At 39.0% G+C, this 144,179-nt stretch overlaps 1 protein-coding gene across 1 annotated transcript; it reads right to left on the reverse strand.

Moving 5' to 3' along the window:
• Positions 1–935: 935 nt before the first annotated feature.
• FILIP1L (filamin A interacting protein 1 like) lies at positions 936–85,940 on the reverse strand (the record flags this gene model as incomplete). The annotated part of the gene is made up of 6 exons (XM_080614165.1): positions 936–1,026; positions 2,329–2,513; positions 13,667–16,418; positions 74,912–75,090; positions 82,355–82,528; positions 85,674–85,940. 6 exons carry the CDS (start codon positions 85,938–85,940, stop codon positions 936–938), a joined length of 3,648 nt encoding a protein of 1,215 aa, XP_080470291.1.
• Positions 85,941–144,179: the final 58,239 nt, after the last annotated feature.

The raw sequence follows: 144,179 nt of genomic DNA on the forward strand, positions 1-144,179 counted from the left end.
AAGACAGGAGCAAAAGGAAAACTCTTCTATGATAGCAGTGCAAATAGGTGAGAAGTATAATATGGTACTATGGTGGATGATTTGACAGACTCATGTAGTCCTTTGCGGGCCCTAAAGCAACGGATGCTATTGTGGGAATTAATTTCTTTTGCCAGAGGTTTTCTTTTCTTTCTGTAGACTGGCAATAAAGGGTGCCAGATAGCATCAATTTGTATGTGATTTGCAACTATTGGGTATCAGACTGTTCACTGTAGCATGTTCAGTGAGAGTTTGTTGCTTGATTGAAGCTAAGATCTGTTGGCAGATGTGTGTATGGTTTGTATCTTTTTTTCTCTTTTTTGGCTCATCCATGAGTTACTGTCCCTTCTGATGAAACTTGTTCTTCTACTGAAGATCTCTGATAAGCATGCCAAGTCAACAGCTGCTGTTAGAAATTTGTGTTTCTTCACATTTACATACCCTCATTCTGCAAGCTGCAGAACATACAGTAGTGTGCTTCAATGAATTTTATTTGGATCTGAGCATACATGAAATGATTGGAGGTTTATAGTTACCTGCAGATTTAGTGAATAAAACGCAAAAGACTTTTCTTTTTAATACAGAAGAGTCATTCTTTTGATTTCTGCATTTTGACATAAGTGTGTCTTGTGCCAAAGGACACAAGCTGAAATACTGTTTCAGTAGACTGTTCTTTTTAAACTTTTCCTTATTTCAGTACTCCTAGAGACTTCCTTGTGGAGTTGTTGAGTTACGTAAATAGTTACGTAGCATTGCTAACATGTTCTACTGTCTCAGTAAAATTAAACTTTTAGCTGTGAAATAAAAGGGAAAAATTGGATAACTGAATGTATCAAAATCTCTCCTTGCTTCAGCAAAAGGGTCGCAGTTCTGGCTATGGCACTGTGATCACCACAAACTTTTGCTTTATTTAGGAATTAGGATTTGACAGTTCTTAAAGAAAGACCTATGTGAAAGGAGTTTTCCCACAAATTATCAGTTGAGCCATTTAGACTGTTGGAATGCACTCTGTTAGGAAAAGAAGAATGAGGGAGACATTAATACCAGGGAAATAACTTGATTTTTATATTCCAAACCAGTAACTTATGTTAGTTGGTATTACAGGTTTCCTGAGGGGGGTTCCTTGCAGTAATTGTATCTTGTTAGCTTTAACTTTCTAAAGTGGAACAGCAAGAAATTTTCTTGTCAGAGCAGCAATTGCTATTTTTCAGAAAATTGGAAACAGTGAACCTGGAGTCTCTTGTAATGTTCCGATTGCTTTTTTGCGATGGCCGAAAGGAAACTGAGTAAATTTTAAGTCTTTTAAAAAAGTTATGCTTTAAGAGAAGCAAAAGGCAAATTTTGTCCTGGATGAACTAGAACTACTGAACTACTTGTACAAAGAGTTAGTTTGGTTAAAAAAAAACCTTCATGAAGATTTCTGCATATGGTTGTTATGTATTTTGCTTAAATGTGAGCAGTTGAAAGGAAGGGCGAAATTGTGGAGGAATGCAGGGACAAAACTGCACTTCTGTGTAAGTCACAATTTACTGTTAAGCTTGATACAAATTTTGATAATTTCCAAAGTACTGTTTAAGTGAACTCAAGCATAAATACAATAGTCCAAATAAAATGGTGAACTTTACACAACTAGTACAAGCAATATCCATGTCAATTCTTTTATCTATTTTTCAAAGTTAATATCTGCACAAATAATCATATTAGGTTAATCATATTAATTAACTCATTAGGTTAATCATATTAGTTAACTCTTTGAGGACAGAATTGTTCATTTCAAGTCATGCTTTGAAAGTGATGCTTGGCACAACAAGGAACTCTGCATTTCTTAAAGTTCTATGCATTATAAAAGAGCAGATTTTCCAATACCTCTCTTCATTCTGTCTTTACTACTGAACATAAGATACCCATACTAAAACAGTTCTTGACTGGACCAACTTTGAAAACAAAATGGCACCTCCTTCAACCTTTCTTGATTGACCATATGTTTTTACACGTCTGTTGAGACAACATTAGCATTCTTGTTTGTGGAACATGTCAAAACTGGATTTATAGTAGAAACTTATTTGTGTCTCATGGGCTTCTCTACTATGAGGACCACGTTCTGGAATTACACCAAAACCCCAGGAGCAGAGCTTGGCTCCTGCAGAACATTTGGCTCCTAAGAATTTGTATGTCTCTTGTCCTGTGATTGGCGACCATTGATGTGCTGATCACGTGAACGGTTTCAGACTTTTCCCCGATGGAAACTACTGCTGAGATTCAGATTGCTTAAATCCATTTTAATGTCATAGATCATAGAAAGTTATTTACCTTCTCCCTCCGCTTTGAAGGCAGGTTTTAGACACAGTTCTTACAATGCGTAGCTTTCCAGAGCTGCTGTCTTGGAGTGGTTTGCTGAGATGTCCAACAGGAATTCTGACAGGTACTTTGGTTGTGCTTGTAGGCTTTGGTTTGGGGATCCGAGTTGGAGCTGAATGGTGGAACGCATCAGTAATCTTGAAATAAACCAAGAAAATAAGTAATGCATTAGTGAGGAGAGACAAATTGTGTATTTAGCTCATCAGTGTCTTTTCCACTTTGTAAAACTAAACACATTGCTCTTAGAACTGTTTGTCTGAACTTCCTTTCCTTGGTAATGAGAATATAGCTTTGTATTTAATTTATCTATTTGACTGGTGAATATCGAAGTTTCTGAATGGATTGAAATCCACAGTATGTAAAAGAGGGGTTTTCATAAATATTTACTGCTATCTGCTACCGAAGATGAGATACATAAATCCTTCCTGGGTCTGAATGTGTATAACTAGTTTTATGTTTTGATTTTCAGCATCAGGGCTTTGAAATTGAGTAAGGAAAAATGAGATGCTGTTTTCTTTGCCATGTGTTCCTTGAAGATTTTACCTTTAGGTGGCAGCAAAGTTTTTCTTTTGAGCTGCATCCCAGTATTTTAACTAAAACTGAACTGAAATTTTTCATTGATTGCTAAATAAAAAAAACAACATACATTTTCATGTATTATTAAATGTATCACTCATTTGTCAGTATGCAAGGAACTAGAAAGTGTTTTGCTTTAATTACCAAAGGCACCATGTTAAGAAGGAGTTAATGTTGGAGGGGATAATTGTGTGCCTGCTATACGGCTTTCCTTGAGTACTGAGTTGGAACAGTTTGCCTTCTGACTATGTGATATGGCCTGGTAGATGAGGCACAGTGTTGAGAATAAAATTTTAGGTGGGCTATTCCTAGCAGTGCTACAGTCTGATGTAAATTTAAGAGATAATACAAAAATGCCTCAGTTTTCTAACTATAAAAAGAATTAGATTTGAATTAGAATTAGATTAGAATCCATCATTTGCTAAGCATATTGAGATGAACATTTGCATATTCATGTAGCATATTGAATAGCATATTGAGATAAAAATATTTGAAGTCTTGCATGCTAAAATCTGATTGTATGTCTAAGAAAGAGTTGTGGATTCTTTTGGTTTGTAGCTTCTATTTGTTTTGTTGTTTTTGAGAAGTGTTCCAGTTCAAAAATTCCATAGGGTACAAAGAGGGGAGGATTCTGTCATAGTTGATTGAATAGCAATGTTAGTACCTCAAGAAGGTATTTGTAGGCCCAGATTTTTACAGGTGTTGTGCATCTAACTGGTATTCAGGCTCTAAAGTCTTACTAAGTCACTGGGAAGTTAGGTGTGAAAATACTCCTGTGCTCTGGCCTGTAATTTGCTTCAGCTTCTACTTCATTAAAACCACTATTTACAATATGGCCTTCTGAGCCTTCAGATTTCACATCAGGCAAAATTTTCTTTTTGTGATTGAAAAATGCCATTCTGTTTTGCAGTTCTGAATGGCAGCATTGAATACATTTGAATTATTATCCCTTAGTGCTGAGAGTTGTGTTACAGCTGATGACTTTGCCAAGATTTGGTCTGGTTACACTGTTTATATTGCTCTCTTTTGTGTTACATTTGCTTATAGCTGCAGTAACTGAACTGGTGCAGCTGCTGGCATAGGCTTAAGTTTTAGGATAACAGTTGTATTATAGGGCTCTTTTCCTATCCAGATAAACAATGTTATGTTTCTGTGCCAGGACAACTAAACTTGCACTTCAGTGACTGCACCAATAGAATTGTATAGCTGTAACTTTGGTTGTCAGGGAGGGATTTAACAAACTGTCCATCTAGTTCTCTTCCTTCCCATTCAACATTTAAAAATTGGTTTATTTTTCATCATTCCTGATAAAAATTCTAGAGAGGAAAGGCTGAATAACTTTAACTAAAACACTTGCTGACCCTTTATTATTTTTTTTTATTTAATTACATGTGTGGCTAGACCAAGGACTAAACTTTGTTTTTGAACTTGAAAAACTATGAATCTCAGGTATGAGTTGTAAAAAGAACATTTTGGATCAGTTGATTACATCAGTGCTTAAACTGCTGTAAGATATACCAGTAAAGAGGGAATGGTATTATGTGGGAATTGTTTGGAAAGCACTTGGAAGTAACTGCATAGAAATTTCTGCATTGAGTTAGTTGTATGTGTACTGAAAATTTCTGTGCTATTCTTTTAGTTCCTCCCCTGCTACTTAATCTAGAGGCATGTAAGCAAATACATTGGCTATAGCATGCATGTGTATTGCGATGTCCATTTTGGTTTTTTGGGTATACCTGAATGACTGAAAAAAGCCCTATATATATATTTTGGCAGTCTTTTTCAATATAATTTTAAACTTTTATCTATGTCTGGGAAATCTGTGTGCACACCAAGGATATCTTCAAATATATACATCTTTTCTGTTTTTTCCTTCAAGGTAATGGTTTTCAGTCTCCCATTCTTTTTTTGACGCTCACTTGTATTCTGAATTTGCTGGCTCTGTGTTCATTGTTACTATTTAGTTATGGTTCCTTGAGTTCCCATCTGTAGGCCACTTTTTATATCTGTTGTCTTTCCAAGTGAAGAAGAGGAAATAAAACATGTTTATCCTTCAAAAACCAAGCTGAGCTGCCTTTCATGTTCTGGACAGCCCTTGTGTGTTCCCACCAGTGTTCTCTAGTAGCACTAGAAACAAAATGTTGCCAAGGAGCTACCTAAATAGTCATGCAGTTTTCCTTTACTTAATATATCTAAACACAGTTAAGTAAATATTGGCAAGTAATTACTGCTGCAGCAAAGACAACCAACCCCAAAGACATTAAACTAGTCACATTTTTGGAATGAGAAGATTGTGGTATGGCTATCTGGAAATACAATAGCATTGATTAGTTTAAGGTGTTGGACTTGGAAAAATATCAATGTTTTTGTCCGTAGTGCTTCTGTTTGTGGAAACAAGCCTTGAAAATGAGCTTTAATTGCAAGTAATGACCTAAGAATCAAGAAAGGTGCAGTTTCATAAGGATCATTTGACTTCCTCAGTTTTAACTTAACTTCTGAAGTATATGTCAATCACCTGTAATAAGAATTGGCAGGAGAAGGAATGAGAGCTTGTTCCCAGTAGCTGTGTTATTTTATAGTGAATGACAGCAGGTACTTCAAGGACATGGACAAACACTCCACAGGTGATGGATGTGGAATTTTCACACATGACTGTGAAAATGGCCCTTCTTACTTTGAGTAAATCAACTGTGAAACCATGCTCTGAAATATCATGACATATATATTCCATACACACTTCAGTTATTTTCCCCATGGGCACAGAGGTGGCTTATCTGTTAATGATACGGGCTGCCAGGTATTTTACCACAATACAATGCTTGCTTTCTGGGTAGTGGCTAAGGCAAATGCTTGTGTGGGTGGTGTTCAGGGGAAGAAAAATATGTCCATTTATGTGCTATTGAAGTAGACCTGCCTTTGGTTCTAATTTCTTTTTTAAGAAAATCTCTTTAAAGCTGATGTGTGTTTTGCTTCCTGTTTGTACTGTATTCGTTTAAATAGGGAGGAGTACTTCTGCTGTAAGTTTTCTTATTTTACTTGCTACAGTCAATGTAGAAATTGATCTAGGAGAGAGAACTTTAGATAAGGTTCTTTTTCACTGTTTAAATTTTTACCTTAAGGCATATGAGTAACAGGGAGTAGAATTTTCAGCTTCAGTGAAAATGGCCAGGGGATGGTGCTGAAGACCGTTCACACAAAAGTCAAGTATCTGTATGTACAAGCCTGCCTCTTGCACATTTCAGTTTGTACCTGAATGCTTGTCTGCAGTCAGAATGTAAGCCAGGTCTGCAAGTAAGAATGAGTTAAGATTAAGCAATAAACCTGAATGTTCCCTTTGATCTCCAAACCAAACAGCTTTGGCTGAAATTTCAGGTTAGGCCTCCTCAACTGCGCAGGGCATTCAGATATTTCCTTTTCTTTCACTAGGTCTTGGCATCAGTCTTCTAAGGAATCCAGAGGGAAAATTCTCAGTTGCTCTGCATTTCCTTTCATGCAGACTGCTTGTGAGCTTGACTATATGAAGATGTGTAAGCAGGAGTGGTATAAATAATCTTTGTAGTTATTAACATTGGTAAGATCTTAGGCAGCGTATTGTCTGGCGTGGGTCATTGCATTGTCACACCAGTACAAACAGCTCTGTAAAGGGAAAATGCTTTGTAATCTGTACAGTTGTAGTACTTGAGCTGTGAAGTGGGAAAGCAATTGGGTTTTTTTAAGCTGGAGAAAACAGAACTGAGAAAAGACATGATAATTGTTTTCTAATATGTGAAAGTCTGTTGCAGAGAAAATAGTTTTCTGTGTCCAGTGGCAGGATAGGAAAGCGAGCACTGGATTACAATTTCAGCAAAGTAAATTTAGTTTAGAAATTAGCAAGATTGTTAATAGCAAGGATATTTCAATGCTGTTGTAGATTCCTGGAGTAACTGTCAAATTGTCATTGCAGAAGTTTTTTTGGAACAGGATGAACTGGGCATTTGTTTGGAAAGGTTTAAGTAAAGTTGTAGTAAGGGAATAGCCTAGAAAATGGCCTGAGGGCCCTTCTAAGCTACATTTTCTGTGATTTGTACTCTTCTGCTGATACTTGGCCTATTACAGGACTGTTGATTTCAATAACATGACCTATTCGATAGAAAAATATAAGATTAGAAATAATTTCCATGTATGTAACATGATTTGCACTCAGGTACCCAAATGTGTCACCATGATCTTATTTCCTGAACACAAAGTTTAAATTTACTTCCTGGTAGTGGAGGAAAGCAGCATGGTTGGACAGAGTTGGATGCAGAAGTTGTATTCCTATTTACTAAAATTCTCTTATGTGCCTCCCTTTTCTTGGGACATATCTTCACTGGGAAATGTGATAATCTTTTAAACAGAAGATAGTTTAGAAATTGATTTTTAATAGGTAAGAGACAAGATGCAGAAAGAGGCAAGGTTATGCTGTGTGTCAGATCTGCTAGGACAAAGACAAGTGATGTGATCAAAGTGGGTGATCAATACGACCATGCAGTTGGCTGATTTCCTTGCTGCTAGGAGCAAGGAAGGACCTCGGGCATCCTGTTGAGCAGCTAGTCCCCAAGAAAAGTAGTACGGTCTTTTTAAATGCTAAACACACTGCAATATTAATTCTGTCCAGCAGAGGGTAGTGCTGGCACTTAAATGTTTTCTTCTGTTACTGAACTGTTAGTGTTTTTATATAATACATTATTTTACAAATCTGCATGAGATCATTAATTCACTTGGTTTAAAGCTGTGCTGCCATTTGTTGAGTGAGATTCTTGGCAGCAGGTATTATTCTGTACAGATTGTGGGCAGATAGGATATATGTGTTTGGGTATGCAGTTTTTAACAGTGTTTGGAACTGCACTCATACTTACTGAAGATATTTTTGTGTTAAAAGGTGCGTGTATCAATATTGTATTTTCAAAACGTTTGAATATATTTTTCTCATATTAGTAAATATATATATGTTGAAGAAGCTTACAGGGGTAACCAGGTTGGGCCGAAATCTGTTCTGCATGGAAAAGGAAAAAAAATCCTCTGCTTTTACCATCATGGCTTTTCTTCTGTCTGGGAACAGGCTGTTTTCCTCTATGAAGGTCACATAAAAGGTGTATTAATGAGAGTCTTCATACACACATATATATATATGTATATATAAATTATATTTTAAAAAGCCCTCTATCTTTTGTCCAGCCCAGATTGGTGTATCTAAAAGGATAATGGCTTTGAGTTTGAAGCAGGTTCTTGTCACAATTTAAGCTGCCTTACTGTGATTCTGCACAAGTCAATTAACTTCTGTCCTAAGAGAGTGAGTTCTTCTTACTACCCTGGAAGGACATTAATGGGACAGATGAATGCTTGTTGTATATTTGGAGTGCTTTGTGATATATTTGCATGCTAGGTTGTAAATCTTCGGGCAGTAGTGATAACATCTAAGGTGATGAGACCAGGGCTTTGCCAGTGATTCCAGTATAAAGTGCTCATCCTTTTTGCTTGCCCTGTTAGTTATATAGCTCTTTTGTAGAGCTTTACTGTGAATTAGATCCTGGTTTTGTGGTTTTGCATTTTGTTTTTTTCCTTTTTCATAACGATTTGTGGAGTGTGGTTGTGTTTGGTGTTTTGCTGTGGGGGTTTGTTTGGTTGGGTTTTAGTTCAGGTTTGTTTCTTGACCTGGTTCACGGTGCTGTCTTCCTGAGCAGCGATGACAGCATAACTGAAATGGCAGCATATGAGATGTGGTAGGGGTAAGAAAGGGGAGGGACCTCCTTTTGTCCATTCCTATATGAAGACCCTGTGATGTCAGGCCACTGCTTGACTAGTAGAGAGTCATTGATTAGAACAGGTCTTTCCTCTTGTCTTCAAAATCTGTATCCCAAGAGCACCTTGATCGATGGATAGAGGACAGTCATGTTTAGTTGGTAGCTCTGATATTTGAGGCTTTCTGGGTGCCCACAGTATGGTGGGTCACTGCATGACATGGTAGCAGAGAGAATTCAGCGACATCTTGGGGCCACTGACTGGAGGTTCATGAGAATGCTTCATGCTTCTTAAATTTTCAAGGTTGGTCTTTTCTTTTTTCTAAGCAATTTCCCACTTACAGTTACTTGGTGTTAATTTTAAAATGTCTTTATACACCTACTTGTGCTGTACTTGAACCATAAGATCTTTTTCTCTAGTGTTTCTTGGTAATGTTTTGGTAGTCTTTGCTTAAGCCTTGAGATTAGGCAGTTGTCAGTTTTTGTTTTGCCTGTCTCAAGATCTGTTTCCTAGGGACAAAGTCATCCTGCAGATGGTTACTCCTTTTCCATCACCTAACCCTGCAGCATCCATTCAATTTTAATCAAAAAGTAGTGCTGTACAACTCCGTTTCTGATTATTTTTGTGTGAGGAATACAACTCCTTAAGCCTTACATGAGATGTTTACATACGGACCTTTTTTCTTACTACAGCTTTACATTTTGTCCCCAGACACCCTATTATCTGCTGTGCTTTGGGTCACGAAGATTAGCTGGCTGCTTCTGTAGTTTTGTCAGTTCCATTTCTTAATTAGCTACCTGAGGGAGGTTTTTAAGTAACTTGGAATACTACCTCTAAGTTGATAAATGGGCTCTTTGCTCTCAGAATATAACTATTGCTTATTCTTTTTTTTTTTTTTTTTCCTTCTTTTCCTACCCTCTCCTCATCCATCCTCCCTATAAGGACAAAAATTACAAATATTTCTTCTGAAATATTTAATTACAGTAAAAGAATGACTTAAAAATGCTGATCACTGAACTGTTTGAGCTGCCCTTGCTCACTCACTGAAATAAAACTGAAAAGGTGAAGGGAAGTTGATAACTGCTGCCATTTTTTATCAGTTACTTCTCATTTTCTAAAGGGCAGATTTTAGACTTCAGAGGACATGGTTGCCAAGAGTTTTGGAAAAGAGAATGGTTGATATTATGATCTGCTGAAAGCTGCTTTTACGCTCTCTTTCACAGTTTAATCCCTCTGATATATGCTGTTTGCTTTGTGACCATATTTCCCTTTAACATTTAATTGGTTCATTACATATTGTCAGATTTCTGGCTTTTGGGCAAATGCTGAAAACAAGTTTCTCAGCCTCCAAATTAACAGCAATACTTACCATTTATGGAATGCTTGAAATTCCTAAAAACCTAAAAAAAAAAATTTGGTTGAATTCTTATATGATTACGCTTGATGTTTTTGTTGTTGTTGTTGTGATTTTTTTTTTGTTGGGTTTTTTTTTTTTTGAGTGTTTAAATCAATTTGCAGACAATTAATTTAATTTTCTCTTGTTCTGCTCTTTGCTCTTTGTCTGCCAAGGAAGTAGGTGAATATTTCCAGTCAGCAAAATTGAAATAATCTGAAATATGGAGTAATGGTATGAACACTTGAGGTTAATTTGTAAATTGGTAATTTGAGTCCTTAAGATACGCTTCCTATTTGTTATTTTATTATAAGATTACAGCTAACTTTTCTGTTCTAGCACTTAGGTTTGTGCTCTCAACTAATAGATCCAGGTGTTTTTCTCTGCTTTGTGCTTTGAAATAAATCTTGGAATTGGAATAGGGTGGACCTGTTCTATTCTGCAAACCTTATTTTCAGGCAAAGTAACTATTTGATTTTTAATCTGTTGAAATGAATGACAAAAATTGCACTGTGAAGTCAGTTAAGATCTACACACAAATTGTTTCATCAGCAGAGCAATGTAACCATCCCTTAAGGTTTTTTAGGAAATAGGAAGTTAATTTACAAGCAGCGGTGATGCTTCTTACTTAGGAGTTAATGGTAATGAGTGGCTGCTTCCTTTGTCTCTTGATAATTTAACCGTTACTGGTAGACCATCATGTGTGTAAGAACTGAGACAGCAACAGAAGCACTGTCCTGTTTAATTATTAAACTTCTTAGTGGTGTGAACTCTCACCTAGGTTTTGTATTCAAAACTTAGCTTTAAGCTCTGAATGTCCTTATTCAGATAGCTTGGTAATTGTCCAAAGAACTAAGTGTCCTCATTTGTGCTTTTCTTTTATAAGACATTGTAATAGATGGCCAAGCGGTTAATGATCAACGCATTTCTGTGTATTTTGGACCACAGGTATGAAGTGGAGTGTTTTTTCGGTTTTTTTTTTTTTTTCTTTTTTTTTCTGCAGAATTTTTAAGTCCAACTGAAGAAAGTATTAGTGCTCCTGGAGGACAACTCTTAATCCCTTAGTTTTTGGAGGATCTGGTGTCTGTTAGTACACTGGCAGTTGCATACTGCAGACACAGTTATTCAGTACCATGCTTTTAATGTGTCCCTGCAGAGACCTTGGGTATGGATCAACAGGATATGCACTATACGACATTCTAGGAGTGCAGAGAACATGTTTTGAATGGACTACTTTTTTATTTTGAATGAGTTCTGCTGTTAAGAATGTGTAAGTTGAATGTAGTTAAGTAATTTGTTCGTATAATTAACACACTTTAAAAATGATTATAATCTTAACTTGCTTGAGTGCTGTCAGCTGTCTTGATCAATGAATTTTGCTGAAGTTGGTGGGAGCCAGACTTTGCATTGCAGGATAGCACTATGTACTTCTTCTCACCCAGAGCTTAGTCAGATCTCACTTTTGCAGTTATTTCACAGTATCACACAGTATCACAGTATGTTAGAGATTGGAAGGGACCTCAAAAGATCATCTAGTCCAATCCCCCTGCCGGAGCAGGAATACCTAGATAAGGTTACACAGGAATGTGTCCAGGCGGGTTTTGAATGTCTCTAGAGAAGGAGACTCCACAACCCCCCTGGGCAGCCTGTTCATTGGAGATAAAGCAGGCCAAAACAGATAGGAAAGACATCTTATGAGGCCTGGTAGCTTCAGGAGATTCTGTATTCAGGTTATGCATGATGTTAAGCTAGGCTTGTGCAGATCCACATTTTGTGTTTTTTAAAATTGCTACTGCTTAACTGTAATACATTTGTTATGTCCATTTCTGCCTCAAATTTCTACAAATTTCCGCCCTGCATTGTTTATTTGACTGAAGTGTGTATGGGTAGTAGGCTTTGCTTTTCAGTAGAAACCATTCCTTCTAAAATCAGTTATTACATACAGTTGTAATAATTTAGATTCCTGTCCATCAAAAGGACTTACAGAGTCCCCTTGTTATGTGAATGCGTGTGCCAAAGTCCTTTGTTGAATCAGTTGCTAAGTTATACTGCAGAATTATTTTTTTTTTTTTCTCTAGATAATGTAAGCAGCATAATGATAAAGGTTTAGTGAGTAGGGACTTTCTGCTTACTTGCAAACTTCCTTGTTGGTAAGGAGGTTGAACTGTTATAAAAGGTATCTCCCCTCCCCTCCTCCCAACATAAGTTACATAGGCATTTAACTTTTCAGAATAAGGAGCAACCTTTCCAATTTACATTTGCGGTTTACAGCTTTTGAGAAAGACATTTAAAGTGCATTCCAGGTCTTGTGGGCTGATTCACATTTGGCGTGAAGTTGTTCCACTATTAGCAGTATTTTCTGTGAGGCCAGAATTTACTGCTTGGCACATGTGTAAAGGGTGGAATTGCTTACATTTCTGTCCTTTTCTTAGGCTCTAATACTCCATCATTAAAATATCTTAATCTGTTTTGTCCATTCTGAATAGTACTGCTATTCACCCTAGTCCTAGATGCCTGTATGTTTGGAGAGTTGGTTTAGTACTACTTCTTAGCACTTCTGTCGAACTTTCTCTGCCTGTTATTTGAAAAACATGAAGATATGCCATAGTTTGCTAATCTTGTTTCTTCTTCAGGATACCTCTGTGGTTGTATTGTATGTTAAACTGATGGCTGGGAGCTTGGATAAAATTTGAGGATTATGTATGAATACATTCTTCTGAGTTATGATTTAGCAACGTAAGTGTTGCTGTTTATTGCTTTACTGCATACCTAGGTGATAGCAGTTTTTCTGTTGTATTAGAAAAAACTCCGCCTTGTTTGGGAAGATTAATTTTGTGATATAAGCTTCTGAACTCGGTTCACTTACAAGAAAGTTTTGCAAGAAAGTTTAAAAAGAGTTTGAACAGTGCAAAAAAAGATGGGGAGAAGAAGTGGTGGTTGTGCTCTGGAACATATTGTATATGCATCATAAATTTGTAATAAGATACAATACTTAATATTTTGAGTGTGTGATGTACTGATAATTATCTGAAATGAGAAGGCTAGAAGGAGTTGGGAAATAACAGGGAAGATAATGAATTGAGTCTTATCTGAAGTTAGCAGGCAAAATTATGGCTTAATTAAAATTCTACCATACATGCAAAAAAAAAAAAAAAAATACAAACCACACGTAACAAACAAAAATATTCTGCAAGCAATGATAAAAATAACCAATTATTTACTGTTTTTGTAATGTTAAAATACTTTACCAAGGTAAGTTGCAGTTAAAAGTAATGTGAGTAATTTTGAAAATGGAAATACATGAAGATGCATTTATACAAGTGCAAGACTAAATATTTTACATAACTGTATTTCAATGAGAAGATATACAGTAAGTGCACGCTTAGTAACACTAAGCAGGCAGAACTTAACGTTAGTTCCATATGCTGTTGTATAGTTCATGCATGGATCTCTCCCAAAGTAAAGAGGCTGTTCCAAATAATTCTTGCTGGGATGAAAAACAAGATGGGTTGCTGGTAAGGGTGTCAGCATGGATGGGGGTCAGTTATAGACATTACTTACTGTAATTTGTGATTGCCGTGGGAGAGGAGTGGCTGTTGGTGTGATAGTAATACTGCTGGTGATTTTATTGGTGGACTTATTGGGTAGGCCATTAGCTAGTGCTGGAGTTCTGTTTTCTTGCACTGGATTACAAGGGCTGATAGGCTTGGAATTGGTGAGAGCTTGGACGTAGGGACTTCCTAAATGGATGTGGATTTTGTTATCCTCAGTAGTTATTACACTTGATCCTGTACTGTTAGATCTCTGAAACTGCCATGACGACTGCCTGTCTGGGGATACTCTAAAAATCGTGTGCTTGGCTCCCATTTCCAAAGGCTCTGAGGAGAGTATTTGTTCCTGAGAACTTGAACTTGGTAAAGCCAAAGGAGACATTGTTCTTTCAGGAGTTAAAGAACCACATGATTCAGGAGTTTGAGATCTTGCAAAAGTAGCCATAGTAATAGGAGAAATTACTTGCTCTGGGCTAATGTAATCTTCTGCTGCTTTTGATTTTACAGGTGTTAAGGAGGCATTTTGAATAATGGTTATTCTTTGCTTTGGAGTGCCACAGTTGGGTATAACTGCTGTGCTTGTGTAGGAGTGAGGACTTTCAGTAGTAGGACTAGTTATTTCAAGTGTTGCTGTGTTCTGTCCATGATCTGGAGTTACCTTTATATGAAGAGGTTGGCCTGGTGTATGGCTTAGCACTAGGTCTCCAGACTGCGCACAGTTTCCATTTTGTTTTGTATGAATCTTTCCATTTTGAGGATGACTGTCTTTGGACTTCATCCAAGGTATCCATAATTTTTTGTTCATGGCATTTGCAATGGATGAGTTGCTTTTGAAAGACACTGTTTGTTCTTCCTCACTGTTGTCTTTATCCTCCTTATTGTTGTCTTCATGCAGCTGCCCATTTATGACTGTTCTCTCTAAAGGCATGAGGGTTTTGTAATCAGGTGGCTCATTGTGTGCTGGATCTGTCTGGACTTCTTTAGAAAAAAGTTGCAAGTCTGAAATTCTCCTTCCATTGAGACCAGGCCTGAAGTTGTTGCTGAAGTGTCTGTACCTCTCCAATTCTTTTGTGAGGCTTTCAATTTCTCTTGCTAACTCTCTGTTCTTGTTTTCTTGCTGGAGGAGTTTCTTCTGTATGACTGAATGATCACCTTGGAGGTGACAGATTAGGTCTTCTGTTGCCATGTATTCATGAATTTTTTCTTTCAGTGCATCTACTTCTCTGGAAAGATGACTTGATTTAGCTTCCTCCTCTTTGAGCTTCTTAAAAAGGTGCTGCTCTTGATTGGACTCTGCCTTTTCTGTTAATTTATATCTAGCCATTTCCATTTTCACAGCCTCCAGCTCTTCTGATAGGAGCTTGGCTCTGTCTTGTTCGTTGACGTATCTTCTTTCAAGAGATTCAAATTCATCTTCAGTTTTCATAAGATCATCTTCTATGGCCTTCATTTCTTGCAGCTTCTGCTTAAGCCTCTCAACTTCTTGAGAAAGCTCTTTGATTTTGTTGTTTTCCTGCTGCAAGGAGGTGCTGGATTTGGTGCTCTCCTTACGTTTATTTTTAAGTTCTTTTTCAACACCTTCCAATGACTGAAGTCTTTTTCTTAGAATATTCACCTTGGAAACAAGATCGCTTCCTTTTTCCTCTTCAGCTTTCAGTTTGTTTTTCAGTTCATCTCTTTCTTTTATAACACAGGACACTTTCTCCTCTGCATCAGATTTTGATTTCAGTGCTTTTTTACTTTCCTCGATTAGTTTTTCTGTAACTGACATTACTTTATTTTGTTCCACCTGAAGCTGAGAAGTTGCAGCTTGCAGCTTTTCTTCTGTTTGCTTTATTTTTTCACCCATAGTTTTTCTTTCATCCACAAGCATCACTGTTAGACTCTTCAGCTTTGTTAAATCTTCTTTAAGTGTAAACTCAGTTTTTTCTAACTTACTTTCAATTGCTTCAAGCTCACCAACTCTAGCTTTTAAGCCATCCAGCTCTTGGGACAGCTGCTTCGTTAGCATCTTTTCTCTCTCTAGGTTGCATTTCAGGGAGTAACATTCCTGTTTATTCTTGTTGAAAGCATCTTCTAATTTCTCCAGCTCCATAATTCTTTTGTTAAGTTTGTCAACTTCCCCCTTAAGGTTCTTGCTCTGTGATGCTTCTTTTTCTAACTTTCTATTAAGTTCTCTGCATTGATCTTCCATTTTTATGAGCTCTTCATCTTTTCCTTCCATCTCCAGCAGTCGTTTCCGTAGTTCTTCTACTTCAGTCATAAGTGTGGAGTTCCCATACTCCCCCTTATTTATCTTATCCCTTAGGTCTTGCAGTTCTTCTTCTGCTTTTCGTAAAGATTTATTGGTCTCTTCCAGGTCATCAATTTGCCGGCTGAGAGCAGTTAGTTTTAACCGCAGCTGACGATTCTGACTGTCTTCATTGGTTAGTTTGGCCATCATTTCTTCTTGGTCTTGGGAAATCTTACTGCTTTGGGCTTGAAGTTCAGCCTTCAGCCTACTGGCTCTTTGTTCTTCTTCTTGGACTTTTGCTTCAGCAAATGACAGCTTCTCATGTGCTGCTTCTGCAGAAGTGGTTAATTCTTGAATTTTTTGACTTTGTTGATTCAACTGCTCAGTGAGTCTTTGCTGTTCATCCACCACCATTAAAGTAAAGGATTTCAGTTTAGTCAGTTCTTCTTTCAGTTTAGCTATTTTCTTGTTGTCTTCCTTCTGTCTTTTTGCCTGATATGCTGTTTCTTTTTCAAGAAGCTTTTTCAATCTGTGGGAGGAAATAATATCGTATTTTGTAGCCATTTTAACGGGCATTTAAAAACACACTTGAAATATTATGACATCTCTTCCAGATGTGCATGAACATCCACTTGAACTTGTAACTACAAGCGGACCTCTCATTGTAGCATCATGGGAAAGTGTTCGCAGGCCTTACTTTCTATTCAGAAGTTCTGTTGTAATGGACACTTCAATATGATCACTTAGACTTAACAACTTCAATAATTATGCATCTTTGTTTACGTTTTAAGCTTTTGACAGCTATCAATGTAACAAAATTTATTGGTATTCTGCACTGGAACAATACGGATCTTGGCTGTTGGGTGAGGCTAGGTATGTGCATGCAGGTGTTTTATTTAAGAAATGTGATTATCATAGTGGTTGAGAAATTAAATCAGTACAGCCCTCAAGGGCAGGTATAATTTACAGCATCATAAACCTCCTAATAACTTCAAATTGCTTATAAACCATCCTGTTGTTTTATGATTAAACCTTATGGATGTTAAAGTATGTGAAGGAAATGTAGCCACACCAAGCAGTTAGTCAGGCTGCCTGGTATCAATTTCTAAGCAGCACATCAGAGCAAAACTGCAGGTAAGTCAGTTCTCAGTAGAAATGCAAGTCTTGTGGCCTTGTATCACACACACATACACACACACACACACAAATGCACTCAGCAAATAAACAGGTATTCAGGTTGTGCCTTTTGAACTTGAGAAAACCCACATGTCTTGCTGTCTGTTAGGCTTGAATTCAGTCTTGTATCCAAAACTTGCAGATGCACATGGGTGCAGCCCTGCTTGTACATGATGCTTGAAGGTTTTCGTAATGGTTTTTCAAAATTAGTTATACAACTTTATATTAGTACTCAGTCTTACCCAAGATGCAACATACTTAAGGTATATGCAACATACTTAGGTATTAACAAATTAATACCTCAAATTATTAGGTTTTTTTATAGCCTTTTCTTTCTCAGGGAGGTGCTTGTGGAGTTGGTCTGAATTATGATTAGGTTTGGCAAGTACATTTGCCTCCTTTCAATTAGATTATGCCCACCTAAATGTATATTCTGGTATTAAAGACACGTCTGAAAAGCCTAGATTGAAGTAATGAAGTATTAGAATTTTTATGTTTCACTGTTGTACATATGTATCCTGTTGTATGTAGATCACATGAGGGAACTCTTGCATCTCAGGACTCTACTTGCACAAAATAACTGCTTCAGTGCTCATTAGCTGAGGACCCCCTGCCTATATTTTTTTTTTTTATTATTTTTTTGAGGGTTTTTTTTCCTCCTGAAATACGATGACTCTCTATCAGTTGCTGCTTGAACATACAATTCCTGTTCCACATTTGTCTCTGGTCACTGTTGTGATGCCTTTGTCCAACTGGTGCATCTTTGCAGCTTCCCACTGATAAGTTCCTATTACAGCCATCCTTTTACTTCAGGGAGAGCTTAGATAGCGGCCTCCTTTGCACAGCTCTTCATTAGCTGTTGACTGACTGGAGGCACGTATTTCTGGGCATTTAAGAGGCTGCCTCAGCAGCATACCCGTTGGCAGCATTGTACTTGTCTTGCATGGAGAGAGGAAGTCCCTGCCATTATACATTATACAACTGCCCATCAGACTTGTCTGATTTAATGATGGTGTTGTATATAAGTCTACGACTACAAAATTTCTTACATTATCTTTACCTTTCCCACTTTTTATAAAATGCTTTATATGAAAAATTGATAGAATGGGAAGTAGTAGTAAACAGAGTTGATATCAAAGACTTAAAGCAGCCCCACATTCTTTACAACAGTCAGTTAACATAATGGAGAAAACAGATGTGAAATAATAGAAGTGGAGAAGGAGAAGTTTGCGAAATGAGCTTGAAGAAATGCTGCTGGTTGACAGAACAATAATTGGGGAGAAGACTGCACTGTCTTCAAAGGCTGCTTTTTACTGTGTTTTTGGCACATAAATTTTTGTCTGCTTTTCAGGGCTACTTTCAGTTTGAGTTCTTTTTAGTATAAAAATCTCTCTTCCCTCCCCACCCTTGTCTCTAAATACTTGAGTAGTGAAGTTCAGTTGATGATTTACTGTTGCCATAGATATAAAACTATAACAGAAACATAACTAACAATTTCATTTGGAATGAACTCAGATTTTTTGTGTGCATGAAGCCAAGACGTATTAATACTGTTAAAATAGACTTGGGCTTATTAGCATTTGATTTGGTTTAGCTTGCTTCACTATAATTTAATTTTGTAACACAAACTTAACTGAGTATTTTAATACCTAAATTAATCAGTATTTTACCTAACACTTCCATGTTAATTAGATGATGTCTCTCTGGCCAAATGAAACTGTAATGCTCCAGTGACTGGTGTCCCTTAAGTTGCTTTAGAAAGAAAACTCTTAGACCAAATAGTAAACAACAATTGTAAACTTCATCATTGAGTTGCTGTATATTGTTTTTTATGATGCAAATAAGATAATTGTGCATAAATAATGAAGTTGACAAATGTTTGAGTGAATAATCCCAACAGCCCTTCCAGTGAGCATCAGTGTATGTACAATATTTTTTTCTATCTTCTCTTCTATAATTTCATTTCTCAAGTTATCTCTAATGCTTAAGACTTGCTTCAGCAAAGCACTTGAGGTTCCAGCCCAACCTGTGTGATTGATTGAGGTAGTTTAACCCAATTTCTGATCAAGTCTGTGTTGTAAGGGTTATTCAAATGTAAGTGCCTAAATTCCTGTTATCTGTCCTGTTTCATTGTATAAACTGAGAAGGATTTTCAAGAGATTCTGTTTGTTTGGTCATGCGAAAAGATTTTAGGGTGCTTGAAAATGTTTCCTTCAATCAAAAGAAAAAATACAGTTTTAGGATTGAAACAGAAGTGCAAGCACATATTTCTAGAGATCTGTCTCTTTAAAAAAAAAAACATATATAATATCACTCCACTGAAGTCAAGTTATGGAGCATAGTGAAGAAGCTGTGAGTTAAAGGATTTTAATGTGCTTCTAAAATGAAAAAAGTGATGTATTAATTATTTTTTTACTTTTTTTTTTAGTATATTGTGTAGTGAAATTTTTGCACTTGTTTTGATAACTGTATGCTTATTCATGTATTCCTATACAGAAAATGCCCTCAAGAGTGCTGAATAGATATTGATTTCTTGAACAGAGTTGAGATTGATATTGTAAGAAGTCAACTGGAGTCCATTAATATTTGCAGAAGAATTTTTCTTTGGCTGTTGAATTTCTGTTTCATGGTTCAGTAGGTCATGCAAGTGTGTCTGTACATATGCACTTAGGAATGGAAAAGGACCCTAAAATGTTTGGGGATTTCTGTGGTGTGGGCCTTTGTTCTTTTTTAATTCATCGACTGGTTTTGGTCAGCTGTTTTAGGGGAACCTGAGTTGTGCAAGTCAGGGCTTGATTTCGTATATCATTTGAATTAAGGCAAATCACATGTTTAATTGAAAAAGTGCTGTTAACTGTAGCATTTTGTGACATTTTACATACTTCTGTGACAGATAAAAATACTTTTTGTTAACTTCCAAATGCTCTCCTTCTGAAATGATAGTAATCCAAAATGCTCTCTTTCTGAAGAAGAATATCCAGAGTATTTGAGAGACCAATTTTGCCAAAAATATGCAAAGGTCAAAAATGTTGGCTTAAAAAAAAAATGGAACAGGCACTCCAATATCTAATAAAATATTTTTATTGTTTTTGTTTTCAGTTGAATTTCATGATCATGTAATTTCATATTAGACAAAGATAGGTATATCATTTAGTCAAAGCTTTCACAGGTAATTCCAAGTAGTTGACTTCAAAGGAATTCAAGAACTCTTTCTGAATCCAGGCCAGCAAAACCAGGCATTGGGAATTGTTTTCATAAAATCACAGAATAGTTAGGGTTGGAAAGGACCTTAAGATCATCTAGTTCCAAACCCCTTGCTATGGGCAGGGACACCTAACACTAAACCATGCCACCCAAGTCTCTGTTCAACCTGGCCTTGAACACCACCGGGGTGGAGGATTCACAACTTCCCTGGGCAACCTATTCCAGTGCCTCACCACCCTAACAGTAAAGAATTTCCTCCTTATATCCAATCTAAACTTCCCCTGTTTAATTTTGAACCTGTTACCCCTTGTCCTGTCATTACAGTCCCTAATGAAGAGTCCCTCCCCAGCATGCTTATAGGCCCCCTTCAGATACTGGAAGGCTGCTATGAGGTCTCCATGCAGCCTTCTCTTCTCCAGGCTGAGCAGACACAACTTTCTCAGCCTCTCTTCATATGGGAGGTGCTCCAGTCCCCTGATCATCCTCGTGGCCCTCCTCTGGACTTGTTCCAACAGTTCCATGTCCTTTTTATGTTGAGGACACCAGAACTGCACACAATACTTCCAAGTGAGGTCTCAAACCTAACATTCATGTTTTTATGAATATGAATGTTAGGTAGTTACGCATAATACAAAAGTAGTGTCCTACTACTTTTTCTTCAGAATTTCTGTTACAAATTACTGCTTTTTTAGTGGCTTACTGCCATGATGGTTTGCAATACCAGTTGTCTGCCTTTTTATTTCTTTAACGACACTGTATTGGTCAGCCCTTCTCTGCTCATCGTCATCACTTTCCTTAGTATGGGTATGATAGCTTCTTGGTGTTAATCTCGTGCATTCAACTGTACTTTCTTGCTTTACAGTAGTTTTGTTTTTTCCTTTGTTCTTTTGGGTTTTGTCTTGTTTCCCTGCCCCCCTCCCCCCCCCCAAGTGTATATAGCTTTGGCTACACTGCATTATACTTAGCAACATAATGACAGTGTGTTCTGTATAAGATATGGGGACTCCCAAAACAGTTCATTGTCTTGGTGTCATGCGATCATTTTGTCTTTAACTGGAGTTTTCTGTTGTTTTGGGGGGACCTGTATTACATCAATGCTGTTTATGTTTTTAGAGCAATCTAAGGGGATGGCTTTTCCTTCTGAGTATCAGGGAAACCCAAGAAAGCATGAGACCCTTATTTTATAATGCTTTGAGTTTGTTCTAGAATGAATCCTTATTCTTAGAATAATAAGGATAAACCCAATACTTTATTTTTTTTTTCTTTAAGCAATCTTGTATTGATGGCTTTAGAGAAGGCTGTTGATGCAAGTGAAATAGGTGTTGGTTTGTAAAGCTGTACTTTAAACATTCCTTTCACTGAAGTATTGAGGAGATTTTAATATGCAACTTATCAATATCTTTATTTTTATCAGATTATTCTGCAGAAATGATGGAGATTGTGAATGTGGTGTTGGTTTGTTTGTTGGTTATTTCTTTTTTTTAATCATAAAGATACGTATTTTTATCTAGCTTGTGCTCTTCACCCTTTTCCAGGTAAAAGATGTAGCTTACTAGAGGTTCTACAGGTTGTAACGTGAGAGAGACTTGCTTCTAAAAGTTTTGAACATGTACTTGAATTTCCCCCTGTGCAATGCAAATAAAAACACTTCACCTGAAAGCTTTTAAATGTAGATGAAGTCATGCTTCTTCCTCGGAGGCATTCTTCCCAGTTAGCAATAAGCCATGGCCTGGCCTTTAATAAGAGAAGAAACATGCTTCATCATTTCTGATGAATCCTGTAAACAGTTGTAATTTTTGACAGCAATGCAGTTAAATATTTGGTTTTGGAAGACAGCCAGTCTGTCTGTACCTTCCACAGTTTATTGCAATAAAATTTGGGTTTGTTAAAATGGGTTTCTTGGGGTCGCTGTGCATTTTATTCTTTTTCATTTTTCCGTTGCCTACAATTCTACTTGTAGATGTGTAGTTTTTATGAAGACATATGTTATAGCTACTTTTATGGGTCTCTCTTATCTTTATTAATGCTTTTTTTTTTTTCCCCTTGTCACAAAGAAAGTCCAAAGCCTTTGAAATTACAGCAGCAACAGCATACCATAGCTGTTGTGTAATCTGTTGTCTTTATCTGAATCAGTCAGCACTTCCCAACAGAATGCAAACACTTTAAAATGCATTTTCCAGTGTATTTTTGCATATATATATATTTTAATTCATTAGTTTATACTAGGATGTGGACCTCCACAAAGGGTGTCTCAACTGCAAGAGACTGTGTGTCAGGGAATTTCCTGATAAGGAAATTTGTTCTATAAAATGAGAACTTACATGGAGGGGGATGTGAGTTCTGCTTATTACTCTGCAGGCTACCAAAGAATAATTATTGTTTTGTCTGATGCTTAAAATGCTGACTTGCTTTACAAGTCTTAATAGAAGTCATAGATGATGAGTGGTGTTGCCAGTTCTGGGTTAACGGGCAAAATTTCAAATGGATAACCAGGTGTTTTTAGCTGTGATGCTTAGTAAACATATTCAGATAATACAGTCTTTTAAAAATTAATTAATCTGGAGCAGTAATGTTGTTTGTGACCATGATTTCACAACTACTAACCTGCTGTAAATTCTTCCTGGCAATATAGGGATGGATATTGGCAGTCATAAATGTTTTAAAATCCTGTGTAGATTTGGTGACAGTAAATGGCATGAGAAATTTTTAACAAATTTATTTTGGTTGATATAATATCTAAGACTGGATTAATATTCACCTAGAGTTGCTCTAATTTTAGTTCAGTACTAGAATTCAGTATTCTTTTACCATGAAACCTCAGTTTAAGAATATAAAATTCAGACTTGAATTATATTATATTGATCAGGTTGGACAAGGCCTGGGCTGACATGGTCTAGTGTGAGGCCCTGGCCATGGGAGGGGGTTGGAACTAGATGATTTTAAGGTCCTTTCCAACCCCAACCTTTCTATGATTCTATATTCTTTCCGTGTCCTGATGTTCTTGGAAATTACTTATCAGTCTTGTGTAAAAAATATGAATGCTTTCTGTGGCAGTAACTGAATGTGCAAGGTGATAGTTATTCTATCCATTCGTTACTAGTCTTGTAATGGTAGCCGCCCTTAGTGTCTGAGATTATAATAGGAAGGTGCAGGGTTTTTAGGGGAGAATGAAGAAGTTGCTATCGTATTAAATTGTTGGCAGGTTTTTACTTTGTTTTAGTTTTTTTTTCTTGACTGTGTATCCTGAAAAACAATTATAAATGAATGCTGACCTGAGAAGACTGCAATTATTAATGAGCATTGCTTGAAATTAGCCATAAAAACTCTAGGTTCCAGAGTTCAGCTGCTAGAAACATGACAATGAACTATGAGCTGGACTCCAATGTGTAACTGGCTTTGAGATGCACTCTTCTTTCTTCTTCCCTCTTCCTAGATTTAACAGCTGTTTCAGGTATTCTTTGAAGTCAGTATCTATTACTGTTGATTTCAATGGAGTAAAACTGTACATGTAGCGTGACTGTTAATCCTCTTCTGTTTGAATCTAAACTCATTGATAATTTAACCGGCCCATGGGAATATGACTTGGGTTTTATTACTAGTTTGGTTTTTTTTCGTATTACCATAATTCGTATTCATCCCCCCTGTTTCCTCTGTCTCTCTCACCCTCTCTCCACATTGCCTGTGAAGTTGGAAATAAAACAAGTAATTTCAGATGCAACACTAGAATTTGGAACTCTTCAAATTTACGTCAGCCAGGAAATTATAGTTTAGCAGATGGAAAGCTTTCAGAAGGAAATGGAAAGATGAACCACAAGAGATGTGGTATAGGGGTCAAAGCAACAAGAGTGAGGCAAAACTTCTCAGTTACAAATCCAGGTCCCACTTTTGTCTTTTCTTCATCTTTAACAAGTAGAATTTTGTGCGTGAACTTCAGATTTATTAAAATGGAAAAGCAGTGTTGACTTACTGTAACAGATTCTTTTTAGAATGAGTATTAAGCTAAAGAGGATTTAATACAGTAACTACACGCAATAACCCAAGACAACTACTGCTTTTTATAATTTGTTATTTTTAAATGGTAGTGTCATTGAAGTGATTGCATTTGACAGGTTGATACTTGATACTGCATGATAACAAGTTAAATTGATGGGAGAGATCCTGTGTCTTTATGAATCTGAGTTTTGTTTTAAATGTATAGTTCAAGCTTTTGTGTTAGAACATTATTGCTTGACCAGTTACTGAGGTGTTTTAAAATCACCAGTGTTATAAAACACTTAATACTACCGAGATAAACAGGACAATGATTTTCCACTAATCCCCTCCCCCACGCAGTGGGCAGGTGATGTGTTTGTATTGTCTGTTTGGAGTGTCAGTGTCAGTAACTGCTACCATTGTAGTCTGTTGCTAGGTTGTAGCAACTGAAAAATTGTAGTAGGATTTAATTCAGCTCTTGAAAACACTCTTTTAGATGGTTTCCCCTCCATTCCCCATAGGAAGATTAGGCACCAACAAGGGATTGCAGCTTGCCCAAGCTCTGGAAATTCAGGCTGCCAGTACCAGTCAGTACTCCAGTCGTGTGTGTGTAGTTTGTGGGAGGCAAATACTACTTAGTTATTACTGCCATGCTGTTTACTGTCAGTGGAAGTGTAATACTTGGAGAGCTCAGTTTTTGTCTTGGCTATTTAATCTGCGTCCTTCAAGTGAGTAAGGAGTTTGCAGAAGTTCTGATTTCCAGAATGAGTTAGTGACTTCAACTCCGTGTATGTTTGTAACCCACAAGTCATTTTTTACACTTTTCAGTTTAAAGGTACTTGCTACAGATTAAGAAAACAATCTTAAGTTTTCTGTGAGCAATTTCAATAGATAAATACTGTCTATATTTTGATTGTGGGGTGTGGTGGTTTTTTGTTTGTTTTTTTTTTGTTTGTTTGTTTTTTTTTTTTTTTTTTTCTATATATAACATCATAGTGTGTAGGTTCAAGGTGGGCCTCTTTTATGGATACTTATTTTGGGGGTCATGTGGGAAAATAGGTGCTTTTCTGGTGTGTGATTCACCTGGAGCAGTGCTAGTGCTGCTGTCTTGACTAGAGCTGGCATAATTGTGCAAGGATCCGATTCATACAACCTTTTTTAAACTTCATTAATTAATATTTTTGGTATGACAGAAAATGCACTAAGCCAACAATAACACCTCATGTTACACAGAGGAGACTGTTTAGTTGTAAACGTCATTTTCCCATAACATTTACAGGAACTGGATGTTCTCTAAAACCATCTTAACACACATTTTATATACAAATAAATGTCTGCAGCCACATTTTTATCAATGGGCAGAATAGGCACTGTGCCCATCTCTTACACTAACTATGGCCTTATTTGTATATTATTAGTCATCAGCAGTGGTAGAATTTAGAACTTTCCATACTGCCATACATACTTCCTCTGTTGAACTGAAGGCATCCTCATTGCTGCCACTCCTGGATAAGCTGCTCACTTATACAGTGGCCACTTGTTTTTTAGACAGATGAAGGTTGGCTGCAGACTTAATATGTTCTTAATATGCTCAATGCACGTGACAAGAATCTATGTGTGGAAACTGATTAGAACCACATAGATTAAACATTGAAAATTGAATAAAGTATTTTAGTACTGAACGGGACTGTCTGGGAAGGCTGTGAGTTTGCCATCATTTGGAGGAATGGGGCTAGTTAAAAACAATTAGACAAACATTCCTCAGGAATGATGCAGGTGGTGTCAGTACTGTGCAGGAGGATAAATTCCATGACTTCTTTAGGGTCCTGTTCATACCCATAAAATCGTAACTATATACATAGATCTTAAGCAAAAGTGAGCTCCTTTCCTGGTGTTCTTACTTCCTGAAGTAGCTTCGTGTATAATAAACTCTGAGTGTTTGAAGACTGGGCCTAGGTGGCACCCCATTCCTTTTTTGGGCAGAAAACATGAACCTTAATTGTTACTGCACATTTAGCTTAAAATACTTAAATTTTCCTTGTTGCAGGGTTTCTTGAAGTAATGTAGTTGAGGATTTCCAAATAGGCAAAAGGCTTCAATCGGGTTTGCCTTTACAATTGCAACTTCTTCTAGTAGCCAAGACTGGGAGCGTAAGAGCAGTGATAACACATATGTCAAACAGAGATTTCCCTTTGAAGCTGAATATGCATCTTCTTCCTGGAGACCTGACAATGTGAGGGTGTCTGTTATCTCTGAGGTGGAGTTGTCCTGCACTTCATCTTGGAGGACACAGGTGAAAAAGGTTGTAGTAATGCATTGCAGAATGGTTAATTAACTAGGTAAGGATGGCTTTGAAGCTACAAGTGATGCAGAATGCTGCTAACTTCCTGTTTTGCAGTATGTGACCTTCAGAAATTGTATAAAACCTATTTCTGATAGATTACAAATTGCTTCTGGGTACAGTTCTGGGTACTGAAGCTTTGTAGTTCCAGGGACTTTGCTAGTTGAGAGATAATTCACCTTCTTGTTATAAGTCCTAATAAAATCCTGTTAAATGTCCTTCTTGTATGTCTCCTATATCTGAATGTGTTGGGATTTGAGTTATGGGATGTTTGGAAGTTGGATTTTCTGTTGTCTTGATAGGACCTCAGGCCACACTGGCCTGGGAGGTCTTGGTGAATCTCGTAAAGGTGCAAAGTAAATGCATGTTTGTTTAAAGCACATTAATTGTTAGCATCAGCGTTCTTCCTCGGGATTTAAGTTTACATGGTCAACATAAGTTCTACAAACTGATCTTTAGAGAGGACCAACACATTGTTTTAGACTACACGATAGGAAGATCCAGTGGAGAGCTAAGGATGATAGTCTGAGAAATTTTTTAATGGTTATAGTTCTAACCAATGTCTACTTCATAATTTAATTTACATATTTAGATAGCATTTTAAGTACCCACTTCACCTGTGATGAATTATCTGTGATGAATTATCTAAAGAACATCTTTTACTCAGATGTGTCAATTATGATGTGTTAAAGTAAGATTTTTCTGTTCTTCTGCAGCCTTGGTAGTTTACTGCATTAAAGATCAAATGCCCTGCTTAAGCATAAAAGAAAATTGGGTCCTTTAGTCATATGTCCACTCAACGTGCCAGTAGGAGTTGGTATCTAGAATGAGCTACTTGCGTGTGAGTTCAGCAGCTGTTGCTTGGTTTGGAAAATAAATGTCTCAGGAAAATCCCCTGAATTGTTACCATTCAAAAAAATGGATTTAACTAGTTCTAGCTATTCTGTGACCAATGGTTTCTTAAAAGCTTTTAAAAATTGGTCTGAACAGTCTTTCTAAAGCCAAGAGAGATACTTATTTTCCCATCTTTAGTTGTTTTCCAGTTTACTTGCTCTGCCTTTTAAAAACTGTCATAGAGAAAAAGGTTTTTTTAGGAAAGGGGAGCATCATATTCATGTATGCTTCCCTTGCCCCTTCATATGAAGACTTCTAGACTCCAAGTGTTCCCTGTTCTTCAAACAACTGTTAATTCAGTCAAAAGTTTTCTGCCTCGTTACAGTACCCCAAATTGATTTATAACTCAGTATTGTTATGTGACTGAAGGATATTTGACTACCTGCCTTATTTGATCTCTTTTCTTGCCTCTTGGCTGATGGTCTGTGACGTTTAGGTTATATTTTTCTATTTTCAGATGTCACTGAAAATGAAGGAGCTGTAGCATGCCTTCATGTACAGTATGTTTCTGATGTAATACATTTTAGCTTTTATCATTAATTTATAATGTGATTTCAAATGCTGAAAATAAAAAGACACAATTATCTCTAGACAGAGCTTGCCAGTTTGTTTGGTTAACTGCATTAGCCTAGATATATGAGAAGGTAATTTGTGGGTTATAAAAGGTTACCTTGGCAAATTCTGATTCCCCCCACGCAGTTAATCCTGATTGAAGTAGGAGAATTTTCCTATGTTCAAAGATGGCATCTAGAGCTTTAGGCAGAGGATGGGAACAAAGCGAGGGCAAGCAGACACTCTCCAAAGCGGCTGCTCCTTTGTATACCATTGTTACTTTTTCTTCCCTCCTCCTTTATAGAGTGTTAGCAAAATATGTAAGCTTAAAGGTTCTTGTCAGCTGTTGTCTGCTGCTTTCCCAAAAGGGAATCAATGTATGCACCTCCAAGCACAAGCCTCCAGGGGTTGGTGTCATCCTTTCATTCCTCTTACAGGCAGTCTCTTTTGTCTAGCTTGAATTGACTTATATTGAAGCTGTGCTTGCTGACTTTGCTTCAGAGGCTTTTTATCTCCCTGCTCTGCTTACGTGTATGCAAGCAAATGCACATACCCATATATGTGTATTAGCTATGTTTTTAGAAACACATGTTTTGGGAGAAGTCTTAAGCCTGCCAAGGTTCGTGGTGGCCTTTTTGTTGAAGCCAATTCAGTATTTAATTTAGGAATGACATGGTCTGCTAGTGAAAAGACTTTTCTCTTTACATGAATGAGTATATGGCACTATTTTGCAAGTGAAGAGATTGTTTCAGCTTTGAGCATTAACAGATGTAATGTTTTTCCCCCACCTACCTACATCCAGCTTACTATGTTCAGCACTGGATTTCAGATGTTTTGGTCATGGATTGGCTGCCCCAAAGGTGGAGGAGTTACAGCTTGAGGTTCAATTTAAAAAAGCAATTAGACTGGTATAGTTAATTCACTTGCCTTTTTTCTATGTAGGGATCTGAAACAGAATGGCTCTGCTGAGGCTGTGTGTGACTGGTGGGAATGTTTTGAAGTTGAAAACAAAACCAAATTTGGCATTTATTAGGTGGCTTCTGAAACATCTCTGTAGCCAAGTAGAATACAGTCCTGCTTGGGGTAAGCCAAGTAATGGTGATAAATTTTTCTAATTTTCATAATTTGACTTAGTGACTGAAAGTTATGCACATTTTACCAGAATATTGATTAAATCCATAAAAATCTGATGGAATTCAGTGAGCTTATACTTTCTCTAATATGGTTTTGTCCATGTGCTAAAATCCAATATGTAATTAAAATGCGAGTTTTATAAGTGCGTTACTTTCCATTTTTAAACAGCCAACCTTGTGTGTATTTTTCATGGTAGTTGCAACGTGCTGCTTCATTTCAGTTTTAAACACCTTTTCTCTTTCTATTACTCTCTTATTGCAGTAGTTGCAATGCGAACACTAGGTAAGCTTTGTGTCTCCAATAAAAAAAAGCAAAGTTTTAAATCCACTCTCTGTAATGAATTTGAAAGAAATTGCTTTGAATATTAGATTTAAGGCATATCTTTTAAGAACTTTAACCCATCATTTCTTTAAAGTGTGATTGCTGTATTCCTTCCCAACCTTTTGAAAACCTATATAGGGCAATGAAATCTGGTTGATGAGTTGTTTTATTTACCTGAAATGTATGCAAGGTGAGTGTTTTTCTTGTCAGAAGTATTTTGTTTTTTCCATCCACGTTTTCAGTTATGTTCACTGGAGCTTTGTGTACCCTATCTGTACAACTGTGAAGGTTTATTGAAGCTTGAGCATGAGCAGTTAGGTGGTTTTGGGCTCTGGTTGCTCAGCTTCTATGAGCATGCAGTGTGAAGCAAAATGGTTCAAGTTCTGCTTATTTACCTCAGTAGCCACTCTGGTGGTCGTCCGTAGGTCCCCCTGCCCAGCTCAAGGCTGAAGTCAAGCAGTTAGGTTACGTCATTGTGATATGCATGATGAGCTGTAGCAGAAAGGGTGACTTCTGCATCAGGCAGAAAGTACGTGTGTTTATCAACTTGAATGACCAAGGTTATAGGACTTTGTGTTGAAATGTTGTCTAGCAAGGTTGGCTTGAACTTTCACCCCCAAGCTTTCAATTTTGTTATTAAAGGAGGGTTATACAATGATGTTGCTGGGTGTTTACTCAGCTAGCATTCATGTATTGCATGAGCATCCACCTCTTTACTGTCACCTCAGTTCTGTTGTTCTGGTGTGAAGGCAGTGCATTGGGAGGGGCTGTTTCTGTACTGTTTTTAACTGCAAGCTACAGACTGCCACAGAAAACCTTCAAATATGTTTTCCCTGAATTTGTGAACAGTGGAGGAAAGTGAGCTGCGAATGCCTGAGTGTGCTCCATTGGTCCATCAGCCTGAATGCTGTTACTGACCTTCCAGAAACAACACATGGACATTCAATCAAAGTGATTTCTCTCTCACTGATAGAAAACACAGGAAACCTCAAAATCAGCATAACATACTGAGAGGTGTTAAGACTTAACATGTTCATTACTTCACTTAAATCAAAAGACTGGGCACTATATTTAGAATTTTTCAGCAATGCCTCTTACGTCTTGGAGCTGAGTATAATAGAGTTTAGTGAATGGCTGAACTAACCAAGCTTTCACCCACTTCAAAAAAGTTCAACACGAACCTCAAGAATGCCATGGCAGAACCATTCAATCCAAGAAATGCAAACCTAAGCAATTGAAAATTATTTATTTTTATTGCTGAGGCATACTTTCTAAGTTCAACTTGATGGCAGACTAAAGTATTAAGGGGAACTATTAATGAGTCAGAACTAAAATTTATAGGACACTTTTTAAAGGTAGGTCTTCCTATGCTGTAAACTCTTTAGGATTCTCTGACTTAGATATTTGAATTGCTTCTTTAATGAACTGTATTAAGGTAGTACCACACCCAGGATTTATGAGAAGCTGTTTGCAGGAGAGGTCTAGAGGAGCAATGGCTGCTCGCTTGCCCATGCCGAACTATACCTGGTAAAGAATTTTTCCTGAGGAAATGTACCAGTCTTTGAAGAACTGCCACAGAGGGGAAACTGGGATTTAAAACAGGCTGATTTTTTTTATCCTATGACAATGGCAAGCATGGTAATTCATCACAGTATTAGGTAAATAATACTTGATTTTACTAGTATTGACAAGGAAGATAAGTGTGAGTTATATCCCTTGTTCTTCTGAATCAAATCTCTAAAAATTCTGCTGTCAGCAGTACATGACGTTTGTCAGTGGAGGGAAGGGAAATGGCGGGGAAGGAACAGAGAGTCAGTGCAGTTTGATAGGAAGTTGACTTTCATTTCTGGAGGATATACTTGCTCTTAAAAATGCTTTCTCTTTACATTGGATATTGTTAAAAATTACTAAAAAAAAGAAATTTAAGTGAAGAAATACAGTTGTTGAAGACTGAATTATGTGATAATTCTTTTCCTTTGCTGCCTCCTTTTACTGTTAAGTGATTCAAGGTAATGTTTTAATTGCTTGAAATTAGATACTCTCAATATGTATTAAGAAATCTGATAACAGAGTGTAATACTAGGGTGGGGTGATGGTATACAACAACAGTGAGACATTATAGTTCAGTTTCATTATTGTGGACTTCTTTTACCAGTTAGTATAAATGAGAGCAAAATTGGTTCTGTAGGTATTAAGTGAAGAATATTTTCCCTTTTGATCTAAGAAGGACGAACTGTGGCAAATAGAGTTCTTATGGCTTTTGACAGATGTTATGTTTCGTATTAGGCTAGCAGCATTCACAGCACAGATGGTCCTGTGGAAATTGCTAAAGCAGTAGTTAATGTTACCCTCCTTCTCTGTTGGATTTAGAGGAGCCAAAATAGTTTCTTATCTATGTGTAGGCTTTTTTCTTTTTCTAGTTACTGCCTTTATCAAGTGTTGATGTTTATTGCATGTGTTGCATTTGTATGTTTTTTTTTTTTATTTTATTGTAGTCCTTTGGCTTCAGCTAATCCTTTCTACTCAGACACATTCTTTAAAGTATGTTACTTAACTTTAGTTCATAACCTATGTTTTCATTATGTAGCTAACTTACACTTTATAACTTGACTATTTATTAAGCATTAAATCCACTGGATATAGGATATGTAGAAACCAAAGTAATAATTTATCAGTGAAGAAATCTAAGTATGCTAGGACATAGATTGCAAGTCTTCAGATATGACAGAAGAGTGAGAAAAGACATAGTAAGGGACTTAGGATACTGATCTGAGGTTTTGGTTTTCTACAGTAAACTTAAATTAGTGCTGGTTGCTGGAATTCTTTTTGTTCTCTATGTAATATTCTGTGCCCTCTTCCCTGATTTTGTAGCTAGGCAGACTCAAGACATCAACAGGGGTGTAAACTTTGCTTGCAACAGCAATTATTATCTTGGAAACATGGATGTGACCTTTACCTAAATGCCAAGGTTAATAATACAGAAATACCTGAATTATCTTTAAAAGTAAATGTGTCTCTATATATTTACATTTTTAGAAGTATGTGGAAAATAACTACATAATATTTTCTTGTTTAAAAAAAAAAGTAATGAAAATGTTCACACTTATTTTGACCGACTCTCTAAATCCATATATGCTTGCTAGTACAGCAGTGCATGTGATTGTATCAGCTTTGATTTTTCCTAAATATATACCTGAACAAGGATTTTGCGGGATTTAAAACATCAAATGAAGGAAAACAAAATAAAAACTCTTTCTGGTGTCCTAACATTTAATGCTGATTTAATTTTGCATTAAGGAAAAAGAAAACCTATGACAAAACCATGGTTTACTTTTAAGAAGAATTTGAATTTAAAGGTCTTAAGGAGTCTCTCTTTTCTAACATTTTTGGTTGCACGTAAGACTGGAGAGGAGTGCTTAGTAATTTGAATTTGTAAGTAGGACAGTACAATTGACTTAATTGCAGTTGTTCCTATAAATGGGGATTTGACAGGGTTTGGTCCTTAATCAGCAGAGAGGATTTTGTGTACGACACGATGTAATTTTGTGTACTACACAGATGTGAATTATAAGCACACTAAGGTCTAATCTTTCAAGTTGGTTAGTGCCTCATCAAAGCTGTTTTCTCTTCTCTGTATTACAGTAACTGCGATACTGTTCAACACCTTGTAGAATAAGCCTCAAGGAGACCAGTGGGTTTTCTGATTTTGAAAGCCTCATCGTTTGTTTGATGACAAGGATTTAAAGTTTTGGTTTTTTTTTTCTCAAAATCTGACAGTTCTGTCCTCTTGTGATTTGACACTTGCACACAAGACACAGAAGAGGGAAGCAGTGTGTAGGAACTGAAGTTTGTTAGTAATCAAACTAGTTAAGATTGTTTCTTTCAAATATAACATAATCTTATTGCAGAGTAATGTTTGTGCAATTTATACATCCTCTGTAGTCAGAGTTGTTCAAAAGTATAGTAAATACTTAGAGACATCTGTGCGTACATGTCTACTAATATATAGCATATGCATATAAATGCAGCATAAAAAGAGGCAGTAGCTCTACCTAATATATTACAATACTGTTGGACTCTTTCCACAGCTTTAAATGCAGTCATGATTTTATCCAGCCATTTGGAAAGTGTGTGTAATTCATAACTACGTCCTCCTTTAACACTAATTCCTCATCCTTTGGCTCTGTAGGAATTGTTTAAAATACAGCTTTACCGATTGAAATAGTCATCCTACTTCCGAGTAACCAGATATCTTCTAGATCTCTTGGTGCTGTTTTGGGGGTATTTCATTCTTTCTCAGTCCTCACCCCTTTTTTTGGAAGTGACTTTTTAAAAGAGGAAGTATCTCGATAGGAAAAAGCAAGAAGCGTCAGTGCTTGCCAGAAGAAGTTTGCTTCCCACCCTCTCCCTTACCTTGCACTCCTGGACTATAGAAATCCTGGGTCAGCTATTGCTCCATGGTGTGAGCGAGGCGTTGAGCTGTAGCATCAGAGCTGTGAGCATTCCAGCAGTCCCACTAAACAATGAGAGATAGGCTCTTTGCATGCCCCAAGCCTATGGAGCATTACGTCATTGCCTAGCCATATAAGGCGCTCCGTGTTGTGCAGACTTGTCGGGTCTGACTGGTGTACTTTAGTGATAGCCAGAACTTAAAAAGCTCATTAATGTGTTCTGGCTCCAGCTGACGCTCAGGGCTGTGTGAAATATTTCATTTGTCTGCTAGTTCATGGCCAAGAAGAATGTGCGGAAGGTTTGGGTTAGGGCAGTTCCTTTCTATTATTGATAGTAAAGTTGTTAGAAGTTGTTGGCTGATTAGTTATCATGTTTTCCACTTAGTCTCACAGCCTAGAATTTGAGAAGGGAAAAATTAAATTCCAGGTCATCTCCTGTAATTAGCTCTTCTAAGGGAGCTTTTTTTCTGCCTTTTTTTATTTTATATGACAAAAGCTGTGAATTTAGCTGTGCTTCTCTGAGGGTGATATGAACTTTGAGCCTTCTTTTTTTTTCTTTCTGTAAAGAGTTGGGGTCCTCAGAGGGTAGTATTTAATTTCTTGGTGATGTAACTACAAAACAATTCTCTTAAGTGATGATGGGAAGGCCAGATGAAATCTGATTATTTTTTTTTTCTCTTCAATGTTTTTCCAACAAAACCCTTTCCTTTTCATATGTTTGTGCTTAAGCTAACACAATTAAGCAGTCCCACCAACTATTTTTAGTAAGAAGGTCTTAAAGAAATGAGTCTTTTGTTTTAATATTTAGGAAAGAGGCAGGAAGCCAAAATAGAATTTAGATTGAAGAGCTGAAAATGTATCTCTTGTGTTCCCTGTCCTTCAGTGTACACCCTGAATAAACATTGAGAACATAAAAAAGAAATACTTGAAATAGGCACAGAACTTGTTGAAATCCCACTAAAGGTTAAATTAATGAGACCATTGAAAGGCATTCTACACTATTTTGTGCAGCTCTGTTAAAGTAAGTGCATCCACACTTACTTGCAGCATTTGAATTTGTCTTTAGGTAAACTTTGGTATGGCTTAAGCTGCTGTCCTATTGCCTCCTTTTTGTGTGTTTTAGTATACTTGAATATAATTCTAACATAGGCCAGTTTATTTGGGGGATGTTGTCTGTAGATATGAAGATAAATTACTATTAAAATGTTTGCTTTTCATCGAAAAGACAGACATCTCTTAGCTTCCTTGCACATATTTACCTTGAATGTAGCCTGGAAAAAAACCCTCATTTTTTAGTTGGAAACTTTCAGCCAGCTCTTTGCACTGTGGTTGGGTAAAGACTTACTCAGAAGTGTGCTACTTGTGTGTACACATGATCCCACTTGTAAATTTCTGAGAAAGTTTGGATTTGGATGCTTGATTACAAAACTGCCAGATCTCTTTAATAGTGTGCAGTACCTGTATCCTGACCCTTCTAACATGGTTTCAGAAAAAAATTATATGAATATACCAATGGATAGACCAGGATAATATTTTATTTCCTATGTTTTGGGGAACCAACATTTTGTATAGTTTTTCTCAAAAGCATTGTGCAAGCATTATTTGAATTAAAAGCTCATCCAGGTGATCTTGGTAGAGGCAACATTAAGTTGACTTCATCTTCAGCTACAAAATCACCCTTTCTGCTGGGACTCTGTTTTAGAAGAAAGGACAACTGGAGGTGCAAAGATACTATCTTAGAGTAGGCTGTGGAGGATGCTGTATCCAGTTAAGATTTGAAGGTGGGGGGAGTCAGGTAAGTAGATCTGTGAAAAGTATCTGGGAATTAAATGTGCATGCGTTTCTTTTTACGTATGCGTGCAAGCATACAAATGCTTACAGTGAAAACTGCTGTTCCTGTATTTTAGTTGGTTCTCTTTGCAATTGTGGGGTATTTTATTGCATCTTCGCCTTCACCTGTGCAGAACCTATCTCTCTAGTCTGTCTTGATATGAAAATCTGCAGTTTTGTCCACCCACATGAAACAGTTGTTGTAGACCATAAACAGCTTTGAAGAGGAGGACTTCTCAAGAGCTGGTAATCAAAAATCCATCCTTACAGCCCAGTTCTGCTCAGGAACGCAGCTGAGATAGTGCTAGCAATAAGTTTATTGGCAGTCTGGGGGCAGGCTAGAGCTGGGAATAGGGAATGCAAATCCTTCCAGTTTATAAGTCTATGTTTATATCTGGGGCTGGCCAAAGCATGAACTTCTAGTTTCTTTAATTAATTCTCCTCTGCGATACAAAAGCACACATCTGTGACCTTCTGCAAAACAGCTTTATCAGAGAGCATCAGCTAAGTGTGTAATGGCCTGACTTCCTTCTCTTATATTATCACAACTTAATAAAGGACATTACAGTACTATTCCAAGCTCTGTTAAAGAACTATGTAATTCAAATTCCGAGTTTTGGATTGCTATAACATGAAAAGCATATTTATATCTGAGGCAACACATAGTGTTGCTGAGAAGCCTTCTTTTACTGCTTTCTTTAAGTGCCTTCCAGTATCTGTAGGTGGAATCCTGGCACTGGTAACGTGCGCTAAAGAAAAAAGCCTTTAGGCGAGAACATATGCCTGTCGTATTCTCCATTGCTCCCTAAAATCAGCTCAGTTTCCTTAGTTACTAGACATAGTTGTTCAGCATTGGTGTATTTGCAAGTATTGTGACAACTGAAGAAACTTTGGATCATTTGGTGCATCCTTGACAATGCAGGGCTGCTTCTTGCAGCCTGCTTGTGGTGGCTTTCATCTAGTCTCTGCTTATCATTACATATTGTTATTTGTGCCCACATTCTGTCAGGATTTTACTTTGAAAAAACGAGAAGCTAGGAAGATGGAAGATTGTAGCAGGCAGGGAAAAGAGAGGACAAATAAGCTAAAAGACTTTGAGGCTGTTGTTTAGACTTTATCTTAAACTATCTGAATTCCTCCCTTTACTTCCATTGTTAAACTGCTTCTCTTTTTTTTTCCCATGGCAATTTATAGCAGCAAGTGTCCTTAAACCCATAACCCATCTATTGCAGCATTTGACCCCTTCCTTTAGCCATTTTGTATCTAAGATAAATAAAGGAAATTAGAACTTGGGCCTCAGTTCAACAAAGCACTTAAATCATAGTCTTGTGTATTTTTGTTGAAAAAGGAAAGGACTTCAGCATAAGCCTGATTTTAATGATATATTAAAATGCTTGGCTGAATCAGGCTCTTGGTCAAATCTCAGGCTTTTCAGATTCTCTGTGGGGTCTGAATTGTTAGATTACTTTTATATCCTGAAAATAGACATCTATAGAAGTACAAATACTGTTAAAGCTTTTATTAGCAGTTTACATTACTTAAAACCATTTGCTTTTTTGGAGGTGGTCTACTAAAGCTTTGCAAGTAGTACTGGGGAACTGAAATGTGCAAGATTGACAAGTTGAGTTTTGATGACATGCCTAAATAGGATCTGATGTTTAATGTTTTAATAACTCATGTGACTTCAAGGATTTTTTTTTTTTTTCCATTCTATGCTCAGCCTTGCCTCTGAAATCTGTGGGAGTTTTGACATTAACTCAGTGGAAGAAGGCTCACTCTTAGATTATTTTCTGGGATTGATAGCATCCTGAAAAAAGTACCTGTCTGATTTGACTTCTTATTTCTAGCGTTGTGATTGACGGTCTCTTAGATTTCATTAGTAAAGAGTATTTTAGTGTTTTATATCCTTATGCATAGATTAATTTCTGAATATTAGGAAGAGAAATATAGAGGTTATTATGGCTAAGTGACACTCTGAAATGCACTGACAACTGATAAATTGCATGTGGAAGGCAAGGGAGAGAAGCGGGGGAAAATTCTAAAGATAACATTCTTTAGATTCATGTGTCTTTTACTATGGACCATGGATGGAAAGAGATTCATATCTTCATTACTGTGTGTTTTTAATTTTTTTGGCAGCCGGAAGAAATATTTTCCCAAACTCTGCTATTGTTTGTAGATTCCATTATTTTCTCTTTTTTTGGCAGATACAAATAAAACTCCTAGCCAAATATTAGGAATAATTAGATCCCTTTTTGTTGGGCACCGCCTTAAGTTGATGACTGCACCTTTTAACTACTAATGACTTCTCTCCTAAGGAGAACTGGCAAGTGCTCCGTATCTCCTCATGAGATGGCTTCCTGTTGTATATTTGACCAAGATAATTTTTTAAGAAAAAGATTATTTTTTTTTGTACACCACAACTGTGCACAATATTGTATTTTATGAAGCATTTCGGGCTTGGAGGTTTTTTTTTGTTTGTGGTGTACAGCACTGAGAATTTTTTATTATTCCTTGCCTCCCCAGTATGTCAGTCTAGTTGGGCTATTTCTGGAAGCATGACAGCCATTTCAGTATTAATGCAATAGCACAAGTGAGTTGTAATCATATGAAGACTCTTGTGGTGAGGTACTTCAGAAGACACTAAGTTCCATGTGTGTGAACATGCTTGGAAGTAGAACACATTTTAAATGTTGGTCTTTAGTCATTAACACTCAGAAAAAAATATGCAACACTATGTAATTAGTTGCCTACTTTTCTTCATTCATCTTCTTTGAAATTCAGTCACAGCAGGATTCTTCTTGTAGAACTTCAGGGAAATGATGTTGACAGAAACATTTTGAGCTTCAAGTCTCACCCCACATGAATTCCTGTCTCAGATCTTTTGTATGTGTTAACCTAAGCTGTGAATTCAGTCGTTTTGTTCAAAGTGATCAGACCTCTTTCTGAGCAGTTCTTGTTTGAATAATCAGCACACAGGGTTGAGTGAAGTTGACTCAACTTTTTGCATAGACGTGTATTGAACTGGTGTCATTGGAGGATGTTTCTTTCAAAGCTTTGATGCAGATGGAGGTGAAGAAGTAGATCAAATTACTGCAAGTTCCTTTGGTTCCTCCATATCATTGACCATCTTCTTCCTTCACATCTGTTGTTTCTTCACTTGTTGCTGGGTGATGCTCTTCTACCAGTGCCTTGGAGTGTGAAGCTAAGCACACAGTTAGAAGGGATTTAGCATTCAGCGTGTTTCTTAGAGATTAAAAGTTTTGCAGGAGTTACTTGAGGCTGTGGTCTTCTTTGAAAGCACAAGCTTGTGAGGCACACACTTATGTGAAGTTGGACTTGAATGCAGCTTAGAAACTGTAAGAAGATTAGCTGGAGACATTGATATTATACATAGAGGAGTATGAAGCTGTCATACTTCTTTTCCTTTTTAGTGATTAAGTAGAGAGAATCCGGGATAAAAAAAGCATTGCAAGTCTTATGTTTCATTGTTGTAATTCTCTTGAGTAGGCTTCTCTTGCCTCCTACAGATTAACCCAGTGAAAATATAGCTGTTAAAGAGCTATCTGAAAGGCAGTAAGGTTGTAGAAGAATGACTGTGGATGCTAAGAAAGGCAGACTTTGCAAGACGAGGAAGTATTTTTGTTGTGCTTCCTGCAATAGCTGAGTAAAACACAAACATACTCTAGGGCCCATTTGCACTTTGGGTTTCTGGATGCTGGCAATTCCGTTATGAAACCTGCATATTAGAAGACATTTTTTCTGCCTTGATAAATCATGTCCCCCTCTCTCTCCCCCTTCCTCCTGCCCTCCCCTCCCCCTGCCTTAGGATTCCTGGTAAAAATACATTTTGAAAGGTTTTCCTTATTCTCTGTAATTTCAGTGGCGATACGCTAGTCCCTGTTTAAAGCACAGTACTTGAAATTATTGGTGATTTTGATACTTGTTCAAGGAATCTGAATTGAAATAATGCAGAGGCAAATGTATCCTATACAGGCTGTTTTAGATTGTGGGTTCCTAGGGATGTAATGTAACTTGTAGAACATTAATCCCTTTGGGATTCAGAATTGCTGAGCTATCTGATAGATTCATAGTTTGGAAATTTGACTGAGTTGTGTGGTTCAATTCTCTAGTCTGGAAAAGTATTTACAGAATTTCATGATCTCCTAGTGTGTAGTCACATGTAGTTCTTTGTGTTAGTCTTGCCCACAGCAGGTACAGAATTCAAGAATTCTCTTGGTCTTGGGGAAATGTATTTAACAGACTCAGACACTCCATAGCTCCAGAGTCTGCAACAAAAAAAAATAAATCACAAAACCCTTGAGTGAGGAAGGGGAACAAATACAAAAGGGTATTAATTTGGCTTTTTTTTGTGGCAGCCTGCATGAGACATGTTGGCATTAAGAACCGGTGCCTTAAACTCAGCACCACTAAAGCTGTGTCATTATCTGGGAACACTTTTATTGATCTCATATCTCTGAACATTATGTCAACAGGATGGACTATTACTGAGAAAGCCTTTCAGGAGATGAATGCTTGAATAACTTGCAGATTGCTTCATGCTTGAAAATTTTACTCAAGCACAAAGTAGTGATTTAAGGAAATTCTCTTCCAGCACCTTTTCTTTAAAAGACAAATTCCTTTTTTTATACCTAAAAATCTTATGCTGTTTAAACAGTCTTCCCTGCAGCCTTCCTCAGTGCTCTATGGTCTGTTTAATTTTGTGGGATTTTTTTTTTTTTAGTTGTTGGATACTGTATTTTTGATCTGTTTTGTTCAGTTACCTATTTTTAGTTGTAAGGATAAAGTTTCTGTTCCTTTCAATGTTGCTTCCCTGTGGTAACTTAGTTTAGAGAATTCTGGCAGAGCATTGTTTCTGGCTTCTGTTTGCTGTTTGCTAGTGAACTCAGAAGCTCATACAAAGATTAATATTACTTAGATAAATTAGATAAAAGATAGTTACAGTCCATACAAAAGTGTGTATGTTAAGTGTGTGATCATGAACTGTGTAGAATTGATTAAATGTAAGCATGTATTAGATTCTTTCTTGTAGTGATGCAATTTCTTATAAGAAATCTTGAGATGAAGTGTCTTCTTTCGCTCTGAATTCTCATGGTGGATTTGTTAATTGTTAATAATTTAACTTGTAAGCAGGCTGTGTTATTACTCAGGAAAAAATTAAACAAGCTGATTTCTTAAATGGGCATGTAATTTCAGGTTGTTCTCTTGTGTATCTTTGTAATTTAGCAGTTTTTTCCTGTTAAGGATAGTACAACAAAACGTCATAGACCATTGTACTCTTAGATTATGCTATAGAACAAAGATGTAAGTATGGTAAATTTGTTAATCTTTGGGTTGCTCCTCATGTGTCTTCCCTCTCCCCTCCACAGTAAATGCATAACTGTATGTATAAGTTAATATTTGTGCATAACTCTGTCCAGTAGCAATGGCAGAGGGAGAAAAGCAATTCTAGTTCTGTAATAGGATACTTATGATAGTACTTGCAAGCTTTTATGGAAGGTGACACTTATTATTTACTTTAACTTTTAAAGTGATACATAAAGAAGTGTATGGATTCCATGTATGATAGAGAGAGGCCTAGAACTAGAAGTTGCAAAAGAGTAAGTATTTTCTGAATCCCTAATGTATGTTGTGTTGGTTAAGTTAAGACACAGATGTGCATGACCTCTTAGAATTTGATTCAGGTTGGCTTTTAGTACTCTAAGGTGTCTGTGTTTTGGGACACGTGATTTTTTAGTTTTTGGGGGTTTTTTTGTGCTTTGCATTTTTGTTTTACCTTATTTTTTTGATTTTTATTTGCTCGTATTTCAGAATCCCCACAGTAGATGAGCAAAGGCTATTCTCACATAAAACAAAACAGTCCTCTTTCATGTTGCTGCTGAGTAGAGGAGTATACATGGATCCAACTCTACTAAAATAGGAGCTACTTTGCTAGAAGCCTAAGGTGTGTCCAGAGTGACATAAGGTTATGCAGGGCTTGACAAGAATAAACGCTTTATTTGGGAGTTACAAAATGCCTTTGACCTTGGGGCTTGGGAATGTCAGTGGAGCCTTGGAGCCTTAACTTATCAGCTATCCATGGATATCTGTATCAGTTTAAGTCATGCCCAAAAAGATGTTGCTATGTATAGTTTGCTCAGTGGCCAGTGTGATGGGTGGTTAGCGTTCTTGGAGTAGTTCTGATGGGGAATAGATATCCCTGGAGCAGAAACACTCATGGCTCAGAAGCTTGTGTAAGCCCTTATCAGTGGCTTTGCTCAGGAGAGCAGGGCCTGAGTGGGATTGAATTCTGAAATTCCTCCAGACCTTTTGGGAACTGCTCTGTATAATTTGCATATGTGAATGCACACAGAGGAGTTATGGATACTTCTGAAGCTCTTATGGGCAATGGTTCCAAAGGGTTTTGATTTCTTCCAGCCAATTATTCTTTAGAAGTGACTGTGGGCTGTTTGTGGTACCTTAGCTTTAAATGCCAGTATGTGTTCTGTATGTATTGATGTCAGAGAATTTGTGTTGTTTACCAAACTTTGACTTATTAATTTTGCTTCAGTATTGCAGAAAATGCTGTCTTGGAAGCATCTTCTCTATTTTAGGTATTTTTCAAAGCAGGAAAGTGACCGATTTTTGGCATTGAATTCCTACAGGCTTCAGGAAATAACATTAGTATCTTAAGTAATACAAAAGGAAGATGGGAAATCATGTTTGTGGATCCTTTTGCAAGTATAATAACTTGTTTCTTTTCATAACTGGAACAGGGAGACCAAATCATCCTGTGCAGTTATATTTTGGTTTATTTGTTCGTTTTATAAATTTTATTTCTTTAACTACTTCACTAGATATTAACAAGCCTTTTCTGTTCTTTTGCTATTCTGTGCTCATCTCTGATTTTTAAGTGCATCATGGAGCCAAAAGCACTGAAAGAGGCTAACATTTGTCAGGTGATGTTCCCATTTGCTGTTGTCATGTTAAAGGAAGAAAATCCATGAGAGAATTATTGGAAGGTGGAGGGAGGACTGTGTGAAGATACCAATGTCTGATGAAGTGGCTGGGAAGGAATGATTAAAAGGCATTTTTAGCATTTGTACTGGAATGCAAGGAGGCTTATGATTGCAGTTTTGTTCCCTGGGGAGGTAAATAGGAAAGGGAGATGGTCTGGAATCAGGAAGTAGACCACACAGAGTCTTAAATGCATGCTTTTTACTTTGCATTAATCTGACTTTAGAAATGAAAATGTCAGTGTCTTGCATTTCTGCATGGACTTATCTTAGGAATCTTTTATTTCAAATAGGGCCAGTTTATTGCTGTTAGTTGCATGGCATTGAGGATAGTGAAAACGGTCACCTGTTTCACGATAGAGAAGAATGTTCACTTTGCTTTCCAGAAGAGCTTTGGGCTTGATTTGTCTGTCTTAATGCTTCTGACCCTGACATTGTTTTGCCTTTCTCACTATTCATAGTAACCTCATCAGCAGTTTAACTGAGTTGATAATAGAATTTTATTATGTTGTGTGATTCTTCCAGTGAGTATTTGAATATTTTACTTTCAGTAACCTTTTTTTCTTTTAAAAAACACTTCTTCATTGATCTCCTAGATAAGAAAACTGCTTTATATAAAGCTGCGTAAGGGGACAGTCTTTTAAAAAACTGTATATGTGTGTGTGCATGGTCTTATACACTGATGAACAGTGAACCTGCTGAGTATGTGTTTACTTGCAACATTTGAATGTCAATCTCACGTTAAACACCTTCATAACTCTTAAGCTATAGGTGCATTGATACAAGTTGGATTTCACATATAACTTTTAAGAATTGCACAAATCTTGCATGTGTTCTTTTGACAGCTACCTTTTGGGCATATGCATTGACTAAAGTTATCCAGAAAACATTTTTCATGTTCTTACTCATAAATACAAGTTGTGAGAGGATTTTTTTTTTTTTTTTTTTTTTTGAGAATGTGTTAACTTTAAACGCGGGTGAATTCTGTTCTGGGTTTTTCTGTGTGGCTAGTTCTGAAGAAAATTGTGATTCTGTTTTTGGTGTCAGAAAGTTTGTAAGAGCTGCAGAGCAAACAAGAAAGGGAGACACAGCTCTCCAGCAACAGAATGGTTCAGACTGAAATGTACTTAGGATTTTGAATTGTGTGGTTCATAGTGCACATGCTCAGATGTTTTGTTACTTACAAAGTAGCATTACATCATCTTTTTTGCAAAGTCACTATGCTATAGTTGTCTTTACATCCAAAAGAGGTCTCAAGTGGGATATCAAATATCCACATTACATAATCAGAGCAAAGTCTTTATTGGTTGGTTGTATCCTTAGGGTGGGATACTAAATGGCAGTTGCATATGGAAGATGTAATTGTGCAAAATTAACCATTTCCTAACCATTCTATCAACAACTATGAAGTGAAATAATAGACTGGGGATGGGATTTGCTTGGGAAGGGTGTAGCTGAAGAAAGTAAGATTTTAAATTCGTTTGCCTTCTTTCTGTAAATGTACTTGATTGAATTGGAACAAACAAAAAGAACCAGAAGAGTTTTACAGCTATGTTTATAGACTGATTTGCAGAAATTTCATGTGGTGTAATTCTTGTTGTTAATGAATTCAAAGGGGGCAGACCAATTTCCACTTTGCCTATAGTTTTAATTTATTGGAAAATGATCCTCTTAAAAATACTGAAAAGAAACTTTTTTTTTTGTTATGGAATATTAACTATGCATTTCTAAGCTAATTTAACTACTTTTTAAAGTTATTCATTTGTTAAGGACCATATGTGCAAAATCATTCTTACGTGTCTGGCAACTTTAATCAGCCCAGTTCAGAACTGATCTGGTTTTTAGTAAGACCTTTTTTTGGTGGAAGGTGTGATGCAGAGTTTATAGTTCTCAAGCTATATGAAAGTGATACCGAAGTTTGGTCTTTTATTGATTGTCGTGGTATTTTGTGTGATCTCAGTCTAGTTTTAATGAACCTGGACTTCGTAAACCTAATCTTAAATAAAATAAGTAGGCAAGTTCCTACTCTGTGGGAAATGAGACCACATTAAAAAAACCAAAACAAAAAACAAAACCAAAACCCCAGACAAGCAAACAAAAAATACCTGAACCAAAACCCCCCCAAAAAAAGTCTGGGCTTTATATTATGGTGATCTGCAGGTGATTTTCTGTGTTGTCTCATCATAGTTTTTATGCGTGGCTTTAGGTAAAATTGCACCAAGCTTTCAAATTTAAACGGCTGGTCAGTCTTTGGGTATGTGTACCTTTTAGACCAGAAGGTGTATTTCAGTGAAAAGACTGACTGAACCAAAGGCCATGGATTTTGCTCCTCAATTCCTTCTTTCCCTGCTTCTAGACTAAGGTATGAGTCATCAATATTGAGTTTGGTTTTGAGATATATTTGCTGAAGAGTGGGAACCTTTTGGTGACTTTTTTGTTCATGTACCTCTCCCAATGTATATTCAGCAATAATAAATTTGATTTGGTCATTTCACAGAATCCCCCAGTTCTTCTCCAGATCAATTCCAGGTGGTCAGTGCTCCCTTAAAATCTTGAAATAAGATACTGATTTTGAAAGTGTTGGCCTCAATTTAGTCACCTTGATACTTCAAGGACAACTGGGATATAAGTGAGTGTAATACTGAAGATCCTCAAGTGGGAAGGCAGGCATGTACTGCAAAGACTTATTTAAAACTTCATTGTATTTTCATCCATTTGCAGCAGACAGTGTAGTTCTTAGACTGGTTTTTTTTGTGTGTGTGTGTTTTTTTTTGTTTTGTTTTGTGGTTTTTTTTGTTTGTTTTGTTTTTTGTTTTGTTTTGTTGTTGTTGTTGTTCATCCACAGGACAGCCATGGATGGGTACTCAGTATGCTTAATTCATATAGTTAATATTAAAATCCTTGAAATAAACAAAAGCAGCTTCCAACTGTTACCCACTGGACAGACAATAGGTGATGGTCAGCATCATACCAGCTTGCTTTACCTTTACTTATCAGTAGTTCTGCTTTTTAGTTTGTGGTTTGTGTTCATATGTGACATTTTCTCCCTAATGGTTATTCATGTAGGCATCTTTCTGTTTCAGTCTCTCTGTGATCTTTTTTTTTTATTTTTCACACACACACACCTCCATGTTGGTAGTAAAAACATCAGCCTATGAGATTTCTGTCTTTTGGCAGCAGAGCTTGCACATGACTTTCCTGCCTTTTGGCCTCTCCGGCTTAAGCCTGAATATTCCTTTTTCTGCAAAGAACCCAAGAACTTTTTCGTCCCCTCACTAACAGTGGGTCATTTGAAACTTGTTGGGTCTCAGTTGTTGCTGCTTTACCCTGCTGACTGTTCCTTTTCCTTATATGTTTTTTTTAAAGAAAGTTACAATTTAAAAACAACATTAAGTGTGTTGTGGAGCCCTTTTTGTTCATGTTAGTGATGGAAGTTGGGAGGATTTCTTCATTTTTCACTGCTGAATCAGCAGAAATATGAGGGTCTAAGCTATGCTCTAGTATATTTCTGTTTGTCAAGAAATATGCTAATTGCTTTTTAACTTCCAGAATAGATGAGGTTGATATCAGTTAGGGCAGAAATCTGTGGCACTAAAGAGGAATAAGAACAGCATAGCATCATTTCACTTCAGGGCCACTGTGCTAGAATTAGGGAAAAGTGTTACTCTGCATGAATTGCAGTTGGTTTCATAGGATACATTGGAAGTAACAAACATGATACCCCAGGATAACAGTTAGGTTTAAAAACTAGGGAAAAATAACCAAGCATGTCCAGGAAGAGTCACTAGATAACAAAACGTGGTGTAAAAGTAAGACACATTGTATAGTTTCCATTCTAAGCATAAACCCATGCCTTTAAGCAACTTACAATGACTATACAAAATGAAAAATATACCAGGTTTCAGGCTGTGCCTCTTTATTGGTTTCATTATGCTCTTTGAGAGTTTAAATGGAGACAAAAGCTAATTCTTTGGCCTCCAGTTGTGTAATTTTCTGGCATTAAATATATGGTTCCACTTTTTTTTTTTTTTTTTTCCCTTGGAAAACCTGTGTCTGTATCTCCTCACATTAAAAAGAAACAAATAAAAACCCTTACAAAAACGTGCCTCCCAAAGCCCAAACTGAAAATAAAAACCGTGTCCGGTATTACCACATGGCAATTTTGATGCTGATAATTAGTGCAAGAGCATGCAAAAAGAAAATAGTGAAGATATTAGTTTTATTTAAACTCATTTTAGTTTAGTAATACTTTTTATTTCATGAAAGGTTTTTTTTTGGAAACTTCTCTTGATACTATCCAGCACACCTACTTTTGCACTGTGTTTGTTGTCAGTGACTCCTTGAAACACTGACTTATTTTTAACATGATTTAAAATAAATATTTCTTGATACACTAACTTCCAGTTACCCATGTTTAACTTTAGCAAGGTTGAAAGGTAGCTGCTGGTATCAGTTTCAGTGGATAGTTTTTTTCTACTGAGTTATTAGAGTGCTCAAGATACTGGTTCCTCATGGGCTGTTACTCAGCTGGATTTTCAAGGTGCTGGAAGAACCACTCTCAGGAGCATGGATGCCCTGGCATTGTGGGAATTTAAGTCATCAAACTGCTTTTTGATTGTTTGTGCATCCTGTTTTTTCCCTCCATTTATCTTTTACTGATTTATTCCTTCCCCCACCCTGCTCCATCCTTTGAAGAATTATATGCATTACTTCGTCTTTCATGGTCTTCTCTTGAAGAGAAAAAGAAGACGACAGGTAGTACTATAGATGCTTTTTGGGATCTGCTGCTCTGGAGCTGTGACGTGTGCACCTAGGCTGACCCTGGGAAGCAAGAGTTGCAGGGAGAGAGGCTTCAAACCACTGGTAAACTGAGCAGTGAGTTTACAAGAGAAGAATGTTGGATCACCAGTGTTGATGCTTGGGTAAGCAATTCACAAAAGAATCCTCCATCTGGAAACTGAAAGGAGAAAAAGTTTATTTAAGGTGGCCTTTTAAAAAAATAAAAAAATTGCTGCTCTGGTAGATGGCTGCAGCTATATATTTTGCAGCATGAGTCATGGTTGGCTTTATAGTTCTACATCCCCTTGCATAGGAGGAATAAACTTTGGAGAAGAGGAAGTTAAGAGAAAACAGAAGTGTGAATAACTGCTAATGGTGTGCTCTCTGGCTCCATTCAGTCTGCCATTTCATCATATATGAAGGGGGTGATTCAGAGATTCCTTTCTTGGCACGTAAGTGGCAACATATGTTTGAAACAGTGAGTGGAAACTATAGGAAAAAGATGACAGGCATATGGCAATAGGAAGGCAAGGGAAAATTTGTTGCCCTAATGTTAGCCACATAATTGGTACACTTAACTTCTGAGGGACTGATTTATTTAAAGACAAAAATGCGTGCTCCATTTATTCAGGTCTTCTATACGTAGCCCATATCTTGTAGCTCCTTTATAATGTCTGCCCAAAGAGCTCTCGCGGGGCGTGGAAGGTGATGTGAGAGGTTCAGAGCCTTTCTGCCAGGGAATAGAGGGAAAAATCTGGATGCGAAAACGCAAACCTGCCTTCGTTCATATTTTAATTTTAAAAGAGGAAAAACTGAAAGCCTCCTATTTTCTAATATTCAGTCTTGTGGATTTTTTTACCATGTTAAGTTAGCAAGAATGTTTATGCCTTAATGCAATTAAAGATTTACTGCTTAGTGAAAATAATAGCTGTCCTGGAAACAGGCGTCATCCAAAATAGTGTTTCCAATACGAAGTACATGCTGAGGAAACCTGCTAGCTGTAGTCATAGAAGCATTTCTGCCCTGTGAGCACAACTGTAAGCAAACTATGCGATGTGGAGAAACATAGGTGCCTCTTTCTGTTACCTGAGTTAATTTTGTGCCTCCAGTTAAACAATCAGTTTCAAGTGAGAGTGTTGGGAAGGTCAGAATTGAACGTGGTCCTATAGGGCTTTTGTTTTGGAACTTATTTGGCCTGCAGCTGAAAATTGTTCAATCCAGAGAATAATGTTCTCAAAAAATGCTTAGGAGGAAAGCAGTTGGTTTTCTTTCTATTGAAAAATGATTTATCAAAACCTGCGAGAATATCTCCCACCACATTTGCTTTCAGAAGTATGGCCTCTTTTCTGAAGAGGGGTGGGGCCCTTGGAGAACTGTAATTCAGCAACTGATTGATCATGTTATGGCCTGTACTCTGTGGGGATCTTAATGCTTGCATGGAAAAGGAAAGTTGACTAAATGACATTTTAATTTTGTTCAGTCTTCTCTCTGACCTTTTCTGGCTCTGGGATTTTATGGTCTAGTGGTTTAATTTTGAGATGGTAAGCCCTATGTGAGATTATAAAGAAAACTAATTTATAAGTTGGTTGTATTATGCCAGCAAAGGTAGCTTATTTTTGGGAGAAGGAGGACAGATGCTTTTACAATCTTACTTAAATTTGGAAAGTATGCTATGTTGAACTTCTAAAAATAGATAAAAAGCCAGCTCTAGCTTTTTTTTTTTTTTATTAAAGCCCTCCATAATTAGTACTGCGTTAACAACTAACACCCTGAAAACTTGAGAAATCTGAGCTAGTTTCTTTACCAGAGGAAATGAAATCACAAATACTGTCAGCGAAAGGAACGAAAACAAATGCTTCAAAAGGAAACCTATTTATGTTGTTTTGGTTGTCACCCATGTTAGCAAAAAACCAGGAAAATGCATCTGGAATTTGTAGAAATCCGTGGAGTAAGTTAGGGGTTTTTTTTCTTCCTTTTTATAAATATGTGGTGGAAAACCTGGTTTTCTCCGTTTTGTTTTTTTATCAACAAAAATTAATAATGTATGACTTTTTCGGAGGAAAGAGGAGACTTTTTAAAGAAGCTTCTAGAAAATTATTAAATATACTCTATTTGGTAGCTTTTGTATGTCTTATTCTACTGAAGTGTAAACTCATTCAGTTGTCCAATAGGTTTTTTTCCCAGTAAGTTGACTTTGATGGAATCACTTCCATGTGCACAGAATCTTGGAACTAGTTATGTGTGGACTAGAGTGATGCAGGTCAGAAAGGACAAGGACTTGTATCCTTATTGTGGAGCCCTGCCTCCTAAATATGAATTGGATTTGTAGAGCGCATTGTAAGGAATTTGGTCTTTCTGCTGTTTTGTTTGAGTTCCAGTTTCTTAAGGTCTTTTCCAACCCTAACTGTTCTCTGATTCTATGAGTGAGTAACCATTAAGGAGTTAACTACATTTCGTATCATAAACTCTTCAGTGACTGGAGTTTTTCCTTGAGTTGGCCATCATACCAGCATAAAATGCTGTGAGGATGTGTCCTGTTTGAGGTGGAGTTTTTTGCCTCAGTATGTTCGTTGACACATACCAACTAATAGGCACTGTCACATGGCAGAGTAGAGTCAGTGCATGGCTCGTACTGATTTTCATGGCTGAAATCTGTACTTTTATGCCACCGGGAGTCTTACCTTCTCCTAATACAATGACTTATCCTTCTCTAGATCATCTGAGCTTTAGGAACTTGTTCTTACCAGACCTGCCAATTAGTTGCCATATAGCAGTTGCTCTATTTTTTTTATGAGCTGCTTAAAACATGTTTGTGAAGCTTTGAAAAAAGTGTGCAGGTGTGTAGCTCTGACTTCTGAAAATGTGCCCAATTTCTGCTTACTTTGTAGAGAATGTAGGTAGGTAATCTTTTCAAGTATCAGTGGAGTGATGCTCATGTTCAAGTTCATGAATACATTATTTTTGAGAAAATTCTGGCTAAGTGTACTCCTCAGAACTAATTCAGGAGCTGGTTTGGGTATTTGTTGTAAGAGTTGGATGGGGGAGGGGTGGGAGAGGAGGAAGGGGAGAACTTGTTTTCCGTGCTCTGAATTAAGATCTGTCTGAATGCTCAGTTTTCAGTAGACTACTTTGTACTCTCAACTAGTGGTGCTGACAAAATTAGTATCTTCTTCCTGTATTAAACTTGTATTTGTCTGGTTTGTCATCAGGGCACTGGGAGAAAGCTTTTTTGATCCTGGTTTGCCTTTGGCTTCTCAGCACTAGAATTGTGAGGTGTTTTCTGGAAGTGTAGCTGTCTCCTTCCCTTATAGACCTGCTGATCTGAAATCCCATTAAATTTGCCACCCAGAATTTGAAATGGAGCAATCTCTTCGTGCTTTGTCTCTCCCTACCTTCCATAAGAAAACATTGACCTTTGTGTGATGCATCTTTCTGCAGGATATAGGAAGATGTCTAAAGTTCTAATGTATTGTAAGGACAGCCACCAATAATTCAGCTGGTTCTAAAAACAGTGGCATGATTAATCAGTTCTAACCTGCCTGCTGTGTGCCGTACCTGTGCAGCAGAGGGTATGAACTATTTTGAGGAGAGTCATGAATTGACTGGGTTTGATATCGCAGTAACATTTGGATTCAGCCTGCCTTTTCTAATGCTGAGAAGATGGGATGTTCTCTCAGCTGAGACTTCTAACAGCAGTTAGATTTGAGCTTCCTCAAAATTTAGAATTCTTTAATTCATAGTGTCACAGACTGGTTTGGGTTGGAAGGGACCTTAAAGATCACCTAGTTGCAGCCCCCTTGCCATGGGCAGGGACACTTGCCACTAGACCAGGTTGCTCAAAAGCCTGTCCAGCCTGGCCTTGAACACTTTCATCTGTTGTCATTGGAGGTTTGTTTTTTTTTTTTTTTTTCAGGTTTTTATTATTATTATTTAATATAGGCTGTGTTGGTTCACTCTGTTGGGATGAGTTTCTTCTCTGGGTCTTAGGGATCCAGTTTTCTTGTTTTCTTCTCCATCCTGGCCTGGATTGCTGCTGCTGTTGTAGACTCTTTTTTATGTTGAAATTTTGCCTAGAGATGATTCAGAATTGCATACTCTGTGAAGAGCTCTCTGAATAAACTAAAGAGTCAACAAGTCTAATGCTTTTGGGGCTTTATTGCAAGTGATAATTTGGAGTTTGTAAATATTCTAAGAGGAGGATGCAACATGATTAAAGTAGAGACCGTATGTAAATATTAGCTTTTTTAAAGTCTAGAATGTCTTCTGATGCTATTTTATACCATTTCCTTTTAAGCAGAATGTTTATATGTTTTAAAAATATGTAAACTCCTAGGATGTTAGCTAATTAGTGTGGAGAAACTAAAGTGTATAAAAATAGCTCACATGTACTCTAATGAATTAAATATTTCAACAATGTAAATAGGTGACAGCTATCAAAACCTTTGAGCTCATGGTTAGCAGGTCAGGAACTTTACATTTCTGGTAGATCTGCCCCCCCCCTTCAGGAACAGGCATTCCCTTTGCTCCATTTCGCTGCTAGGAATCCCAAACATCCTAATTTAATTTTTTCATATTTGTTTATGTATTTAGGGCACTAACAACAGCCATTGCCATTTCACAGTGACTTGGTAATAGAGAATAAAAAGATTGCCTAAACTAAGTTTAGTAAAATTCACTTTAATATTTCCTAATACTTTTTTGATAATTGCAGGTAGAGATTTTCTGGTCTTTTCAGAATGTTACTAAAGAAAATGGAGGTATGAAATACGCTTTTGTTTTTAAGAGAGAAATGCAGCACGTTGCTGTGTGCAACTCATGTTTCAGAGGCTGCAGCTTTTCTTGTTTGATATCCTTGGAGATGAAATTCTATTTCATTTTATTTTGTATGCTTGCAGTAAGAACTCCTGTTTATCAAACAGTGAAAGTGTACAGGATTCAAGCTGTGCCTCACTTTTTTACTCACTTCAGTAACCTGCAGCAATTCAAAGTGACACAGCACGAAAAAGCTTAGGATAAAGCTTAGCCAAATCAAATCTAGTTTGATTGAAAAAGAAGAAAAATGGCAAAATCACATAACAGATTCCTAAATTAGATTTTCAATGAGAAACAACAGGTCAAACTTTCTTGTATTCTTCATGAGAGGGATAAGCAGCAGGTGGTACAGATACCAAAGCTGGTGGAACACATTCTGGAATGGTGCCCAGCAGCACCAGGGACCATTCCATGTGCAGCAGCACCATAGGACCATTCTGTGATTCTAATTTCAGTGTCTTTGTTTTGCATCTAAAGGCTTAGCAGAATTTCCTGAACTCTTGGGCTGAGGAACTTCATAGAATCATAGAATGATTTGGGTTGGAAGGGACTTTACAGATCATCTAGTTCCAACTGCCTTGCCACAGGCTGCTCACAGCCCCATCCAGTCTGGCCTTTAACACTTCCAGGGATGGGGCGGCCACAGCTTCTCTGGGCAACGTGTTGCAATGCTTCACTACCCTCAAAGTGAAGAATTTCTTCCTAATACCTAATCTGAATCTCTGTCAGTTTCCAGCCATTCTCCCTTGTCCTATTACTACATGCCCTGATGAAAAGTCCCTCTCCAGCTTTCTTGTTGACCCCTTTAGATAACGGAAGGCTGCCGTAACTTCTTCACGAGCCTTCTCTTCTCCAAGCTGAACAGGGCCAACTCCGGTAAAAGTGAATGTCAAGGAAAGAAACATCAAGCTTTTTGATATAATTTTAGTTTTGGAGTTACCATGTTTTTATGTTAATAGAGGCTCTCTTTCTTCATAATGTGAGATACACTAAAGAACAGTTCCTGGACAGCCTTTACTCTCCATTTATGATGTACTGTGCATGATAAGTTTGATTGTGTCCTCTCTTAATATATAACACAAGAGCCAGCGCAGAGAGTGTAGATGGATGAGTGAATATATAAATGAATGTATAAATGCATATAGAAATTTTAAAGAACATGCACATTCCAGTTCAAAGATGGAATGATACAAAGAGCATCAGATGTGCAACCTGTCAAATAAAATGTCTCAATATACCTAGGTGCAAAAATATGACCATGTATTCATGCGTGTGTGTATATATGTACAGACCTATCTTTATCTAGTGCATTAATGTCAAATTCCCAAAAATGTTGTTATGAGAGAGGACCATTTTAGCTCATGCCAAGACAATGTGCTTTAGTAATTTCTCCATCCCTGGAGAGGTTATTAAACACTAAACAAACTCTCTCAGAATGTAACTGATTGAGTGTTTTAAATTATTCATTTTCTTTTGGCTGTTGGCCAGCATCTGATTGCTATGGCAAACAAAACCTGTAATTTACACTGACAATGATAATGCACAGTTTATTCTGCTAGCTTCTCAGCTCGCTTTATAAAGTAAACAATCAAACAAAGATCAGGTTCTTAAGGTAAATATGTTTTGTAACTCTAAACTTAGCCAGACAGAAACCAAAGAGTGATTGTATTTTTTTCCCCTTCCCATGAAAATGTCCTTATGTATTTTTCTTCTCCTTTGCTGTTAAATAGGGATGTCCCAGCTTGCATAAAGGGAAAAGACATCAGTAGGAGGTTTTTTCTTTATCTCTCTCTCACTTTTCTTTTAACATTGCAGGTTTAGCACCGTTTTTCTAAACATTTTGTCTTTTACTACCAAGTGTATCCTTCTGAGAATTGACTCATTCTACCATACATTGCATATCTACTCATTGTGTTCCACTTGCTCCAAATCCAGAGTGCAGTGTAGAAGTTACTGGGCTTCTATAAAATCTGTAGTTTACAGTTATTTCTTGGATTTTGGTGTTTACATTTTTTTTTTTCTTTCTCTTGCTGAATGAACTTTCTTCCAAAAGGGTGTTTCCCTTAACTGAAATTCAAAGTCTGATTGTGTAAACAAAAGTGGAAGGGTGAGAAATCTGAATGGGCAGATGCAATAAACGTGAAATGGTTAATCTGAGTCAGATTCAGTGTTCAGTAGCAGCACATGAGAGAGAAGTGCAAGAAACCATGCTGTGAATGGTTGCTTTAAAAATGTAGTAAACAGCCAAACTGCCTATTCAAAGAGAGGTTACAGAAAGGAGTGGTGACCCTAGCTGACTTATCTATAAGTTACCACTTTTGGAGTGGGATTTTAAACCATGGGGAGACACTTGTCTTCAGTCACTGGAGTGGAGCTGTCATGAGTACCTTTCCATGGACAGCCCTGGGAGCTTGGGTGACTGGCTCCAAACAATGTCATGTACTTTAGACGTCTTTATCTATAAGCTGAATCATGGCTTTAGTGTCAAACATGGAACAAAGTTTACATTTTGTTTCTGAATGTAAGTTACAGTTGAAAGCAGAGAGGGGAACATGAGTGCTAGGAGGGCAAAATTTGTTCCATGTGAAGTAAGCTTACTAAAAGGTGAGGTAATAGACCTATTATAAAATAGTGTGGTTACCTTGCATAAGATTGGAGAAACGGAGACATTATTTGAAGAGAAGGTGCAGGTTAGGATTCATTTTGGGCTGCAACCAAAAATATGTGTTTTGGCATAATGACTGCAGAAATAAGTACTCTGTAGAGCTGCTAATAATAACCAAAAGGAAATGAAATTGAATTATTTTAATAGTAATGATTGAAGTATCTGAGGAGAGATGGATCAAATAGAATAAACATTAAAAAAAACCCCAGAAAACAATGCACAGTGCTTTCAGAGGAATGTCTGCTTAGTATATACTTCATGATCTGAAGTTGTATGTACTCTCTTATCTCTCTGTACTTGCATAGTTGTACATACTCTCTTATCCTACGTATTTGTCCTAAGTGCAATGGGAATGGATAATACTTGGCACCAGTAATGGCTTAGTGTTGTGTCATTGTTTGATTTTTACACTTGAGGTAAGTAAGGAGTTAGTGTTAAATAAGGAAGTAGAATGACTTCTTCAGTGTTATACAACAAATCATCAGTTTCCCCCTTTCCTGTTGTAATTATAGCAGCTGAACAAACAAGATAACCTGAGGAGAAGTTTCTTAAAGAATTGAGGTGAAAGTCCATATGCTATGAGAAGGGGTAATGGGGTTCTAATGGTTCAGGATGTTTTTTTCTGCATTCGTGATCTCAGTGTCATGTTGTATTGGGATCCATGTATTCCTATGCGCTAATTCTTGAAGGTATTTCAGCGTCTTAAGCATTCATCTGATACATTTTGCCTTTTCACTTTTTTTTCTGGTGGATTCGACTGAAGAGGACTCATGATATGTTCTCCAGCTTTTTTTAAGATAAGTGAAATTGAAGATATTTTTAGTATTTTTCTTTTAAAGAAACCCAGCCTCTCCCTCTTTTGTTGGAGGTAGGAGAGCGCTGCTTTATTTGGAATAATTTTTAAAAGCCTAGCTGTGCCAGTGAGATCAGCATCTTCATTCTTCTCCCTGTTGTTACAAACTGCTGCATGCCCAAATGCATTGGGGAGTCTGGCTACAGTTCTCTGAGAGGATGAAGGCTGCATGCCTGACCTCTTTTGAAACAATGACCCCACATGCTAGTACTTATTTCTTGAAAATTCGACTGGATTTTTCATTATAGGTATTTTCAGGCAACTTCTGCATGGGTTCTTGTAAGCTCATTCTTTGATTTTCAGAAGGAAAAAAGAAAAAGGTGAAGGTTGTGATGTTCTCCAACTCTCCAAATATTCAGCTTTTGCAGTGGCAAATCATGATTCTGACTTCATTTGGGTGCAGTAATAATAGGTAGCTGTTTCTATAAGGTTTGTCAGCGTTATTTGCTGGGGTAAAAATCTGTTCGTATAGTGAAAAAATGAATTATGGAAGTTTGTTTCATGGCTGGTTTTTTTTTAGTGTCCAATAATGTGCAAGGTACTAGGCTTTCCCCCTGTTAGGATGAACACAAAGTTTTCCTGAAATGTACTTTTGTCAGGGTCAAACTGGACTCTTGGTTAATATCCTGAACACTAAAAGATACCTGTTTTCAAGAGCCCTGTAGGTATTTAATAATTTAGAGGTCTTTGCATCTACCTTGGATTTCATTTGGAATTAGCTGAGGGATGAGAAAATGGGATGATGATGGATAGGCACGCAGCCGTAAGAAACTCAGTTAAAAATTTTGTAAACAATTTCAAACAATTCCAAGTAACTAGTCAGACCCTTGAGTTTTGTTTTTATGCACGTCAAAGTGTATGAAAAACACACTCATGCTGAGAAAAGGGGTAAATGAATTGCTGTGAGCTCAGTTTGCTTCATTGTGGATACCAGGATTAACAGGAGGATAGAAGGGCAAGGAATTACTCAATATAAGGACTTATGGAGAAGGGGAGCAGACTTGGCCCATGATTCTGCTTTGGTCTCTACTGGCTGGATTGTTTCATGTTTGCCTTGTATCTGCCAGTTCTCTGCTTTACTATGGTTTCTTCTAATCGGTGAATCACATGAATTGGTCCTGATTTCTGCGAGAGTTATTCCTAGAATCTCTACTTAAAAGCTAGTGCTGCCTCATATTTCTCTGGCTTTTTTTTTTTTTTTTTTAAGAGAGGAATTGCCCACCAGCTAATAGTTAATCAGTTTCTCATATAAGTTCTTTTTGAACACTCAAATACCATTTAGTCCTGGTAAGATGCTAGTAAGCTTGTTGCTTTGTGTTGTACAAATTTGATCTAAAGCTTTTTCTATTATCAGTTCAGCTTCGCATGGCTTTCTGGACTCTTTATCTATAACGAAGAGTCTAATGTGAAAACCTCCTTGACTTCCAAACAGTGGCATCTAATGCTGTCACTTAGGGAAAAATACAAATGGGAAAGAACTAAGGTTGTGGCAAATGAACCAAAATTAATGTTATGCCTCCGTGATAAGAGGAGAAGGATGTCCAGAGAAATTCCATGTTCTGCCATTTGAGTAGGATGCAGACTTGCCCTTTTAATGGATGGATTTTAGCATACCAGCATTTCTATTTCTTGTATGTTATCTTTGTTTGCACATATTTTCCCTTTTAAGATGTCTTTGTATTTAAATTATGTTAATCTGTTGTTGGCTTTGGGAGAGTATTTTAGTTACTTTTGATTCGCTGATACACATTTATGTGAAATCTGCTTTGTCAGTGTTGTTAAATTGTTTGCGTTGCCTTCAAGTGATTTATGCTTTTAGATACTCTGTTTAATTAAGTTTCCATTGGTATTATGTGTTTATCCCACTTAAAGCTAGATACTATAGGGTTGTGAGGGTTTTTTTTTGTTTTCTTCCCTCTTACCTCAAACGGGTTGAATTTGAGAACTTTCATCTCAGGCTTTTCAGTATTTATAGTGTGGACTAGTTCATGGCTCTAGTTGAAACGAAAGCTGTAACTTGCTCTTACTAATGAAGTTCATGGTCTGATGCTTTACAAAAAAGTTCAAATATTTAAATAGCTGTTCGCTGTTATGCCCTAGTGTGATGTTTATCCAGCATGTAAAAATAACTGCAGATTCCCCTTATTCTGTCATTCCTACCTCTTATCAGTGTGTGCTAAGTGTCATTGTTTTGGATTGATGATCAGTAGTTGAGCATTTATATGATTATCTCTTTATATATGATGTTCAACTCACAGAAAGTTTGGATATGCTTTTACAGAGTAAAATATATTTATCTTATTTTACTCCACTTTTCAGCTTCCCTTTTTTTGTTACAGCTGTGCGTCATTTTTTGTTACAGCTGCTACATCAGCATTAGTTCATTCTGATCTAAATATTTTATCAAAGGTATAATTATATTCCTCAGAATGTTTTCTTCTCATGCACTTTGAGAAGCACACTTTGTCCATGTTTACATCTAAAACAAGACAGTTTTTATGTTGGATTCTTGGGCTTGCATTTCTGTAGGAGCCCTCGCATCCTTGTTCTTCAAGCTTTGTTATTTCCTGTCAAACTTTGTTAATTACTTTAATGCTTTATTTCCAAGAATACAGAGTTTTGATGATTGCATCCCTAATTGATGTGTCATCCTGATCTGTGTATGGTTTTGCACCTGCCAACTTTCTGATCTTTTACATAGTCATTTTCATTTTAAACTTAAATACCAGCAGCCTATTTTTGTTTTATTTTAGGTGAAGTTTGTGCATCCTATTCCAAAAGTCTTTCCACAGTCTAATAAAGTCTGAACCCTTTCTTCCTGCATTGTTTTCTCAACTGCTTACTGAAATGTTACTTTATTGCCTGAACCTGCTTAGGACCATTTTAAAGATGTAGCCATGGAGACAGTCTTGTAGTCAAGTGTCTAAAAAACTAATTTTGTCGCCAAGCACTTTGCGTATTCCTTCATATGTTGTTATTTTTATTATGAATGGCTCCTTCTCAGTTTCTTCCAAGAAATGCTCTGGATGCCTCCTGTGTATCATAAACCCAACTGTCTTTGCATTTAATAATTAGAATACCTGAGGGCAAATTTGCGTATGCTCTGTTGAGACTCAGATCTTTGCATATGTAAATGTTAAACAACACACTTTAATGAAATGCTGGAGTGAAATCTGAGGTTATATGATAGTAGCTTAATTTTAAACTTGATTACAGACAAGAAATTTAGATTAGACTAATCTTGAAATTTGATAATGGTTATAAGCATGTGTGGAAAACAGCCCGATATATAAATCAGGTAAAATAAATGTTTTGTTTTATGAAACTAGTAAAAGATCTATTTGGAATGTCTTCTTATCTTTCTTTACATCTGAAGTTAATATAGAGGTAAAGAAAATTGGAATTCATAGAGGTCAGGATCTTGAATCTGTAAGGTACATTCCTTTAATAAAACACTGTTAGTTGGATGTTCACTATTGAAAGAAATAATGCTTTCCAAAATGGTATTTTAAACCTTCTTACCCTTTGGTAAACTGAGGGCCTAGGTGGCTAAATCAGCTCAGTATTTGTGCCTTCTGTCGGTTCAATACTGTATATTTCCATAATCATTTATTTTCTGGCCAAAAATGACACTTAGACCTAAAGAACGTACAGATCATAATAGACTTCACTGTCTTCTCAGGAGAGTTAAACTGTATAAACTCTGGGTTGGTTCATTGCTCCTTTGGTCAGAGCTACAGTGTTGGCTGTTAAATGGTGTTCATGAGAAAACTGGATTCTGAACTGAAGATGGTCTATATAGGGCTGATACGTCAATAAGAATGGGGATGCCTAGCAATTAATAACGTGGATTTATGGACGTGGTGCTGTATTACAATGGTGAAGCCTTGATGAGCATGTTTACAAGGTCCTTTCAGTTTTAATATAGTGGCTTTCATTAAGTTTATTTATAATCTGTAGTTTTTATTGGTTATGCCTAAATCTACTCTCTAAGGATTTTGAAGGTTTATAGCAAACTTATCAAGAGATATAAAAAGTTAAGTTACTTAATCCAGTGAGTGTGTTTATCCAAATATGTCATCAAACTTCTCAGTTTCCTTTTTAGAAGGCCAGTTAGGGACAGATGGGCTCATTCTTCTGTCTGACAGAATGCAAAGACATCCAGAGTTTAGCTGGCAAAACTATTGAAAAGGAGGATTTTAGGAAGTGTGTGTTGCTTCTCAGTTCCCCAGTTGGATGCAAGATAAAATTTTCAAATGAGAAGCATGTGAAATCTTGTCTAAACATTTGAATAAACGATGTCCCAGTTTCCTGATGACATAAATGCAAATTGTAGGATCTGAACTTTCCTAAAAGTCATCTTGGTAGTCATAAATTTATATGTCAGAATAACGTTTACAGTGCTAAGAAGTTTTTGATAACCCTAGCATTCTTGGCATACAAATCAAATTGAAAAGAGGGGAGGGTGCATGGTCTCCATTTCTGCTGGGTTTTATTTCCTTTTCCACAGGATTGTCTGCTTTTGTTCAGTTTTTTTCCCGGGTTATGAGGAGGAAGGAGGCTAACATAGGAAATGCAAGTGAGATGGTAACAATTATAGTTAAATGAAAGGGAAGGATAATTCCAGAAAAAAAGCCTGATTTGTTACCTATACCCTGGTAATGTCTGTGAGGCATATGTCTTTCCCCAGCGCCTTGAAGATACCTTGAATGAAAGTGCTGAGGCTATGGAATTTTCCAGTTGTGTTAAAGAGGCAAGACTGGTTTTAAAAGTGAAGAGCTCTGTGCAAGTTTCAGGTTTTTAATCAGCTGTCATAATTTCAAGCAAAATGTGTAACTTGAAAGGTGTTGGCAAGGAAGTAAATAAGGCATTGTTCCAAAGAGCAGTTTCAGTGATTTGCTTTTGCAGAGCCATAATTTGATGCTGCTAAGAGTATGTTGGGCAGAGAATGAGAGCAGACCTGTGCAAGGTATATCTTGTCAAACTCATAGGCACATTTGAAAACAGCCATGTTTTTGGATTCAGTGAGCTTCTCTTCTCCAGCAGTCTTGGCAAAGGTAGAGTCTGGGAGAAGGTAACTGATGCTAGGCCAAATTTGACAGACATAAGTCAGCTGCCTGGCTATTTTCAGTGTAATTGCCCCTCTGGCACTTTTAATTTCCTATTTTGGGGGGAATGAAACTTCTATGGTAATATGCTTCCCTTCGCCCTTTTAAGTAGCCTTATCATGATGACTCCATCACAACTCTTGTTTTGGTTTGTTTTTTTTTTTTTGGTTTTTTTTTTTTCTGCTAGACAATTAATGTTGTTGATGATCAAGTGATGGTTCAAGAGCCTTTAGTGCTGGAGCCTTCTGTTGTCAGTCTGTCTGTATGAGCTCTAGCTTTTACTAGTTGTGTTCCCCAGCACAGACTTCTGTGTGGAAAGTTACAGGCACTGGTTAGGTCTCTCTGCCTGCTCAGTCTTTGGAGTTGCTTCAAGTCATGCCTCACAGGTGTTGACGTGTTGGGTTTTTCATCTCAGGGAGTGTGCAGTTTAGACCTACCTTGGAAGGGGAGTGAGCAGTTCTCCACTCAAAGTTGTCCTTAAGGAGCAGACCTTGCTGTAGACAGCTCAAACTCTCATCTTAGGGTTTTATCTGCTATGGACCTCAGCTGTGCCTGTGGGCAAAATGTGTCCCTTAGGGTTCTTTTTCAGTCTTAGCCAAGTACAGAGAAATCTTTCAATAAACTAACAATCCTATCTGGAAGGACTGTATTGAGTTGTTAAAGAAAAATAGTTTTTAAATGAGTAATAAAGTCTAATTTTATTTATGACAATTTTTTATAGAACAGCTCTACAGGGATTCATAGGATCATAGAATCATAGTTAGGGTTGGAAAGGACCTTAAGATCATATAGTTCCAACCCCCCTGCCCTGGGCAGGGACACCCCACACTAAACCATGTCACCCAAGGCCTCATCCAACCTGGCCCTGAACACCGCCAAGGATGGAGCATTCACAACCTCCCTGGGCAACCCATTCCAGTGCCTCACCACCCTCTCAGTAAAGGATTTCTTCCTTAGATCCAATCTAAACTTCCCCTGTTTAAGTTTTAACTCATTACCCCTTGTCCTGGCACTACAGTCCCTGATGGAGGGTCCCTCCCCAGCATCCTTGTAGGCCCCTTCAGATACTGGAAGACCGCTATGAGGTTTCCATGCAGCCTTCTCTTTTCCAGGCTGAACATACACAACTTTCTCAGCCTCTCTTCATATGGGAGGTGCTCCAGTCCCCTCATCATCCTCGTGGCCCTCCTCTGGGCTTGTTCCAACAGTTCCATGTCCTTTTTATGTTGAGGACACCAGAACTGCACACAATACTCCAACTGAGGTCTCACGAGAGCAGAGTAGTGGGGCAGGATCACCTCCTTCGACCTGCTGGTCACGCTCCTTTTGATGCAGCCCAGGATACGGTTGGCTTTCTGGGCTGCGAGTGCGCACTGCTGGCTCATGTTCATTTTTTCATCGACCAACACCCCCAAGTCCTTCTCTGCAGGGCTGCTCTGAATCTCTTCTCTGCCCAACCTGTAGCTGTGCCTGGGATTGCTGCTACCCAGGTGTAGGACCTTGCACCTGGCATGGTTAAACTTCATCAGGTTGGCATCAGCCCACCTCACAAGCGTGTCGAGGTCCCTCTGGATGGCATCCCTTCCCTCCAGAGTATCAACCAAACCACACAGCTTGGTGTCATTGGCAGGCTTGCTGAGGGTGTACTCAATCCCACTGTCCATGTCACCGACAAAGATGTTGAACAAGACCGGTCCCAGCACTGATCCCTGAGGGACACCACTCGTTACCGGTCTCCAGCTGGATATTGAACCATTGACCACAACTCTTTGCATGCGGCCATCCAGCCAGTTCTTTATCCACCAAGTGGTCCATCTATCAAATTGATGTCTCTCCAATTTAGAGACAAGGATGTCATGTGGGACTGTGTCGAACGCTTTGCACAAATCCAGGTAGATGACGTCAACTGCTCTGCCCCTGTCCATCAGTTTTGCAGCCCCATCATAGAAGGCCACCAAATTGGTCAGGCAGGATTTCCCCTTAGTGAAGCCATGCTGGCTGTCACCAAGCACCTTGTTGTTTTTCATGTGCCTTTAGCATGCCTTCCAGGAGAATGTGCTCTAAGATTTTGCCAGGCACAGAGGTGAGACTGACTGGTCTGTAGTTCCCTGAGTCATCCATTTTCCCCTTCTTGAAAATGGGGGTTATATTTCCCTTTTTCCAGTCATTGGGAACTTCACCTGACTGCCACGATTTTTCAAACATGATGGCCAGTGACTTAGCAACTTCATTCACCAGCTCCTTCAGGACCCATGGATGGATTTCATCAAGTCTCATGGACTTGTGCACTTTCAGGTTTTTAAGATGGTCTCGAGCCAGATCCTCTCCTACAGTGGGCCTAGGGTCTTCATTCTCACAGTCCCTGCGTTCGCCTTCCAAGACTTGGGTGGTGTGGTCAGAGCATTTGCCAGTGAAGGCTGAGGCAAAGAAGTCATTAAGAACCTCAGCCTTCTCCAAATCCAGGGTAGCCAGTTCTCCTGATATCTTCCGAAGGGGGCCTACGTTGTCCCTAGTCTGTCTTTTATTCACAATGTACCTGTAGAATCTCTTCCTGTTATCTTTCACATCCCTAGCTGAGTTCAATTCTAACTGGGCCTTAGCTTTCCTAACCTGGTCCCTAGCTTCCCAGACAACATCCCTGTATTCTTCCCAGGCCGCCTGTTCTTGCTTCCACCCTTTATAAGCCTCTTTTTTTCCTTGAAGTTTCCTGAGCAGCTCCTTATCCATCCAAGGAGGTCTCCTGGCCCTCCTGCTGCACTTCCTTCTAGTTGGGATGCAACACTCCTGAGCTTGAAGCAGGTGATCCTTGAATAACAACCAAGAGTCTTGGGCCCCCCTGCCCTCTAGGGCTGTATCCCATGGAAGCTTACTAAGCAGGTTCCTGAAGAGGCCGAAGTCTGCTCTCATGAAGTCCAGGGCAGTGAGCTTGCTGCACACTCTTCTCACTGTCCTGAGGATCTCAGACTTGACCATCTCATGATCGCAGATATGTATTTGTGATCAAGTCAAAATCAATCAAATATTATTGAGACCTTTCTCTATTTTGGACATGTGAAATGAGAAGCAAAATTGTCAACAGTATGTCTGTAGAGCAGCCCTCAGCTTCCAGGGATAAGGCTACATCCTTAGGGAGTGTGTTAGATTTAGAGAAGAGATTCAGAGCAGCCCTGCAGAGAAGGACTTGGGGGTGTTGGTCGATGAGAAAATGAACATGAGCCGGCAGTGTGCACTCGCAGCCCAGAAAGCCAACCGTATCCTGGGCTGCATCAAAAGGAGCGTGACCAGCAGGTCGAAGGAGGTGATCCTGCCCCTCTACTCTGCTCTTGTGAGACCTCACTTGGAGCATTGTGTGCAGTTCTGGTGTCCTCAACATAAAAAGGACATGGAACTGTTGGAACAAGTCCAGAGGAGGGCCACGAGGATGATGAGGGGACTGGAGCACCTCCCATATGAAGAGAGGCTGAGAAAGTTGTGTCTGTTCAGCCTGGAGAAGAGAAGGCTGCGTGGAAACCTCATAGCAGCCTTCCAGTATCTGAAGTGGGCTACAGGGATGCTGGGGAGGAACTCTTCATTAGGGACTATAGTGATAAGACAAGGGGTAATGAGTTAAAACTTAAACAGGGGAAGTTTAGATTGGATATAAGGCAGAAATGTTTACTGAGAGGGTGGTGAGGCACTGGAATGGGTTGCCCAGGGAGGTTGTGAATGCTCCATCCTTGGCGGTGTTCAAGGCCAGGTTGGATGAGGCCTTGGGTGACATGGTTTAGTGTGGGGTATCCCTGCCCATGACAGGGGGTTGGAACTATATGATCTTAAGGTCCTTTCCAACCCTGACTATTCTATGATTCTATGTTTCTATGATTCTAGATGGTTCTTCTTCTATCTGCTTCCTATTGCTCCCATTTCTTACTCTGAGCCTTCCACCCATCCTGTGGCTCCCCCTCCACGCCCTGAGTCTGAAACAGAGATTTTAAAAACAAAAGTTCATATGTGTCTCCTAGCCTTTTATTTCTGAATTTATACTTATTCTGAGGCTTTTTTCCAGTCTTCATAGCAGAAAGATTAAGATATGAAATGTATTTTTCTAACGTGTTCACACTTTTGGTCTTCAGACACTTATTCTGTACGAGTGTGTGGTGTGCTCACTGTCTTGATACTACTGATTTTTCCTGTTCATTCTCATTTTAAAATTACTGTTGTAGCACAGAGACCAAGGCTGTGAAATTTTTCTTAAACTACTTCAGTCTCCCGTGGATACTTCTTTCATACATGTATATAATGCTCAGAGATTTTATAGCTGGGCATAAATGCTTTGAAGCTCATGGTATGCCATGGGAAACTTGATTATGAGTTTAGACCCCAGGTGTTGATAACTGATGTGTGACCTGCATTCTCGGATCTCATGGCCATTTTTTCTCTTCCCTGTTCTTAAGATATGAAACTAATTGTAGCACTTGTAAGTCACTTAAATTTTTCTGCCACAAGAAAGATCTTAACTTCATTCAGATTTCCCCTCCTCCACATTCAAACAGGAATATAACTTTTCCCATAGCAATGGTTTGTTCTGGAAAATCATGATAGTGTCAAACTTTCAGAGACTAATTTGTAGCTTTTTCTGTCTGTCTGATATTCTATATTTTCTTTTCAAACTCCAGTTACAAAATTCTATGCCAGTTTCTCTCTCACAGCCCCACCCTGCAGTGAATCAGAAGTGCACAGTGTCTTTTTTTGGTCAGAGGTCTTGATGTAGTCATTTGCTTCTATTGTTGCTTATGATTAGACTAGTTATACTGGGCTGTGCAGGGAGTGGTGCACTCAATCTTATTTGGAAATGTAAATTGGTGACTAGAGCAAGTGCCCCATTACTGAGGGCAGCACCTCACCATGAACATATTTGGCTAGTGCTTCATTGTCCGTGTTTTGGTCACTGGTTAGGCTCCAAAAAGGGTATATGGAATGGGTGTTGGTTTACAAGAGCTATAAATGTACTGAGACTTGCCAGCTTAGAAAGGTCATTTTTCCCTTTGAGCTCTGACACTATGGTTAAAATTGCTGACCGGAGCTACCACCAGGGCAGTTTTCCACGAGCATCCCTTTAAGGAGAATTTATGCCCTTTTAAAGGAGGGGCATAGGCAATGACCATTGCTTTCGCCGCTCATGAAGGAAAAGAGGGTAGCAGTGTAGGAGAACATTGTTTGGCTAAGGTTTTTCAGCGTGTTCTCTCCAGCCTCAAAGTATGCAATGATAGTATTGGTTGGTAATCATGACAGTGTGCCTGAAGCAGTGAACAGATGTCTTATGTATGCAGAATTTAAAAAACTGAAGTATGAGCCTCTCTTCTCTCTGTCACTCCACCAATGTGAGTGGAGTTGCATGAGAAATGGTTATCACCTAGATCTTGCATTTGCTTGCTGATTACAGGAGGTTGGAGCATTTAGAATTGCACCATGGATCTATAGGATTTCTCAGTTGTGTTAACACAGAGTTGGAAGCCCTGTTTCTATTTGTATTTATTCTTAATCTTTGTTTTGAAAAAACATAATGTGACATTATTCATCAGGGATTCTAGTGATAAACTTAAACACGGGAAGTTCAAGTTAGATATAAGGAAGAAGTTCTTTATTATGAGGGTGGTGAGGCACTGGAACAGGTTACCCAAAGAAGTGGTAAATGCTCCATCCCTGGTGGTGTTCAAGGCCAGGTTGTACAGAGCCTTGGATGACATGGTCTACGGTGAGGCATCCCTGCCCATGGCAGGGGGTTTGGAACTAGATGATCTTAAGGTTCTTTCCAACCCTAACCATTCTATGATTTAATAATTTAGGGGTTTTAATCCCTCTTTTTTAACCTGGATTCTATTGATTTATTTGCTTTAAGATGAAGTATTTTAACCTTCCTTCATGCGCAGAAACTGTTCTAGAAATCTTTGAATCCTTGGATTTTGACAGGGATTTCATTTCACAACATCTGGTGAAAGTTATACAGTGCAATGGTACATAGTTTTCCATGTACAAGTATGAGGTAATTAATCTGTGTACATCACTTCCTTGAGTTTGTCTTTGTGCATCTGTGGTGTTATTAGTGGGACTGTCCCATTGGGGTGTAATGCAGAATAAGAATGCTAATGTTTTGCTTGTGGTAGGTCTCTCTTGTTCACCTACAGAACACTAGATACCCATGAAAAAGGTCAAATGTACAGAGATCTGGCATCCATTTCACAACTTGCAAGACATAGTCTCGAACATATGTAATATATATAACTCATTGCCAGAAAGCTAAAAGGAAATGATTGCATTTGAGTACAATGCAATCTACAACAATAGTTCAGTGTGCATGAAATTAAAAAGTGCTGGCAACACATGTAGAATAAGTAAGTTGACAGTGTTTATTTCTACTTTATAGCTTTCTATACAGATAAGATCCTGCTTCTTAAAATATTTAATTGGCTTCATTAATAAAACCAGCAAATACTAATTATACCTATACCCACTGTTGCAGAATATTGAACTTTCCAGAGCTGGGCATGCAGTATATTGCTGTTGCGATGTGTGAATGTGTTAGAATTCAAGTACAGCTGTATTATGTTGACAGCATGCTAGCACTTCACCTTTTAGCTGAGATGGTTCCTTCTCTCCTTGATGCTCTGTTCAAGTTTTCAAGCATTGCTCATTTGACCTACTGTGTGTAGCAATTACTTTTATCTGACACTCAAAAAACCTCCAACCCCCCCCCCCCCCAAAACCTGCAATAAAAACCAACCCCCAGCAAAACCAAACCACTTAACCTAGAGTACTCAGTTTTATGGAATCACATTTCTTACCTACTTAGAACTCGAGCAGTATCATAACATAATATGATTTAATTTTGGTACATTTTTAGTGTGATATTTAGCTCATGTAATAACATTTCAAGATAGGGTAAAAGTGGACTGTAAGCCTAAGGAAGTAACAATACATAGCCTCAATGCAATAATGAGAGTGCATCCAGTGAAGAGACATAGAGGGATCAGACAGGTGATGTGGAAATAATAAAAAAAATATTTTTGAAGTGAGGGCCTGGAAAGGGATTTAGTTATGTGGATGGGCAGACAGATATGTTTGGTTTAATTTTGTTGGTTTTATTGGAGGTGCTCTGAAGAAGAATTCTTCATACTTAAAATGTGAAAAGACTCAGGTAGAAAATGTGCCTACATATGATAGACTGAGTGCAAAGCAGTATGATTTTGTAATCCCAGTTTTTAAGATCTGAAGTATTAGAGAATTTTAGAGATGAAGCCATGGTCAGGCGAATCAAAGACTGAGTACCCTTCTGGTCTCATGGAGTTGGGGATGATGGCAGGTTGCTGTGGTAGTGGTGATTGGGGTATTCTTGAGTCATTATCATAGAGATGATAACTGGCTTTGAATTTCTTTGAGAAGCACAGAGAGTGAAGGGATAAAGAAGAGACCTAAAGAATAATATTTATGAGGTCCTCTGGACAGAGCAGAGGTGGGCAATGAGAGGTTTCTGACTCGGAGTACACTGTTGAAACTCAGAGAAGTGAATCCAGCTGGAGTCACAGAAACTCTGTGGGTAAGATGGCAAGGAAGTACTGAAAGCTCATTTGTGTCCAAGGCAGCCAAAAGAGCAGAGATCATGAAGATGGATTAGATTCAGAGGTTTGCCAGAAGGGAAGTTATTGGGCTTTTAATGAGAGCAGTTTCAGTTGAACGTGGGGCATAAGCCAAACCTGAATGATGCTTACCATGAAAAACTGAGGCAAAGGGTCTTCTGGTGAGGATGGCAAAGACTGCATCAGGAGCCCCAGTAGCCAGCAGAATCACTGTTCCTGGGAGATCTTCAATAGTCAGCTGGGCAAGAGTCTGAGCAACCTGATCTGAGTGTGAAGTTAGCCCTGCACTCAGCAGGTTATGCTGGAGACCTCCAGAGATCCCTTCTAACCTGTATCACTCAACAGGTTATCATCTTAACGGGCTGACCTTGATGAGGGGCAGCAGTTGGAGCAACAAGCAGAGTGTTTTGTTAGATGATAAAGACTACAGTTCTGAGACTTCTACAGGTTAGGTTCCTTTATTTTTTTTTTTTTTTTATGCTTGGTGAACAGTGACTCCTCAGATGAAAATGCCCTTTATGTTTTAAGAAGAAATGTCTGATATAGTGGAATAGAGTTTGGATGGCTGGCTTAGTTTTTTTCCATCTGCTTAGAGCATAAGGAGTAAATTTCCTTTTAGAAAATGTTAGGATCATCTTATATGTAAACAGTTGTGTTTTCTTCTTTGGACTAGGTTCTTTATAGGACCTTTGTGAGTGTGAAGTCAGAGCTAAAGCAAAAACTTATGATTGTTTTCCTCCCTATGGAAAAAAACCTCTCATCTCAGTAGATGATCCTGAAACTAAGGATCTTACTAGTTGCTGTTATACCAACCTTCAAATTTTTGTGCTAACATTTGAATTCCTGTGGGCAACATTTATTGTAACTATCTTTGAAAATCTATTTACATTGCTTATTAGCAAACAGCTGTATTTTTCCTGTTCCGTTGAACGTTCCCTTATTTAACCAGTGTATCTTCATAATAAAGCTTTACCCTATGTATAGTTGAGAGTCTATACAGTATATAGAAAGTTTGATGATGGGACACACCTGTACATTGAGAGATTACTTCCTTTCCTCTCTTTTAACCCTCAGGTACCTGTAAATTATTTCTTCTACTCATACCTTCATTTCCTTCCAGTATTCAGAAAATGGAGAATAACTGTGCTTAGGTAACATGTAAAGCTGTTTGAGATTTGCAGGGGAAGAGAGCTGTGTAAGTGTTGATCATTTTACTATTTTATTTTTTAGTTTCTTTTTGTGCGTGTGTGGCATGGAGAGTAATACGTAAACACATAAATACTTGCATGCGTGTGGCATGTGTTTTCAAACTGGGAACATGCATATATGGAACACTTTCCAGTTTCATATTTTGGCTTTATAAAATGTTTTCTAAACCAGCAGCTTTTATTATTTAACTGTACAACAAAAATAGGGAGTGTGGATAAATATATTTGGACGCTTGAGTACATCCTCAGGGAAGATACAGTGGAATCTGCATTTGATTCTGAACCGAGTATTCTTCACAGTCCTTAGTCTTGCCCTCTATCTCCCCAACCCCATGAAATGCAAGAGTTTCTGAACAAACTCGATGGCTTTTATGCTCTGGTTCTTCGGGTGATCTTACTAGTCTCTGTATCTAGCTTCTGGAGTTTTTCTATGTACTTGTGAGTTCGGGTGCTGCTATTTTTGGAGGCTTCAGCAGTACAGTAAAATTTTCTCTTCTAGGCTTTAGTAGTCTTGGGCTGGTATAGTACCTCGCGCATGTAGTTTATCTCTGTTCCTGTCTGATCTGCACACATACAGAGTATGCTTCAGGTTGAAGTGCAGGGAAAACCTTATCCAGTCATTGTCCATTGCCTCCTTTTCTCCACAAAACTGTGCCTTATCTGACAGGTTAGTCAATGGCTCCATGCTTCAAAAGTACATATGATTGAAGGTGAGTAAATGTAATGATAGTAGCATGATTTTATCATTCTTCTACTGGTAAATGTCTGCTGCTAAGTATTGAGACTCTTTTCAGTTTGGAAGACCAGTATTTGTCTCTCAACTACTGCAAGACTATGGAGGATTAGTTTTGGCTGGCAACAAGAAAAATGCTTGAAATGCCTAAAGAGCTGACATTAAATGCTAATCCAGTTCCCATATCTAGAAAGCTGTCACTAGTCCTGCCATAAGCTTAAACTCCCCAATCTGGCAATGTACAATTGCTGAGGCCAACCTTAGTCTTGTTGCATCGCTGTGAAGTCAAAGGGATTCTCAAATGATTAAGAGTTTTGGTTGGGTTTTTTTTTTTCTGTCAGTGAAGGCTGCTGATATTTTGCAGGATTCAAACATGGTTTTGTAACACCCTTAATGAGAAATGTTGTGTATAGTGGGAAGAAGGCAGCAGCACACCCTTATTGATAGAGGCTTGCCTAGTTTTTTTTAAACCATGGATCATCAGATAAATTAGTTCATCACTAAAATTTTCGGTTAAGAGTTCTTCAGTTCTGTTTTTATTGAGCACATAGGTAAGAAAAAGGAAATGCTTTCTCTCTGCCTTATTTGAAGATATATTCAGAGTCATATGTAAGAGTTGGAGCTGACAGATAGTTTATTCTTGCTGTCATGAGTAGTTTTCAGTGCTTCAGCATCACTCTCCCACAGCATCTGAGTTTTTATTTTTCATTTTGATCTCATAATCACATACTATTCAGGTACCTTGTTTGGCTTGCATGCATTCTGTACTCTTGAAGGATAAGTTTAGCATACACTGGCAGTAACCTTGGTCTTCCATAAAAGCAAGACACTTTTTTGGCTAACTGAATAGGAAGTTCAGGATTCTGCTTTGAAACTGAAATATTGTTGGGATTGCTATATACCATTCCACACTTAGAAGAGAATACTGCTTCTGGCTGACAAAAAAAAAGTTTATTGATGAATGCTTACTGCTTTTCCGACTTTTTTTTTTTTTTTAATTTTTTTGTTTAATGGAAGAAGGGAAAATTAATTTGTCACTGCTCCATGTATGAAACTTTTAGCAGAGTTCCATTTGTTCTTAATCCAAATGCAAAATTCACACCCTGAGAAAATTTTAATTGGACTAAGGTTTTTGAAAGGGAAGAAAAAGTCACTTCCCTTAGTATGTGGGAAGAGTGAGGTTTGTGTGTATTCTGAACGTGAAGTCAGGCAGCCTAATGTAGAAGTTGCTGTGCCTTAACTTGCTGAGTGCTTCTCCTTTGGTTGTGAGGTTTATTTTTTTGTTTTTCCCTTGGTTGGTTCTTTTTTGTTATGGGAGGTAGTTGCGTGGATCTCTTGATGGTGACATTACTTGGCAAACATTTTGGAATCAACTCAACATGTGACATCACACCCCCTTAAGGTTTTCCACGTAAAATATATCCTCCAAAGAAAATACAAAAATTGAGACTTAATCTGAAATCTGTTACTACATCCTCTAAGGTCTCATTAGGCACCTCACTATTCCCACCTCCTTTCCTTCCCCCACTTTTCTAGGCAGATAGACTAAACCAGTCAGTCTCACCTCTGTGCCTGGCAAACTCTTGGAGCAGATTCTTCTGGAAGGCATGCTAAGGCACATGAAAAACAACAAGGTGCTTGGTGACAGCCAGCAGGGCTTCACTAAGGGGAAATCCTGCCTAACCAATTTGGTGGCCTTCTATGATGGGGCTACGAAACTGATGGACAGGGGCAGAGCAGTTGATGTCATCTACCTGGATTTGTGCAGAGCGTCTAACACTGTCCCACACGACATCCTTGTCTCTAAATTGGAGAGACATCAATTTGATAGATGGACCACTTGGTGGATAAAGAACTGGCTGGATGGCCGCATGCAAAGAGTTGTGGTCAATGGTTCAATATCCAGCTGGAGACCGGTAACGAGTGGTGTCCCTCAGGGATCAGTGCTGGGACCGGTCTTGTTCAACATCTTTGTCGGTGACATGGACAGTGGGATTGAGTGCGCCTTCAGCAAGTTTGCTGATGACACCAAGCTGTGTGGTTCGGTTGATACTCTGGAGGGAAGGGATGCCATCCAGAGGGACCTCGACACGCTTGTGAGGTGGGCTGATGCCAACCTGATGAAGTTTAACCATGCCAGGTGCAAGGTCCTACACCTGGGTAGGAGCAATCCCAGGCACAGCTACAGGTTGTGCAGAGAACAGATTCAGAGCAGCCCTGCAGAGGAGGACTTGGGGGTGTTGGTCAATGAAAAAATGAACATGAGCTGGATTCAGTGTGTGCTCGCAGCCCAGAAAGCCAACCGTATCCTGGGCTGCATCAAAAGGAGCGTGACCAGCAGGTCGAAGGAGGTGATCCTGCCCCACTACTCTGCTCTCGTGAGACCTCAGTTGGAGTATTGTGTGCAGTTCTGGTGTCCTCAACATAAAAAGGACATGGAACTGTTGGAACAAGTCCAGAGGAGGGCCACGAGGATGATGAGGGGGCTGGAGCACCTCCCATATGAAGAGAGGCTGAGAAAGTTGTGTCTGTTCAGCCTGGAGAAGAGAAGGCTGCGTGGAGACCTCATAGCGGCCTTCCAGTATCTGAAGGGGGCCTACAAGGATGCTGGGGAGGGACTCTTCATCAGGGACTGTAGTGCCAGGACAAAGTGTAATGAGTTAAACAGGGGAAGTTTAGATTGGATATAAGGCAGAAATGTTTACTGAGAGGGTGGTGAGGCACTGGAATGGGTTGCCCAGGGAGGTTGTGAATGCTCCATCCTTGGCGGTGTTCAGGGCCAGGTTGGATGAGGCCTTGGGTGACATGGTTTAGTGTGGGGTGTCCCTGCCCATGGCAGGGGGTTTGAAACTATATGATCTTAAGGTCCTTTCCAACCCTAACTATTCTATGATTCCATGTTGCAGATAGTGGTAAATATTTTATAGTCTTGGGGGGAATGTGGGGGAGAGGCAGGGAAGAGATGTTTAATCCTGTCTCTACCCTGTTTTCATAAGAAAAAAAATCCAAGGACTCTGATGCTTAGTGTTTCCTTCTGTGCAGCTTTTCATGCTGTGAGAGCACAGGTGTCTGATGTAACATTTTTCTGCTTTTAGCAACTGTAGTTGTTTAGCTCTGTCTCTTAAGAGATGAGTGTCTTGTGGTTTTTGAGAAAAGAACTGCAGAGATGAAAACTTGTATTTATCTCAGGTTTTGTTCCCTGATATGGTGATGTTTCATAAAATAGTTCTTAAGGAAAAAAATCAGTCTATGCCTTGTGGAGGGCTTTGTATATGCTTCTCTGTGTGTGCCTGTGCTTGCCTGCATGTGTGTACATTTTTCTGAGAACCAAAGGGTTTTCTTCCCCAGCCCCTTTAATTAAAAACCATAAATACAGGAGTGTACTCAGTGGGAAGCGTATGTGCTATATTTGATAGACCTGCAGGAGAAAGGTGTAGAGTGAAGGGTGAGCACTGCCAAAATACGTGGAGTGTGATGTTGTACAGGCGAAGCAGAGAAAGAATTATCTATGCATACTGTGAGTTTAGAATAGGCTTGGTGTTCTCACACCCAAACATTTCCATCTGTTCCTAAGCAAAAGGAAACTGAGACAATATTCTCCTATCTTCTGGGGTATCTATCGAGGGAATAGGAAATGTTGTTAGATATTTTTTTATCCTCCTTAGGATGTGTTCAGTTTTCCTGCAGATTCAGAGAAGCCACAGGTTAAAGTGGCTTTTTTAAAGATAGTAAATGATATCAAATTTTTCTTAATCCTTCTTCTGAGAATTTATATTGAAGCTCTCACACTGTGCTTAAACAAGCTGTGTCACTTTTAGGTTACACTTAAAAATAAAGTTGGATTGATGGTTTTTATGCCAGTCCTGATATGAGAACTTCATGATGTTCTTATTCTCAAAGTCTTCTGTAAGTTATCCTCTGCCTTTGCTTCCTCTCTCTGTATTTCTATGGTCTGTCTAAACACCTTTTACTTTTCCTCATGTCTTTTTCCTCTGCCATCAGAGACTGGTTTCATATTTTGTTACTTATATACTGTAATGTACACTGAGCATCTTAAACATGCTGAAGGGTTCACATGCTTCATGTTGGTTATAATTTACACATTTGTGTATCTCCTTGTATTCTCTGTAGTGCAACCTACCTGTCATCCTGCCACAGCACTGAAGAATCTGCCAACCATTGAACCTACCTCACCTGCTGATAGAGATTAGTCACTACTGTTGTATAGGATTAGTCACATTTTCACAAAAAAAGTGAACTCTCAAAATACATCTCTGCAGATATTTCTGATTTTTAGTGGATGCAGAATAAGAAAGCACACAGATCCTTAGACGTAACGTAAAATTGTAGGTAACCTTACCTTTCACATTCTTGTTCCAGTAAGTTCGTGAACTCATCACTTTTTTCCATGTATTTGCTGTGCTTCCTCTTTTCTTCCTCTAGTTCATACAGTGTCTGTCTGTGTGATTTTTCTACCATGAGAAGTTGTTCCAGCATTCGTTTGTGAGTTTCTTTCTGTTTCTCCACAACTTTATCAAGCTACAAAAAAAGCAAAAACTCGTGAAGCTTTTTTGAAACTCTTACTTGTTCATACTTTCATTAATGAAAGATTTTGAGAGACCCTTAGTAATACAAAATGCATTTAATAGTCTCATGGCCAGGTCCTGTAGTATCTTTGGAAATATGCTTTAGAAAGGGTTATTTATTTCTGTCAGTTTAATTCTGACAAATTAGAAAAATAAATTCAGGTACTGTTCTGCAGGACCCTCAGTCACATTCTGTTTCTCCTCCTGCCATGACTGATCCTCAACAGCTACTAATTAACAATTACTGTTCCCAGGACTATGCTTTTCTCATTGATAACTGTGATAGAGAAGGTCTTGGCAGAAGAAGCCTCTGCTTCACGTAGTAGACAACTGATCTTTGGTTGAATAGAAATAGCTTCTTATTTGTATCTGCATAGAAATGAGAGCATTAAATTGTCTTTGTAAGATAGACAGGTAGGTCAAAAAGCAGTTTCACAGTGAATGTGTGATAGAATCAAGAGCAGAAAACTGCTGTCTCCTGCACTTACTCTGAGCACAGCTTTGGGTTTCTGGAATAAGTAACGACTAGATTTTGAAATACTTGTACTTTTATTTGATGGTGGCATTTCTGTTTTGTTCCTCAACTTTTACATGTTGTAAAGTGGTTTGCTTTGTAGATGATATCTTTAACATCAAATTCCCTCTCTTTCCCCAAGGGTTTCTTCTGATCTTCTAAATAATATGCTGATAGTTTAATGATCTATTTTAGGTTTTGGTAATAATTTTTAATTTTTTTTAAACCACAAATGTATTGGCATAACTGTTCACTGGAGTTATGCTACTAAACAAAATGATTTCCAGAAACTGAGAGAAAACTATCATTCTGAGGATTATCTTACACAGTATTTTAAGAATTCAGTATGTCATGCAACATGTTATGCATACGTGTGTGTATGAAACCAGAAGGGGTTTTCCTTCTTAGACATTACTGATCTAATCCTGGTTTCAGGAGGGATCACTGCAAGCCATATGAAGACCTGGGAAGAGTCAGTATTTATGAGAAGCTTTGTTCCCTGCCCCTTCCCCTGTAGATTCAGCCTCCCTCATGAGGTCAACACAGGAATCTTTGTATCTCTTTTTTGGAAAAGAGAAATTTTGATTTCAAAGCCTAGTGCCTCCTTTTAACCACAGTCTATCCCAGTAGATCAAACTGCTTTGCAGTGCTTCACTCTATTAATAGGAAAGAATTCACAAATGGGCAGTGTAGGAAGCAAGGCTGGTTCTGGTTCTCTGATGTTTCCCCCACAAGGAATTACGTGTGCCACAAGAAACACTTGAGAACACAAGAACACTTCTGAGGGCCGCTTCTTATTTTGGACAGTTTAATTCCAAGGAGTATGATTGATTATCTTTTCCTTATGTTTATTCACAGTTTGGCTGACAGAAGTGATGACAGGAAGAGCTGGAATACTTAAACATGAGTTTCTTGAATGAGTGAGAATATAGTCAATTTCTGCATGGGCTTCTGAGTCTCCCCCTGCTTACCTCAGCTTCTTTTTAAGCTTTATATGTTCTCTTATGTTTCTCCTAAATCATTGTTAACTTTTTTTGGTGACACTGCTATGACTAAGGAAAAAGGAACTATTGACAGGTCTTTGAAGACGGTTTGAGTCCAAAATATTCCAACAGAAATGTGGACAGTTTGGAAATTGCCTGTTTCTTCTGTTATGATGTTAGAGAGTGTGGTTTTGGTTGTGACATAGCTCATTTCATGCATGATCAAAAAATTGAAAGAAACTTATTACACTCCTTTTTGGCTTTGTGCTGCACTTAACAGCAGGTTGCTAAGATTTTTTTCCACCATGTTCACTGATGATTTGCCTGCTTTGACACCAGCATGGTCAGTGCTTTCTGGAATTGTGATCCTAAAGTAGGACCTCTCTTGGGAAAACATTTCTTACCTAAACTCTTGCATATGCAAGCTTTCTCAGTAAGCAAGTGCTGCCTTATACAGTAATCTCTTGGCTGTGTTTTCTATGTCTTCTACAGAGTTTGAAAACTGAATTGCCATAAAAGGCCAAGTTGAAGAAGACTGGCCATTTTTAATTTATCCACACTCTCCTTTATTCCACCAGAGGTAGAAATTTCAAAATTTGAAATATTTTGCTCAGTTACTAGCTTACCAGAAAGGTTGATAAAAAACCCTGAAATTTTTTTCTCTCTTACTCCCCACTAAGATTTTTGAGGATTTTTTGGAACAGCTGTTGCACAGATGCGTGAAGCACGATCACCTGGGTTTTATTGCCCTTTTAGAGGTCATGCTGTCAGGTGAATATGAGCTGGTTTTGAAAAGCAACCTGCTGCGTGTTTATTTTATACAATTCCAATGTAGCACTGCTGGCAGTTATGGCCCTGACTTGCTTAGGTCTATATGACCTGGGCATCAGCCTTGCATAGTAGTGCTTGCTGGTCTCAGCCATCAGTGCGATGTCAGGTGGGGAAGAAAGCCAAGGTGTGAACTTCTGATTTCATCTGGCAGGCAGTCTGTGTGGATGGGGTTAAGAAAGAGAATTAAGAAAGGGCATTTGAATGTACTGGACCACCACTTCAGAAATATATGTGAAAATGTGAGGGGATGTGTAAATTGCTGTCATAAGAAAACACTGAAATTTCTGGCTACAGGAATAAATCAAATGACTCCTCTTACCAAACATATAAAAGCCTGATGGAGGTGAGGGCTAGTCATCAACACAAACATATTAACCAAATAGAAAATAGTCCTGCTTCTGCCCTGTTGGGTGTGAAGGATGTGAGATTTGCCAACAGTATCTTTTGGGTTCAGTGTACTTTGTTTGCTCTGGAGTATTGTTGAATGACTGCAAGAGGTAAATTCAAGCAGTAATCAAAGCAGCATATATGCAAGAAGAAATATAGGAACTCCAGGGTTTTGTTTTTGCATTTCTCAAGGATGAATGCCAGTGCTTTTCATTTCACAGTTGTCCTTTTGTTAGAGTTGAAATAAACAGTTTGGATCACAAACTGGTATTTCTGGTGGGTGAAGTGTGTATTCAAGACAGGGATGTGGAACGAGGAATTTGAAAATGGGTAGAAGAACAATAGTGTCCTGGGAATGCCTGCTAACATGAAAGGCTTAGAGAGGCAAGTAACTAAGCTGCTGTTTCCATGTTGCAGTTTTCTCCTGTTGCTCAGATCAGAAGCTGCATTTAGATTTTCTTTTAAGAGCACTGTCAAATCAGTTCTACCATGAGCATTCACAGCTGGCATGTGGGTGTTGTGGCTGGGCAGGTACAAGGTGGAGAGTGAAAGCTTGGAATACCACTCAGGAAAAAAGAGAAGAGGTACTGGGCCTGTCTTGTGGTGCTGTTGGGTGATAGAGAAGAGAATTAGAGAGGCAGTAAGTCCTACATCAGACTGTAGTGCTAGGACAAGGGGTAACGGGTTCAAACTTAAACAAGGGAAGTTTAGATTGGATATAAGGATGAAGTTCTTTACTGTGAGAGCAGTGAGGCACTGGAATGGGTTGGCCAGGGAAGTTGTGAATGATCCATCCCTGGCAATGTTCAAGGCTGGGTTGGACAGAGCCTTGGGTGACATGGTTTAGTGTGAGGTGTCCCTGCCCATGGCAGGGGGGTTTGGAACCTGATGATCTTAAGGTTCTTTCCAACCCTAACTGTTCTATCATTCTATGATTAAAGCAGACACTTGAGATCTGCATATAAGCTGCATAATGGGCATGGGCATTTGGCTTTGTGACACTTGTGTGTGGTGGTGTGCAGCATGCCTCTCCCTCCCTGCAGGACCAAGCAAAGCAGAGTCTGGTACTGGGTTGCTGCACTTCTGAGTGGTTGGTTTGAGAGCTGTCTTGTGTCTTTCTGCAAGATAAGGGCACTTCCCTGGGAAGCAGATTTGACTCTTGCATTTTCCCTGTGAGACCTTGTGGCTAACTCCCACGGATCCAGCAGAGAAGGAAATGAGTCGTGTGAACCCCTGCTAGTGCATGATCCTCACACAGGAGCAGTCTCCAGCAGCCCTGGTTCCTCAAATTACTCTGTCCAAACACTAAATCTGCCCTTGAAATACCCTTTTATATGTGTGCGCGCGCATTTGCTCAGCTGTACAGTTCTTGGCTAAAAACCACAGGGGGCTAATAAGCATCAGTATAAATGTCTTCTGTTGAAAATTAAAGTGATAAAATCATAATTAAGTGATTTGTTATTTTGCTCTTGGTAACCATATGGGCGTTTTGCTAGAATTAATACTTGAACATACTGTACAATACAATGGAAAATAAGAGTCATGGTCTTACGTAACTGTTGAATAGTTCAGCAAGCTAAAAATTCACAGGAATTTAATTCTTTAAATGCATTTGCCACCAGCTTGTGTCTGAAGTCAGACTAGGGTGGTATGTCTCATATCAATTGTGTTGGAACTGAACTTTTTGTTTTTCCTCTTTCTTGACTGTTTTGGTACTGTGCCAGAATAAAATCCAGTTTAGTTACTTTTCTTTATCCAGAGTTCAGTAAAGTATTATTCCTGTCAATAGCCTCACAGACATTGTTTATAAATGTATAATTCTGAGTTTAGGATTACTGGATGTTGTGGGAGCAGTTCCTCCCTTGTCTTTTTCAACCCTATTTGAGTTAGATTTCTATGTGGATATGCTGGTTCCTGAATGCCATGTTGCCACTGTTATTGTTCCAGTCTCTTCCTGTAACTTACTGTTTCCCCATAGTTGTTGTCAAGTTGTGACCTAAGATGTTTTTAAGGATGTAATCAGGTAGACTGTTAAAAGGTGGGTGAGGATACATCTTTTCCCAAGCTGACTGTCACTAGTCTTTTTGGATTCAGTTTTGAATTATCCCTGATGGATGCAGAATGTAGGCTTTCCTCTGGTTTTGCTGCTTTTAAGTTCCCAAAGTGGTAGGAGGTATTTTTCATCACATTTCAAACAGTGAAGCACCATATTTTTTTTTATCTTTGACTGTTCTATTGGAAGTAGGGGAGAGTTAGAAGCTGGAATTGGCTTTCTAATTCCATGCAAGTTTGAAACATGAGAAAAAGACACCATAAATTCTGCAGTATCTTCTTTATATCTCTTCTCCTATATCACCTTCTCTGAGTGATTTTTTTATTAATTCTTTTTAAACATTTATTTGTTTTTTTTCTTTTTTTTTGAATCTGGGAAAATGGTCCTTATGCTATTATTCTGTATTTCCTAGAATGTTGAATACTGTTTTTCTCTTCAAGAGAAGTGGCAGTTGATCTGAAACTGTATTTTTATCATGAATAGCTGACTTGGTGTAAATTTATAAACTATGCAATGATGAAAAACCTTTTCAGGCTTTTGTGTCAGTGAAGCAAACCAAACTAAAAGTCTGTTTTCTTTTCTTTTATGCCCCTTTAAGCATAAAACAATTTATTGTATCCTCAGTAGTGAGGAGCAAAAGAGTGCTTGTCTGGCATTTGTTAGGTTGCAGAAAGAAATAGTTGTAGAGCAAATTCGGCTGAAAAACCCCTCTGCTTTAAAAAAAAAAATAAAAAATCTCATAGCCAAGGTTTTGGTCTGTCACACTCAGGTTTTGCAGAGGAAGATATGTTACTACTGCTTTGTCTTTTGCTACATTTCTGCACCTATGAATCCTGTTCCTAGTGAGTCATGCTGTCCAGTCACCATATTTTCCCACTATATTCTTAGCCAAACGGGCTGAGAAACTTCCTAAAGTTTAGGACTGGTGATTGAGTTGGGGGAGAACATTAGAGGGCCAGTAGTCTTACAGACGCTCTTTGAAATTCACTCTATTTTTGATTGAGTTTTGAGAAGATGCTCTGTATTCAGGGCTATAAGACTAAATTGGCAAGGGTGAGACACGTAGTCTAGAGGAACTGGACTGGCAGAGATTTTGTAGGCAGATACAAAGGTACGCTGTCTTGGTTGCAAAGGGGGAATTTAAATGCCCCATTCCCATAATTTGTCGCTGGTTCCACCTCTCCCTTTGTTTTTATAAACTATTAAAAAGTCTGAACAAAACCTAAATGGATCTCTAAGATAATCTGGGGGGATTTTGAAACTGAATGCCTGCCAATTATGGCATCATTTGGTTTACCAAGACGTACAAAGTGTCAGTGGTCCTTGTAGCCTTTCAGTTGCTCTGTGCATGTTTACCTTTGCTTTTTGGAATTACCAGAACCAGTGGTTTTAGAAATCCTTTCTCTGCCATTAAATGTAAGAAGATGAAAGTGTGTATAAACTTATGTAAAGTAACAGAACTTACGTTTTCAGACTTTTTTGTACATCAGATCATTTCCATTTGTGATCAAAGTTTCTGTAACATAATGGCACAATATTCTAAAATAAATTAACCTCTACAGTTGAACTTCATCTGTTTCAGATTATAGCCAGAGATTTAACCTTTGAGCCTCTGAAATGACCTTTTGCCTGACATCATTTTCTCTGAAATGAACTCTATATCCTTAGGTACATGTCTGTTCAGAACGCTTGAAAAACATTTGGTAGAAGAATTTTATTCAAAATTACTAGTTTTACTTTTATGATGATTTATACTGAGCAGCATATTAAAACATGTTTATTTAAAATCAAGAGTAGATAGTTACTTGTGAAAAAAACCCACATATACTGATATGAAGGGATTTGAATATCCAGTGCGTTTGCACTGCAGGCCAGAAATTCAGTTAACATTGTTCAGAAAGTATGGCTGCTGTTGCAGTGTAATTAAACTAAAAATTACTTAAGAATGTTATATTTCTGCCTAGATGAAGCTTCTAGTGACAGCTTATTACAGTAACTACTCAGACCAAGCAGGTATACCTGTACCTCTCCCAGAACCAGTGGGAGCTGGTACCTGTAAAAATAGACAGACAGCTGTGCCATTACTGCTGAGTGGGCCCTTACCAGACATTGGTAAGATGTGCTCAATGTGATAAATAGAGAGGTATCTGTTTGTATGGATTGTGAATGTGGCTGGCAGGAAGGAGGAAGGAAGAAGAAGATGCTGTCAAAAACGTAAGGCTGATGATCAAAGTCCGAGTTACACAAAATCACATACACTTGTGTTTAAAGCCTCCTTGTGCAGTGTAAATGAGGGTCACTGATATTTTTTTTTTATTAGGGACCCCACCTTACCCTGGACTTTGCTATCACACTCATGTTAGATTCTAGATCTTCCCCTGAAGTCAGTGAGATATTTTCTGTTGAATTTGGTGGGAACTGTGGTTAAATATCAATTATATATTCATACCTCTCCCATAGGCTTTTCGTAGATATCCTCTTGCCATTGGTCAGCCTTTGTTTGAATAGCATCTCTCTGGAGGGCTTCTAACACCTTCTTTGGAGTAACGAAGCCATATTGTGCTTCAAGCAAAGCCAAGTCAATTTTTTCAGCCTTAAGTACTCCTATAACTTCATCTTGAGCCTGCAGAAACACAAAGTAAGATTTTGTTTTGTTAAACTGTATACATGTATTTATAGTTCAGCTTTCTGCTTTTGATTTTAAGAAAACTTAAAACCTTTTTAAAGAATGTTGTGTACATAAAATAGTAACATGAAGACAGATAAATAGCACGAGGAAAGTATTGGTCTTTGTATTTTATTAGTTCTGCATAAGCTCCAGCACCTTCAGAACCCTCATCGATGCCTCAGTACTTTCTTAGTGATCAGATTGTATTGCTGTTTCTGGACCATGGTGTGGCATTCACAACACAAAAATTCAGGGCAAGGTGTGTCTTGCGGTAGTAGAAGCTGATTTTAAATTGTTAGTGCAAGATGTTAGGATGGTTCCTGATGTCTGGAAGTGTTTCACATTCTGTATATTCTGGGTGGAAAGGTGGCTTCTGTACTTTAAACCTGCCTGGGATCATCTGTTGTTACACTGAGCTTGTTTTAGTGATGAATGTAGTGAGGTGTGCAGTGCTGGGGATGTGACCGTTTGCAACACTCATCCCAAAGCTGTGCAATGATGGCAGTCCTTTAAAAGACGATTATTTGCTTTCTGAGCTGTATGTGGGGTCCTGTATGCGTGTATGTATACATGTGAATGCATGTGTAAGACCATGCCATATGTATTTATAGACATATAGGAGTACACATGCTCATGTGCATGTCCTCAGGTAATAAGCAACCTTGCAGCATCAAGTTTTTTGGAAGTAACTGCTGTAGGGTATTCTCAGTTTTTGAGTGCATGCTAAAAAAAGGCATTTTAAAAGGTAATGATTAAGAGAAGGTGATGTTAATCTGATTTCATAAAACTATGTAGTGTAGCCTGAAAATTTTTTAATGTCACTGCATTTGTTTCCTCATTCTTAATCAAGACATCCTGTTACCAAAGAATAGGTACAATCTGTTCTCAGGTACATTCTCAGAATATTTTTCTGTGTATGTGTTTCAGAAACTGAAGCCTGAGTTGGCAGGTGCACGTATCTCCTTATCATACAGCATTGCTGTCTTAAGTCTGTGCTGGAGAAACATGCTGTAGATATCTGCAATATTTGAAATGATCTATAGATTCTCTTTTCTCTTAAAACAACCCAAAACAAAACCCCCAAGCCCCAAAAGAAAACCCCCAAACCAACTAAACAAACAAACAAAACACCAAAACAAAAAAACACAAAGCAACAACCCCAAACTAACCACCAAGAATGGTTCTTTGCTAGAAAGTTACTAGCTTCTGGATGTTAAGTTGGAGGGAACAGAATACCTGCTGCAAATATTGTGGTAATTGTCTCAAAGTCCCACTTCTAATGATAATATGCTTGAAAATATCTGATTGAGTGAATGCTTGTACTGGGATGGGGGATGGGGGAGAACTGGATTAGATCACTCCCTTCCCTTTGGCTGTGTCCATCTCTTTTTTTCCTGCATCCTCTGGTTGTGGAGGTTGCCTCTGTTATGGTGACATATTTACATGAATTGTCACAAAAATCCACTGTCTGCAGTGATGTCAGTTAAAAACAAGTACATGCTTATACTAGATGGGTAGAATAGGAAGGGGGGAAATCAGAGGGATGTATCAGGAAAGGATAACACTTTTAGCCGACTGGCTGGAGCACTTCTGTATTGCTATTTGTGACTGTGTTTAAAAAAAATATTATCTTTCTAATCCTTACCATTGCATAAAAGAAAAAAAATAGAAGTGATCTTTGTGCATCTTAAATGTTCTGGAATAGGAGAGTAATGGTATCTAACTGAAACAATATTAGTTGGATTGACAGCTGATCTTCAGAGATTTGACTTGGCATTACAGGAGGTGGAAAATTAGGAATAAAAAATTACTTGCATTTTTCATTCTTAATGCTTCCTTTAGAATTTCAGATGTGATTTAAAATGTTCATGTCAGCTCATTGTTTTCCAGGTTTTCGTTTCACTCCATTCCAGTTTTAAGTCTTCAAAATTGAAGTGTGTGTGTGTTTACACTTATGTAATATAAATATATATAAGCAAACATCTCTTTTTCTGAGAGGAAGAGAACTGTTTTGAAGGAATGTGTGACATCTGAATTTTAATCTAAATTAAGAAAGGGCAGGTGAGCTGGATAGAAGTGCTTTGGAAACACAGAAATTGCTGTTTTTCACAATGAAATGTTCTATAGAAGTTTGCATTGGATCTACCTTCAGACTGGTGCATCTACCAAATATTTGTATTTCATGTGTGTTCTCTTAAGCATGTATGTATTATTATGTAAATATATACACATATGTTAAGAGTAGAACTACCCAGATACTGTTTATGTAATAAACTCTGCAACTGTGTGATACACCCATTTGAGCCACTAAACAACTGTTAAGGAACAGTTTGCTGTTCCCTCTGTGAGCAGTTTTAAGCAGCCACCACTGCTTCAGTGCAGTCAGCCTGCAACAGAAGTATTCTCCTTGCTCACTGGAAATCTGGCTCCCAGTTCCTGAAATTACACTTGACAAGATTAGGCCTCATTTACCACTTGGCAGCTGGCTCCTTTTCCAGGAAGAAAAATGCTCATTCTTCAAAATCCAGTATCTTGTGGGTTAAGTGGCATGCAACATTCAGGCTTCATATTATATGAAATGGCTATTTTGATTTTTCTAGCAAAAAATGTTAAAATGGTGTTGAGCTGCTACTTGTTATGTGGCCCATACTGATTTACAGGGAGTAAAGCTCATGACTTCATAGGAGAGGGGAGATAAGAAATAATTAGGTAACAAATCTAAAAGGTCTCTAACATGTTCTCTGATACATCTTACAGTGACAAATACTTTGTATTCAAAGTACTCTAGAATGGAGCAGCACAAAAGGAAAGTTTTGTGAGTTCTCCACTTTGAGAGTTACATGATTCTTCACAGTGGACCATAAGTGGTTTTAGTATGATACAGGTCATGACTAAATTTTATTTGCGTTTAGGGGTGGTGTAAAGATCACCTTTTCTGGCTGATAGCTATAATTTGTGGGTTTATGTACTTTGCAGTTTATATTCGTCCTTCTGTATGAAATTAGAGTGTTAACATGAAAGCCATATGTGTTTGAAGTAATTTGGGATGGGAGGAGGAAGCATGTTTTAATCTGGAATATAAAATAAGACAATAAATCACCTGTAATTCACCCTCAAGGACACTAAGAAGAAATAGCAAGTCATCATGCGAGAGATCCTCTCTTTTCTTGAAAGGACTTCTTTGTTTTTTCTCTTCCTTAGGGCTTCTTAGGATGGTACTGGCTTGGGCTATATCGTCCTCCTTCTGCCTTCTTTGCAAGTTTTCTTTCCCACTGTAACCAGCCTCTTCTTTATAGTGGTCTTTTGGCGTTTGCTGGCTCAGCTTTGGTCTGGTTGGGCTTTCTGTGCTGTTACTTCTGGAACGCATGGTTTGTATCTCTCAATCTGAAGGAAGGTGGGGAAAAAAGTAATTGTTTTAACTAACAGAGACTATAAAAATATTACCATAATTTATGATGGGTATTATTCCCTCCAGACTGGTAGTTTTCCCTACCACGCAAGGCTGTCATTTGACAAAAGCTAACAATCTTGTGTAAGCCGACAGGACTGGACTGTGATCCTTGCTTAAGTGAAGTGAGTTTTTAACTGGTCTTATGCATTTGTAACAATTTTTTCCTTTGTATTTACAATGTCAGCGGCTTTAGCAGTGGTACTGCAGCGCGCATCACTGCCGACCATGTTTCTCATTGAGAGACAGTGCCTACCTCACCTTTCAGGTAGACACTTACTGTGATGGGGGAAATTTAGGTTTAGAAGGTTTTCACTAGGAAGATCTTCCTGTTCCAATTCCCTAGCATCCCAGCCCTTTCTGTTGAGCCATGTTTTTTTTTTCTCAGTCTTTCCAAGGGAGAGCACAAAAGTGGTCCTCCAGTACTACAAGTTATGCAGTTGCATTCCCCGTGTTTGGCAAAATGTAGAGGTTGGCACATGCAGACTGTGTGGTAAACATGCTCTCCCCAACACCACCACCACCCCAAAAACAAATGACCTTGCTGATGATCATGGTGTCTGTTGCCTTCCGATAACCATGTAAATATGAAACCTTACTACTTCTTTAGTGCTAGATACTGGCACTCTAGAGGTATTAGTACCTGGCTGAAGGGAGACCTGTCCTAACTAGGCCCCTTTGAATTGCCACTGTTAAGTAAACATACTGTAATGCCTTTGCAGATAAATGACTAACACTGTACAAATACTGATTAACTTCAGGAACTCTGTTTTGCTTATTGCCACTCAGATTCAGGTATGAATGGATTGTAGTCCACTTCTACAGGAAAACAGAGGTCATGGATACTGTCTAGTAGACAAAAGCCTGAATCATGTGATTCAAAGGTGAAATTAAACATGTTCCAAATACAAATAAAGCACATTTTTTCTTATTAAACTGCAAAGCTAACTGCTGAAAGGTCCAGAAAATTATTATGGCCTGTTGTAGGCAGGAGAGGAAGAGGTTCATACCTTTTCAAGCATTTTGAGTTGGCTGCATGTGCAAGCAGGATCCTGAACTTGAAAGGACAGTAGTTTCAATGATCCTGCCAAGAAGGATGCTCTCCCCTATGTTTTCTCTTACACCGTGCACATGCTGTTGGCTACAGGGTCTCATGGCACAGTTTCACAGCTACAGAGGCCTAGCTGTGACTCTCTTTTAAGCTTGTCCTGTCTAATTCTTGATCAGATAGAGCAGCCCTTTTTTACACTGGCAAAAGGCACTTAGTCCCCTGAAGTGGCCAGCTGACCTGTCAAATAGGTTATCCCACTATGGAGATGGAACCTTTGCAGCGTCCCAGAGTGTATTTTTCATCTTTTCTTGTTGAGCAGAGTTGTTATGTATGCTTTACTTGTGTTCTGTTCTGACATTCCTGAGTGCCAGTGCCTGCTATTGAATCTACTGATGCAAATATTTATCTGAATAGTTAGTGATTGAATTGGCATGCTAAATGTATGCTTTAAGAATTTTTTTTTTATTGGTCTTGAATGTTGCTGACAAGAGAGACACAAACGTTCTGGCTGCCTTATTAAATTATTCCTTCTCTGTTGGTTTATTTAAGCCTTCTTATTATCTGTATATTGACTATTATTTGTAGTGTTGTCTGTTTACATAAGTATGTGGTTGTCAGAGGATGTAGGTATGAGTAACAGAAGGACAATTCATAGCTTCAAATTACCAGAGTGTAGCTACTCATGCAGCAAGAAAGACTCAGAAATGGACAAAAATAAAAACCCCATACACCTGCCTCGAAACTCCTCACTGCCTTTGAATTTGCAGACCCCTTAGATGTGGCACCATCTAAGGGACTAACCCTCAAAGTGCACCTGACATTTTGGACAGAATATCACCTGCTGTGTCATGCCCTTGGACCATGGGAGAAAGATTATCCATTCTATAGTCCAGAGAATGCTGAAGTTTTCAAAGTTATTAAGCCCTTAAAAGGTTGTTATGTACAGAGTGTAATTTGAAATTTTCCAGCCGTGTGTTTTGGTGTGTAGGGTTATTTTTCTACTCTAAACAGCTCTTCCCGTGTTCTTCAAAGTTAATGAAGAGCAACTGGTTTGTTTGTTTGTTTGTTGGGGGTTTTTTAAGTAAAAATATTAATAGGCACATAAAATTTGTGAGTATCAGTTGTCTCATGGCACCTAAAAAGGTGTTTCATCCCCCCTGAGGTTTTCAAAATTACACTAATGAGTGACAAAGTTGCCTTTTTGCTTATCTGTGTCTCAACTGCATTTCACTTTAAATTACATATTGATAGGATCTGTGTACAAGAAAGCTGTCTTGCAAAAAAGAGGTAAGTAATCCTTCTTATAACAGGGACTATAATTCACAGGGTCTCTGTGGTTTCTCCTGGGGTACCAACTCATGCATCTTGCGGCAAAATGCTGCATGGAAGCTAATTTAAGCCCTGTTTTTCTATACCACCAGTAAAAGTTACCTTAGAAAATGGTAAACAACAACTGCTAAGAAAGAAGAAAGCAGGTGAGAAGATGTAATTGATCATGTGCCTTGTGGTTGTGATCTTTCTTTTGTTTTGGCTCAATTACCGGGATTGTAGCTAAGTGAACAAAAGAAACAAGGATGCTTGTCAGCATTTTTGTATGATGCTTTGCATACCATCTAGGCAATATTTGCTTGCATCAAAAATAAAAAAAGATTGAAAGGGACCATCCAGAGCATGAAGTTACATCTCCTGAAATCACTGTGCAGCGAATACTTAGAGTTTAGTTTACCGCAAGTGTGCTAATAGAGGAGCACAAGGCCTGTGTGCTGCACTGTTGTTCTTTCCTTTGTGTTATGAGGTGTCTGTTTTACTGAAGATTTTGCAGTGTGATGTTGCTTGAAGTTATGAGCTGTTGGTTCCCAGGCTCATCAGATTCAGTGTAGCTTGGTAGACTGGTTCCTGATTCAAAGTGGAGTAAGGGTAGGTTACATTGAAACATTGTGCTAAATCCAATTATTGCAAGTATCGTACTCAGCAAAGTTTGAATCTATTCCCAGTGTTCATGTTCTCGTTCTTTTAATAGTGTGTTTTCTGTTCTTTTTTTTGAAAGAGATTGCTCATCTTTGAACATCTGTGTTATCCTGCTGTATATAAAGGAGAAATTTTCCTCTCCTTAGTGATCAGCAAGTAATCTGAGGGATCAAAATATACTTTTCTGAAGAGCCAGATGAATAAACGATCAAATGTTTCTATGATGTTAACTTGGTCTCCACCCTCTCAGTCATATTCTGAAGGAGATGAAACTTCATTTGTCTCTTTGGCAGCAGTGAACAAGCAGGTGGTTCAGAAATCCCCGCACTTTTGTGGGAAAGACTGAAATATCCTTCAGAGATTACTTCATCACAGACACTGTAGGGTTTTTAGAGACATCCTTTTTTTCCCATCCATTTTTCCCTTTAGTACTTTCTCTTTAGTCAGTGATTGACTTAGGAGCTAACAAAATCCCTCACAGGACCAAATCTTCCCTTAATCCCAGTGTAAGGATCCTGAATAGTTGAGAACTTGCAGTTTCGTCCAAAAATCTGTGACTAAGCAAGGAATTACGTCTTTCTGGTTTTTAACATCCCTTAAAGGAATCTGACAATCCTTTTGATTTGCTGAAATTGACAGGATTCCTACCAACAGACTGACTTTTAAAAGGAGTTAAGATTGCTCAGCATCCAAAGTAATGGGAGAATGCAAAGCACATGATACCTTTTGGAGACCTTTGCTCATCACTACAAACGTGGTTGGGGCAAGAAGAAAAGGTGGTCTCACTTTAGTTGCCACAGGGATACAGGACTTTTCTTCTTTTCCTGTGTAGCAGAAACTACTTTTAAGCATCATGTTTAGCTTGGTGACACACATACATGCCTAAGGAGAAAACAATCTCCTGTCTCTGTTCTTCTGCTTTCTTGTGTGGTTGTGTGCCAGATAGTATCCAGTCATGGGAAGGGGCTTTTGGCTAGGCCACATCGTGTCCTCCACCAGAGAAGGCAGCGGGTTTGTCTTGTTCTCCCTCTGTAGTCTTGATGTGACCTGCGGGACAGCAGTTGACCTGTGCTGAACCTCAGGAAAAGATGAAAATGTCTTCTTATTAATTGGAATCCCAGGATCTGTCCATTTCACAGCATCACTGAGCCTTTTCTGGAACTGATGCCTTCTGACAAAATATGTTTAGGACTTTCAGCCTTCCTCTGACTGGGAATACATTGTTTTGTTGTAAGTTTGCACCACGTCTAAAGAGGCCATACAGGCCTTCCTTTTGGGTAGGCTGCTTTAGTGTTTTCTGTTTGCAGTGGCTTCTATTCAGTGGGATGTTCTGTTGTACCATGGCTATCACATTTGGGCTGTGCTCTTATTCACAATAGACTCTTGTGCTATTTTAGTGCATAGGCTGGGCAGTAAATGAGAGAAGGCTTCTTTCCTTTAATGGGTTCCTCACCCAGGGGCTCTTGGGATAAGTAGGTGTTTCCATCCTGGCATGGAAACTGCAAAATTAAGCAGTTTATCTGGGAAAGCTGAAGCAAGAGTGCTTACCTGTGTAGCCTGATGCATCTGTTGGCATGTGGAGTTATAGGGGGTCAAGCAGGAGAAAGAAAATAAATTACCAGTCTGTTTCTCCTCTTGCATGATCTTGTCAAAAGTCTGTCTTTGAGGTACTTGGGGATCCTGCAAGAATGGCAGTTTCTCAAATGGGAAGAAAATCTGGGTTCAACCGAGGAGGTAAACACTCCCAGACAGGAAAAGTGCATGGTTGAGAATGGGATGTCATTTTTTGTGCTGGTCATGGTTTATGCTCATCTGACCACAACTCAGATTTCTCATCCCTTGGAGACAGGAAGCCTCTTCTGAGATGCCTTTTGAACTGTTAGGAAGTTATCATGTTACTCTGCTAACAGTAAAGGTACTGTGAAATTTCCACCATCTGTTGTCTCCTCTTTCCCCTTCCAATCCTGTAGTGTTGTGCACATATGCAGTGATTGTGGTTAGGTAAGATCTTCCCAAGTACATTTTGCGTATGAGGTCTGTACAGGCTTTAGAAGGCTGTATCTGTTTGGGAGGTTTTCACCAGGTCCTTTTGAAGAAGGACATTGACATCATTGTCAGCTGTCTGTCATTTCAGTATTGGCATGTGAATTTGTGATTTGGTCTTCACTCTTGCAATGTCTCTAACTCTATATATATACACACATACATCACAGGACATTGTTCCTGGAAGTAAAGAGCTTTCACCATGTGGCCGGTTGCTAGTTTTGCAGCTCTGAGTTCAAGTTCAGCCCTTCATGATTAACTGATGAGATTAACTCATCTCAGCCCATCTCCTGCTGAGGCTGTGTTTGCCCACGTATTTGAGTTCATACTGTGACAATTTTAATCATGCCCATTCACTTTGCTGTGCCTGAAAGCATAAGCTGCTTGCTTGGAACATACTTGAAATTTTCGTGTTAGGAACATATACTTCTAGTGAGGGATGTCAAACCTTCTTCTAAGCAGGGTTCTTCAGATGGTCCATAAAACCAAGTGGTCTGGGTACTACACCTGCTTGTGATGATCCATAAGAAAAATCAAGAGTTTGGGAGTTTGGCCTCCCTGCTGTATCACAAAGAATTTTAATTTTTAATTTTTTTTGGTTTTTTTTTCAAAACTGGGTAGCTCTTCTGAACTCTGAAATGGAGACCTGGATTCTTCAGAGGTTCCAGCTCAAAAAACAGTACTTTGAGAGTTTTTTGTCATGAGCTGGTTTTTCCTTGTCTCTGTTCACACCTTGGAACAGTTTCTGACCATAGTTAACACCCAGGTACTCACATCACTTTTTCCTCCTGCTAAATCCTTCTTCTCTGTCCTCCTCAGGAATTCAGCTCTCCTAGTTTGTGGTCCAGCATTTAAGAAAATTACAGTATATTTATTACATTATATGTATACAGTTTATGTACCGAATAGGTTAGACGCAGTAGATTTCTTTGCGGTGATTTGTCTTCTTGGTGAGATACTACATGTGGCTCAAGGACACAGCGTGCAACTAAGGTTTAAATTGTAGTTGGAAAATGTCTCTGAAGTTGTATATAGAATCATAAAATGATTTGGTTTGGAAGGGACCTTAAAGATCATCCAGTTCCAATCCCCTGCCACTGGCAGGGACACCTTCCACTAGACCAGGTTGCTCTAAGCCCCGCCCAACCTGGCCTAGAACACTGCCAGGGATGGGGCAGGCACAGCTTCTCTGGGCAACCTGTGCCAGTGCCTGACCATTCTCATAGTGAAGAATTTCTTTCTAATATCTGATCTAAACCCACCCTCTTTCAGTTTAAAGCTATTTCCCTTTGTTCTGTCCCTACATGCCCTTGTAAAAAGTCCCTCTTCGGCTTTCTTGTAGGCTTGTTTTGGCACTGGAAGGCTTACACGCGCGGTGCCTACAATGTGCTGCCGCAGGGCAACAACATGAGTATAATCCCATGTTTTCATGGGTTCAAAAGGTGGAGGAGAAATCGAAATAGCTAGAATTTCTTTAACTTTCTACTTCTGTAAGTTGAGGGCTGTGGGGAATTTTGTGCAATTACACTGAATTGCTTCTGAGAAGTTAATATGGGTAACTTTTTCTCCGCTTCCTTGAATTTAGGGGATTTTTCTCTTTCTAAAGTAAAATGCTTCACGTTCATTTTGTAATTAGACACTGAAAGCGGATTATTTATAAAGATTTCTACTAGAGAGATTTTTGTTGCATGTGAAAAAATGTTACTATAAGATCAGGTAGATCTTAGTATTTAAAAAGGTAAACTGCAGTGTCATTATCTTGCAGTTGTCTGTATGACAGATTTTTATTGGTAAAGTGCAGTAAAATAAAACTCAGCTTGTCTGATTTCAAATACATGAATTTACTTTCCAGGTATAGAATTTTCCTTTTTTATGAGCATAAGAAACAGTTATCATTATTTAATACAGTGCTTGAGGTTTAATTCTTACTCAGCTGCTGTAAGTTTTCCTCACTGTGGCTGTGTCTCAAGTCTTTCTGCAGGCACCAGTTTCTGTGAAATCTGTGGAAGTGTCAGTATCTTGCTCACTCTCTCTGGCTTGTTTGAAACTTCAGTTGGCCTTTTCCCAGAATCATCTGTCGTGGAGGTGTTCATGAAGCTGAAGGGTAGCATATTTAGACTTGTGAAACAAGAATTTTTTTACATTTTGCATAACATGTTTCTGTAAATCCCATAGGCAATACCTAAAGCAGGGTATTTGAGGACTTGAGGAGGGACTATATATCTATTTGTAGAATAACAATATGCAAGATTGAAAACAGAAAGGAAAAAACCAAAACCAAGTGGTTTTAGGTTTGGGGTTTCAGAATAGGCCAAAATTTACTGTGTGGTAGGTCACACACATTCTGCCTACTGAATGGTGTAGTTTGTGGTTTGTTTTGGGGGATATTTCGGTTTGGGTTTTCGGGTTTTTTTGGAGTGGGGCAGAGAGGCTTGTAACTTTACTGGGGGGTTTTACTGGCTTTTCGTTTATGTTCTGCAGGTTATTGATCTGATCTGGCTTTTACACATCTCTATCTCATTTCTGATTCTTTCATATGAGATCCGTGCACCTCTCAATACTTCCATTTCTGCCTTTTGCTCTCCCCTTTCTTACTAAAGACTTACTAATCAAAATCTTATAGAGGTCCTGGTCAAGATTAGTATCTCCTTGTGCCAAACTTGGTGCAAACATATCTGAAGGTGTTGCTCAGCAGCTCAGTGCTTTTGTGCAAGTACATGACAGTTTTGACAGAGTTTAAAATCCAGGAGAAGTTTCTCGGTGCACAAGGCTTTCTAAATGCTCACAAGCAATGTGTTTGCTTGTCTCCTAGCTGGCAGGTATGTGCCCTTGCTTGAACATGCTTTTGATAAATGGGCAACCTGCAATAATATACACGGTTGCCTATACTTATTTTGCTGTCCTCAGCAGACCTGATATAGCCAAAATCCTATCACTTTGTGGTAACCGTATAAATATTTCAGGTGAGTTTTGTGATACCAGGTTAAAAAAAAAAAAAAAAAAAAAAAAGAGAAAAAAAGAAAGTCGCTTTTTTCATAATGTTCCCTCACACTTCTTGGACCTTCCTGTCACCCCAAAATGTGAACTTTTAATGTTCAATGTTAGTAATCTAAGTGGAATTAGAAGTACTATTAATTAAAGGTTTTTCTTACAATGTTTTCGATAGCATAACAGATCTCTTAATTTTAAAACTATTTTTCAAATTATTGAGAAGCAAACTACAAATTTTTATGAAGAGAAGTCTGTAAGAAAAAAAAAAAAAGACAAAATTAGCTCATACGGTGTGGTGGAATTTTTACATCTCTGACTTCAGTGATTAACTCTCCCTACACATACACATGTGTGGATACAAACACCACTTCAGTGGCCAGCGTGTCTATTATAATATGGTCCCTCCTTTCTGATGAAAGACATATTGTCTCTGGCAAAGAAGTGCTTGTGACCAACAGTCTACCTGTGTGCTCTTAAACATGCTGGTAACATAGTATAAGATCATTTTGAAAAGCAGCCTAAAATCTCAATTCGCTAAAGAGTATGTAATTGAAGAAATAAAATGTTATGATATTATTAGCTATATAGCTGGGGACGAAAGAGAAGGAAGAAAGCAATGGTAGTTCTTGTATTTCACTGTGTGTGTGTCTCCATATGCACACGTGTAACATTTTAAATAATGTATTTGTGTACCAAGTGTATGTCTGTAATTCTTTTGTGCTTTGGTGCATGTGGCAAATACAAAATAAATGGTCTTTTATAAGCTTTCAGCAAAAGAGCAGTAGTACACACAGCTGAAGTACCTTGCTTTTGTTTTCAATGAAATATGTATGGCTAGTAAGCAAGGACTGTCTGGTACATGATACCTAACGTAAGTTGATTTCTTATCCCACAGTAATTGATCTGGGTATTCAAGACCCAAATTTCTTAACCGTTGCAGCCATGTCCATTTCTGTTTTATTCTTTTTTTGAATCTGGTTGGTGTTTGCATACATCCGTGTGTCATGAAATAGGCAGCTGAGACCACAGTGAGGACTAGAGTATAAAAATGTATACCTTCAAAGTGAGTATGTTTTAATTTTCTTCAAGGGTATTTTTGACGAGCATAGCTTTTTTGAGGCATTTTTTGTGTGGGAGTGTTCGCTTCAGTGTTGCTTTTCCCCACACATGAAAATAAACCACAGACTTTTACATATCCTGAGAAAAGTTTCTTCAAAGAAAGATCAAAAGTCTCTACTAACATCTGAGGAAGCTGCATGGCTGCCTCTCTTGTGAACTCATGTCTGTGGAGTTGGCTAAGACAATCAAGATCATTATTCCATTGATTTGATTATTTGCAACCTGCTCCAAGAAGAGATGCCTTGTTTGGAGAAGGAGGAGGTGGGGGAATCCACAGGTGCCCCTGATTTTACCAAGACAGATGTGAATAAAATAACTTTTCAAAACCAACTCTGCTCTTTTTCCCACTATATTGTGTGGGACGCCCTACTTCAGACAGTTGTCTTTAGCAGTCCATGTTTAGGATTTCTTTATAAGAATGAGTTGTTTGATATTTTTAAATACACAATTTTATCTTCTTTTGTGGCTATTGGAGTTACGTGAAATGTCCAGATAAGGCTTTCACAGCAATTGTAGGTCTGATTTTTTTTGTCTGTTTGTTTGCTTGCCTTGCTGTCAATTTGATTTGTCCAAAAATCTCTTTCTGTCTGTTCTTTGCATCCAAGCAACACAGAAAGCATACTAACCAAGCTTTGAAAGTCTGTGAACTTCTCCCTGATCTGGAATTCCCCACCTTTAGACAGCTTTGTGGAAAATAGTTTTATTTTTCTTTTTCCTAAGCCCTGGGTTTTCTTTCCTACATTAATGTCAGTTTGCCTTCATGAACTTCATCTTTTATACTTCAGACCAATTCTTTAAGTGCTGTCTGATATCAGACAGTACTTAACTCAAAGAAGCTGTTGAGAACAGCATTTCTCTTTTGAAGAATTTTACTGTTTTTGTCATGCTGGCACGAAGCATCTGTGAACAAGGACTAGGTAGGACTTTAGGCTTGTATCTAAACCTAGGATTTCTGAGTGGGTTTGGGTTTTTGTTTAGGGCTTTTTTTGGAGGGGTAGTGGTGGTTTTGATTGTTGTTTGTTTGTTTGTGTGTTTTAAGCCAAACTTTTTCATACTGTCCCCATAAATGATTACATTCTGCTACAATCCAGAAATCAGACAGTAATCTTTGGATTTTCTGATCAGAAATTAAATCACTCAAGGTTGTTTTTTTTTCTAGTTTTTACGGTTTTCTTTTAGCTGTGGACTGGGTTTTCCTTATATATACACTAAAGTTCAGGTCTTTATTGCATTCTGCAATTTGGTACTTTGTGTTCCTGTGTTGAAGAAATGCTGAGTTTTTCTTTGTATTCTGTAGTACAAAAGCAGTGTGATATCACATTATTTTCTTCTTGCTTTCTTGTCTCATTAATGGCAATACCTAAGTATATAACATCAGGCTAACTTTTTTTCTGACTGTGATAATATTTAGTTTTGCAAGAAATCAGCTCTGGCATTTTCCAACTGCAGCTACAAAATAGCAACATGCATATGGCCATGGAAGGTTCCTTTCCCCACTCCCTACACTCACTTTCTCCGTATTTAATATCCAAGAGAAAAATTTGGATAAATCAGATAAATATCCTACATCATTCTTTCCCAGGAGTTTAATGGAGGCAAAATCTCTTTCAGATCTTCAGGCCTCTCACTGTAACCTTTCTATACAGATGAGACCTTATTTCCTATGGAACAGAGGTTTTAGGTTCCGGGTGTTAGTGAAGGGATGCTGACATCTGAGTGAATGGCATGAATTCTCTCCTCACCTCCGAGCTAGGAGTCCTGGCTCAGTACAGTGCCTTGTAAACCCGTCATCTAACTCCACATAGCTGCCTGTGGGCTCTTGCTGTGATTTATGGTGACAAGTTTTATGATTTTGACAAGAGTGCCCTAGAGTCACAAGCTGCTCCTAAGAAATTTAGAAAACTTTAATTTCTAGGCTTTGGTGGAAGTGGAGGTCAGTGTTGCATCAGTATTTTGAATCAAAAATCTCTTTTTCCAACAGGAATGTGTATTTCTTTTTGTTGTTTTGGAGCCTTTTTGTTGTTTTCTTTGCGTTTAATTATTCTTTTGTTCTTACTTGTTCTTACCTGTTGATTTTGTGGCAGCAGGATTTTTTTCATTATCTGGTGCTTGTTCACCTCCACACAAATGAACACAAAGGAAACATGAGCTTCCAGGTAGATTCTCAAGTCAACTTTGTAGTTATTTCTTTGAAGAATCTTTTTTTCATTAAGATTGTTTATTGCCTTAAATGAGCCAAAGTCAAATTCTGACTTTGAGTGGTGGCTTATTATTTTTTCATATTGCTCATACTCATTGGTAACTGTGGCTATATGTGTCTGCCAGGAAAATGTGAAAAACACAGTTTGAATAGTAACTGTACATAGTGAAATTAATTTTTTGTACATGTTCAGATTACAGGTTTTACTAGCCACAGCATTTGGTATTATTTATTACAATGGCTTACAGTTTTGGACCTTCAGCTCCCGTAGGAATATACCCTATTCTGATGACGCAACTTTGGCAAATGCAATAAAAATGCACTGGAAACCACAGCTTTCTAATAGGAAATTTCTTAAAAGCAGTCAAGTTAAATTGCCTCTTCACAGAAAGAGAAGTAGAATGGAGGTCAGTGAGCCAAGTAGATGTACCTCATCTGTGTCCCTGCCTGTGCTTTCTTCTCCTCAGCCCCATCTTCCGCTTGTTTGAAATTTGGTCTTGAGGCCATGATCTGTGCTTTGGCATAGGACGAAGGAAGAGAAGTCATATATTCCTTTCATTGCTACATAAGGACCCCGCAATTTTTCTACATGAGGTTTGTATGTAAAAGCAAATGTTAATTTGTGTCTGCAGCTGTGACTTCACCCTGGTTTTGATTATACTGTAGCTGAGTCCTTGGAGGGGAGGGGCAAGGCATGCTCGAGGGATGACTTAAAGCACATACTGTTGTTTGTTCCTCTTTTTGTTTTAACCCTTGTTCAAATGAAATAAAGCTGTGGCCAGTTGCTAGCCCAGTGGCTAGTGGCAGCTGAGGAAAGGGATTTTGCAGACATAAATGGATGCATGTATATGAATATATTACAAGGGTCTGATGTTCAGAGAGGTCCTAAGGGAACACTGAAGCCTTCTTCCCCATCCCCACCCCTCTGAAGTGCTCTCTGAAAAGCCCAGTTCAAACATCTGATGAACCTTTTGGAAGAATGGTAATTAACATTAAAGCAGTGTCTTTGTGTTGCCAAGCTTAGTTGCTTATCATCAGTTGTCCTGTATTTTGCTGGAGCTCTGTTACATGGATGTTGGTGCTGGAGAGACTTGGCAGAAAGCTTGTCCACCTGCCTCTGTGATGTCCAGTGACAAACAGCGTGGAACTAGGCAGAGGCAAAGTGGGACACAAGGGATGCAGTAGGGACCTTTTTGCTGCCTCTCTTTTGCCCTGGAATTATGGGAAGATTTGGGAAGGAGCCTGCTCCCTGAACAGCAGGCATCATAAATGGGTTGATCTGCCAGGAGGGTGGTGGTAGAGTTGCTTTTTTTGATCTCAGTAGCAATTTTATTGTGTTTCTACTGGTGTTTTCCTGGCAGCTGAGGACAGGTCTGCAGCTTTTTAGGTGTGTTAGGGAGGGCATGGACATGTGACTATAAATGTTTGCATTTAACATGCAAGTCCTTCCTAGTGAAGCAGTGAGTCATATCCTGCAGGCACAGAGGGCCTCCTTAGAGCTGCCGTGTATTAAGACTTCACTGAAATTATTTTATCTGAAGCTAATATTTAGCTCCTGAGAGCACCGTGGCACTTTGCACATAAATACTGCTAATTTGTTATACATTAAGTCATAGAATCATAGAATCATAGAATAGTTAGGGTTGGAAAGGACCTTAAGATCATCCAGTTCCAACTCCCCTGCCGTGGGCAGGGACACCCCACACTAAACCATGTCACCCAAGGCCTCGTCCAACCTGGCCTTAAACACCGCCAAGGATGGAGCATTCACAACCTCCCTGGGCAACCCATTCCAGTGCCTCACCACCCTCTCAGTAAAGAATTTCTTCCTTATATCCAATCTAAACATCCCCTGTTTAAGTTTGAACCCGTTACGGTATAATGCCATTTCTTAAAGTACCTGTGTACCTCATCTTCTGAACATATCCTCCTAATTCTGTGTTACGTAGGTACACACATCTCTCCAAAACACATTTTAAAAAACATGTAAGTTTGCTTGTGAACATTTGCTTAACATTAAAAAAATAATAATTCCAAAACAGCCCCTCATTTGATTTTTGAGTGGTTGTAACGGAGTCGTTTTAACACACAGCAGGTGTGTGTAGTGATCTTATGTTCCCATAGTGTTTACATTCTTTCTCTAAGAGGATACTTTTTCTTAGCACTCTTCAAATCAATTCTGTTTTGAATGAGTAAGTATTTTAAAAGTGTTAACACTGGAGTTAGTTTACCTTGATTGAGACAATAAACAGCCCTGAATAGCTAGTTGTTCCTCTACGTGCAAGCAATTCTACTGGGGGAATGATCAGAGATCCTAACACTCTTCTGACACCAGAACATTAGGTTTTCTGCTCATAAATTTCTGGAGATAAAGGAAAGGAAAGGCTTTTAAATGAAAGGCTTTAAAATATGTCCTGCATCATTTAATACCAAATGCCCAGTAAGCATCAGAGTGCATATGGTAGGATTCTGCAAGCTTTCCTTGTGCGTTTTAGTCTGTGGGGCTGCATGTGTAAGACTGGATTACAGAGTTGGGGACTGTTGTATAACATAACTAATATACTAGTTATACTGCTAGTATAACTCAGACTACATGCATTTTCCTTTAAGTATAGTCTGGTCTGGCCAGTCACAAAATGTAGCATTTCTAAAGGTCTATTGTTAACACAAGCATATTCATTAATTAAAGTAACAGATCTAGAGACAGCAAGATGCTTTCTCCTTACTTTTAGTTTTAATCATTTTCTTGCCATGTAGCCATGTAGGGTATTAAAATGCACTGCATTTCTTAGGGGTCTGAATGATGACAAAACCTTGCAGCAAATTCTTGTTCTTGTGGTGTTTCTCATATATCTCGTAAATCAACATTATCCAGTTGATATCCTGTATGTGTTGTGATCAACAGGATTTGTCAGAGATGTGGGGGTTTAAGGCTCTGAAGTAGATTCAGTTTAGCAGGTTGAACTTGATCTTAAATGATTACTATTGTTCAGGGCCTGTAAAAATAGTTTGGAGGCTTAGTCAGAACTACAGTAATAAATGTAGTGAGCAGGCTTTGAAAAAAATTTAAGAACAGGATCCTGTGAAGTTATACAGGCCACCTGTGCAAGACGTAACCCTGTGGAGATTTAAGGCTGCCTTCTCAAAGGGCTTGTATGGTATTTGTAAGAAATAGCTTTGTCGAATTTGCAGCTGCCTTGTTAAGCATGGACATCTGCTTCATGGCTTGGCAGGTACAACAAAGACAATGTTTCAGCCATCAACTGGAGCCTACAAGGATGCCAGAGAGAGACTCTTCATCAGGGACTATAGTGATAGGACAAGGGGTAATGGGTTTAAACAGGGAAAATTCAGGTTAGATATAAAGAAGAAGTTCTTTGCCATCAGGGTGGTGAGGTACTGGAACAAGCTGCACAAGAAAGTTGTGAATGCTCCATCCCTGGCAGTGTTCAAGGCCAGGTTGGATGGGGCCTTGAGCAACCTGGTCTAGTGGGAGGTGTCCCTGCCTGCAGTAGAGTTGGAACTAGATGATCTTTAAGGTCCTTCCCAACACTTACCGTTCTGTCATTCTGTGATTCTAACCAACCACTGGAATGATGGTGTTTGCTGGCACTGCTGTAGGGGCACCACAGGCCCTTGCTATGCCCCCTGTCCCGGGCAGGCAGTCCAGCCTGGCTCCAAGTTTGGTGCTGGAGTGCAGAGGACCTCTGCAACCCCTCACCAGCTGCCCTAGGGACAGCAGGATGGCCTGGAAAGATGAAGGAACAAGAGAACGTCAGGAGGTAGGAAAGAAACCTATGGCAATACATGTGTGTGACAGTTTGGGGGAAGTGGCTGCCAAGGTTGGTATTTCATGGTGTTTTACAGAAGCCACGCATGCTGGTTGAACTGAAAAGAGCATGTGGAAGCCTCTGAATATCACTGTGCTCTATTGTGGTACACAAATAAGGCTTCTATATATTTATACTATATATTTTTAAAAAAATCTTTTAAAATGTTTAAGTATACATATGCAGACTTACTCTACTGTGAGGGAAAATTGTAAGGGTTGAGACCATGAGATGTTGTAAAAAAAAAGATGATTGTTTGTCCAGAATCAGATCTGTTAATATACACATTTGCTTTCAGAGATGCAGAGGAGTGTGTGGAAAGGTTTGCACACTAGCTGTGCATATGAGCTTAGCCTAGCTGGCTATAGGCAATGAAGAGGGATGGGGCTATCAAAGGGCACTTCCACAAATCTAAGGCTGGATTCTTGCTCAGGAGAAGCCCTGCTTTCTCCATGGGGTGTAGCAAGAGAGGGAGGAGACTGGTTGGTTAAAAAAGGCTAGGTATGAAAACTCCTTCCTTCCCTGTTTGCACTCTTTCTCCTGAAAGGAATCAGTTTGCTTCTCAAAGATGTTGAACTGCTTTTTCAGTGCAACATACCACAGTTTGTTATTCTGAAACCCGGCAGAATTGATGCCAGAATTGTAGCAGGAATATTATTAAAATAGATGGCTTATCAACCTGTTTAATTAGGTGCTTCTGATGATATCTCTAAGAAAAAGTCCTGAGGTAGTTATTAGCAACTGTTACTCAGCAGAGAGGGCTTGTTAGGGGATCCCTCTTCGTTGTGGAAATACTTCAGGCCAGTCTCTAGCACTGGTCAGAAACCAGAGAGCTTTAAGAAAGCAAGTAAGCTAAACCAGAAGGCATTATTATGCATTCGTGCAAACATATTTTGAGTTTTAGATGCACTCGATTCTCTGTCTCCATTACCAGGTTATCTGTGCTCTGTCTCCTAGGACTACAATGCCATAACTGTTCAAATGGGAAAGAAAATGTACAAGAGGCATCTGATTTAGGACATGGATATCCTGAGCAGCACACATGAAGTAAATGGAAATAATTATTTTCTCCTGCATAATAGTTGAGGGGCATTAAGTGAATCAGTTCACAACAAAATTGAAATGAAGTGCTTCCTTGCACAGCCCGTAGTCAAACTGTGGAGTCTCCTACGCTGGAGATATTCAAGGCCTGGCTGGACAAGTTCCTGTGTGATGTACTCTAGGTTGCCCTGCTCTCGCAGGCGGGTTGGACTAGATGATCTTTTGAGGTCCCTTCAAACCCTTGGGATTCTGTGATTCTGTAGAGGTCTGTGCCACAGGTTAGTTCCAAGGCCTGAGGTGTTAGTGCGTTCAGCAAGGACATTCACAGAAGGTCAGTTTGGTTGTGGTAGAATGTGCAGAATGTTCTGAAGGCAGCTTAAATCCTTAAATGGCAACTGAGGGCATGCTTGGAGAAGGCTCACTCTGTTGATCCTCCCACTGCTCTCTTTGTCCAAGCATCTGCTTTTGGTCCCTGTCAGAAAGGTTTTGGAACTAGTTTAGGCTCCGGCTTTCCTCATGCATTTATCCTGTAGCATGGGTGAGACTCTAGAGTGTTAAATCTCCATTACTCTTTAAAGCTAGGTAGTGAAATACATTTTGCTGCAATTGGCTAATTATTTGCAGCAAGGAGTCACTCTGACTTTGCCGATGTGATACTTCAAACATCAGAAGTTATAGCTGTCACAAGTCATTATTTCCATTGAGAACAGTGATTCATCTTTCCATGAGTCATCAAGAGATCTCACAGTGGGAATGAAATTTTAGCTCATGTCACCATTCTGTAAGAGGAAATACATATCGAGACAGGACATTATGTTTGAATACATGTGTTTTCAGTTGGACTGGGTTGTCTTTAAGAACTTTTGTCTCTGAAGTATTTTTAGTGAATTTTGTGTTTATTTGTCCTTGGCTAGCTTCAGCATGGTACTTGTAAAGGAAGAAGGCTTGCTTTTTATGTAAAAGGGACACTTCATCTTAGCCTTTCAAGTGTGGCTTGGTCCTATTCAGGCAAAGCAGCTTTTAGTGTGGTAGAAGAGTCTCTGAAGAGATTTCAGTCTTTTTCTCCATGCTTATAGCTGCTGCCATTCCAATCAATGTTTTAACTGTCAAATGCATGTCTGCTGTATTCCTTTCATCTGTCTGGTAGAAATTTGCCTTGCTTTTCTCTTAATTGCTTGTCAGAGTGGTCTGTTAGAGATGCTGTCTCTTGGGGAAGAGCTAGCCGCACCAGCTCTGCCTTCTGCATTACTCTGTGTATTAAATTCTGGAAAGAATAATGTTTTGGAGAAGGTGATTTCAGGATCTATAAATCCAACATCTCACAAGTTACTTTGCACTTTTGTTGTGTTCTTGTGTTGAATTTTTTGTTTTTATTTTTCGCTTTGGTTGTCTTTTTAATGCTCAGTATACAAACGCAGTAGGGGAGTTGGAATGGAATTTGGAAAAATCTGAAGTCCAAATATCTCAGTTTTATAAAGAGAATAAATATGTTAATGAACAGCATCTGTATAAACTTGGGGTAACACTGTGCATATTTTCAAGTATTGTATTTCTTATGAAGAGATGTCTTCTGTAAGAATGACACTATGAAGGTTGAATCAAAGGACAACATTTGGAGAAGGTTTTGAAACTGTACTGTGACAGATACAAGCCTTTGTTCTTTCCTTTAAGAATTTAATTTTGGTGCAGTATTTGTCCCAAATTCTAATCTCCAGGAGTCAGGATGTTGACATCCTTAAAATTGTTTCACAACAGAAGCCCATTTGCTGGCAAATCTCTTTTCTGGTGCAAAGTCCTTAGCTTTGTGCAACCAGGGAAGTGATGACAGTCAGGGGAGTGCTGTGAGAATGTTTTAAATCGCCTTTATCTTTCAGTGCTTCCTGCAGCACACTGCAGCTAAGGCAGTGGTTGTGGTAAAAGGCAATTAAATTGATGTAAAGACCAAGTTGATTTGACATGTTTTTTAACCAAGTGTTTATTAGTTGAAATAATCTTGGGTGTTTTTTGGCATAAGTTATGTTTGAATGGGAACTTGACTCATTGTCAGAAGTCTGTGTATATTTGAGCATGTTAAGCTGACGTTACCAAATGGAGCTGTGGGAGGCTTTTGGCTTGTGTTTGCGGAGTATAAACCAAAGGTCCTACCTGGCTGCCTGTAGAGCCACAAAAATGTTAATAGAAGTCAGAGATGAAAGAAAAAAATGCATTCTATATAGCCTGTCAACTTGCCAGTACTGGGTTTTTCCTTGGGTTTCTTTCCACTATTTTGTTCCATCTACTTTTAGGTACCACAAGGGATGAGACTTCCTCTGCATTCCTGTGGAAATGCTTTCCCTTCAGATATATATATATATATATATATATATACACACACACACACATATATATATATATATATATATATATTTCGTGGTCCTTAGATTTCCAGAGCAGAATCTGGACCCAGATTGTGAGAGCCTGTCTTCCTGTTAGCTTTGGTAGAATGATTTAGGCTTCCTTCTTGCTGCTGTCTGCTTTTGTTAACTAAGTAAACTAGTGAACATTTGCATACCTCAAATAACAAGTGGTTTTGGATAGTTATTGTGATACTCTCTGCTGAAGGGTGCTGTGAACATTTTAAATTAACCTGTACGTTTCAGATGAAGTAGCTGTTAGTTTATTGTACTTTTTTTTGTTTCTCTCAGACTGGATTTTCTGCACAATGCTTGGCATCTCTTAAATCTTTCTAACCAGTTTCCCTTGTTTTCCTTTCCCTGACCTCTTTCCCCTTTAACACCAAGGTGCATGTGCATAAGCCTTACAATAGGCACATGAAAAGGCTGATTATAGACATATAAAGCTAGATTAAGGTCAAGTCAGTGATTCATCAGTAAGTTAAAGCTAAAATAAATCATTTAAATGGCTTGTAAGATTGGACAATTTTCCCCTGTTTCATCAAAGATAATTTGTCCCTAAAGAACATGTTTCCTGTATCTCAGCAGTTAGGTGCCAATGTGTATAGAACACGAGAAACTTAATTTGAGGTGTTGTTTGAGCCTTCAGGAACACAGTAGCTTTTACAATTGTTTCAAAACCCAAAATGTTTCTGGTCTATTAAAATTTAATTAATTCTCTCTATTTTATTTTTTTAAAATAATGTACATATAGAAACTGGTAAATACTTAATTATTCTAATTATTATAGCTATGGAAAAAGAAGGAAATTGAGAGCAACTGGAAACCAAATGTACACAATAGTGTACATCTTCTAATTTTTGGCTTTGAGAAATACTTCTTGATTCCTAAGATATTTAGTAGGTTGACTTTACCCTGTAAAGTGGGGGAATGTAAGCTAATAGAAACTGTAAGGCATTGACTTTGTGGGTGCACCTTTATGCTAAAATAACAAAGATAGAATTACTGGTAAATGTAGAATTCTTGAGAGTTGGTTCTTTTAGGTTTTCGGAGCTGAAAAGGCAGGAAGGTTTAACTCTGGCATAATGTTTCTGAAATAATTTCTTCCTAAATGGATTTTTAATATCTGTTCAGAACTTCAGGCTGGAAGGCAGCATCTGACAACTTATGCTGGATAGGAGCCCTGGGAGTCTTATGATGTACATTCCCTATTATCTGTGTGCTCTGCCTGCTTGCCTGTAGATCTTGCTCCTTCATCATCTCATTTGCAGAAATGTACTATCTACTGCTTAGAACAGAAGGGAGGGGGAAAGTCTATGAAAATGGACAATTTTGTCCATATAGTTAGATATATTTTTGCCTAGTTCTTACTTTGAGTGTTGTCAGCTCATCTAGCTTCTTGTGGCAGAGATACTGATTGTGGTCAGATGCCAGAAATAACTGAATACAGTGTTACTACTTACTTTCTCTTTTGCTTGCCACAAAACTTACCTGATTTTTGACAGAAAATTGTTTTATCCATTAAAATACTGAGTTGAAATATATATAATGATCAATTAATTTGAAAATGCATTGGGAACAGCAGTTTTTCCTTACTCAAGTCCATCTGCCTCTTCCCTGTGCTAAATAACATATTTTAAAACCTAGCAAAAAAAGAAATAAAACTGCAGTCCTTTAAGCTGATATCATTATGTAGCATCAAATTAAAAGGAAGCATGTCCTAGCCATCTTGATAATTATCTGGGCCCTCTTAGGTCTTTATAGTGTTCTAACATGCTGTATGCATCTGATGTTTATGTTTATGGCTTGTGGGGAAAAAGGCACAACTTGTTCCATCTCATTTCTGTTACACGAAGTTCAACTTTCAGGGTTTTTCCATTAGTTGTCCATAACTACAGAAACACGGGATTTTATCAAGGAGCCATATGATTGATATTGCTGTTTATCAGGTTTTAATTCATCCAAAGAGTCTGTTGCAAACAGAATGTCAAGGCAACCTGTAGTTTGACATGGAGACCCAGCTAGTTTGAAGGAAAGGGGGCAGGAAGAGATCTACTGACAGTGATGATGCCAGGTTGACATTAACAATTCCTTTAGGGCAGCATAATATTTATTGCAGCACATCTTGGTACAGTGTCATGAAGCTATAATTTAATTCTTGAGCCAGGTGAGTGGTTGGAAATTGCTTACTTTTGTGTTTGTGTTGCTTGGTTTTTACTGTAGGCAAAACTGAGCTAATTTCTTGTGTGTTGACTCACTTCTCAGCTTTTTGCTTGAGTTATTGTACACAGTAAGATACGCAGTGGCAACTGCTTTTTGAAAAGTTGCCATTTGGAAGGAAGCACGGAGAATTGCCCAGTAGACCTGCATGCACATGTATCAAGTATTACATGTGTATACGCCCTACCTCAGGTGGGAACAGAAGCAGCCAAGGGCATACAAAGATTTTTTGCAAGACAGAATCAGTTTTGTGAGTTTGTAAATGCCTTCTTAGATCTGGTATGTGCTCTGAAGTGTTACAATATGATAATGGATGAGCTAATTTGCTCACTGCCAAAATCCTGCGAAGTGTGAGTGGTACGCAGCCTGAGAAGGAACGCTGCTCTTTTGAAACTATACCAACTGTAATATTGTAACTAAATCATGGTTTAAATCACAAAATTGTTGCAGCATCCTTGAAACAAGATGTAAGCTAGGCTCACTGTATAAACAGAGGGAGGATGTGCACAGCACCTGTGAACACATCATGGGAAAGGAAAGTAAGAAGCTGTGGAAATCATGTCTTATCGGGACATTTGTGCTGCATAATCACAGTCTCTTTGTCTCTCATCAGTCTCATAACTGAGCCTTTTAAAAACATACTCTGCGCTCCCAGCTGCTGTTCTCTCACAGCCTCCTTTGGTACCTGAGCTGGAGAGACTGCTGTGTGATAGAAGGCTGCTCTCCTTGTCCCCTCAACAGCTCTTACACAGGGTGTCAGAAAGCAGCAAAGAACTTTGGTTTGATGATGTGGTAAGCTTGTAACATCTTAAAGCTTCTCAAATGGAAACGGTGTCCATGCAGTTCAGTGAACTGATCGGGAGTAAATTTATACCATGTGTGGAAAAAAAACCAAAACCAAAACAAGCACACTAACTTTTTATACAGGTAAAGCTTGTATGCCAGTATCATCAGTCAGTGTCAGTATGTCTCTGTCTGTCCTCCCACAGCCAGTAAAACATGGGTGCACATTCTGGCTCATTTAATGGAAATATGGGCATAATTGATACAGATCAAATTTTTGCTACTGAAACATTCATTCATACACAGTTTATGCTAGTGATTGTGTGAATACAGCTTCATAAATGAATTAAAGAGGTTTCTGACAGCCTGTGTGACCTAAGATGGAGAGTTTTAAAACATCAGGAAGTTATGTGCGAGTTTTGGAGATGGGTTTATTGTGTCACATTGTCAGTTTTGTGTAAATTCAGAGTATTCTTTGCCGCTTATACAAGTTTAGTTCAGCTTTACTGGTCCTGAAAGCAAATGGATCAATAAAGTTTTACTTGCCGAGACTTAGCCAAGTGTGTTTGGGAAAGTGCTGATAAACCTTGCTATTTTAAACTTGGCTGTCTTTCTCTGCTGTTCTTCAAACACAGTGTTTCTCTTTCTTCTGCATAAATGGTGGTGTCTTGCCTCCCCATCTCATTTTGGTCCTGGCTGCTGCAAAGGTGGTAATGCTTCTTAATTTCACATCACATGGTTCATTCGTAAGCTTTTTTTTTTTTTTTTTTTTGCTTATATGAAAAGTTTAGTCATTTATGTCCCCCACTTTTAGACTGCTCAGTGGCCAGCACCCTGTGCTCCCTGAAAAGTCATTATTCTTTGGTGTTCCTGCAAGACTACAGTGTCTGTTTTGGTGGGGTTAAAAGGAGTTAAAAGCTGATGGACTTGCAAAGAAATGCTGGACAGCTGCTGTAAAGTATCTTTACAATCCTAGCTGACCTCGTTCTTGTCAGACAAGTGATAATATCCAAAAATGGGTGCAAGACAGGAAGTGTTGCGGGAAGGCATGTGTTTCAGGCAGAGACATCAGAAATGTGCTCTCTCCTAGGGCCACTTACTGTAAGTTCTATATTAATTTAAATGAACAGTGAAATTCCAGAATGTGTTTACAGAAACATTATTTCAGCCAAAAAAACCCCGTTGCTTGTTGTTTTAGTGTGCAGATGGCAAAAGCAGATGAGTTAACTACTGTATGTATTTAATATGACATAGCTGGCTATATGAACCTACTTTTTAAACATCTAGAGGATTCACGTATTTTTTCAATAGTTTTGTTTGCTATTTCTAAGGGGGAGCTTTGACTAGAAAATGTACAGGAGAAATACAAATACATTTTCACATTTACTTTACATGAAAAGACTTATTTGAGATCTAACAAGCTTTTGATAAATTTTATCAACTAAGAGAGTTCCTTAGTAAGCAGAACAAAATCAGTTCCTCCCTCCACCCCCTTCTATGACTTAGAATTTAAAAGAATCGGATAAATGGAGCAATGGCAACTACATTTGAAGTTGAGAAAGTCTTCCAACGTTTGGCCAAGAAAGTTTTTTTTAAAAGATTTAACATTTTCTACTAGTGAGTCTACCAAGTTACCTGCAGAAAGTGCCCTATTCTGACCTATAGCAGGTTCCTGTTATTTTCATCCTATGGAGAAATTCGTGCATGAGAAATGAGCTTATATATTTTTTACGTATTTTTCAGTACCCACTTAAAAACGTGCATATAAAAATGATTCCTACCAGTTCAGAGCTCTTCTGCTGATATTAGGGATGTTCTCCCTAAATTTCTTCTTAGTTGTGTCCAGAATTGTCTCTCTTGTAGTATGAACCTGCAGTAAAATTCAGAAGTAGATGATGGGTTTTTTTTTTAACAAGCATAAGTGACTATTGCTTGAAAGATTTCTTTTGACTTCAGAGGTCCTTATTTCAGCATTAACTTAGTAAAATTGTATACAATAATTTATTAAGAGTACAATGATACATTTATATAAAATAATTTAATAAGAATTAGACTAGATCCAGTGATGTTTCTACCATTTAAAAAGTTGCATGTGAATAATATGCTCTTCTGATTGATGGTTCTGAAGTCTAGCAGCTTCCTGTAAGAATAAAAAGTACTGCTATTTAGTATCTGATTTTGTTTCATTGAAAGACTTGTTTTTTCTGTAGTTTTTTCTGTATTCTGCTGTAGTTTCAAAAATAGTTGCATGTATTGGTAAGGAGTGAGCAAATTCTACCTGCTAGAATTTACATAGAGAATTTAATCTTTGGGAATTCACTGGTTCATGAAGCTATGACATTGATCTTGAAGGACTCTTTGAAAAGTGTAGCCCACAGCCAGGCAGCTGCAGGAGGGAAAAGAATCCCATAGTATTGATATTGAATGGTCTAGTAGCAATAGTCTGTCTTTATCATGGAGATGTGACCAAGGAGCTCAGATAAGGTGCAAAAGGAGATAAAGGCAGGCTACTGGGAGGAAAACCTGAGTGGAACTGAACTCAGCCCTACCATGTGCTGAGGAGTGAAACAAGCATGATCTGTTTTCAGAAGATGATCCAAGGATGTAACAGGAGAGAAAGGAAAAGAAAATGGGATTACTTGGACACAGGAATGCATTTTTTTTTTTGTTATTTGCTGGTAGCAACTCATTTAATATACACACACAGTTGTTTCAAACTGAATTATATTTTATATTTGTCTGCTGTTTCTCGAAGTTATTGCCAAGAGTGAAAACCACATAATACATTTCTAGTATTAAACCACCTATTACTGATGGATAATGACAGAGTAGAGGCAGAAGGCACCAGTTAGTCTGGGTTAGCTCATGTGTTCTAGATAACTCTTTCTTGAACTCTTAGATTACTAAACTTTTACTAGGCTGTGTTGATTTTCACACTGTTTTTTTGGATGAGATGAATTTTCTCCTCTCCCATGTCAATGTCAAGTAATGTTGAGTACTTCCATGATAATATTCATCATACTTTTTTCAAGTAATGTGCTATTTGATCACTTCTCTATCAGCTATTATAAGGTAACAAATGCTACAATGGTTGTAATAATACCTCTGAACAAAAGAAGCATTTTGATTTTCTAAATCTACAAATGCCCTGTGTTTTCACTTACATTTTATGGTTTTTCACTTTTTAATGTTACAGGTGCAAGATTTTAGATCTGTAGTGTCTTTCTGATGTAAGTTTCTGTTTCTGATGGTGAAGCCTGGAATTTAGTCTTTGAAGTCAGAAAGGGCTAACCTTTTGCAAAACTTTCTGCAATTACTGAACAGTTCCTGATGAAGTCACAGAAGAGAGCACCAGTACCCTGTTTTACTAATTGTTGGTTGAAACAATTTCACTGTATTAGAAAAGTTTCTATGAAGTGCTGTGTAAATATTCACTGTATAAAATCGGCTAGCATTGTAAGATACGGGGAAAAAATGTTGATCCATAAGTTAGTCTCCTTGACTTTTCAAGGTAATTTATCACAATTAACTTGTAACAATGAAGTGTGTTACTTTGTTTTTATTCAAAGTGTACTGAGTTAGTTTTGACTAATAGTAAGATGTATATAAGGAAATTCTGTGGTTTTGCTTAAAAAAAAAAAAAATTACTGATTTTTATTAAAGCACAATTAAATGCTTTATGGTCCTTTTTTTGTCTTTAGTCAGGGCATGGGCTATTAAAACAATACTAGATGTGAATTGGTACACATGTTAAGACCAGTGACTTGTCCAGTATGCTAAATCCCCAAGGAAATGATGGCAGCATCTTTGAGTTTTCTGGATAAAATTCAGCCCTCCAAACAGGAAGAAAGGAAACATTTTTTTACATAGCTTTCTGAAATATTTAAGTCATGCTAAGATAACATAATGCGTCTTGACACATTGTCATAGTATTTTATTTAAGAACCAAACAGCTCTTTACTGTTTTGAGTCACTCTTTGAGTAATGGTTTGCAGCAAGTTTAATTTTTAGCTTACTGTTACTTTTCTGGCAACTCTAGTGAAGTCTGTTCCATGTCTCACCACTGTCCAAAATGTGGTGGGTTTCTGTTCAGTTCATAATTCTTGCCAGATCTGTGATTGTCCCTTCTTGATCTCAGTGCGTTCTGGTCTTTTCCCTTCTTTAGGTACCCAGCTGAAGCACTCTCATAGACATTTACCTCCCCATCAAATATGGAGAGGAATTTGGCACCTGGTTTGGTAATCTGAAAGAAAGTGAAATCTTACTGTTTTGACTGTCCCCTTCAAAGGTCATTCCATGGAACACATGGAACATCAAGGAAGACAATGTCTTACTGCTTAGAAAGTTCTGTTTGAAAACCTGTGGATTAGTGGGAAGAGTAGGACTTACTGTTTGTGGGAGTTTAGTTTGTTTGGTTGTTGTTTGGTGGGTTTTTTTTGTTTTTGGTTTTGTTTTGTTTTGTTTTTTGTTTTGTTTTGTTTTAAATCATTGTAACTAAGGAATTGAGATTTTTGTTGAATTAATGTTTTAACCTTTGTGTTACTGAGCTATTTAAGGTGGATAATTGAGAAAAGGCCTGGCATGGATGGGTGGAAGATGTCAATTTTATGAGTTAGTTACATGTGAATGTAGATATGATCAGAATCACAACACACTGCTATCTCTTGCGTGCTTGGAATGATACCTACATATGTATTGATAAGCTGAAATATTGAAGTGTATCAAATGCATGAAAGTCCTACTTCCTAATAGTGGCAAAGGTTGGTAGTGTTCTGAAGGAACAGAGCGGTATTTAAGATGGTTAGACATGCCTTCCCTTGAAAGAATGGGATAAAATACCTAAGTCACTCCAGTGTTGTCACCTCTCTCCAGTTCTCTCCACACTTATAGTCTGTTTATGTGCTCTTTTAGTAATAGTTGTACGGACTTCTATTGACTACTGTTTTCTTACCATAAGTTTACAGTCACTTTAAGGAAACCATTTGCACTGCACCAGTGGTACTTTGGTAGGTGTTGTTTGTGCTCTACTCCAACTTACTGACCTTCATTAAGAGGGTACACCTTGATGCTTCTGCTGTTTCTGCTCTGCTAAAAAGGGATAGGACAAGGGGTAATGGGTTGAAACTTAAACAGGAAAGATTTAAGTTAGATATAAGAAAGAAATTCTTTACTGTGAGGGTGGTGATACACTGGAATAGGTTGCCCAAGGCAGTGGTGAAGCTCCATCCCTGTCAGTGTTCAGGGCAAGGCTGCATGGGGCTGTGAGCAGTTTGGTGTGTGTTTGCAACCTGAGCTACCATTCTACGATTCTATGATAGTAATGCTGCTCTGCTTTGGTAGAACACCCTTCTTATTGAGAGTTGAAAGACCAGATAGACCCTTCTTTTTAATGGTCCCAAGGGAACCTGAATACAAAGTACACAAAGGCCTGCAATCTCTGAAGGAAATAGGCGATCCAGCTGGGGTTTGATTCTGTGTCTGAGTCATTTCAGCCTGGTTTTTGACCCATTAATAAACCCTTGTCACACTACTGCTATTGCCTTTTGTTATAGTCATTACATTCCTCTGGAACCTCTATAGCTATTGTCTGTTGTTTCTTTGTTTTTGTTTTTCCTGATTTAAGTTGGCAGGAGATAGCAAATTCAGTTCCCACCACCAGAAAACAACGTTTGCATGGGGCATATAACACCCGAGCAAACTGCTGCATGGTCCCTTGGGGGAAGTGCAGATTCCTGGGGGAGGTATTCATACTGCATGCTTCCATCCTAGTAGCCTCACTATAATAGGTGTGCAGCATAAGTGGGTTGTGGGTATTTCTCCTTGCCTTTCTATAGCTTATGCTGGTAAAGTGCATGTGCATGTTACTTCCAAGTTGTCAGCAAATTTCTGACACCCTTTTTAGACATGAACATGGAAGGAAGCAGTGGCACAGAGCAAGGAGTAGGGAAAGGCTTCTAAGGCCCAATTGTGTGCTGTGAGATATTTAAGACCGTAGAAAGCTGTTTTCACCCTTTTGTGTGCACAAAGAGGCAGACACAGTCTCATCCCTTGGGACAGATAGATTACATGTTTGAAAGTTTCTGGGAGCTTTGGCTTTCTGCTGAGTGTGCGTGGGCTGTTTGGAACAGACTGATGGCTTTCTTGGAGGGGACAAAGGTCAGTTTAAGATTCTTAGGTGTGCTATGTAATGCAAGCTGCTGGCAAGTTTAGAAGATATCCTTGAAGTCTTTGTCAGGAAGGAAGGCCTTTTTTTCAGGAGAAACTTGAAATGCTGTGTGGGAAGAGGAGTATTTGCTAGATATGCCTGAAATGTGTTTGTTTTGAAAGCCACCATTACATTAAATGTAAACTGTGAACCTGGTTTATACTCCTCAAGGCAGGAGAAGATGGAATCTATCAAGAGTGCAGGTTTTCCCCAGGATGCTCATATACACTATAGAATATGCATGAAGTTAGCGGCATTCTCTCTAAATCTTCCCTTTGGTTTCAGAAGGTCTTAAAATTAAAAAAGAGCAAGCCAGACACCCCCATTCCTCCCAAAGTAAACCAAAGTTGTGAAACTGTCCTTAACACCTTTCCTGAATGAAGCACAAACAGATCAATCTTGCCAACCTACCATTATCTGGCAAATGCTGTTTATATATGTAGGGACTCTTCTGAGAGATTTTCCACTATTGCCCACGTAGTCTTTAGCTGACCTTCGAAAAAATGATGAGAAAGGGAATAGTTGTATAGCAGATTACTGCCTATTTCAAATTTGGGATTACTAGTGGTTTTCTGCATGACATTGAACAGCCATGGGGCAAAACAGTTTTTTGCTTCTCTCAAGTCAATCTTGTCTTTAGAACAAGAAGCCAGGAAAGGGACATAAGTTGAGAAAGCCTTCAAAGCACCTTGGTTTAAATTCTAATAAGAGACTTAGGGCTACTGTCATGGCACAACCGAGAAACTTTCCCAATCAGTGTCAGGAGATGAATATTGTATTTTCTTTTTTATTTTGCATTACACTAATATTTTGATATATTGTCTTAACTTTTAGCTGTAAAGTTGGTAATATGTTACTTTTAATATTGAGAAAAGGATGCTATGAATAATCAGTAAGAACAAAGCAATTACAATTAATTAGAACAAATTTTTAACTTAGGTGACGCATTTAGGTGTCAGTAGCTCACGAGCAGCCATTGCACTGGGTCAAATGCAAAAGAGAAAAGGAAAAGAGAAATTATTTTTTTCTGACTTTGCTTTTCAGTTTCTAGAGCTTTTCAGTTTCTAGAGCTTTGCTTTATGATGGAAGGTAGACCTGCAACCCTGTGGTTTAAAGTCATGAAGCTAAGAAATCAATTTGTCAGTTCACAGGATTGGTGCTAAGATAAAATGGGAGGAAAGTGAGGGAAAAGAGTGTTCTATGGGAAGGAAACATGAAGATAATAGGCACCCTACTTAGGAAGACTTAGAAATAGATGAAGTAATGAGAACCTGAAAAAAACCCATAAGCAGTACCGTATGCTTTCCATACTCTTAGAAAGACTTCATACACCTAGAGAGACTTCAGCACATGTTTGCTGTGGATGTTCTTCTGAGAACTGCTATTGTGAAGTGGCTCAGTGGACTTCTTTTAATGCAGATACTGCTGCTCCCTGCACCCCTTGCATGTTTTGGGTGAGAATTTTCTTTGCATCAAGAAACTTAAGGATAATTTCATTCTGCTTTTAAAGTAATCTGCAGGGGTTTTTGTTTGTTTCAGAGTGAATGGAAGTGATCTGCCATCCTGTCAAATGACCATTACTTTTTGGAGATGTTTAAGGTGAATTAGCCATATACAGTATTTTAAATTATAACGGCATTTATTACAGTGAGTGCTATCAATCCAGAGTAATAATTTTTAAAGGCAATTCTGAAATTTTGCATTTTTATTTTGGCTGAGTATTTCCCCTTGTCCTTCTTACTTTAGTTGAGTAACCAAGACACCTGGCTGGGACAGAATCTTTCCTAGCAATACACTTTGTATTCACTGTACAATTGATTCACAACTGCATGCTATGGAAGTTGTTTAAAAACATCTAGACTAATGTGAAAATTACATAACTATGATGAAAACGTCAAAAGAAAGCTTGGGTTTGTTTTTTTTTTTCTGTCTTTGCTTAGGTACATGTTTGGGCTGGTTATTTATCATGTGCTCTTCCGTATCCTTCATATTTGTGCTCTCAGTAACTGGTTCATCAGGAACTTTAAATGAAGTATACAATCCCATAGTGGGAAGATACCTTTTTTTGGTTTTGTTTTTTCTTTTTCCCAGTTTTCTTGTTCTTCTAGGGTGTGTCAAGCTAAAATGAAATTTAGGTTGGTCTTTCCTTTTTTGACCTGCCAAAGTGTTTGTTCTGCTAGCATTGCTCTTCTCCCTGTAAATCAGACATTCTTCTTGGGCTGCGTCAGGTTACTAATGACATGATTAATGCAGGAAGGATAGAGAAGGATGATGTAGTGGCTCATGCAAAGTTTACCTGAGAATTATCTGTAGCTCTCTACTGTTTAGTGTCTGTGTGAGTCATGGCCTGAAGCCCTGCCATTCCCTGTTCTTCAGCTGGGCAATATCGCACTTACCTCATTCTGTGTATGCATTTCTCCCTTTCCTGCCAGATCTGATTAGAAGCACTTTTGTTTTAAACTTTATGAAACATTAAATATGCCTTTAACAGATAGCTGACTATAATGCTAAATGAAAAGTGCCATTAGATATCTGTGGTCCAGGCAGCTTTAGAAACTTCTCTGTCCTTACATTAATTCTGTTTTTTATCAACTAAAGTCTTTTTCACATTCATGAGTTTAGCAATGTTAGTGTTATGACATTAGTAAGATTTGCAACAGGACCATGATTCAGTTGTTGTCTGTCAGCAAAGCCTCCTGTTTCTTCTTGGGTATTTGCACAGGTATAAGCTTACAAAATAGAACTGGCAAGTTTGTGATTCTGTATCCAGCTTTTGAAACTTCCTTGGGCTGCAAAGACAACTGTTCAAATTCGGTCCACCTATTGATTCTTTAATGGAGTAGATGGGAAATTGATCTTGTTGATTAAGAAAACATGTGAACATGTTCTCTGATATGCTTTGAAGTCTTGGTCATTTTGTTATTGTGAGCTGGCTAATTTGACCTTTTTTGTACCTGAAGATCAGTATTTGTTCTGCTATTTGTCTGTGTGTCCTTTAACTACAAGTTCCTTGTAGAATATCTGTATTGATGTTCCACTAAACTTTCAGGAAAGTGTGCTGTTAAATGTTGTCAAATCTCTCTTAGGAGACCAGAATGAAGACAATATAAAATTTGCAAGAAAAGCTGATTTATGTATCACAGTATCACAGTATGCTAGAGATTGGAAGGGACCTCAAAAGATCATCTAGTCCAATCCCCCTGCCGGAGCAGGAATACCTAGATGAGGTTACACAGGAATGTGTCCAGGCGGGCCTTGAATGTCTCCAGAGAAGGAGACTCCAGAACCCCCCTGGGCAGCCTGTTCCAGTGTTCCGTCACCCTCACTGAGAAGAAGTTTCTTCTCAAGTTTAAGTGGAACCTCTTGTGTTCCAGTTTATACCCATTACCCCTTGTCCTATCATTGCCACTGAGAAGAGCCTGGCTCCATCCTCGTGACACTCACCCTTTATATATTTATATACACTAATAAGGTCATCCCTCAGTCTCCTCTTCTCCAAACTACAGAGACCCAGCTCCCTCAGCCTTTCCTCATAAGGGAGATGCTCCACTCCCTTAATCATCTTTGTCGCCCTGCGCTGGACTCTCTCCAGCAGGTCCCTGTCCTTCTTGAACTGAGGGGCCCAGAACTGGACACAATATTCCAGATGTGGTCTCACCAGGGCAGAGTAGAGGGGAAGGAGGACCTCTCTCGACCTACTGACCACCCCCCTTCTAATACACCCCAGGATGCCATTGGCCTTCTTGGCCACAAGGGCACAGTGTTGGCTCATGGTCATCCTGCCGTCCACTAGGACCCCCAGGTCCCTCTCCCCTACACTGCTCTCTAACAGGTCGTTCCCCAACCGATACTGGAACCTGGGGTTGTTCCTGCCCAGATGCAGGACTCTACACTTTCCCTTGTTATATTTCATCAAGTTATTCCCTGCCCAACTCTCCAGCCTGTCCAGGTCTCGCTGGATGGCAGCACAGCCTTCTGGTGTGTCAGCCACTCCTCCCAGCTTAGTGTCATCAGCAAACTTGCTGACAGTACACTCAATTCCCTCATCTAAATCGTTGATGAATATATTAAATAATACTGGTCCCAGTACTGACCCTTGAGGCACTCCACTAGATACAGGCCTCCAACTAGACTCCGCCCCATAGACTACAACTCTCTGGCTTCTCTCCTTCAGCCAGTTTGCAGTCCACCTCACTACCTGATCATCCAGACCACACTTCCTCAGTTTAGCTATGAGGATGCTGTGGGAGACTGTGTCAAATGCTTTGCTGAAGTCAAGGTAGACCACATCCACCACTCTGCCATCATCCATCCACAATGTTATTTCCTCATAAAAGGCTATGAGGTTGGTCAAGCATGACTTCCCCTTGGTAAAGCCATGTTGACTGCCCCTCATAACCCTCTTATCCTTGACATGCCTTAAGATGGCATCAAGGATAAGGTGTTCCATCACTTTCCCAGGGATGGAGGTGAGGCTGACTGGTCTATAGTTACCCAGGTCCTCCTTTTTGCCCTTTTTGAAGACTGGAGTGACATTTGCTTTCCTCCAGTCCTCAGGCACCTCTCCCGTTTCCCAAGACTTGGTAAAGATGATGGAGAGTGGTCTAGCAATGACTTCCCCCAGTTCCCTCAGCACCCGCGGGTGCATCCCATCTGGACCCATGGATTTATGGATGTCCAGATTGCTCAACTGGTCTCTAACCCATTCCTCATCGACTAAGGCAAACTGCTCCATTGACCTGACTTCATCTGAGGTCTCAGGAGTACAGGGCTCTTCAGGACTGCCTCCGGCAGAGTAGACAGAGACAAAGAAGGCATTCAATAACTCTGCCATCTCTGTATCTTCTGACACTAGGGCACCCATCCCGTTCACCAGTGGGCCTACCTTGCCTCTGGTGTTAGTTTTATCAGCCATGTATTTGAAAAAGCTCTTTCTGCTGTCCTTGACCCCTCTGGCCAGATTTAATTCTAAGGAGGCCTTAGCCATCCTAGCTGCCTTCCTACATCCTCTAGCAGCAGCCTTATATTCCTCCCAAGTGGCCAGCCCCTCCTTCCATGACCTGTAAACTCTGCTCTTCCACTTGAGCATACGCAGCAGTTCCTTATTTAGCCACGCAGGTCTCCTGGCCCTCTTCCTTGACTTCCTACGTGTCGGGATGCTCTGCTCTTGAGCTCAGAATAAGCAATCCTTGAATGCCAACCAACTATCTTGGGCCCCTTTACCTTCAAGCAGCCTTGCCCATGGGATTTCCCCTAGCAATTGCTTGAAAAGGCCAAAGTTTGCCCTGCTGAAGTCCAGGGTTGCAATTCTACTTGCTATTGTACTGGTCCTACCACACAAGATCCTGAATTCCACCATCTCGTGGTCGCTGCAACCAAGGCAGCCCTCAACCTTTACTGCTTCGACCAGGCCCTCCTTGTTAGTGAGGATGAGATCCAGCAGCGCTCCTCTCCTGGTTGGCTCATCCACCATTTGGATGAGGAAGTTATCATCCATACACTGGAGGAACCTCCTGGACTGTGGCTGGGTTGCTGAGTAGTCCTTCCAGCAAACATCAGGGAAGTTAAAATCCCCCACGACGACCACGGCCTGTGACTGTGAGGCCGCTCTCAGCTGCCTGTAGAAGGCCTCGTCCACTTCCTCACCCTGATCTGGTGGCCTGTAACAGACACCCACAACAGTATCGCCCCTGCCAGCCTGCCCCTTAATTCTCACCCACAGACTCTCAACTCGCTCGTCCTCTGTCCCTGGACAGAGCTCAGTACATTGCAGCTGCTCTCGCACATAAAGAGCAACCCCACCACCCCGCCTGGCTGGCCTGTCTTTCCTGAAAAGGACATAGCCCTCCATGACTATATTCCAGTCATGCGAGCTGTCCCACCACGTCTCTGTAATTGCCACCAGATCATAATCCCCTGACTTAACACAGGTCTCCAACTCCTCCTGCTTATTTCCCATGCTGCACGCATTGGTGTACAGGCATTTCAAGGAGGGAGCTGAGCTCACCGATTCCGCCCTAGGATTATAGGAGGCCTCCCAGTCTTCATCAATCCTAGAGTGCTGCCCCACTGGGGCAAGCCCAGCTACAACCCCATCCCCCTTCGAATCTAGTTTAAAGCTCTCCAAATGAGCCCTGCTAATTCATGCCCCAGCATCCTTTTGCCTCGGTGAGATAAACCTTTCCCACGTGCCATCATCCGGACTGGAGCCTTATAAAACCAGCCGTTATCAAAGAACCCAAAGCCCTGCCTAAAGCACCAGTCTCGTAGCCAATTGTTTACGGACTGAATTTTCCCATTCAGTCCCACATCATCACCAGAAGATGGAAGAAGTGAGGAGAAGATCACTTGAGCCCCAGACTCTTTCACCATCCGCCCCAAGGCCCTGTAGTCTTTCTTCATCCCCCTCAGACTGGGGGAAGCAGCTTCCCCCCCACCTGTCTGGAAGACCAGCAGCGGGTAGTAGTCTGTGTCAAGGTTTGTTTTCTTCAGAAAATTGTCATCCTTCAGGACTTCAGCTTTCCTCAGCTAAAACTGTCGTCTTTTCTGTATGTGCGCACCTTGGTCTGAATTACCTTGTGCAAAAAGTGCTTACTGTTTAAGAGTTGAAGGTTATAGTGAAAACAAGCTATCATTTTCTAGCCAGCTCATATCTTGCAACCTGCAAAAGCCTATATCAGGGACACGATGTGTAGGAAATAGTTCTAAAATGATAGACAGAAAAACGTTGTGTGGGAAACCTAAAATGCCATGAGACTCATTCTGTTAATAAAGAATGTTTCCACAAGCACAGCATCATCCCCCTTGCTTTTTGACATTTTCAGAAATGAAAGCTTGAGAGCATAACATTTGTGTAGAATGTAAACAACCTTGATTCTTATCTAAGTGACATTTCTTGGAAGAAACATTCTCTGAAGAGACAAGAATGGTCAGTGAATAATTAGGCAGAAAAAAAAACCCCAACTTGTTTCTGTAAGGCATACATCTTGACTAATTCTAATAAAGGCCATACTGATGCCTGAGATAAAATTTTATATGCGCTTTTTGATTACATTTTGCCAATATATCTTAAAGAAAAAACAACTAATTCTGTGATTAGTTTGCTAGTCTCAAAAGGTGCACCAGATAAGTAAACATATAATAAATTAATATATAAATATGTAAAGTTCTCTAATGCAACATGCAGCACATTTTGAGTACGCTAATGGAGTCAATTATAATTATAGACACGTCTCAATAAGGATAGCAGAAGTTCATGTCCAGATTAATACTGTCTGTATTTCGTTTTGCTGCTTTTAAAGTAACTGTTTATATAAAAGAGTAACATAGATTTTATTCAGTGAGTCAGTGTTTAAGCAAAAATCAAGCGTATTGTTTGACACTTGCTGTAAAACTAGAACCTGTCTTTCTGCTTGAGCTGTGAAATGGTATTTCTGGCTCTTGTTTTCTCCCAGCTAAATAGCCAGCACCTTGGCTGTAGAACTGATTTTTTTTTTTTTTTCTTTTTTTTTGTCTAAACCACTCTTTTTTCTGCACTTTCAACTAGAAAATGAATTGAACAAAGCTTGAAAGTTTTTTTCTCAAAATTTAAAGTTACTGAATGAAGTAGAAGTGAAACAAGAAACTGTCTTTAAACAACTTCTGTAAAATCTGTACCTTCAGTTCTGCAGGTTTATGAGGCAGAATATCACCCACCCTCCAGTTCATGTCAAGTTGTAGTTGCCTCTTGCTGCTCAAAGCGACGGAGGAAGGGGCCGAGCAGATGTTAGCAGTAGTGTTCTGGCTCAAGTGGCCTGATCACAAGTGTACCAAGGCAAAATAGCTAAGTGGTTTAAATGACCAGAGCTATCATTCTTAGTTTTATTATTACTGGGCTACTTAAATCTAAATTTACCTAAAGATTAATGTGACTTTTGCACATGCTTTTCTGTGGTTGGCGTTTGTGGTGTGTTGTAAAGCTTCAGGCAGCTTGTCTGGTAACACTGCAGGCTACTTTTTGTTTCTGTGTGCAGCAAGGTAGCTTTCTCCAAATGCTTTGTGTGGTCATCTTCCTATTTCAGTAGTTTTTATCTTCTGTTTGACCGAAGATCACCATGCCCAGGGGGATGCAGAAGGCCAACAGCAGAGTCCTGCGTATTCAGAAAAAACTCTGTGAAGTCTCCAAAACTGTGAAAATTTAGTATTTTATATTTGCTGTGTATGCCTTTCTTCCTGTAGCCTTTTCTGGTATATATATACACCTGGGTATTTTAGTCACACCAGGACCATAGGAAGCCTACAGAAAGTTTTAGATCGGGTGTTGGCACCTTATCTTCCAGGGAGAGCACACAGAAATGTTTACTCAAATCTGCTTTCAGATTTTGCATGTTCTTCATATCCATGAATAGCTTTAACAAACTCTTATTGGAAGATACCAGAAGAATATGGGGAATCTCAGGGATTAAAAAAAAAGGAATGGAACAAGTGGAATTGAAGAAAATTATGATCTTGGGGATGTGCATGATGCTCAAAGGTTGTGCCATGAAGGCATCACGTGTCAAAAAGAGAAGGTTCATGTTTGCAATGCAGTGGAACAGCAGAGCAGAGCTCTGCACCCGGAGCCTTTCTTTTGGCTCCCTCTGGCTTTTGAGAAGGGCTCAGATACTGTCTCTGCCTTGGGATTTCTTGCAGTTCTTGAGAGACTCTGCCTTTGTCAGGTCTTTTGCAGAAGCAGAGCCTTTGTTCCTGGTTTGTTAGTGGTCTGCCTGTATCTTGAAACAGCCCTTTGCAGGGTTGTAGTTGACTGTTGGGCTTTCTGGCTTGCAGCTTAGCTACGTGGGAGCCCTTGGTGAGCTCACTCTGGGGGGATAGCTACAAGGTAATGCAGAGGATTTCTAGATACTCTTTGTTTTAATAGCATAAGAAAAGTGCACAATTAAACCATTGGCAGTTCATTCTTGCTCATCTCCCACGATTGCTGCTGCCTACATTTTTCCATTTGAGAGGGTGTTTCCAGAGATAATCTCTTAAATTTCCTGAGTGCAACACTGTGACATTCTTAATTCGTACATGTTATTTTCTGCCATTTGTCTAGCTTTGGAAATTTCCATTTCCCAAATCCCTTTAGGAGAGATAGGAAAAAAACCTCACTTGTGAGGATGGTGAGGCACAGGTGGTGTATTTGTGTTTCAGATCTCCATAGCAATAGTTAGCATTTCTACATCTCCTTGTAGGTAAGGATTGGAATCTGCTAACCATGGATCTATTTTAGCATTGTATAAAGGCTTTTGTCTTGTACTGATCCTCTACAAGAGGATAAGAAAACAAGAAGTCACAAAACTTAACGCTGCTATAGTGTTAAGAAACTGGTTCAGAGAGCAGGAAAGTTCTTTTCCTTAGTTAAATGCTGCTTCAAAAAAAAAAAAAGAAAAAATAAATTGAATGACTAAAAGTACAGGTAGAAGAGGGAAATTTTAGTGTGAGGTTGTTGACCTACTGAAGGTTTTTCAAATCCCCATAGGAAACAAAGTCATAGGAAGCCAAATCAAGCTGGTTCCACTATTCATAGAACTGCCTGCTCTGTTCTATGTTAGGTTGTTCTTTTTTAAATCAAATTATTGTTGCCTTTGCTAAACTTTTGTTGTGTTGCTAGCTTTATTGTGTACGTTCCAGTTGCCAAAATACTAGAAACCACAAAGGGCACCAGTGTAACAAACAAGAACAAATAAGGACAGTCTGAAACGCTGTTATTTGCAGATAGTTGACCTAACATCTGAAATAAAAAATGTTTCTATTTTTAGTATTTATTTTAGTTACAGCTTTTCTCCCACTGGAATATCAGTAAATACAAGAGGACTACTGCTCATTGGCAACTATTTAAGAATTGTAAGAAGTAAAAGGAGCAAAAATTCATGAATCAGATTTGAGAATGAGGTTTTCATGTAAAAAGTAATGATTTAAAGTTCTAAAAATTAGACCTGTTTTCAGTTTGTGTGTCTTATGGGGAAAAATATTAAATTGTCATCTTCTGATGAATAAGGTTCAACTTTGAGATTTTTCTTTTTTTCCCATTTCTGATTCCCACTTAATATAATGGAATAATCACCAAGATGCTTATATAACTGTAGTTATTATAAATTACAAAGATTGGGCATTGAAAGCTATGATTATAAAAGCAATTTAGCCTGATAGATATTCTTCAAACTCCTCCTGATCATATGTGCCAGCAGTATGTGATTACATTCAATTTAAATTTGACTGCTCTATTTAAAAGTTACTGAATTTCTGTGGTCCACCCTCCTCTTTGAAAACTTGAAGATGACTTATTTGAAGTCTGTGTGTGCATGATCCTTGTTACCGAATTGCTCCCATTTTCTTCAGAGACCCATCACTTCTGGCAAACACTTTTTATATTCCCTTGTGCCACTGCTTTAGGACAGGTTTCCCTGTGGTAAAACAGTTTCCTTTATTACTTGTTTGTTTATATTAGTAGTGGTTTTCTTCTGAAGGTTAATTATTTTGTCAAAGAAATTGCAATTTCCTGTTGTGGTGTAGCTTGTTTTCTTTGTATTTGTTCCACAGCTGTCATGGTGTCTGTAAAATATTGTCTGGGAATTCTTTGTGTTTTAAAGGTACAGTGCTCGAAGGGATGATTCTTAGTCTTACGTACTTTTCCATCTCTCTCTTCTTTCAATTTTAGGTAAGAACAACTTTTGCAGTGCTTTTTTGCTTTTGAAGAGTTTCTCCTTTGGTAAAGTATTAATCTCTTTTTACTTAATAAATGGTATTCTTTGTCTCTGTTTTGACGGGAGGAGGGGGAAAACCTCGGCCCAGGCTAGTGCTGTGCCCTTTTAAATACTCTTGATATTGTTGTTGGAAGATAATTTGAAGATTTCCAGTAGGTGTTCGGGGTTTCTTTCTTAATAGTTTTCTATATGTAAGGTGAACAAATTAACAAGCAAGTTATTAACTGTCAACTGCAGTTGCTTGCAGAAGTTGGAAATAGATTTTCTTTCAATGAAGCAGAGTGCACTGCTGCAGATTTCCTGTGGAATATCTGCATGTTTAAAGGCCCTGTCCAAGTATATACTGAAGCTTATGTAGTAGTAAGTTCTTTATCCATACCCAAGAAGAATTTAAAGCTGGGTAGCAAAAAATATTCAAGTTAAACACATATTGCAAGTTAAATGATGATTCAACAGAGTAATTAACGCAAATTGCAACGCCATGATTCCAGAGTTGTTTGGTTTCCTTAAAAAAAAAAGCGAAGTCTGATATGTCTTTACTATCTAATAATGGCGTGGGAGCTGTACTGTACTATATTTTTCCCTCCACAGCCCTTACTCACTGTGGATTTGGAAGCTTCCTGTTAAAGGCTGCAATCCCAAGGAAAAAGATCTTTCATTTAGCAGGCCGAGGCAACTTCTGATTATGAGAGAATTGGTATATTGTGGAGAGTAATGCAACTATAAATACGACTTCCTGTGCACAAGGCATGTTTGCCAGTTGCTGGAAGCTTGAAAAAGGCGATCTTGTCTGGCTACAATTCACAATCAACCTATGGAAAGGAGCTGAGAACAGCAGTCCATTTCTTTTATCATGGACACTCTTGGTTCATAGTTTTGCAGTTCTGCTTTCTTGTTCATTTTCCTGTATGTATACAGTTTTAGTTGATCAGTGAGAGGCCTGGGTATGAGGTAATCCTGGAAATCAACCATTTGAATCCTGTGATTCTTAACAGAGAATTAATGGAAGCAGTTACTGCTATCTCCTTGATCAAAGAAGTATGTCATTCTGACAGTATATAAAGGCAGGCTCTGGGCTGCTGTGTGCACAATATTCCTTTGGGTTTTGTCAGGTTTTAGAAGACCAAAACTAAACCAAGGAATAGTGTAATTCATACTGGAAATAATCCTGATCTTTAAAATTCCCTGGCATCTGTATCATCACAACTTAGTCAGAAGGACCCTCTGTAGCCATCTAGTCTGATCCTTTGTGTAATATAAGGCAAACATTCTCTTGCTTATTATTAAAACAGATTTTATGTGGCTTTCAGCCTCTAATGAAGTCAATGCAATATGTGTGATTTTTAATTTTCTGAAGTCTTAAATATACTTTTTCCTTGCTATTCCATCTGAAAGGCGATTAGTCATGTTCTTAAATGAACTCTGGAGTTTGAGATGCCTTATTCCAAGAGACAAAGCTCATAGTTTCCCAGAAGTTGGTGCATGGTGTTTGTCACCTAGACAGCTCCCCCAACAACTGGTTCCCAGGCGGCAGAGAGGAAGAGATGGAAAGCAGTGTGACAGGAGGGGAGGGTAGATGAGGAGTAAGGAAAAGAAACGAAAAAGCTGTCATCAGTGAGTCCCTGCTTCAGAGAGGTAAGAAAACATTGACCTAGGGTTTAATGGGTGTAAGATTCCTCCAGTTCTCTAAATACTGGCCTTCACCATGTTCTTATTTTTAAGGTAACCAGACTTTGAAGAGGTTTGAGCCCTTGGGTCGTGGCTCTCAGCTGGTGGGAGAAACCTGAGAGAAGGAAAGGGGAAAGCACACATGTTCCATCTCCTGTGCATCGTCTCACTCATGCATCCTTTCTCTCATGCACTGTTGTCCTTTCCTGGCGATCTCTTTAGCTGGTTAAAGACATGTCACAACTGAGAGTTTGAGGTTAAGCAACACTGTAATTACCAGTGAGAAGCATTGCAGTAGTTGCCCTCTGTCAGCCACCCTCCTCCGTATGTTTTTCTAACTTCTGTCCAAACTGCCATGCAGTATTGTGTGCTTCACAAAGGACCAGAAACCTGGACACTCTGGCAACTGCTCTGTGTCACAACAGTAGTAGACAAGGAATGTGGCATCAGTGTGTAGTTTGTACATGCACTGCACACACGGCATTACAAGCCTGGGCCATATGGATGGCCTTGCTATAATGCAGTTTTCTTCTTTATTTTCTTTTCCTGAATATACAGCAGTTTTGGGGCAGGGAGGAAAGAATAATCCACTCTGAAAAAAATGTAGATTCCTTAAGATCAGGTTTTGCCCTGGTTTTATAGAGTCACTATGTCATTCATTTAAGAAAGTGCTTTATAGTCCTACATCTTGAGTACAGATAGAAACACTGCTTAATTTAATCTGACTTCTGTCCTGTAACTTTAAAGAGCAAAGAATTTATCTCTTCTGAAGGTTTTCATTATCACAAAACTCATAATATGGGGAAAAAAAAATTGGAGTGCAAATTATTTATTTAAAAATAGAAATTTTACTATATTCTGGTTTTGATCTTTCTTTCACCTGTCTTTGGTTTTTGTATCTTTCCCAAGTTTTCCTCTTGGAAAGAAAAAAGCAAAATGAGTTAAATATAGATGTAGATTACATCACTTGGTCTGCAGTACTTATATTTTCTACCAGTTTACTGCCAAAGTATGACTCAAAAGATCAATAGCAAACAATCTACAAGTTTACACAAGAGAACTGAAATATTTCATTCCATATGCGTTGTGCTTTGAAAGCATGCAGTGCAAAAATAGATACTTCTTTAGGAAGGCTGCTTTCTTAATTTTCACTGTTGCTTTCCAAACTATGTCTGAATAGTAATGTGTTTTTTTTTTTCCTGAGAAATCTGTTGCTGCACACTTGAGAATGTAAGGGAATTGGAATGGCTGTGGCTCCAAATGCTTGCACTTAAGTGAGGTCAGTCATAATATTTCTGTCCACAAAGTCTTACAAACAAAAATTAAAAAATCTTAATAATTTTGATGCATTTTTATTGTAAGGAAGAATTCAGATGGAGGTCTGAAGGGTGCATTCCTGTTTATGCTGATCATGGTGGCTGTGGTTGAGGGAGGTGCATTTGCCATGTCTTTATGAACATTGCTATGCAGTGCATATAATATTTAATGTGTTTTGATTCCTTTAAAGCTTGCTGCATTATTTTATCTAAAAACTGTTTATTAAGAGGTGAGTGATATTTTCTCCATGTTTGTGCTTAGTTAGTTTTCCATAGAAGAAAATTATTTGAACAACATAATGCTTCACTAACAGAAATACCTTTTTCGTGTAGTCCTTTTCTGTTGACAGTGTTAAACATTTTGCTCCTCAGTCATGGTCTTTACAGTTTTTCTCATCCTTCCTATGTTGGTCCATTTACCAAGTCAAATGTCAAAAGGGAAAAGGAGTAAAAGCTGCCCACTCTCCACCTCTATTTAATCTGAGATTAAAAAAATTACATACAAATCTCTGAAGGTTTAGGAGGAAAAATGTGAAGTTTAGGAATGAATCCTGTCCATTCTGTTCAGCTCATGCTTTTGATTAAACTCTTTTTCTCTTGATTTAACATTTATCTACCAAGTAACTGATAGTCAAAGTCTCCATGGCATTTTCAACAATTCCAAAGGCATCTGGACCATCTACAGATAGTAATGTTTGATAGCACTGGGTTTTGTAGGCTATAAATGTTTGAGCGTGTCATAACTATTAGATTTGAGGAAAAGCACATGTTTTGGAAAAACAACTGAGAAGTAGAAATTGCAAAATCAAAAATTGGGGTAGGTAGGAAAGAAGGGTACCTCAGGTAGTCAGGGCTTTCAGCTCTGGGCTTATTGCCAAGTGTTCCTTCAATTCGGCACTCATCTGTTGAGATTGTGAGAACAGCCTTCATTGTTCCTAGCAGTTTATCCACCACAAAAGTTTGTTCTCCTTTTGCAGAGGACTTGTCAAAATGCTGTGACAACTAGGCTGGTTTTAGACAAACAGACCCTGGCTCTAAATAGACAGTAAGCCTGCAAGTCGAACGTGGAGGGCAGCCATTGGCACTGGAAGAAACCACAGATTATTTTCTCGTTGGATGAAGAGCTTAAAGCAATGTAAAGTTAATTGAAGAATTCCTTGAAAGTGAAGTCAGCATAAAATAAAAGCTTAGGGGTCTATAATTTACGAAATGTGAAAGCTTTGTAAGCAGTAGTGAACATAAAAGTTTGAAAAGAACATATTTTAGTAAACATATCTGGCTTGTGTTATGGACTGTCCTGTTTTAATTATTTGTCTAAATAATGTAGATTTGCAGTAGGATCTCTAATTAGGCACAGCCTGATTTATTGAGCTGGCCCCATATAAACCATGATGTCATGCTGTGCTGCTCAAAATTACAGCTCTGCTCTTGCAGTTTAAAGATGATTATTTTTAACTTTGGAATGTTTCAGTTTTGTGCATCTTGGCTTTTGGCTTTGTGAACTTAAGATGTTCTCTGCTTCCCTCCTCCTCCCTCCCCCAGATCAAAGCAATTTGCTGTAATGTAACCAGAACAAAAACCACTGAAATGAACTTCTGAACAGTTTTGCCTTTAAGTGTTGTTGGTAAATAAGAAGAAAGACAAGAATATTCATGCTTGCTGTTGGGGGGGGCGGGGAGAATTGGTGGGTATTGAACTATGTTTTGCCAGGTGTTCAGATGCTGATGCCATTCTAGAGCAGGAATGCATCATTTATGTCTCTTAAAAGGTCTTAGTTTCCTTTTGATGCTGTAACTGAAGAAAAAGATGAAGGGAAAGGAGAGGGGGGAAGGATCTGTACTGCCTGTTGCTACAGGTAATAATTATTTACTAGGAACGGGAAGTTACAGGCACATGGGTTTTTTTTTTTTTTTATGTGTTGCATATGTGTTGCATTTTCTGCTCATTTCCCATTTGAATAGGAAAATTTGCCTTTAAACACAGGTCTGTTCCAAATGCAAAGGGAAGCTTTTTCACAGGAGGGTTTCAGCACTTCCATACAGAGGAGGAGGTCTTACTTCTGCAGAATTAAGGAGCAGCAACTCTTCCTGCCAGCATCTCTGATCTGGACTTGTGGGCAAAGAGACAATTCACAGCAGGGTGTGAAGGAAGGAAGGACTGAAAGTTAGGTCAGAGTATAGTCTCTCCTGCCAACCTCTTGTAGCATGTTAAGAAGAGACCAGGCATTTCAGGGCGGGGGAGTCTTTCTATGGAGGCATCAAGACTACTTTAGGCTAGGACAGATCCTGACAGCAAACTGGGAAGGGAACAAGAATAAAGGTGTCACACTTACAGTGAAGGTGCTTCATTACCCTTAAATGTTAAAAGGTGGAAATTGTGTTTGGGAGGCAGTAGCTGTGGCAGAGACAGGCGGACTCCATTTTCTAACACAGCAATAAGGAGAATTTCTGGGTGGGAGGGGAAGGTGAAAATTTCTTCTTGCAAATTTTAAAGGGAAGACTCAGCAAGCTGCGCTTGGTTAGGGACTGCAGTGTTTCAGGCTCATGTAGGTTGAGAACAATGCCCATTTAGTCACTGCAAAGCTATACTTCTCATGAGGAACCTTAATTACATAGCAGCTGACTCCGTTTCTGTGCTATAAATTGATTACAGCTTAAAAGACTCATAAAAAGCCATGGGATTTCTTAGGGGTTTTTATAAAGGTATTCTCAAATGAGTATCACATTTTTGATATAATCAGTTGTTGACTAACATACTGGTTTTAGATTTGTAACTGCTTTTGGTTATTCTGTAGCTAGCTTCAGTTTAGCTAATGAAGGTTGGAGAGAATGCTCCTTGAAGGGGGAAGGGAGTTCGTTCTGTGCTTCAGTGCCAGTGAATGTAAAGAGCTGGAAAGTATGGGTGAGTTTGCTAACGATATGTATAGTAGAAAGATTTGATGTCTGAGTTCAGTTTAGAAAAAGTACTGAACTCAGTATATCTAAAAATATTTGCTTGTTTTCATCTGGCAAGATTGCCAACTGAAAACAAATTTAGCAATCTAGGGTAAGATGAAAGCCTTAATCCTTTGAGTATTCAAGTCTCCCATTTGCAGTCAGTAGCAGGGGGCCTGTGATGTCTTGATCATAACATAATACCAATAAAAATGTAATAAAGCTTAACATTCAGTGAGTTTCCATCTTTGGTTGACTGTAACCCTTTGAGCATCTTTTCACAGTGGTTGACATCTCTTGAGAACAGCCAGCTTTTGGTGATGAGCAGACCACCTGTCTTGTTTTGATGAAATGAAAATAAGTGGTAGATTACAGATAATTCTGTGATGAGATGCTCCTGTTTTGTCTTGCATTAACAACACATATATGTCTTCTTTTATCAGTCATAAAATCTGAATATAATCCCTTTTCTGGGATGGCAATTAACAGATAGTTGAAATGGATCTTGCTGTTACATTTGAGAGGAGTGACTACCATTCACTGCATTTGTGTTTCTGGGCATATACATGCACAGGCATTGGTTTTGTCCTCGTTTTCTTTAATGGATCTGGCAATATTCTTGGTACTGAAACAGAAACAGGCAGACCTCGAGGAACATATGACTAACAGCAGTTTGATTCTTTTCTGTGTAATAAATGACGCACGTTTAATTTTTTTTATTATTACTTTGAATTTTTTTTTTGGCAGTTCTTTTCCTGACATTTACTTGCTGAAACTTTGAGCTTAGAGGAACAGCTTGCCTCTGAGAGGCGTAACAGTTTCTCCATCACTTTGTCTTGTCATTAAGACTGGATGTTCACCCACAAGCTGTCTCACATCTCTGAAGTTATAGGTTTGAAACTACTCAGTGATGGTCTTTAGTCTGCAGTGTATGATGTAGTAATCCTAATAGCCAGACAAGATAAGAGGGTGATGATGACTGTCATGAGAAACTAAACAGGGAGATGGGACAGGAACATGCCTGCTGTGATACTTCTGGAATTGTCAGGAGTCACCAGATGGAAAATAATGCCACTTTCCAGTTCTGGTACCTCCAGTAGCTTCCTTTTCCTTTTACTCTACAAATGTAAAGCTGTTCAGTGTCACATAAAATACCCCAGTCTCTTCAATAACACGTGCCTGAATTTATTTTTGTGATACTAATGCCAAAAAACCATCTGGGATTACAGTGTACAAAAGTACTTGAACAGGGAGATACAGGTGTTCAAATCTGGTGCGCAGGGAGTATCATGAATGTGAAGTCATGTGAATGACATGAAGGCATAGGGAGGAACACATCTGGCAGCCATGTAATTTGAACAAGTCCTTTGGCATTGATTAATGGTGTGGTGGTCACATACAAGAATTTACCACACATCTCTTGCGATATTCTTCTACCCCTTCATTTCCCCTTTCTCAGCTGCAATTGTTCTGTGTCCTGTTTCAGTTGAAATGAGCAGGCTTAACCAAAAAAAGTTGAAGGAGGTCATCTCTCCTATCCTCTCTTGAGTGGAAACAATTAGGGACTGATTATGTAAACAGTTCAGGTAGCTTGAGGAATGTTGACATGCCCTGTGGCAGTGGGTGGGAAAGGGAAGACATATCACAGTATCACAGTATGTTAGAGATTGGAAGGGACCTCAAAAGATCATCTAGTCCAATCCCCCTGCCAGAGCAGGAACACCTAGATAAGATTACACAGGAATGTGTCCAGGTGGGTTTTGAATGTCTCTAGAGAAGGAGACTCCACAACCTCCCTGCGCAGCCTGTTCCAGTGTTCTGTCATCCTCACTGAGAAGAAGTTTCTTCTCAAGTTTAAGTGGAACCTCTTGTGTTCCAGTTTATACCCATTACCCCTTGTCTTATCATAGTTTGCCATTGAGAAGAGCCTGGCTCCATCCTCATGACACTCCCCCTTTATATATTTATATACACTAATAAGGTCCCCCCGCAGTCTCCTCTTCTCCAAACTATAGAGACCCAGCTCCCTCAGCCTTTCCTCATAAGGGAGATGCTCCACTCCCTTAATCATCTTTATCGCCCTGCGCTGGACTCTCTCCAGCATGTCCCTGTCCTTCTTGAACTGAGGGGCCCAGAACTGGACACAATATTCCAGATGTGGTCTCACCAGGGCAGAGTAGAGGGGAAGGAGGACCTCTCTCGACCTACTGACCACCCCCCTTCTAATACACCCCAGGATGCCATTGGCCTTCTTGGCCACAAGGGCACAGTGTTGGCTCATGGTCATCCTGCCGTCCACTAGGACCCCCAGGTCCCTCTCCCCTACACTGCTCTCTAACAGGTCGTTCCCCAACCTATACTGGAACCTGGGGTTGTTCCTGCCCAGATGCAGGACTCTACACTTTCCCTTGTTATATTTCATCAAGTTTCTCCCTGCCCAACTCTCCAGCCTGTCCAGGTCTCGCTGGATGGCAGCACAGCCTTCTGGCGTGTCAGCCACTCCTCCCAGCTTAGTGTCATCAGCAAACTTGCTGATAGTACACTCAATTCCCTCATCTAAATCATTGATGAATATATTAAATAATACTGGTCCCAGTACTGACCCTTGAGGCACTCCACTAGATACAGGCCTCCAACTGGACTCCGCCCCATAGACTACAACTCTCTGGCTTCTGTCCTTCAGCCAGTTCGCAGTCCATCTCACTACCTGATCATCCAGGCCACACTTCCTGAATTTAGCTATGAGGATGCTGTGGGAGACTGTGTCAAATGCTTTGCTGAAGTCAAGGTAGACCACATCCACCGCTCTGCCATCATCCATCCACAATGTTATTTCCTCATAAAAGGCTAGGAGGTTGGTCAAGCATGACTTCCCCTTGGTAAAGCCATGTTGACTGCCCCTCATAACCCTCTTATCCTTGACATGCCTTAAGATGGCATCAAGGATAAGGTGTTCCATCACTTTCCCAGGGATGGAGGTGAGGCTGACCGGTCTATAGTTACCCGGGTCCTCCTTCTTGCCCTTTTTGAAGACTGGAGTGACATTTGCTTTCCTCCAGTCCTCAGGCACCTCTCCCGTTTCCCAAGACTTGGTAAAGATGATGGAGAGTGGTCTAGCAATGACTTCCGCCAGTTCCCTCAGCACCCGCAGGTGCATCCCATCTGGACCCATGGATTTATGGATGTCCAGATTGCTCAACTGGTCTCTAACCCATTCCTCATGGACTAAGGCAAACTGCTTCATTAATAATATAATAATAATATAATAATATAATATAATAATATAATAATAATAATAAACCTGACTTCATCTGAGGTCTCAGGAGTACAGGGTTCTTCAGGACTGCCTCCGGCAGAGTAGACTGACACAAAGAAGGCATTCAATAACTCAGCCATCTCTGTATCTTCTGTCACCAGGGCACCCATCCCATTCACCAGTGGGCCAACCTTGCCTCTGGTGTTAGTTTTATCAGCTATGTATTTGAACAAGCTCTTTCTGTTGTCCTTGACCCCTCTGGCCAGATTTAATTCTAAGGAGGCCTTAGCCATCCTAGCTGCCTTCCTACATCCTCTAGCAGCAGCCTTATATTCCTCCCAAGTGGCCAGCCCCTCCTTCCATGACCTGTAAACTCTGCTCTTCCACTTGAGCATACGCAGCAGTTCCTTATTTAGCCACGCAGGTCTCCTGGCCCTCTTCCTTGACTTCCTACGTGTCGGGATGCTCAGCTCTTGAGATTGGAATAAGCAATTCTTGAATGCCAACCAACTATCTTGGGCCCCTTTACCTTCAAGCAGCCTTGCCCATGGGACTTCCCCTAGCAATTGCTTGAAAAGGCCAAAGTTTGCCCTGCTGAAGTCCAGGGTTGCAATTCTACTTGCTATTGTACTGGTCCTACCACACAAGATCCTGAATTCCACCATCTCGTGGTCGCTGCAACCAAGGCAGCCCTCAACCTTTACTGCTTCGACCAGACCCTCTTTGTTAGTGAGGATGAGATCCAGCAGCGCTCCTCTCCTGGTTGGCTGATCCACCATTTGCATGAGGAAGTTATCATCCATACACTGGAGGAACCTCCTGGACTGTGGCTGGGTTGCTGAGTAGTCCTTCCAGCAAACATCAGGGAAGTTAAAATCCCCCACGACGACCACGGCCTGTGACTGTGAGGCCGCTCTCAGCTGCCTGTAGAAGGCCTCGTCAACTTCCTCACCCTGATCTGGTGGCCTGTAACAGACACCCACAACAGTATCGCCCCTGCCAGCCTGCCCCTTAATTCTCACCCACAGACTCTCAACTCGCTCATCCCCTGTTCCTGGACAGAGCTCAGTACATTGCAGCTGCTCTCGCACATAAAGAGCAACCCCACCACCCCGCCTGGCTGGCCTGTCTTTCCTGAAAAGGACATAGCCCTCCATGACTATATTCCAGTCATGCGAGCTGTCCCACCACGTCTCTGTAATTGCCACCAGATCATAATCTCCTGACTTAACACAGGTCTCCAACTCCTCCTGCTTATTTCCCATGCTGCACGCATTGGTGTACAGGCATTTCAAGGAGGGAGCTGAGCTCACCGATTCCGCCCTAGGATTATAGGAGGCCTCCCAGTCTTCATCAATCCTAGAGTGCTGCCCCACTGGGGCAAGCCCAGTTACAACCCCATCCCCCTTCGAATCTAGTTTAAAGCTCTCCAAATGAGCCCTGCTAATTCATGCCCCAGCATCCTTTTGCCTCTGTGAGTTAAACCTTTCCCACGTGCCATCATCCGGACTGGAGCCTTATAAAACCAGCCGTTATCAAAGAACCCAAAGCCCTGCCTAAAGCACCAGTCTCGTAGCCAATTGTTTACGGATTGTTAACGGATTGTGTTCCAGTTTGTACCCATTACCCCTTGTCCTATCATTGTTTGCCACTGAGAAGAGCCTGGCTCCATCCTCGTGACACTCCCCCTTTATATATTTATATACACTAATAAGGTCCCCCCGCAGTCTCCTCCAAACTATAGAGACCCAGCTCCCTCAGCCTTTCCTCATAAGGGAGATGCTCCACTCCCTTAATCACCTTAGTCGCCCTGCGCTGGACTCTCTCCAGCAGGTCCCTGTCCTTCTTGAACTGAGGGGCCCAGAACTATCCTCTGAGGAGAGGTGACTGGTAGCAGAGGATACATGCTCATGACCAGTGATGGTGTCTGCTCCACATGTGGGGGTTGCACGGGCAGGTAATCACAGTCATCTGACTGATGTATCTTGCTGTATGTGTATCTTGCCAACTTGAGCATGGTTAGCAGAGAAGCCATGACACCATAGGTCAGGCTGCAGGCTGTATGAAAACTTAACACCATAATTGGCTGCACACTTGAAGACAAACCACTGCACTTGTTGGCAGAGATTGAAAGTAGCACAGCTTTGGTTTTGTATTTTGCAGGACCACTTCTGACTGGCATAGTGGAAAGTGTGCTTTTCCTCAAATGGAACTATAGTTTTGCCTTAGTAAAATTTTGGCTTATTATTGGTTATATCTGGAATTCAGGAGGCAATGCTGAGATGATTCACATTAATTAATTAAACCTCTAGCACTGTCCTTGGAGGCACGTTTAGAGAGGAGAAAATGGAGATGAGTAGTCTAAAGGTGCAGAGGGAATCTGATTTAGAGCTGAAATTAAAATTTGGCTTCAGGCATCATGCCTCTGAAAATTCCTAAACTACTCAAGTTTCATGTCAATACTGTCCAATTACAGCACTGTAATTTAGACTGGTTTATAAATCTATATCTGTAGTGGATAAGATGTGTATAAACCACATCCATTAACAATAGAACCGCTGTGAAATAATTAAGTAATCAAAAGATCACACCATCAGTAGCATGATTAAATTGTCTAAGAAACTCTGTTGTTTCTTTATATCTGGCTTCTCCTGAGCACTGAGGAGCTGAGGTGTATTGGGTTGGACCAGTGTCCATCTAGCTCTGTATCTCATCTCTAGTCATAGCTGTTAGACACAAAAAGATCACAGGAATGAAGCTTCCCCCCCACCACCACCATCTTCCTGTTTTCAGCAGTTCTGCTCAAATTCTGTTCTGAAATCTATTTTCAATTATCTATTTTGACTTTTGGAAATTATGGATCATTGTAGCAACGTATAGAATCATCAAATAGTTAGGGTTGGAAAGGATCTTGAGATCATCTAGTTCCAAACCCCCCTGCCACGGGCAGGGACACCTAACACTAAACCATGTCACCCAAGGCTCTGTCCAGCCTGGCCTTGAACACTGCCAGGGATGGAGCATTCACAACATCCCTGGGCAACCCATTCCAGTGCCTCACCACCCTCTCAGTAAAGAATTTCTTCTTTATATCCAGTGTAAACTTTACCTGTGTTTAAGTTTTAACCCATTGCCCCTTGTCCTGTCACTACAGTCCTTAATGAAGGGTTCCTCCCCAGCACCCTTATAGCTCCCCCTTCAGATACTGGAAGGCTGCTATGAGGTCTCCACACAGCCTTCTCTTCTCCAGGCTGAACAGACACAACTTTCTCAGCCTCTCTTCATATGGGAGGTGCTGCAGCCCCCTGATCATCCTCGTGGCCCTCCTCTGGACTTGTTCCAACAGTTCCATGTCTTTTTTGTGTTGAGGACACCAGAACTGCACACAATACTCCAAGTGAGGTCTCACAAGAGCAGAGTAGAGGGGCAGGATCACCTCCTTCGACCTGCTGGTCACGCTCCTTTTGATGCAGCCCAGGATATGGTTGGCTTCCTGGGCTGCGAGCACACACTGAAGCCGGCTCATGTTCATTTTTTCATCGACCAACACCCCCAAGTCCTTCTCTGCAGGGCTGCTCTGAATCTGTTCTCTGCACAACCTGTAGCTGTGCCTGGGATTGCTGCTACCCAGGTGTAGGACCTTGCCCTTGGCATGGTTAAACTTCATCAGGTTGGCATCAGCCCACCTCACAAGCGTGTCAAGGTCCCTCTGGATGGCATCCCTTCCCTCCAACATATCAGCCGAACCACACAGCTTGGTGTCATCGGCAAACTTGCTGAGAGCGCACTCAATCCCACTGTCCATGACACTGACAAAGATGTTGAACAAGACTGGTCACAACACCGATCCCTGAGGGACACCACTCGTTACTGGTCCCCAGCTCGATATTGAGCCATTGACCACAACTCTTTGTGTGTGGCCATCCAGCCAGTTCTTTATCCACCGAGTGGTCCATCTATCAAATTGATGTCTCTCCAATTTAGAGACAAGGATGTCATGTGGGACAGTGTTAGATGCTTTGCACAAATCCAGGTAGATGACATCAACTGCTCAACCCCTGTCCATCAGTTTTGCAGCCCCATCATAGAAGGCCACCAAATTGGTCAGGCAGGATTTCCCCTTAGTGAAGCCCTGCTGGCTGTCACCAAGCACCTTGTTGTTTTTCATGTGCCTTAGCATGCCTTCCAGGAGAATGTGCTCTAAGATTTTGCCAGGCACAGAGGTGAGACTGACTGGTCTGTAATACCCTGCGTCATCCATTTCCCCCTTCTTGAAAATGGGGGTTATATTTTCCTTCTTCCAGTCATTGGGAACTTCACCTGACTGCCATGATTTTTCAAACATGATGGCCAGTGGCTTAGCAACTTCATTCGCCAGCTCCTTCAGGACCCGCAAATGGGTTTTTTCAGGTCCCATGGACTTGTGCACGTTCAGGTTCTTGAGATGGTCTAGAACCAGATCCTCTCCTACAATGGGCCTAGGGTCTTCATTCTCACAGTCCCTGCGTTCGCCTTCCAAGACTTGGGTGGTGTGGTCAGAGCCTTTGCCAGTGAAGACTGAGGCAAAGAAGTCATTTAAGAATGACTTGAATTTTAAGTCTTTTAAGCCTTCTCCAAATCCAGGGTAGCCAGTTCTCCTGATAGCTTCTGGAGAGGGCCCACGTTGTCCCTAGTCTGTCTTTTATTCACAATGTACCCATAGAATCCCTTCCTGTTATCTTTCACATCCATTGTAATCTGTCTTTTCATACCCATAGTAATCTGTCTCTTCTGGTGAACAGTATGACTAAGCACACCCAAGCCTCTCACATGCATTTTATATTCACCATCTGCTAATGTTGTGTTGGGATATATATGTTTCTTTTACAGCAGGGTAAGTTAATCTCTCTCTACCATAGCCTGGAAGACTCCATACATGTGGTGAGTCCAATTAGTGTGTTTTTTTCTTTTATCCGTTTTATACAGGAATTAGTGGTTATGAAAACTACCAAACAATCCTTTCCTTAGGGATTTGAAGGGAGATAAGGAAGTCCCTTATAAATTGTGGAAGAAGTCACTGTTCTTGGTGTTTTCTTCCCATGGCTCTGTAACTGCCCCCGTGCCATGGGTAGGCCTGTCATTTAGGTTAGCATCATGACATGCTTGCAGTTAATGGCTGTTGCAGTGATCAGAGGCCATCTGATCTGCTTAGTGATCTTGGAGAAAAGTCTCTTATGACTTTATTTGTAGTTCTTCTCTGAACGTTGTTCTTTAAGAACAACAACATAATAAAATGGCTTTATTAAAAATGACAGAAGTGGGTAACTAAGATTTTTCTTATGAGATTTTTAAAGAAAAGTTGGTTATTTTTTATTAGTTATATTCTATTACATAAGGCTGCTTTTAAATGTTGATGGAACAAGGAAAATCAGAACAAATTTCCCCTGGTTTTCATGGCGGGGCACATGGGTCAAACACTCAGCATGTTATTCTCGGAAGAAACAGTTTCATTTTTCCTAATGTGGATATGCAGTACTAAAGCTTGCTGTTTTATGACTGAGCGGTACTAAAATGCTGTTTATTGTCAGTCTTTTCACATCTGAATCATGTTATTTAATCCACATTTTCTTTGAAGCCATTGCCAGGCATGCAGTATGGATGAGTGCTTGGAGAAACCAATGGGTGTTAGGCATTCTGAGGCTTTTAATTGTTCAGAGTAATCATGAACTTCACACGTGGACAGCAAGCACTTATTTCCGTTCTCAGTTGTTTAGATTTACATGTTGAATGAAGGCTGTAGCTGATTTTATTTTGTTTTTTTTTTTAAGTAAAATATATTTATGGGGAAGATGGTAGCTGTTTGCTTTGCTTATGCTATACATTTGGCAACAATGTGTGTTGAGTTGTTTTTATGCAGCGCCTTTGTAATCAGTGAAAGTATTCCTTTTTTTTTTTTTGTGTGTGATACTTTCATGCGAAGGTAGGTGGAAGAAGAGCATAAAAAAGGAAAACAAAGTGTCTGTACCCTTACTTTGTACTTCATAATCCCATTTGATTAGTTTTTATTGGCTTGTTTGCTTGGTTTAAAGCATAAGAATCAAAAAGAAAAGTGAACCTGTAAAAATATAAATAAATCTCATGTTGTACCATTAGTAGACTCCTGAAAATCAGAGTATCCCTACTTCAAATAGATGTTAAAGTCAAAATTGTGAATTGCATCTTTGCCTCTTATTTCCTGCACACTAACTAATCATATTGTCATTCTTTTCTCACCGTATGCTTGCTTAGCTGGCATTGTTCATAGCCATAGCTGATTGTTGGCAGTAACACTGGCCAGTGTATACCATAAAACAGGATTTGCCCAGTGAATTGTCATACGCTTACAGCTTGAGCCTCTGTCTGCATTAAAGTTCTTATTGTTCCTGCTGCTAAGTCTTTGCACTTGGAAGAGATACATTGCAAGAAGAAGCTAATGCAAACTCTGCCACTGCCATCTCCGTGGGGAGCAGTCATTTGGATGGAACAAGCAAGCATTTTGGTAGGAAACAGTGGCATTTGGTTTCTTTGTGCCTTCATCCAAATCTTACCAACCAGCCTAAGCAGAGGGGAAAAAAAAAATGTTTGCTAAGTTACTTTCAGATGGTGTAACCCTCTCTTCCTGCAAATAAACACCAACACATCCTGATTTCTTGGGTGCAGATCAAAGGTTTCTCATTCCATCTGTCAAATCAAGAGTTTGTGTGTGCTTTGTTGCGCCCTGACCTCACACAGGTTGTTTTTACATTCTGCATCTTGCCCTTATATGAAAAGTACTTCTTTTCATTTTGTCCCTTACTTTATGAATGTGACTGAATCCTGAAGAAGGGCTTTAGTAGCTGGAATTTTGACTTTTAACTGTGGGAACCAAGCCTAGGAATAGATAACTGCCTCTTTCCAAGAACCTTCTTGCCCCTGCAGTTTGTGAAGTATTTCAGCAGCTTTCATATGGTCCTGTATGTGTGAACCGCTGGTTTATTTTTCTTGTTTCTATACCTAGTCTTTATCAAGTCTAAGTAATGAAAAAAATCAAAGATCTATACCCAAGAAACAGGAGTTTCATTTCTGTTTGGAACATGTGGCTAGTCATGACTGCAAAGGTTCTTCTTTTTCCTGTTCTTTTTGTTTTGGTTTTTCTTTTTTTTAATCATGGCTAGAACATAGCATATGCTGTAATACTTTCCATTTGCAGAGCCCTCTGTTTGATGATTGCAAGCTGCTCTGTAAACATTTTTTGGTCTGACAGTCATTTTTCAGAGTCTGGAGCCTTCTCCATTTTTGGTGGGAACATGGCTAAGTGATTTGCTCAGGGTGACCCGCTGTATCAGCTGGAACATAGTGGTAACATGGATCTCTACATTTTTTGCTTTTTTGACCTCTTGATTGTATTTTTCTCTGCATTACGTAGAAAAGTGTAGTACAGCATACCTAGGAAATAACTAGAAAAATACTTCGAGCTGAAAGTAAAAAGTCTGGGGAATATCTTGAGAGAGTTTGGAATAATTAATTATTAATTCCTTCACATTTTAAGACTAGTGATCATTGGGACTAATAGATGAACTGGACTACACTAGCAGTCTTACAAAGATGCCTCCTTTTGGACTTCTTAGGTCATACAAAGATTCTGTATATTGCTTATGTGTAAACTTCAGCTCAGGATAATTTTTTGAGATCCAAAATAGGAAATGATAGGTTAAGAAGTTTTGATATGTTTGGCCCTTTTTTTTTTTTTTTTTTCTGATAGGTACAAGTACCATATTTTCACTGTTGACAAGTGTTATCAAATAGTACATACAATGATAGTGATAAGCAAAGGGGATTTTCAGTAACTGAGCAACAGAAGATCATTTCAGTACCAGGTATATACTCTTCAACACTAACTATTTTATGATTCTGTGATTCTCTATAAGGAAGGCCTCATGGAAGGATTTCAGTCTCCCTGATAAAAAGGTGCATTTAATAATAATGGGTTTTCTTCCCCTTTCCCTCTTTAATTCTGATAATTTATGTGGACATTATTTCTTTTGCTATTTCAGTCCTTGTGGTTTTGAAAAATATTTTCACTTCTAATACTTTTGGATAAATGGTTGTATCCACTATGTATGAAATAACTTGGGAATTTCAGATTATTCAGTCATGTAATTACAGGGGGTTTTTTTTGTTGGTGTTTTGTTTTGTTGGGTTTTTTTTGGCCCAAGGGCATTTCCTACTTTGCAGTGGAAGATGGAAAGTCTTCCATGTTTTAAAAAACATTTATAAATTTTTAAAATTTTAAAAAATTTACTCCTTAAAAAGAGATTCTTCTAGGGTGTTGAGAATGTTTTACAAAGATGAGCTAAATGAAACATTATTTCAGAAGCAATTTCTTGGATGAGAGGAAATAACAGTTTTCAGACAACAGTTATTAAGAAATAGAGGGTCTGGGTTTTGTTTGGTTTTTGGCCTTGGGTTTGTCTTTTTTCCCAAACTGTAGACATTGAAGATGATTTCTCAAAACAGTTAAAACTTGCATTTGGAATGTGGACGATGGGTGTGTTTCATTGAGCAGTGGGCATCTACCATCGTCTCTCCTTAGTACAAGTTGTAAGCGGTTCAACATTTGAAGTTAAGATGCAGTCTGACGACTCGCCCCTTCCCCATTTATTTTTCTTTCTTGATAATACTGGTAGTGTCTTGATAGTGAAACACTCCTCTGCCCCGTGTTGCACAAACCTTTCTCCTTGTCAATATCAGGCCATCCTCTAGCCCAGCTACGCTTCTCTTCTGGCCAGGTTCCCAGGCTGTGTATTTCCCTTTCTTCCTAGGGAAAGAGCTATCATTCCTCTCCAACCAATTTGTAAGCCTTTACTGTTTGTGGCTTTGATGTGAAAGAGGGACTGTGAGGATGAGAATGAAGCCAACAAACTTATTTTACAGAAATTAGAGTGCCTTCTGAAATGTTTCTGCTACCATGTTTCTGATTTTGGCTTCAGATGGTTTCAGCTGTCATGTTTTCATGGATTGTTACCCAAGTTAAATCAGGTACACTTACACGTAACATAAACATATCACTGGGAGAAGGAATGCATTTATCTCTCTCTCTCTCACTTCTTCCCTGTGTCCAAACTATTCTTATTTTCAGTGTCAGGATCCTCTGGCCCAGCTACTTTTCTCCTTTTCTGTGTAATTACAGACCTCAGGTATTTTAGCAGTTGTGTTGATAGTAGGGTATTCCCCTAGATATGCAACATTATTTATGAGGTGGATGGAGATATTTAACATGTTGGCTCACACAGCCAATTAAAAAATACTATTAGTGTGTAAAAATGAAGCTGTTCTGATATTTGCGGCATTTTCCCCTGACAAAAGAAGGCTTTTGACCATTTCTTTCCTGCATCTGCTATTGGCTGTATGTAAGGGAGCCTGTGTTAAAATCCTCTGTATTTCACCTTATGTTACAGGCTCATTATTTTACTAATACACAGCTATCTCAGCTCTCTGCTGAGACTGGAAAGGTAAAAAAAAAAAGCCACAACAAAACAATCAAAAACCAAAACCTTAACAGATTAATTGACTGTCTTTCTGTCTTCCTTCTCCTCTCCCAGTGTCTTCCTTCTCCTCTCCTCTCTTTTTTTGGGAACCCAGCTTCATTAGGGAGTTGGAAATGAGTTCACACACTGGTTTTTTTTCAGCGGCATTTTATCACAAGTATTTGCCAGTCATCACACCAATATGAGTCACATTAACTTATTCTGTCATTGCAACAGACTGAGGACAGACAGTCCTATGAGTTTGAAAGCAGCTGCAAAGCAGGCTGGGGTGCCACCACCATAGTTAGGTGTCCCAGCACATGTAGTCAGAGCTACTTTACTGTTGGGTGCACAGTTTCCATTCGGAGTGCTATTTTGATGGCGAAGAGCAGTGACTGTCTTTAAAGTTTCAAACTTACTGCATTTTTCATGGGTTAAATTGGCCCCTTAAGTTGGTCAGTGTTTAATGAAACTTGTGAAGGGACTGCTGTGGGCTGCCCTGTGGCCGGAGCAGCAGTGGAGCTCATTGCCAAATATTGTTTCCTTTGGTTGGCCTGAATGAAAGGTGGTTGGTCATGCAAGCTAAACATGGCGGGCATAGAGTGGGCTGCGCTCTGGCATGACCACAAAGAATTGCCAGAGAGGTAATGGTGTTCTCATTTGAGAAATCTCCTTCAGAGTTTTTCCAAGAATAATGTGAAGCTCATGTTGTCATGTCCCTTGGCTATCCCACTTAGCGTTCGGAAGATAGGCAGGAATGTCAGTTCATTTTGAATAGGCTTAGCCTTTGTGAGCCATGAATGTGCCACATCTTAGATCTAGCTTACCATGATGATTGTTGGTGGTTGATTGTAATTGCTGGTTAGAGGCTCCAGCAGGTGCTAGCAGTGTGT

This window comes from Psittacula echo (assembly GCF_963264785.1).
Source record: "Psittacula echo genome assembly, chromosome: 3".
NCBI lineage: Eukaryota > Metazoa > Chordata > Aves > Psittaciformes > Psittacidae > Psittacula > Psittacula echo.